We start from the raw sequence: 144,179 nt of genomic DNA on the forward strand, positions 1-144,179 counted from the left end.
CATGGGGTAACTCACCTGTATTATGTTGCCCTCGTGGATAGCACAGTTGATATAATCACCATCCTTCCCACACTGGGTGGAAATGACCCGAGTTCAAATCCTGTCACTAACGCGAGTTATTTTTATGAGTCTTCTTCATAACATGGTCGGTCTCAGGCGAGGGTAGCGTAACATGACTTTTGTTCCTGGAAACTCTGGTTTTTTGTCCAGCACACAGCACATCGACCACAGAACACACGCAATTTACAGACATATATATGGCCTAAGTTGCTGATGTACTTAAAACCCTACACCAGTAAAGTGCAAAGTGTGTTATTGTCATACGGCACCAGGGGTTTCCCCCATCTCGGCGTTGCTTTCATTGTGGGTGAACCAGTTCTCTGGGAAAAGCCAGAGATTTAAATGTATGAGGGACTTGTTCATGTGTAGTGTCGTGTACCGTTGTTCATCTGGTCATTTAGCCGCTAGACCCCCTGCTGAGGCCCAACGTTGCCCACTGCACGTAATACACAGGGGTTAACCCATCTCTATTATGTCTGTAAAATGCGCGTGTTCTCTGGTTTGCCTCTTTCGCTGGACGAAAAAAACTTGTTATGCTGTCCCCACCTGAGCCCGAGTAACTCAGCGACGGTATGAAAAAAATCAATATTATCGCGTCGTTGACGGGATTCCAACCCAGGCCTTTTCTGCGCTGGAAGGACGGCGATTATATTCACCGTACTAGCGGCGAGGACACTCAACGACTCATAGATGGAAGAGAATGGGAGAGAAAAAGGACGACTTAAATCCCTTCGCAACAGGAGAAATGATAACGTTACATGTTCGCCAAAATTTACGTTATTAAAACTGATAGAAATCATACTCGATATTAAAAAATTTTTTTCCCCTAATCATATATTTTTTGCATTTAATGCCTTAACGTTCATTGGAGGATGATGTATTTTAGAGTGGGTAATTGAATTAGATGTTATTTTGAACGATTTGGTGAGCTATTTATTATGAGACAATACCAGGCGTGGCTGACATGTATTTATTGAAGGAGACAAATTGTCACTACTGCTAAAATGGACCAACTACATTTTACACTGCTCAACAAAATTAATAGAACACGTAGAAAACGTGGTATAACTCGTGCCGCTTGCGATTGTGGGAAAAAAATGGCGTGGTCGTGGTGTTCCATAGAATAACGCTGAAATGAGAGAAAAAGCGAGAAACTTCGACCAGGTATAATGGACATTTATAGGTATGAGAATTACCAAAAAACAGATCACATTACAGAAATCGATACAAGATGCTTGAAAATATGGTCACATGACATCAGTACAGCGTATGATCCCGCCTGACAGCGGTGAACCATGCTCGATATAAGGGTGACTATAAGATTCTGTGGCAACAAATCCCATTCTTCCACGAGCGTAGACCTTAGCTCACCAAGTGATCGAGGAGTTGACTGTCGGCGTGAAATGCAAAGCCCAAGATGGTCCCACGCATGCTCGATCGGATTTAAGTCACTGATCGTGCTGGCCACGGCAGTCGTTGGATATCTTCAGTTTCAAGATATTCCTCCACCACTTGAGCTCTATGTGCAATGGCGTTGTCGTGTATGAAAAGAAAATCGTGCATGAAAAGAAAGGGTTAATGGGATATAAACCAGTGGCTACTTGAACTGAGCCCTCTTAATACAGCCCGGTTAGATATATTTTCATCTATGGCTGCAGCAACCTCAATTGACAGTTGATGATAGGATATTGTAGGCTTTCGTCCTGCTATTAGAGTCAAATAGTGGTCTGTTCTGATTGATGTAGCCTTCTGGCGAACTTGGCCAGATCTTGTAATGGTTCCTGTCTCCTGAAACTGCTTCCATAGTGTGTTTAGGGTCAATGCATCACGGGTTTCTCCCATCTCCGACTGCTTCCATAGTGTCGAAACGCCACTGCGTGACTCATTAAGCCAACGTGCGACCTCCACCTGCGACTGCCTGGCTTCAAGTAATCCAAAGGCTCGCCCTCTCAAAGAGTTATTTAACGACGATGACTTGCCATCCTGAGTACTGGAGATATGGCTATCCCACTGAGAAATCCAAAAGAAAGCCGTGTTTTTATAGATCGATTTCTATTGGACACTCTGAATTTTCATGCCAGGATGGACATTATATCAAATATTCGCCTTCGGCCATACAGTTCACAATAAAATATTCATGAAAAACATTTCGTTCTATTAATTTTGTCGAGCAGTGTAGATAAAGTTCAGTTTCTGAAAATGTAAATAAAATAAAAGGGTAGTGATATACTTTTGGAGTTTTAGTCTTTGTATTTTTCACAGCAGTTGTAGCCGCCCCTCTTATGCAATGAGGACTCAATGAGTCTCAATGAGGACTACAACTTTTCGTTGTTCATTTTATTTATTTCCTAAAAAATTAATTTTATCCAAGCACATTACATAGACGTATTTAAAAATGAAATATCGTGAGATATTAATGTACAGATACATCGGAAATGTTTTTCTCTGTCTTATCATCAGCATGCACCCTCTACAAATCTGCCTACCTCAGAATTAAAAATCATGCTAAGTAGCATTCATCGTCGACACTCTTTTCATTTCTGGATGCCACATTCTTTCTCTCTTGATAAGCTTCTTGAAAGTATGGTTAAGTTTCTAGTCAGGTTTCTTAAAAGCAAGTTCCAAGTTCATTGGAATATTTAATGTTTTAGATTTCCTCGTTGCATGCGCCTCTCTATTAAGTGTTAATTTATTCAGAAGATGTTCCAAGTAATTTAGGTACTACGAAAATTCCTTAATTTATTCTATTAAACATTAGCTTCATGGTACTTTGAATAGACGCTGAAATCACAGATAATCCAATTAGCTGATTTCCATATCGTGTTTTAACGTCTTTGTTTGCGTTAATTCTCATTAAGAACTTGCAGTTATGAAACAACTTTTGAATACCTCGAGATTTTTAAAGGAAGAATCTGAAATTAGCAATCCTTTGAGCTCAACGTTTTTCAATGTTGTTCGAATTAAGGAGTTATTCACGTATCTTTTCATAATATTGGTTTCTTCATCAAAACTGGAGACGTGTTCCTGCTAAATCTTTGATTTTTCTTTTCAGTCTTCACACCAAACTTATTAAACTTTCTAATGTTAAATATTTTTTGGGTTCCAGTATTGATCTAAACATTCTTCTTGTTCGAATATTTCTAAACTGTTTCCTATAAAACATTCTGAACTTTTCAGAACAGTCGATTGTCATTGGATTTATTTATTCTCCATGCTTTAGTTATAAGATTTGGTTTGCAAATTAGTTCTACACCCTAGAATTTTATACTAGGAGAAAAAGAAGTATTCAGTTTTATTTTTGGTGGCATCTGCGGATTTTCTGAAAAAGATTCATTCTCTACTTTCTAAAAGTATTTTCGAGATCAGTTTACATTCTGTGAGTTGTTTCTGAAAAAAAAAACTCAATATTTTGTGGAGTTTCTGTTTAGTGACATTTATTTGTTAACTTCATGTATCAATTATTTAATTCGCATTGTAACAAGCTTTAATCGAAAGATTGAAAGCCAAATTTATTTTGAAACACGCTTAGTGGTTTGTATTATTTTATAGTATTTGGTCTACCTAGAGTTTTCCAAATTCTTAGAGAATAAACCGACTTATTTTAAGGTTACTTTTTTAGGAATAAATCTCAAGACGTATCTAACTTTGGCAGAATCAAAGAACTGTTAAATTTTGTAGTAAGGACAAAGTTTGTATGGTGTTCCGAGGTAACTGACCATGAAGCATCCTCAGTATTATGGGTCTATAAATTGTGCATATGCTGTGCTTAGCTTGCCAGTTTTCTGGATGAAAAACTTGAGTTTCAAGGAGTGAGGGAGGAAACCACGGTACCATGCGAAACAGGAAACTATAAAAATTCCTCGTCCACACGGGATTCGAACTTGGACATTTCCCACTCATTGTGGAAGGATTGGAAGGATTATAACGCAAGCACTTTGTTTATCAATAAGTGCTTTCGTTATTTTTCTGGGTTAGATTCGATTACAAACTGTGATTTAAAACTAATAAATAATGTTACTTTCTATAGATTTTATATCTATAGAAAGTGGTGTGTAAACCAGCTGATAGCTTGTGCACTGCTTAGTAAATAGCCTGGTTTCTTTGATTCTCGTTTCCGGCCGAAATTGAGAAATACCTCCGGTCACTGTAGTAGAAACTTTAAAGAAGTTCTTTCATTTTCCATACGAATTTGAACGAATTCTATATTTTCTGAATGAATTTATGTTGGATGAGAGTTGCATAATCGGTTTTCTGGAAGAAAAACCTAAGTTTTCTGGAGGAAAACTTGCGTGTTTCATCTATTAACACAAACAAAGCCACTACAGAATAGAAGCAATTTACAGACACCACATACTGCTGTCCCATGACCTTAGTTGCCTCAACACAAACTCTGAAAAACTCAACTCCGAAGAATAAGCACCATTCTTTCTGAAAAAGAAAAACAATAAATTTATTTTTTCGTAATTTATTATGTTTATCTTACTGCAGAAATTCCTGGTTTCTCACAGTCTTCTCATACTATGCTCTTTCCTTTATTATTGAATACTGCGGGTTATTATGATTGAGCTTTCATGGTTTTTGGACTTTATTTTCACATCGTGGCTAATTTAGTCGGGTTTATGATCCCGAAAAACAGAAAAGCCAACTGTGGAATATACACACAATGTGCACAAGTGAAATACTAGCGTTTCTTTGCCTTATTATCTGGACTAAATTTAAAGAAAGCCTTAAAATTTGCTAAGACAGCTATAAATTGAACTCTTTTATGAGGAAAGAACAAAATTAATCTCTATGAAAGAGAGAAGCTGATATTTCCATTCGTTCGACGAAAACTCGCTGACAACGTATTACTGAGTGGTGTACGAGGTAAACTGTGAACTACAACTCTTGTTTCAGTAGTGTAGAATTTGCTGTTGTTCTTATTTGGTTTTTAGGAGCATTAGCAACTAAGGCCATATTGCTCCGGGGATATGCAGTGGTCATTCCCTGACCTTTCCGCATCCTCCGTATTTGGTGGCTCACGGGCTCAAACCCCGGTCTAATCAAGAAGCATGTGCTACGCACTGCTGCTCCTGCCCACCTGGCTACGGAGGCGCCGTAGAATTTGCCTTTAACCGTAGCAGAAGCCTTGAGATGATTTTATTCACCCAGGTTTTCCCATCACGCACGAATCGTCTTTATATTCTAAACTGGAGGAGTTTATGAAATACTTTATAATCCAACGTGTAGAGACTAGGACTAACATCAGAAATCGGAACTCTCGTAGGTGTTAGAAAACATTGAGGGATCACTGAATTATGACCACCCCTATGAAAACTGAATGCTACCCGTTGACCACGTGAGGTACGAAAGTGCGCAGTTAGTCGACCTCCGTAGCATAGATAAGGTGTCAGTGGTTCAGCAGGTGGTAAAATTCCGAGCGTGATGGGTAAAAGGAAGGATTTATCGGACTTTGATAAAGGACAGATTGTAGGTGCTCGACGATCTGGTGCCTCGATTTCCTAAACGGCGGAACTGGTGGGGTGTTAGAGAGCCACCGTAGTTAGTGTACTAGGACTGGGGCAAAAACGGTCAAACAACGACCCGACGGCAAAACTGCAAAGGTCAGCGAAAGGTTGATGTTAGAGGTGACCGTCGTGTCCGAAGACTCGTACAGGCGAAACACTGTTGAAGAGTTGACTACCCGATACCATATGGCCCAATCCGGAACAATATCTGGCATGACCATGCGTCGCACGTATGGGCTATACCAGTAGACGACCCCAACGGCATCCACTCCTAACCAAGGTTCATCGGCATAAAAGACTCGCCTGGTACAAAGAGCATGCAAGTTGGACGTTAGAAGACGGGAAGAAGGTGTGCTGGTCGGATGATTCATGTTATTTACTCCACACCATGGATTGTCGTGTACGGATTTGGCGTCAACAACATGAGGCTCTTGATCCATAATGCATGGTATCAAAAGTGCAGGCCGGTGGAGGCGGTTGTATGGTGTGGGGCATGGTTCACTGACAGTAACTTGGACCCCTGGTGCATGTGGAACAATGTATCAGTGATCTCCGCTATCGTCAACTGCTTGATGACTGCGTACACCCCTCTATGCTACACTTTTTCCATGGATGGCGATGGTGTCTTCCAAGATGACAATGCTCCTAGCCATCGGGCATTTGTTGTGCAGGAATATTTAGAATAACACAGTTCTGACTTCCAGCATATCGATTGGCCTCCGAAGTCCCGCCGATATGAATCCCATGGAACACTTGTGGGACACTATGGAAAGGCATATCGGGCGTCTGGATTCACCAATTACCTCCATACCTGTATTGCTGGGCGGATACACGCAGCTTGGTTGGCCATACCTCCCGAACGCTTCCGACATTTGTTGAATCAATGCCACGTCGGATAGCTGCTGTACTGAGGACAAAAGGAGGATCTACGAAGTATTAGGTAGGTGGTCTTAATTCAGTGATCACTCAGTGTATATCTTATTTTAAAGTATAATAGGTTATAATTAAATGATACTTGTCAGAAGACCAAGATAACGAATAAAGAGTTTCCTTTACCCGCCAGGTGTCTCCTCTGTTGGTTATTTTCAAAGAAACGTTCATGTGGAAGCTGTCAGTTCAATTTTATGAAGCAAATGTGGATATTGGTTTATGTGAATATTCTCTCTTTTTAAGTTTGTGTGTGTGATTTTTTTGTGTTGATGTAACTATGTTGTTTTTGTGTTGCGTGACTTAATACATTTTGATTAGTTCGATATGGGTTGCACACACATTTACCGAAACAATTTAAATTTCGAAGGAAACACAGGTAAGCAAAAATTCCAATAATAACTTACCATGTTCTGATAATAGGAGTTGAATTATATTTATCTTAACTGAATGGACCCTCTCAGTGGTTTTGCCTACACACGACAGTTCCTTATTGTTAATATTCGTAACTACAGCCAAAGTATATTTAAATCTTCCATTGTTCTTTAAGTAACATAATTTATTCACTTTGCCTACTTGACTCTACAGATAATCGTGAATTAGATCCTTCCCTCCCTTCCTCGCTAAATGTAGCGTGTTTTCTTTTCAGATGATTACGTTCTTTAAAAGACGAGTACGTATACTGAAGACAAAAAAAAAAGTTATAATAAAATAAAACGATGTTCACACTGTTTCCATTATCATATGATAACCATACAATTCCGCTTTGGACGTAGCCAGATTCACTACTTCTGCCATATTGAGGGATACCCTATTCCACAGGTGAAATTCACGAGATCCAGTTTTCTAAACAGACTTTCCTCATTCATTCTACCCAGTCCCTTCAGTGCCTTTTACACCTCCATTAGATCTCCCCTTAGATGTCTGGTTGTCAAACTTTGCAGCTCACACCTTCTAAGTCGCTCTTCATATGTGTATCGCTTTGCACTCGTCACTAATCTGGTCGCCTTCTTTGAACCATCTCAAGATTTTCTGTGCGGTCGCTAGACCTGAATACAATACTTCAAATGCAGTCTAACGAACGTCTTATAAAGAGGGATTCCTTCTTCCTAATGATAAAGATTTTAAACATATGGATAGGACACAGTGTGTCTTCGTGTCCACCTGTTTATACATGCATTTAAAATTTCATGGCAGATTAAATCATAACACGAAAATATATTTCATCTTGAACCGCTCCTCTTCTTCTATTTTATACCTGACCCCGGGATTTTTTCCCCCAGTAAAGAATAACCTTACATTTCTTTTAATTATCGTTTTTCGGACCATTATGCAATAAGTCCAAATCTTTTTAAAACAAAATGGCCTACCTCGGATTATTAAACATCGTTCCCACTTTCAAATATCAGCAAATTTTGACAGCTTCCCTTAGATACCTATTCTCGACATAATTCATACCAAATGGAAATAGGAAAGATCCCAAACAGAGCCCTGAGGGATCCACTTGTTACACTGATCGACCCTTAAGACTGACCATTTACAAAAACTTTGTTCCCACACTAGTTGTAGGGTTGATATATTCACCGGGTGGGGAAAAAACCCAGAGTTAGATTTCCGTCAGTTGATGCGAAGAACTTTTATGGGCCTTTGTCAACGTGGCCGAGTTAGTCAGTCTCAGTGGAAGGGTAGCATGATTCCCCCTCTCCACCGGGATCTCGAGTTTTCGTCCAGAAAACAGGTCGACCACAGAATACGTACAATTTATAGACATAATATATACGTCGGGATTTGGTCTAAGTCGCTGATGTGCCTAAAATTGTACAACAATAGTATCAAAAGCTCTAATAAAGGTAATGTACAATGTCAAAGATTTCCTTTATTCAACGGTTTAATAACAACCATAGCATTTTACCCTTTTGATAATGCATGACCTCCTCTTTTTAAATTCTTAGCTAAATACAAAAATAAGCTAAACTACGCAAGATTGTAACATTATACAGGGTGTCTCAAAAATATTTCTGTGGGTCCATAATAATAATAAATATATAATAAATAAAGATAATAAGCTTGAACGAACCTTTCCACAGTATCCCAAAGACGCTCTACAGGGTTCATGTCCGATGAACGGGGAGGCCATTCCATAGTGACAAAATCTGCGGAGTGCTCTTCGAATCATGTTCTCGTCACCACGGCTCTGTGGGAAGGTGCATTGTCCTGTTGGAAGAGTCCATTTTCCTGTGGGTGCACGATGACCATGAAGGGATGCATATGGTCTGTAAGGATGAATACGTAATCTGGACCGTTCAGAGATGCGTCTAGACGTACCAGAGGTCCCAACGTGTGCCAGTTGAACACGCCCCATTACCGATCGTCCACCTGCCTGAACAGTTCCTTGACATGACGGGAGCATAGCTTCGTGCAGTTTCCGCCAGATATGCACCCTCCCTTCCGATACACTCTTGATACTCTCAAACAGGGATAGTGCAATTTCTGTACCACCTTCGCGACAGACTCACCCATGCGTCGGTCACCCACTATCATCTCTCTTTCAAAGTCGGTTAACTCACGACGTTTATCCATACTGACATCGAATTACCGTCTACGTGAATGCAATGATGCAGTGTACCGATATACCTGCCAAGCGATGGGTTCGTTCACTAGCGAGAGGGGTGACAACGTCGTATTGCCCAGGAACCAGGTATCCCTTGAATTCTGTCCTTTCAGTGTAGTTAAACATAATATTTATAATTACACAAAGAAATATTTACCTATGACGCCGCCTAGTTTTGGGGTAAAAAATCACTGCTTGCAATTTAAGTAATAAACTCAGCTCCGTGATCAGCAAGATAAAGAGTATAAGGAGAAATAAAAGCTAGTTCACGAATAAATGATCAAACCATAAAAATTCAACAAAAAACTCACTATTTATTTATTTTTTTCAGTGAAGATAGTTTTTGTTATAAAACTTCGCATTCCATATCGTTACATCACTTCTGTTTAAGTGTTTTAGCAGGCAAACTGATATTTAAAGATTTATGGTTTTCTTTCCTTATTTCAAGTTTTCGTTGCATAACGTATTCTTTATATCTTTACGGACTAGCGTTCCTTCTTTTCCCAACTCGCTATCAAACTCTTGCATTCCTGGTACAATGCGTGACCAAAGCTGACAGACACTGAAAAATGCTCTCGTTGTACTGCAGAACACGTGCTTTTTTGTATCCTCAGTACAGTAGCAATGACTGATGATCTTCCTCCTCCTCCGTTTAATTCAAATTCCTAAGAAGTTTTTCTCAGGTCCTGCTATGACTTCAAGACACTGCGTTTCCGATAAATCAGTTCGAATGCTATTGAACGTTTAATTTAAATCGATTTTAAAATAAGTCTGTTACTAAGAGTGTAATGAAATGAGTCATTATATATGGATGTATTTCGATGTAAAATATGTCAAACGTATTGGTATTTATCGTGATAAATTTCATGTAAAAATTTACACAGGTTTTAAAATAATTTCTGATAATCTGATCGGATGTTTTAAGTTAGTTACAATAATTATTAAGTGGCGTTCGACAATCTAGTTTTAGCAGGGGTTGGTTACATTACGATAATTCATCACTAAGAAAGCACAGTCTCTATTCTTCGGCAAATCTAATTCTTAATATATTCTTGTAGGTATCTTATAGGTTCGTACCTTTACGATATTCACTTTATATTGTAGGGATGTGCATCTCACAATAATTTGACAGACACGAGCTATCAGTTATAATTAGAAATAACGAATGTGAGACGAACATCATACAGTGTAATTTAAAGCTAACGAGATGGAACACAAGAGGAAATTTAAAGATTCTTTAAAATTTAAACAATTAAAAGATTCTTTTAGTCGACTCTTGCCTATAATAAGCAATCGAAGAGATTATCATGAAATATTTATGCACTAAAAATAGCCACACATTGCATAAATGTTTTTATATATAATCGCTCGGCTGCTATCATTTTATTTCTTCTTTCGGAACACGAGAAGATTCTTTATATTCGATTTCTCAACAGGAATTGCCTTGCGAATAGAATTATTACAAGAATTTAGAGTTTCACCAATATTTACTAGATTTATATACAGGGTCATTCAGACGGAAGAGTAAATATTTTGGGAGATTATAGTATTCATTATTCTGAATTAAAAAGTTCATATAAACATGTATCTAATTCTCAATGGTTACGGAGATACAGCTGTTTGTTGGAGGTGTTGTTAAGAATGCCGCACATGTTCACACATGCTGAATATGCCGATATGGTGTTTGGCTACGGTTTTTATGGTGGAAGTGCTACCGCTGCTTGTAGAGAATACCGTCGACAGTTTCCGCAGAATACCGGATTCAAGAGAGTTTACACCAAACTGCGTGAGACTGGTACAGTTCCCAGCGGTCACATTTCTTCTGAACGTGCAAATGAACAAACTGTGGATGAAATAGAACACATTCTTCAGTCGGTAGAACTTAGTCCTGCTATTTGTACACGAAGAATTTCTACGCGTATCAGTGTTCCACAGAGAAGAGTATGGCGAACATTACGTGAGCACGGCTTGTATTCATTTCACATACAGCGGGTGCAACACCTTCAACCAGGAGACGATTGGAATTTCGTCGGTGGGCAAATGCTAATCGCCCATTAATATTGTTCAGCGATGAAGCTACTTTCACTTGTGACGGTATCAACAACACCCTTAACTCTCATAGGTGGTCAGACGAAAATCCACATGCCACTGTAGAAACAAATTTTCAACATCGCTTCTCTGTGGTGCGGTATCATCGACAATCATCTTACAGGGCCCATTTATCTAAAATTTCTGCAAAACGAACTTCCACCACTATTGGAGGGTATTCCCTTTCGCTACAAGGATTGGCATGTACTTTCAGCATGATGAAGCTCCTGTTCATTGGCCACCAAGGACTCCAGATTTCACTCCGTTAGATTTTTGTTTGTGGGGGTGAATGAAAAGCGCAGTATACAAAGAAAAGGTGAATACAAGAGACGAATTGCTCGCTCGCATTTTGGACACTGCTGCCCTCATAAAGGAACATCAAGACGATCGATCTCAGAAGTACAATGCGTCATATTACCACAACGGTTGCAAAGTGCATTGAGGTTGGCGGTGGGATTTTCGAGCATTTATTGTGAACTATAAAAAAATTGAAATTATTTGTGTTTTGTGTCATTCAAAGAGTCAATAAATACAAACAAGAAGTCATTTATCGTTCTTTAATACCTCGCATAATGGCTTTGTGCGCGCTAGTTTCAAACAGCTGTATCTCCGTATCCATTGAGAATTGGTTAATATCTGATTTTTTTTTTAAATTCTGACAGGCCTCCCATAGTCTTGCTTATTTTAAAGCACATGCAGTAAGGCAGCTATTCTTTGTGGGTTTGCAAAATTCACTGGTTTTATTTAAAGTGAAATCTCTCCGACAATGGTCATCATTTTCACGGTCCTGAATTATTGTTTGCAAATCCGCACCATGAGAAGATAAATATTTTGAAGACGAGTGCATTGTTGTGGCAGGATAAACCACATTGGGGAAAGAAATTTTTATGGTTTGTGTAGCTTTTATATTTTAGTAATGGCTTTCCAATGTCTTGGAAGAAGAGCACAGAGGTGCAGAAATCTGCGTGCATAAGTTCAAGCGTGCACGATTTCACAAATACTGTGTTAAGTGCTCAGTGTGGAAGTAGTAAATGTCTATAGCTATAAAATCCTCAAATGGGCGCTCCAGTGTATCAATTGAATATTGCCAACTTGATCGTATGTGGATTTATAGCTCATCCCTTTTTTGTAAGGGTTTGCATTCAAATCTGAGCAACAACCAAAGGAATTTCTTTAATGAGTGTTCACGTTGTACTGTAACTAGCCGGTTTCGAGCTGAGGTTTTCTTGATGAGGTGTTTTTGTTTTTTGGGATTAAAATTTTACTCTCATAACACTACATTAAAACGTGCTATATTTATCCCAGTAATGAAGCATACGAGTATGTAATAGTCTACAGCATTTCTTTTAATTTAATAAGAAATAAAGCATTATTTTGGACATGTTTGGTACATTCTCAAAGCTGATATTATAGTCGCTATCCTTCACACAGTGTGATAAAAATCTGGATTCGAGTCCCGTTTCTAAAGAAGAGAACTTGGACTTTTTTTTAGGCCATAGTGAGTTATTCGGTGGGCAGGAGTACCTTTCTCCCTAAACTGAGGTTTTTATGTCCAGTAAATAGTCGCTAGTTGCATTGGCGAATTCAACTCAATATGAAACATTAGTACTTCTTCCTCCCCCTTTAAAAAAAATTCTTAAACTTAAAAAAAAAAAAAAAAACTATAGTATTATTCAAATATTTGTTGAAAAAAAAACGAATTTGCAGTACTGTTTGGGATTTTGTTGTTGAACATGAAATGTTTCCGTGTTTAAAGGTATGAAAAGGGGATATCAACAAATTCTAAGATCAATATCCACCCACGTTTTATTTTCTCTACAGCTGCGTGCTTCTCTGCATAGCACATATTAATGCAGTGTAGCATCCTATCCAGGGGAATTTTTTAGAATAAATATATAATAATAAAATATTTTTGTATAAGTAGACATAAGCCATTCCGTACATAGCAATGAGAAAATTAGGCTTTGACTCTGCATCTATCTTATATCGTGGAGGCACTTTTCCCCGAGGTGCTTCGGTACTGCGCTGCTCTAAATAGGGAATATATACTGCTCCAATATTTAAAATTCATTTCATTACCTGTACAGAGGATTCAACCGTTATTGATTTTGGCCCTTATTAAATTCACTTGAGTTTTTTTTAAATCTTGTATACCATCTCGCATCTCATGTAATGTGGATATATCTCATCACTGGGTTGATCACAGTGCTTACTTACCCACCGACAGACTCCAAGTATCGAAACATCGGTAATGATAGTTTAAATAAATAGCAATATAATCTCCATCGCAGCAGTGCTGTCTCTTAAGAGTTCTGGAATAGTGAGGAAACTCGTGTTAAGTGCCTACGCAATATGAGATCGATACACTATACTTGGTAGAGTATAAACATAAATAATTAAACTGAGATTGGCATTAGAAAAGAGAGTTAGTTTCACATACCAGAGCATTCTCTAGACAGCGTTTCACGATGTTACGTTACTCCAAATAAACAGGTACTTACCTTTTTAAGAAATACCATTACTATTTATTTGAAGTAAGATATCACCGTAATAAGATAATAATACCAAGGAAACATCAGAGGCATCGCATGTTGCTTCATATAAAAGTGATGTGTACATGAATGGTCATAATACACCAGTTCAAAGTGCGTATTTATGGGGCGATTTGCAAAGTTCTGGCCGTAGAGAAGAGCTGTTTTTCAAATATCGAAATACCAGGAAACTCGTTTGTAATTTTTATTTTATTGGAAAAAAAAATTACAAACGAGTAATTTCGTAACTAGGCTTACGAAACCTTGTTTAGTTTGTTTTTTTTAATTGATTTGCAACTATTTTTCGTTTTTTGTCTCTCACGCGCAGAATTTAATTACATTTATTTGGTATAGCAAAATATCGAGTTACCAGCTATAAATCTCTGTATTTTGCTTTGCAGCTGCACATTTCCTTGACTCAACCTTTGTGGTTATCTAAAACGGAATATCGAGCGCGGCATATCTCTTGAGAAACACACGCACCCGAAGTATCTCTTACTTCAGAATGGCTGAAAATGTTTTGCCTTTTTCTAAATAAACATCCTTATTTATTTCTCAAGAGCTCTGTGACCAGCTGATTGATGCCTAATTCACTCCCTCACCCATCTGGAAAAACTAGTCGAAAAATGGTCGGTTATATTTGTTGGCTCAAAACCAGCAAACATACAAACAGAACTTAGAACACTCTAATTTTCAGATACTACATTTACTTTTTATAACTTGCGAATTATCTTGGGGCGATTTCAGATTGAATTTACTTAAAAGTAGATTCAGTTGAGTTACACTGGGTAAAGTGTAACTTTTATAAATGCGAGAAAATTGGAAAGATTATTGAGTGGATTAAAATAAATCTTCCTTTGTATTCTACGACAGCTTTTGTACTCTACTATGCATTTGAACTTATGATACATAAGTCACTAACTAACTACGGTACCCTAGCGCTACAAATAGTCCCCAGTTTAAATCTTACTCAACAAAATCCGATCCTTTCTCTTTTAATTATCATTATCAATCAAAGTTCTAACTTGCTAAGATTAATAAATAAATAGTAAAAGTAAATAACTACACAAGAAACAACGAATTATATTTTCACCAGAATTTTTACCTTATAAAGCAGAAAAATTATCGTTTTGAACCCGCACTAAATACTCTTCATACAGCGTTGCCTTAATGCTAATCTAAAATTCCCAACTAGGATAATAAGAAAAATATCTTACTTCATATTATTTTTCCAAGATGTGGTTGGTCTGTTTAAGAATAATTGCGTGTTTCATTCTTTTTTGGTTTTTTTATTGAAGAAAGATACGCTGAGTAACGCTTTCAAAGATATTTAAACTTGTGTAATTTGCATTTCTACAAGTCAAAATAGGAAGTGTACGAACACTGTCGGAGACTGAATTTCTTTGTCTGAAATTTAATACCATTCATTTACAAATCATGTCACATTCACAAACACTGATATTACTGATCTCACTGTACGCATAAACTTTATATTAACTGATGTAACTGACATGTAGTAGTCTAAACTCTAGAATAAAGTGAGATGGTGATGTAGCGTAATCTTGAAAGTTCTGTTTTTTAATTTTAAAACAATGACAAGAAGAGGTGACAATTGATCCAAAGACCCACATATAAAAATGAATTTTTAGCTCCTTTTAAACATACTGGGCAAGAAAATGTAAACATATGCAATAAAAAATCAAGCATAATTAACTAAATCAATTTTTCTGTCAAGTGCTCTCTCTAGGTACAAAAAGTTCACTACTTGTCACCAGTTTGCAAAGACCAGAGTTCGAATCTCGTTGAAGGCTGAAGGAATTCTTAAAGGCCTCGCCATCAGGGCTGTAGTCAGCCGATCTCAGGCACAGTAATTCACGGGTTCCCCCAAGAGTTGCTCGGATACTTGAAAATGGTCTAATGAAACACGCATTTCTTCCGACATCATATGACAAAACCCATGGTCGTGGCCACTTTGGTCACTGCTTTGTGTAACGCCACCACAATTTAGCAAGGTGCTACATGTTCCTTTCATTTTTTCCAGGAACTAGTACACTCAAATCTTTCGTGTAAAGAAATCGGAGCTGAGTATTTCTTAAAAAGCCGCTGAAGATGGTCATCGCTATCCGGCGCTAAATGAGTATCTAGTGACTACATTGACTTAATCAGATTTGAAAAAGAGGATGCAGTTATTAGCAGGAGGAGCGGGGCTCATAATTAGAAGCAGATATTCACGAACGATGAGCACTAAACAAAGTCGAATCTAAAATTAATGAGAAGACATGTTGGAATCCGATTATCTGATCACAAGACTTAATAAAAACTGCGAAGTGAAGAGAAATTGCCTCGCTTATCACAGTTATTACAACAGAAAGCAATTAATGTTTTTCAAGCAAAAAAACTAAAACGGTCTTTTGTTTATTACTTGTATTAAATAAAAAGGGAATAATTAAAAAAAAGCGCCGATCTCATTAATCCACTTAACGAAAATGAAAAAGTAATTAGGAAAATAAATAAAATACAAATAAACTACATTTATTATCATGAAAAACACAGCACGAAAATTTTAATGGTATAGAAAGCGGAAATATTTTATCTTAGAAAAATTATGGCCCAAACACAATGTTAGTTACTAATAGAAAATTTTTAGCACTAGTTTTGTGAATGTTGGTGGGTAGACCTTATTCTTTAAGGACTAATAAGTGCCACACAATCGTGCAGGTTGAGCAATGTTGGTGTACCTCGTATATTTGGTAAGCTGATGATTTAACAACCAAACCCACTAGAATTTTCATGCGCTAACACTCTTTTTAAAATTTCAAAAAAAAAAACAAAAAACCATAAATAAATAAATGCGGATCAAAATGTTCGCTTTTCTTGGATTAGTAATTATGATATCTTAATCTTTAAGATATCATTATTACGAATTAAAAATTATATCTTATCTTTTGATCGCGTTTAATCAGTTGAATTCTAAAGAACGTTCGGGAAGTTATCAAAGTTTTATGATGATTTAAAGATAGGAATAGAGGTTAACTACCAGAAGTGGGCCATTTTGTTTCAAAATGATTAGACTGATTGTAGATATGGTTTGAAAAATGGTGGCAACCGAAGTTTAATACTGCTAAATGTAAGGTTCTGCACCTAGTGCAGAAATCCAAGAATTACTTATAAAGTAGGGAGAGTGGAGCTAAAAGTGGTTGAAAACGAAAAGATTTCGAAGTTACGATTAAGTCAGACATGATTATCATGCGTGGTAGTCAGGTGGTTAGGAAGGTACTGGTATCCTGTCTCTCATCTACACGATCTTCGCAAGCAGGGAAAAGGATATTATCAATCCATTGCATAAGACGATGGTGACTGATAGAATTTTTCTCTCTTTTTTGGCAGATGCAGAAAAAGTCCGCTTCCTTACATCATTAGCCATTATGATACTAATACCGTGCCACCGTATCCATAATGACGAGAGCGTCCAGCAGCCCTCGTGGGTAGCACAGTTGGTATAATCACCGTCCTCTCAACACCGAGTCGAAAAGGCCCGAGTTTGAATCCCATCAATGACGCTAGGAATTTTTATGGGTTTTTTCGTAACGTGCCTGAGTTAGTTGGTCGCGGGAGAGGGTAATCTGGTTTTTGATCCCGGGAACTCGAGTTTTTTGGTCTACAAAACAGCAAATCGACCACAGAACACATGAAATTTAGAGACATTATAGGCGGCTCAATATGGCCTAAGCTGCCGATGCACCTAACACTCAACAACAACCAACCAGCTTCCAGCGGTATTAAGAATGAAATTCCACAATGAACTTTTGTGCTGAGAATGTAGTTTCCGCTTAATAGTGGTAGATGCAAAGATTACTGAGCACAATAATGAATAGGGAACTATGGGAATATAGTTTGCCCAGTATTTTTGGACTCCGTCCCTATTTATGGAGCAAGTAGGACTACTGGAGTGACCGATTCAACTTCACTACACTCTTACTAACCGACTTGGAAGAAAACCAGCACGTACTGACTGCCATTTTATAGTTAGCAACAATGAGAGTTCAACAAATATTCAGTATTCTTAAGACTATTTTCTAATTTGCTTGGGCGTGATGCGAGACGAAAGCTCTCTCTCCTTGTTGTCATAAAACGATGCCAGCAGAATCATCCGAGACAGTCGTTTCTCGTTTGTTGCCACGAGCAGCTTTTAAGATGACAATGTTGTCACTTTCATTTTCTGCGACACGCATTCGAAGGCGGAAGTCGATGTCAGTCGCGATGAGGACGCAATTGTTTAACATCATATACCACGGCAGTACTCAGTACAGACTTTGAAGTTGCGTTAACTTGCTCAAGTTGAAGGCTTATTCGTGTGTTTGAGTACCTGGGTTTTAAGGATCCAGCGGAACAAATTACCTGGTGAGCATCAGCACTCTATGGCAGATAATCTGACATGAAATTGAAGAGAAGAAAGCAGGGGATGCGTGATTACTGGGCGAAGTCTTCATAACACAACAGTTGCGAACAGCAATGATAAAGTAGACTATAAGTACTACACTATAATTTTTTGTGCAATGTATTATTAGGTGGAGCTCACTTGTGAAAATACACAATTGGACATTGACATTGGATCCAGTGTTCCACAGTTTAGGAGACTTAAACTTCGATTGTTCCACTGGATTAATCACCGAAAGTGCGTCTGTTATGCCTACAACTGCATTCAGAAAATAACTGTAATGGAATTACATTTGAGTTCAAAGATACATTAGACGAAAATAAAATTGTAGATGCTAATGGCATGGGAATAACAGTTTAGAGGCAATATCCTTGTAAAGTGGCTGCATGAATGGGAATCTAATAAACTTATTGAAAGGCAGGTTAATGAAACTCTGGAAGAACCGAAAAAACCATAATGAACCTAAAATAACAGTCGAATATGACTGCAATGGAAAATTATTGAATAGAAATATAGAAAAAGAAAAAGAACTGGATATAGTGTAAGTTCGTGGTAGTGTAGAGCACTGCCATGAACGTACACTGGATATGTTTATCTTTCAGAGAATATCGAAAGGTGGGTAACTTTTTATACACTAAGCTTAAGCGTACATTGAATAACCTTACTAAGTTGAAGTACTTTGTCACAGTGTCACATAGGTCTTGCGCATGAGTTGTGGAAGGGTCGAATCTGGGGCAGGGTTTTACAAGTTTTTACGTAGCAGGATCCTTTATCCTTTTAAAAATTAAAATGTTATCTGATAGAAAATAATGGTAGTAAATGTGCAGTGCTCTGAATTACAAGTGGGATCCCTCAGGGTTTTATATTATGGAATTTATTTCAGTTTTCTTTAATGATATTAATGTTGGTATTACAAGTTTCGTGTCAAATTTTGGTGATAATATTAAGATGTACAGGATTGTGAAGAATGAGCGTGATAGTGTGTTACCGCAGAAAGACTGAAACAAATTATACAACTTATCTTAAAAATGGAAATAATTCAGAGGTAAATTATTGCATGGAGCAGAGAAAGTAGCATATTTAACGCTGGTGTGGTTGAAAAAGGCTTAGGTTGCATACAGTCCAATATGAGGTTTCCACAACGGTGTAATAAGAATGCTAATTAGCCCGAGGTGCACTGTTAATTATATACAGGAAATTTTCCAGTAGAGATGGATTTAATTATCTCGCTGTACAAATCATTGGCGAGACTACATCTTGAACTACGCATCATTTCGGCAGAGATAACGAACTGCTTGAAAGAATACGAAGGAGGACATGAGAGGTAACGCTAAGAAAGATTATATAAGACAATATCACAGGTGGAAATGGACACAGGTGGTTGGGTGGGTCTAGGAGCCACCCAATCACAGATATACAAAAGAAAGATTAATGTTGGAAGAGACTTCCGTTTTGTAAGCTGAGAAGTTTGTCAACTGGGCATTTGTGTGAGGACTTGACTGAGGTTGTTAAGACCTTTTAAAAGGATTAAGCTAATAACCTTGAAGATATTTTCTCTTTCTAGGATTTCAAGAACCAGAGACAGATTCAAATTAAGGTACGATAACCGGTAGACTCCTGTGAGAATTTTTTATTCAAAGAATAATCACCTATTGGAACGGGTTATCCCCTAGCCTTGTGGAGTTAAAGGGATATATAAATTTAAAGACGGATCAGATAAATATTGTTAAAAGTAGATAAAATATAAAAGAAGCATTCCATCTATATATAATTTATCACTAGAAATAAATATCTCTTTATTTCTAGTGGTAAATTATATATAGATGAAAATTTGTGTACATAATTTCCAACTGGAAGTAAACAGATGTTGAAATGTAACGTTGATTAAAAGTGCTTCATTCCGCTCTTTAAGATTACATTACATTTACATTATCTAGACACTGAGGCGCAAGCCACAAGCTTTGCTTTCTTGCGGCATTCTATGTATTAATACTAAGACTACTTAAATCAACAAATTCTGACGTAAGAGGAACATATGATAGAAGGAATACGCCAGAAGGAATGGACTGAATTATACCACTCCGCTACAGAATGACTTTGGTAAACACCATTGGTATATTATAATGGGATCATCCATTATAATATACTCAGGGAAGTCGCTAGTTGGAAATGCACAAATGTCTCTCCACCTTGCAAAGTCAGTCTGAAATGGGTAATTGCGGACAAAGGAAATGTCGATCCATTTTTAGGGTGATGGAGGGAGAGAGAGGGATATTCTATATAAACGATCTTCTTCGTTGATAATGGGAGACAGCAGACCGACGAGGAACCATCCGGATTTTCTTAATTATTCCATGAATGCCATGGGGCATTGTCGTGTGTTTCTAAAATTACCTCTGACTAACCTATGGCAAATACTCCCCAACATGACTTATGGAAGTGAAACTTGGGTACTCACCAAAAGAATGGAAGAGAAGCTGAAAACTACACAGCAAAGAATGGAACGAATATTAGGAATCAGACTCTTGGATAAGAAGAGAAACATGGATTAGGCAGCAAATAAAAGTAAAGGACATTCTTATCAAAACTAGAGAACTGAAAGTGTCTTGGGCAGGACACATAGCTCGAAGACATGGTGACAGATGGACTAAGAAAATAACAGAATGTTGCCAAGAAGAGCTAAAAGGAAAACTTGGAAGACAACAACGGAGATCGACAGATGAAATTCAAGAGTTCGTGGATAGTAAATGGATGGCCATTGCACAAAACAGAAGGAACTGGAAAGTTGCCGAAGATGCTTTCATCCTGCAGTGGATTGAAAATGGCTGATGATGAACCTATGGCAAAAGCCTCTGCTGAATTCTATGAATTCCACTGTGTTCAGAAACTTTGTGCTTAATGTTACAACAATAGACGTTTTCAAAAATAAAGTTGGGCCATCTACAACAACAGGATTACTCTCTCTGTTCATAGGTAACGATAAATTTATGTAACAGCTTGACATAATTTAGTCATTTTTGTTAACTTTTCAAATGCGATATTTTCTGAAGTTTTAACGCTTTGATTAGTATTAATATTAGCTGTTTTATTACCATCTCAATTAACTTTACACACATTTTAACGATGTTTTATGAGAAGCTGTAATATTTCATCAATTTTTACGTAAAAATAAGGATGAAATTTGTAAACACGTTTCCTACTTCAGCGAGAATATAGTTAATATTTAATTTTTATGGATGTTTTCTCTCTCAGAGCACCGCACGTTCTCTTATTAATGCAAAGCAACAACTTGTCGATAGAGTATGGCAACGATGAATTCAATTACGGAATAAAGGCGTGAAAAAGAGTAGGATGGTTGGCATATCAAAATAAATTGGAAGTCTGCCTCACGTGTTTTCGAAAAATGACGCTTTCATAAAATATGAAGTATCCCAACGGAGCAAATGAAATTACCCATCTGGAAGCTTCACATAGTCTGCATGGTTGATGTTGCCTGTAGGTAAAGGTTATTTGTGACATTATCCAAGTTTATTCTACAAGATACATTGTGTTGAAGTCAGCAGGATTTTCAAGATGTATTTGTATTGGCTATTTTATGTTTTTTTGTTGCATAACCTATGGTCATAGCGGACCAGTTTTTATTATCTTTATCGCGTAATGTCTTTGCAAGTGTGTGTGCGCGTGCTCACGAGCCTTTTTTGCAAGATGAGTGGTTGGAAAAACCTTCCAACCACTCAAACCTTCGCTAACTCTCTACAGGTGAAAGTCCTTTCTCCTGAGATTTGGCGAATTACGGTGTAATCCTGATTGAACAAGCAGTTGAAGAATTTCTTTAATCTCCAACTGTATCTGAACCGTCGAAGATTGAAGAACTGCATGATTCTACGTGGAAGTATAAAATACAAAAATGTATTAGGCTAAGTTTATGTAAGTTAATGGCATGTAAAATTTGTTAAACCTTGGCATTTACACAGATTTGATGATAGACAGATGAAATCGGCCCGATTGTCTTCCAAGGTTTATACGCATTGCAGAGAAAAGCAGTTGAGACTGCTGCTTTTTGCGATATATATAAGTTAACAAACTCAAAACAGATATAAATCATTGTTAATTCGGGTCCAATTTAAGGATATTATACTATTGTATAACCGTGGACCAGAACTGTGTAATGTAATCGTTTAATGCTCTATATTTTTTCTGTCATGATAACTTCATGTATATGATATAACTGGGTCTGTAGTAGTCGGTCATTTTCGGATCACTTAAAATAATGTTCCACAAAAGAGGATTAGTAGAAAGTTTGACCTTACTCAAGGACTTGATAACTGAAAGAATTTCAGTAAATTGGCAATTTCCCAAAGAAATCAGGCCTCTCATTGGACCTCAATTGCCGACTGTCGCAATTCATTTTCGAAGGCAGGCAAGTTGTATTTTCAAATTCGAGGCAGAGTAAAAAAATTCGTGGCATTCTGATACCTTTTTCACTATTGAAAAGAAAGAAAGATCAACAAGTTAGTTAATGTATGCAATGCGTTAGAATTTAGTAAGCAGTAACATTTCATGATTTATAATAAAAAAGCAAAGATAACGCGCCTAATAGGCGTACTCTGAAAATGAAGGAAACTATTAAAAATAGATGCTAAAACATGGACAAGAGGTTGAACTTTGAATCTTGGAAAGCCGATGATGACGGATGAATTTCTTCTGGACTTTTCTACCTTAAAAGAAACTCAATGAGTCTTCCACCTGTTAAAACCTCGAGGGACGGATTTCTGCACTTCGCTAATTCCAGCTTTTGTACATCGGAATATTTCGTCTTCTCTTTCAGCAGTTGGGTGTTATAAGGACAAACATCAATTCTTCAATTAATTTAAATCAATGTTACTTACAAGCTGCCTCCTTCCATTCTGCTCAGTGGTTCCATATTAAACTCGACAACAAAACTTGAATCTATCCAGTTTGACCCAAGTGTTTAGTCATTCGTGTCATTTAGGTATAAACAACAAATCAACTGCGATCCTGTACTTAATTTAAAGCTAATTCAAAATAGATTTGAAACCCGTCCTCCCCCAACTTCTGGTATATGTTTTCCGCTTCGATAATTCTCAGCACTAATATTAGCAATCCCATTTAGCCTAATTCAATAGAAGTCAACATTTCTATACAGCTTTAAAATATGCACCAATTACGCAGCATTTGTCCTCTTTAAATAGCAACCATCCCACTGTGTAAGGTAATTTCCATTTTGGCACGGTCCAGTGCACTCAGTTTAATTTAAGGCTTATCTTATCTTTCAGAAAGCGCATTTAATATTGAAAACTTTCAAACGCAAAGTTACCACCAAGAAGGCAGTTTTCGTGTACGCAAAGAAGTCAATTACTTTCACCAATCATACAACGCAAGGGCTTTAATGAGAAAAGCGAAAACGTGCGTCTGAGTTCATAAAACCCAAAAGATTTCCTGCGGTGTAATGAATGAAGGAAAATGAAACTTATCGTTATTAAGGAGGATCCGAGCAGACACTCTGAAAAGAAGGAATTCTTCTTGGCGTTAATTCTCTAAATCCCTTATTTTCTTTCTCAGGCAGCTCAATTAAGAAATAATCCATCACATTGTCTAACGTAGCACTTCATGGTTGTGTTGGTGTTTTGATCACCGCGCTGGTTTATTGTTGATGTGTAGATTTTGTTGGAAATAGTGGAGCTGGTATTCAATTTTAAAAATGAAATTGGCATTTCTTATTGAACAGTAAAGTGTCATCGAAGTGAAAGGGAAGAATATGTAGTGTTGTGCTGATTCATGCTCCTGCTTGTTGCTTCTTAAGGTGCTACTAGAGATGTACTGCGCGGATTTGGTGCTTCAAGAGAGATCTGCTCAGATTGGTATTCAAGAAGGAACTGCTCACTCTGTTCCTGTGCTTTGGAAGATCCGTTATTTACCACTTGATTTGCGCTTGAGACCTGATTGTGATTTTTATTTAATGTTTTTTGGATTAAATCAATAAAGAGTAACTTTATGAAAATTTGGCCGGGACCGCCTAATACAATTAAAAAAAAATGTTTTGCGTTTGTTGCAGATGCTTTCAACTGTAGAGAAATTTTCGCTCATGTGGTAGCAATGAACATTGGCCAGGCAAAATTTTGAAAAAGAAAAAAATGTAAATTGGCCGAAATGCGAAGCTTAAAATTGCGAAGCTCTCTCTCTGCTGTATCCGAAAATAGTCGAACTTCTGGTTTTCATATGTTTAAGTTACTTAAAGATATACATATTTTGGTTGTGCAAGATTTGGTTTTAAGGATAACGCAAACGCTCAAAATGTTGTGCCACGACTGCCTGTACTCTTCACTAAACATTTCTTTTCCGACGAAATCAAGAAAACTTGTCACTTCCTAGAATAAATATGTAAAAATAAGATGTGATTTCACTTAAAAGTATAGCATTATCATGTTTCTAGAATAAAACGTTTTGAAGCTGCGCTGAAATTCACTTTATTTATTGGACTGCCTTCTTATGAAAACGAATGCGTCATGGCAGTGAAAGGTCGTGCGTACGTATTTGTGTCATTAGCTGTGAATCCCGCAAACTGAAGATAAGACGGGACTACACTGCTCGCCAAATTAATGGAACACGTAGAAAACGTGGTGCAGCACGTGCTGCTTGCGATGAAGTAGGACAAAATTTCGTATGATGTTGTACCAGAGAATAATTATGAAATTAGGAGACGGCGAGAAACTTCGGACATTTATAGGGGTTATATAAGAATTACTAAAAACTTCACATTAGAGGTCGATACAAGATGCTCGAAAATATAGTCAAATGATATCAGTATGGCGTTAATCCCCCCAACTGCTAAACAGAACGGACAGCGGTGAACCATGCTCGGTACAAGGGTATCTATAAGATTCTGTGGCCACAAATCCCAATTTTCCACCAGCGCAGGTCTCAGCTCAATGAGAAGCTGGCTGTTTGGCGTGCAATGCGACGCCAAAGGGTGTCCCACGCATGTTCGATCGGATTTAAATCTGGTGATCGTGCTGGCCACGCCAGTCGTTGGAAAGAAAATCTGGGTCGACCACACCCCTAAAAAGTTACTTAATATGGTTCAAGGAGCTGTTTTCGGTACCTCCGCCCAGTTACAGCACCCCTATCAAAAACATGAAGGGCGCACCCATTGATCATGATTCCACCCCACACGAGACCACCGCTCCACCTTAAGTGTCCCTTTCTCTGATGTTAGAGGGACAGTACTGCATTCCTCGTTGTCTCCAGATGAAATAACATCTAGAATCTGCTTGTATGCTAAATCGGGACTCATAAGAACTGTACACCATTTGTCAGGGCTCCAGATCACATTGTTATGGTACCAGTCTCGACAAGCTCTGTGGTGGTTTGGGGTTAATGGCCAGCTCTTCTTGTAATGATTCCTGTGTCCTGAAACTACATTCACATTGGCGTCATGGATGCAGTTTCAGGAAACGGGAACGGCTTCAAGTCGTCCAACAAACCGCCATCCCAAAGAATCATCTAAACGACGACTGGCCATCCTGAGTACTGGAGCTCTATATCCACTAAGCAAGCTAAAAACAAGAAAGAAGTGATATGGTCGCAACCAGTGTTTTTATAGGCATGAATATTTTACATAATGTGCGGCTCTCTAAGATGGTAGATCGATTTCTATTGGATACTCAGAATTTGCATTGCAGGATGCCAATTATATCAAATATTCTCCTTCGGCGACAGTGTTCACAATAAAATATTGATGATAAACATTTTGTTCTGTTAATTTTGTCCAGAAGTGCATATTCCGCAATAGTTCAAATAAACAAACCGAATATGCCATAATAAGTAGCCAAATAAAGATCATTCACTTAAAGTTTAGTTTTATTTCTACTTTTTGAGTTAGGAATATTTCAGTGAGTAGTAAACGCTACTCATTGAAATATTCCTTACTTTTATGCGTGTCTGCAGTACATTAAGATATTGATACAATATTTTAAAGTAAACAGTTAGTATCACAGAGTGCGCTGTTCGTAGTTGATTCCCATTATAGCAAGTAATGTTTCATATCACTCACGAAACTACTGGATGATGTTGTTTCTATTGTACAAAAACAAAAAAACAGCCAACAAATTTGATTTGTTTTATTCATCACGGTGAAAATTTGTTGAAATGTCGTTTGAAAGATAAACTTGGTATCAAATATATAAATTTTGTTTCAAACAGCTAAGAGTTATTTAAACAGGATTTATGGTTTACATTTGCTATATTTTCAAATCTCATCAAGCAGATTAACACGAAATTAGGTAATCTTATTGTAATAAATGGAAGTTTAACTGTATTCTACACAGCTCATAAGAGTGGATCGTATACGTTGATTATTTGTGGTCCCCAAACCAGAGGTTGATGCATTGGCTTTCATCGGTATCTTCTAAAACGCCTGAATTTTTCCAAAAACGGAGTTATCCGTTCGGATGGACTATTTTTGTTATAAATCATTTTAAGCGCGAGACGAAATAGATATAAAATTTACAAAAAGACGTACTGGGCGTAACTTAGAAACAAAACTCCCTTAGTTCCTTTCATTTTCCAATTTAAAAGACCCCTCTAATTGCGTGAAATTTGACAAACTACACATGTCCATGTATTTCTCAAAAATGTAAATTACTTAATTACTTCCATTTAGAGGCTTATTTTAAATTTGGCGCCCTTCACATGCGCGAAATTTGAAACTACTAATGGCGCTTCCCGCAGCATAGCGGCCATTTTGAGAGAATACCGGGTTTCATGTTATCATCTTTATGATGTGAAAACAATAATAAATGTTTTAAAAACAGCTAGAGAAAAATAATAGATGTTTGTTGAACTAGTAGGAGAGGAAAAACGAATAATCTGAAATTTTAAATAAACGCTGCGACGGCACTTGTCTGGTATCCTACTATTCTTCAAGCAAAGTTCAAATAGTTGCAAAAACGGTGGCTTGGCACCTGATAGGTTCTCGCATTTAAATATTTTTAAAACTAAACATCTTTATCTGTTTCTGTTCTTTCCAAATTCGAAGAAATTCTTCAGGGAAGTTTCTTTTTCGCTATAGAGTTCTGTACTTTCACAGTGACACGAAGCTGGGATGAACCGACGTTCTAGGCGCCGTCCTTCCACAGATACAGACATGTATTCAGAAAGGGTCCGCGCAGTATCACAATGATTGTATTGATCAGCCTCCCCGCACCAGGTGGAAAAAGCCCGGGTTCGAATCCCGTCAATGACGTGAGGAACTCTTATGTGCTTTTTTCACTCCGTGGCTGAGTTAGTCGGTCTTAGGTGAGGCAGCACAGTTCGCACCTCCCCTGTGGTTTTTCGTCCAGCAAAACAGGCAAATCGACAAGTGAATACACGCAATTTATGGACATATTGCACATGGGCAGATCAATTAGTTTTCGGGTGGCCCTAATATGACACTTTTTTTATATTTAGGAACGTTGAAAATTTTCTGAATTTTAATAATATAGTTTAATTAACGCGGGAACGTTATTTTCGAGGGGCACCTGTGAGTGCCAGACTACTATGTTATTGAAATATTAGAGAAGATGCCATTAAGCAAAACTAAATTTGTAGATATCGGTGTGCATGGAAACCCACGCTTTAACAATGAACAGAATTTGTACAAATTATTTTTATTATAGACTTAAACATACGCTTTTTAAATCAGACTTTTGGTGCCACTACATTTCAATTAAAGTAAAAGAGTAATCATTTAGTGAGAAAACGCTGGCTGGGGACCATAATTATTATATATTTTCACTTATAAGAGACAGCTTATTTGGCGATTAAGTGAAACATTTGTATCTCGAGTAGGTGTTGATGCTTGAATAAAGTCTGAAGTTATATGTTATACCAGAAATAATGTTTAGCTGTCTTTCTTCCTTCTGTAGGAAGGAAAAATATGTTCTCTTCTAGTTGGTATGCTGGGGCAAACCGGAAAGTAACGTCTTCAATGTTTGACTGAAGTTAGGAAGTTACAGAAAAGAAATTGTTCATAGTCTATTTCTCAACATAATCTGTCACGAATATTGAAACATTTATCCAAACATTTCACGATGAAACCCTATTGCAGGGGTTTCATCATGGCAACACAGTTTTCGCACTGCTGCATGTAAACTCATTATTGTTATGGAAATATTTTCTTGAACGATGTTAAGGTGAGGGTACATATCAGTCTGAAGGTGCTAAATCTTAGCTGTATGAAGGAATACTGCTGAAGGACCAATTTGCTGTCACTTGCGCAGTTTGTAGTCGTCCATCGTCGTGAAAAGTGATGACTATCATTTAGAAATTTAGATACATTATGAGCATTCGGCCAAAGTCTTTTGCAGTTACAGGATGATTGCCTTTAATGATGCGTCCAAATTCAGTAACATTAAAAACAGTGATAGATGCGTATGAGTGACAGGCCATTGTTCATTCCAAAAGTTGCTTCTTCCTTCCTGAAACTAACGACATCATTATGAACATTTTAGAGACAACTAGAAAGTCTCTTACACTGTAATTTTATATAATCATTAAATTTATTGATGGTATTTTCATATCATGGTAGGGCGAACACGCATTTCGAGCTGCTTTGTCATATAAGCCATAATTTCTATTTTAATATATTACTGCAAGAAATGTAGTAGAAATGATTGACTTCCTTTCTGTTTTCACAGAAGGGAAGTCAATCAGCTCATTTTCATCTAATTTGTTTCATAAAACGGTAAACTGCAGCCATTATCAACCCTCTGCAGGATGGAAACCTCCTCAACAATTTGCTGAGGGAAATGGACCATAATCTGCCACGCTGGTCCATTGCGGGTTGGCAGATTGACCGTATTTAGTAGTCAGGGGCTTGAACCCCGGTCTCTGCCGCATCTAGTTTTATTAAAATTATAACTTTGGAGACCTTAAATTCCAATTTGCCCTCGTAGAAAATCATTCGCAGCATCAAACAGGCGCTTGCTCAAGAAAAGGTCTCAACAAGCGGTTCATTCAAATAAGCTGTCAATCTTTTAATTATAAAACTTCTTAAGCGCATACGACATTATGGAGAATGAACTGTATTCCGCTGTTTAATCGAACAGAAAAAAAATCAGTGCTCAGAGTGACTCCCTGTGTTTAAGTGATAATTTTCCTCTACAAGTTCCGCATAGTTCGTGATTTCATTTAGAAATCGAAAATAGAGAAACGACTGTAATACATGCATTTTAAGTGAACAAAACCAATACATAACCACCATCAAATAGAGACCATTTAAAAATCGTCCACTGAAATAATTTCCTTACTTTTTTTTTGTGTGCACATCTACAGTACGTGAAATTAACGGTGCGCCATCTTGAAGCAAACGTAAGTAAATGTCTGGAAGAAAAATGCATCGTGCGATCTTTGTGTACAAGTGCTCAAGGTAGGATAGGATTACGGGCTGTTCTTTACGCTCAGTTTCCTCAAGAGATTCACTGGGATCAGCTTCGTAGTACAGGCTGGTGATTGCTCATCACTCTTGACGCCACGAATCTTAGGGGAATTGTCCTCTGAACTGACGGTTAACTGAGGTAGTGTGTAGCTAACAGTTCTTTGACATGCCTCCTTAGATGACCTGTCTGTTTTGTCAGTGTCAGTCATCGTGTGATTGTTCCACACTGCCGATTTCTTGGAAGTAAAAAATTCCTGGAAACCACAGGAACAAAGCTTATCACAATTAAATCTCTTGGTCCTGCTTTTATCCGAGTTACTGCTGCCCCACCGAATCTGTTTGGAGGGTTCCGAATACAATAATGCTGTGGTGGGGGAAAGGCGAGAGGAAAGATCGGAGGGAACAAGCTTGTTAGAGGTCATCTTGCGTCTCCCTAGCAACACCGCTCGCCACTTCCTCATTCTAGGCAGGAAGTGGCCTGAGTTTATTGGTGTCGGGGACTGCTCTTCTTCGTAAAGATTGAGCACTTCGGCAACTTCGGGCTTTCGCGACATTATGGAGCAGTGTGATACATCGACGCTAAATTCAGGATCGTCGTAAGGGGTGACGTCAGATCTTTTCTCTGCACTTCTGAGGGTTGTGTTGGCTGTTGATGTCTCTAGGTTCATTTGTATGCTGCAGACGGCGTCTTCTGCTGCTACTTCGCTGTAGCGGCGGCGTTCAAAGGCACGTGTGAATTTATGCGCTATACAAGCGACCTTCGAATCCCGTGTCGGTGTACCCATGATGGATTTGACCGATAGCCTGTCTTCACTTTCGAGAGGCGTTTGTAATGTCACCTTACGAATGCTCTTTTCTCCAGGGGGAAATACAAACACCTTCCCTCTGGCCTTTTTTCTGCTGTCGCCCGAGCTGCATTTAGAGAAAGGACTGGTTGGAGTTGCCTGCAAGAAGAAAAGAAATTAAACATCTTAATAATGTATTCATTTATTTTTATAAGGTAACAGCAATCAGTTCTTCTTCCCACACTTATCCTTAAATTGTCTCTTTTTATATTTCTGTTTTATAGCTTTCAAACAACTTGCGAATGCTATTTTCTCCTTCTATTTCCCGATCCCCCATTCCATTGAAAAGGTTTACCGTAAATACGGCCAGCTGTGTGATTGGACACAGGGATGGCCGTATTTGGGGCAAGTTAGAAACTTTTCTCTTCTAATCGAACAAAGAAATCAAAATATTTTTATTTAAATTGATATTTATGTGCAAAAAGTTTCATTTCATTTGTGAAAAATTAATATTAAAAGTTATTGTAATACTTAAAATGGTTCTTTGTTGAAGAGTGCGTGCGTTGACCATCAAAATTTACAAATTATGGGAAAATATTATATAACTATCTCAAATACATAAAAAAAAAAAAAAAAAAAAAATGAAATACTTGCCTGAGAAATAATTAAGTTACTGTCTGCTGTCTTTGGTGATATTTGAGGAGATGGACTCTGGACTGAGGGACTCCCTGAGTCATTCGGAGTAACTTGATCTGAATGCACCGGGGAATTCGTAGGCGATTTAAAGAGGCCTCCACCCGTAGAAACCGTCAATCCAGAGATGACGCTCGCATCTGCATCGCTAGAAGGCTTTGACACAAAATAGCATTTCACGGGCAAGTTTGAGGCATCTGCATTTTCCTCACAGTCGTAAAGCTGCGTCAACTGGCTAGAAAAAATAGATTGGTAATTTTCGTTCCATCAACTCGTACACTCAAATATTACTCTACTGAAATAAAAATTAGGAAAAATAGCGAGGCTTTGGAGTATATTTAGAAAGAAGCATCTCCTGCTTCCAGATTTTTTCTGCTTCGGTAGATTACAGAAAACTTTAGATGGAATTTGTTAATTACTTGTTATTCTTCTACACTGCGCAAAGGTATGAAAATAAATACCCCCCTAGAAATTTCTCACAGCTAAAGTAGTTTGCATAATCGATCTTCCCTGGCCAGCTGCGTAATCTTCCTGTATATAAATACTGTCTTGCTGATGTATAGTGCAAAGAAGTCAACCCTTAAACGCATCTAGTTTTCCGTCCTCTGCAATGTATATGGAGATTAGATAGCGAATATTTTTGCGGCTTATTTGTGTTGGCTTCAAGGGGGGGGGGGGGATATATCCAACAATAAAAGCCAGTTTCAGTGACCATCTATAGTTCTCAAAGAAATGTGGGAATAAATTAGTCTAGAAGGTTGGCGATAAACTTCTCCAGACTTCCAGTAATTGAAACGGAGGTCCCATCAAAATGGGAACATGCCAGCTAATGTGCAATGGTAAAATCTGTAAACAAGCAGAACTGCCTCTTAAAGTCATGCGAATGCTACTTTTTGAAGAGCCTTCTTCAGGAGGGAAGATTTTATAAAAGTGAGATGTGGAGGCCATTACAACCAGGAGTGCCAACTATTAGTGTGGACTTTGAAAGAAACACTGCATCTCAGAGCGGAAAGCGTGGAGGTGTTGGTTCGCTTAATTGTGTGCCCAGATGGTTATGTCCTTAGAGTGGATGCAAGCGCTTATTTGGCTTGTAGAAATCGTCGCACGGTAATGGCCTGTTTTCACTGGCTTTTAGCTTATTTGGCTATCGGGGAAACAGAGCTGCATTCTCTCGCGAGAAGCAGAAAACATTACTTTTTTCAGAGGAAATCTATTAGTTGCCATGATGGCCATCATTTTATAAACAAACGTTTTTGTCCTAAATTGCTAATTTCTGGACCGTGCTCGCACGTATAAATTTAAGAAGCTAACGTGGAATTCTAACTCGGATAAATTTTCATTAATGAAAATTCACGAATAAAAAAAACAGGCAAATGAACGTAGCAGTGATCCAATACTGGTCATTCTTGCTCAAAATTACATTCAGCTCTCTTAGTCTTAGCACAACTTGGATGAAAAGCATTATTTATAGTAATTGCCATTTGTTTTGTCTTAATTTCTGTTTGGACAATGCACTTTGCATAATTTGATGTTCGTTCAGTATGCACTATCACTTTATTTTGTCAAAGGAAATTCAAAATGGGTGTAATTTTTCTGGCATCCCTTTCTCCAATTAGTTATTAGTTTAATGGAAAGAATAGCGATACTGGATTAACAAAACATGCAGGTAAAATAATAAATGGACGCCAGATGTTCCCATTGCTTTCTTTGTTGAACTCATTCTCTTAATAACAAATAGTTATTAAGAGAATGAGTTCGAGAAGCCTGATACATTCTTAAACTGTCCATTTTTAAAATGCCCTTTATATCAGAGCTTGATGTGAACCTCGTAGCGCACGAAATTACTCTAGTTCCAAACAAGCTTTTTCCCCAGGGAAAATATAGAAGCGTCTCTTATTCCTTCCAGTTTTACGGATCGTCGATCGTTGCCTAGTTGTCATCCTGGAATTTTTTTTTTGTAGTTTCTGTACAGAACAACAACACTGCTGCTCATTATTGGAGCCGCTGTATATCATTTTGAACAGGTAAAGTACACTTAAAACAACGGAATCATTAAATGTCACAAGACAAGTGCAGCTGTAAAGTTTCAAGCGTCGTTGGTATTTGAACTGGAAAAAGATAATTGCGTGAAGGGAAAGGATCCGAGTGGTCTTTTGTAGTTATTGTTGGGGCTGCCTAAGACTACGCTCTACCATTATTGAATGATCAGATAAAGAAAAAATCGATATACGATTCTAGGCGTTCTCGGCTTTACCAGAATAACGTTCAACGGAAATATTTCCTTTCTTATGTGATTCTTAAGTGGGAAAACTGCGCGACTTCGTCTTTCAGTTATGAGCATAGTCTTTATGTAGGCTTCTGCTTGTTTACTTATCTAAAGTAACTGAAGTAAACTTCTCTTGGGTTGTTAAAATCGAAAGTAGTTAGACTAAATTCGACTAAGCGCGCGCGCACACGTACAAACATACAGCGAAGCAGAGAGACAGAGAGAGAGAGAGAGAGACTGAAAATACTCGAAAATTGGACACAAAGAAACCACTGGAAAGAGTTATGATGTCAGGTTAGTTTATTTTATCTGGAGTTAAAACGGCATCTTCCCTAGGAAAGGTGAACTTTGAACTCTAATGGTTGATATGTTCAATGGATGCAAATTCATGAGGCCTATAACATTGCGAAAAACAAATACTTTTTTTTCTGTCATATATATCGAAGTAAATTAATTTGAACGTATTTTTTGTGCTGATTTCAAATATTAAATCAGTTTTATACAAACATTACAATAGGCGACACCAGAGCACTTTATTTTTCAAAGATTCGTTATCTCGATTACTGAACTAGAACGTAACTCCTGATGATTTCCTGTTGTATTTCGCCTGTGAAACATCCATTCTTAGCGTCCAGCAGTAATCAGCGGGCATGCTTGGGTTCCACTTATCTTGGTACTTCTTTTCCGTTGTAGAAATCGTTTGATGGATATGATCCCTGTGCTCATCATAACTACTAGCTTTTCTCGGAAAAGTCCAAATGTGAATCCACGAAATGAATCTTTAGGGACGTATTACATCCCGTAACTTCATAAGCTCTGAGAAGCTCATTAATTATTTCTTGCTAATTTTAAATCCATGCAGTTTGTTCAACTTCATTTAACTGTTCTTCAAAATATTCATCTTTAATCAGTTTTCTTATTTGGAGTCCCAAAATCTGGACATCTGGACTGGATGGCCAATATTTATAGTCAGATTTTTTCTCTTCATGAAAGGAAACCTTGCTTCTATAGAGCGAGGGCCAGTTCAGAGTCTAATCGTACTCTAAGGAGTTTTGTATCGGCTTTCCATCTTTTATCAGAAATAATTTTTCATTCTGTGAAATTTTCTCATCAACACAACAAAAGTAATCTTAAATGATATAATAATTCAGAGTGGAATTATTTGAATTGAAATGCAGGGTACAGTATATAGTTGTTTAGTACTTATGATTTGCGATGACTACAGTAATTCTATAAGGTTTTTAGAATTATTGAGTGCTTCCAAGGTTCTGATTGGAGTAAACTATAGGTTCTAATGAGACATGTAGAAATTGATTCAAATATTACCTGCGTATAAATCAAAACCGCTTCCCGATAAAAGCAGTATTAAGAACATCTCTGGAATCACCGTGATCGCAAAAGTCACGAACTGTTTTAGTGAAAAAGTTACTGTAGTTTAAAGCTTAATGGAATTAATTAGGTCGACACAAGTGGATGGTGGAAGTAACCTTTCAGAGAGCGAGCGAGTTCCTTAAAAGGCTCGGCTATCTTCTTCATCAAAAATAGATTAGCTGCCTAGGATTCCAACCCAGGAGAAGAAAATTGCAACCGCCAGAACCGCAGAGTTATTAATTGCAATTTGCTCCGAGGTAGCTTTGGACATGAAGTTTCGGTCTATTTTGTCTGTTAATTCTGTGTAGGTTTGCGGGATACAAACCACGTGCGTCTGAGACCATGAACTCTGTTACCGACATATCGGGAACTAAGGGGAAAATTTGGTAGAACATGAAGAAATATCAGGCAGTGGGCTCTGTCGAATGACAGTTTCTAGATGTATGGTTAGAGTTCGCTTAAAGAATTGGCTGCATAGGTGGTCATCTAGATGAAAACGTCTGCTAATTTTACACAGTGGCAAGCCAGTTATGGTTCAATAGCCGTAGCAGAACTGATTACAGCATACTGTTATTTCTCGGTGAAAGCTGTTCAGTTCCACTAAAGCTGAGGCGTTTGCATTTTTTCATAGTCCACCGTTAGGCATCTTACTGTAACCAATCCAAGCCAGGACCTAGTCATTGTAAGAAATGAATATTTTTACAATGACATATAAATGCATGTTATCTGTGCACAATCTATGACTTGAGTAGTTTCCCAAATCCAACCAGTTATTATATAGTAAATAAGAAAACTGTCAGCATTTCAATCCACCTCCCCATCTTTTCAATTGGAAAAGCAATCTACAATTGCTATTTGACAGTGTTTTCATGTGTGATATATACATAAAGCAAGCTCGTCGTTGGGCCCATGAAGAAATTAACTATCTACTGTTCATCTAAGATTGCTATCTGCTCTTTGCTTCTAACATAAAATGACTTGCAGGAATTCCAGTCTAGGAAGGCCCTTCCTTCCCATTTGGAGATAGTTGCAATCTCAAATGGCTTGCCCAGTTAATGGCCTTCAAAAGTGACGGTTGCCATTTCCTTCTGCTAATAGCAATCTTACTGGTCATTGATGAAATAGGTTATCCTCTACTCCTCCCTTTGACCGTAGCAGTAGTACAGTGGTAGCGATTGCGCTCCTTTCACATCGTTTGGGAAAAGGCGTGGTTTCGAATCTGACCACACAGAAAACATTTTTTATGGACTTTATACACATCTTGGAAAGGGTTAAAAGATCTTTACTTCGGAAACTGAGGTTTTCATCCGACAAGTAAAACGATCACAGAATGCAGTCAATCCAGAGTGCAGTAGAATAGCGCTTCATTGCCGTAGTTGCCTTGGCTAAAAAACAAAATTCTTTGCAGGACTGTTCAGTGGAGAGATAGCAATTATCTCGTCATGTAATATGACTTGCCTGACTTGAAAAACCGTCTTCACGTACTCAGCAATCGATATAAAAATCCAAAGAACTCTACTCCGTGACGTATGCAAGTTACAAATTAAGTAAAGTTTATTTTTAATGTTATTTGGACCTGAACACTTTTGCAAATAATGTGAAATTATTCATTTTTAGTATAGCGCCTACGTGCTATACTAAATTCAGCAGTGTCTTTTAAAGCTGTTTAATACTCGACACTGCGTAAGGAAACTTGAACTAAAAAGTAAAGCTTTATGTCTGAAAAAGGCTCTGTTTTACGAAAGAAAATAATGAGCCCATGCGAAAAACATGACAGTCCCAATATCCTTGACATCAGCGGAAAAGAAAAATACAGCGTTTTCAAGTAAATTGCATTTTCAAACGTGGAAACCAGTTAACAAACACACATCGATCATAAAGCCACCACTAGAAGGACTGGAATGATAAATTCCTTTAATCCTCTAATGACCTTAACAATAAAACGAAAGATCAAAATGGTATAATTTTGATTCCAGCTTTATTTTCAATGTGAATTAAATGAACTCAATACTTTTTGATGCTCAGAGCTCATCTATTCGATACTTGCATCTGCGTGCAGTTATTCAAAAATATTGTATGAACAAAGCATTTGAAATAAGAGAGAGAATGATTTCAAACAAGAGAACTTACAATTATTAGAGGAAGAGTTTATTAAAGTTTTTCGCCATTAGTTTTTCGTTTGGTAGGTGATTCATACTGTAAGTTAAAATGTAAATCTCTCGCGTTAAGTTCTTTTCCCAAAAGGTTATTGCATTTATTACGCATTTCCAAATTCACTACTCAAACAGCCAAAATTAGTCAAATATGAGACTACTACTGAAATATTAAAACGTATGAAAACACTGCAGAGTTATGGAAGTTTGAGTATATTTAAAACAATGAAATTTTACAGTTTAATTATTTAAAACTCATTAATACTAGTCTAGTTTCTAATATCCTGCGCCAAAGAAAAATGTTACACGGTTTTATGCCATCAAAACTAAATAGTCAACTTTTAAGTATCGAATGCTTACCTCAAATAATTCACTTTCAAAAATAAAGCGGTTGGTCACTGACCAAACAAAAAACGAGGTGTATGTTGCTGTTTATTTATGATTCACACCATTCTAACAGCTGCTTCAGTGGGTTGTAATCCCGTTAGACAGTGGACCAACACTTTAGTTTAACATTGAACAAGCTTAAAGGAAACTGTCATAAAAACATGCAAAAGCTTTTTGACTTTTTCGCAACGTGGCTGAATTAATCGGTCTCAGGCGAGGGTGTCATGGTTTTTTATCCAGAAAACTCGAGTTTTTCGTCCAGCAAACAGAAAATGGATCACACAACACGCGCAATTTGCAGACAATATATACGGAGCAATATTGCCTTAGTTGCTGATGCTCCTAAAACCCTATTACAACAACAAGATGAGCCCTTCGCCTTCCTTGCAAAATATTAGATATACACTCAGTGATCACGGAATTATAACCACACCATTCGTAGTGGACTATGCTGCATAGCTTGCAGAATAAAAAGACGAACAACTTCGTTCCCTAGAGCAGTGGTGATTTTGCATGTGGTCTTGCGAGACAAAGTGATAAAGTAGCAGACCTAGTAAAGATATCAAGGAATTTGAAAACGGCATGATTGTGGAGCTCGTGAGGGTGCTTCCATATCAAACTATTATATTATGGCCACCGGGTAAAATCTTATTTATACCCATGTGTATTGTGTCTGTAAATTGCGTGAGTTCTCTGGTCGATTTGCCTGTTTTGATGCACGAAAAAAAAAAAAAAAAACACTTTCTGGGGCGGGTTGTTGTTGTTTGGTTTTTAGGAGCATTAGCAACTATGGCCATATTGCTCCAGGGATATGCGCTGGTCATTCCCTGACTTTTCCGCATCCTCCGTATTTGGTGGTGACGGGCTCGAACCCCGGTCTAATCAAACAGCGTGTGCTACGCACTGCTACTCCTTCCCACCTGGCTACGAAGGCGCCTCTCTGGGGCGGGTGATAAAAACTTTATCTATGCTTGAAACCGACTAACTCAGCCACTGAGTGAAAAAGGCCCATAAAAGTTCCTTGGATCATTGACGGGATTTGAACCGGGGCCTTTTCCACCCGGTGTGAGGAGGACTGTGATGATACCACTGTGGTACCTGCACAGACGTGCTTCCATATATATATATATAAAACCCTATTATTTTTAGGCCACCCGAATAATTAAATTCATCTTTCGTGCTGTGTGTCTTATGTCTGTTAATTGCGTGTGTTCTATGGTCGATTTGCCTGTTTTGCTCGACGAAAAACCCCAGTTTCTGGGGGGGGGGGGACCTTGCTATCTATGCCTGAGACCGACTAACTCAGCCACGGAGTGAAAAAGTCCACTTAAGTTCCTCGCGCCATCGACGGGATTCGAACCCCAGCCTTTTACACCCGGTGTGGGGAGTAGAGTGACGTTACCGCTGTGCTACACGCACAGACGTGCTTCCATATCAGAAACGGCAGTCATGTGGTTAGGGTGTACAAAGAACAGTGACGAAAGATTAAAACCACCTTCCGCCAACCGAACTGTAAAGGATTACGCATGGTTCGTGGTGAGCGATGGGTGCAGCGCGTTTCACGGGCTGAACGGTAGGTTATTGTGCGACAGTTAACTTCACAGTACAATATGGAGAATGCAAGAACGATGTCCCAAATAACGAAGCGCTGCACACTCAGACTTATGGGGTTTCCATACCAAACTACTCAAGATATACCCCTCTCCTCGTTGCTGATCATCGTCGACGGCGATGCTGTGGTGTCAACAGCACGCTGGTTGGGCACTGGAGGACTGGACATGAGTGTGCTGTTCGAATGAATCCAAATACTTGGCGCAACGCTTTCGTGTGTGGCGCAAGAAACACGAGTCCATTTACCCATCGTGCATGGTCAGTGCCCACTATCCAGGCAGGTGGTGGTTGCTTAATATGGGCATGTTTTTCTGTCAAGAACTAGGATCCCTGGTGCATATTGACCAACGTTTCACTTTTGAAGTCTACCGGCAGCTCTGAAGAAACCATGTTCACCCTGCCATGTTGCATTTTTTCCGGATAGAAACGGAATCATCTAAGGCGTTAATGCGCCATATCATCGTGCTTGCACTAGTGGTTCTAGGAACACACTGAAGACATCGCTATCATGATTGGCCTCCAAATTCGCCTGACTTCTCAATTCAGTTGAACATCTGGTTGAGCTCCGCTTTGCAGAAATTTTATGTGCGAAAGATCTTTTCAATTCGGCGATCTGTTCTATTTAATATGTGTACGGCATGTCGAACTGTGTCTGCTTATGCACTACAAGTTTTGACAGATCGCCTACCACCGGATTTACACTTGGCCTTTATATCAGTGGGTTATCATCTAAGAAATGGGCTGTCCTATAACCTTTTGTCACTTGAAATAAATTGTGATGCGTGTTAGAAAGAGGAAAGGAAGCTTCTATGGACAGAATTGGTAAAACGCTCCATATAATTTATCTTTTTCCTGGACATGGTTCCTTTTTTTTGCAAAATTAAGGGAACTCGGAATCACAATTAATTGAAGAAGCTCCTAATCTCCACTCCCGTACTCCTGGATGTGAACAACTGCTAGTACAAAAGAATATTTTTACGCACTTCAAAATTTTGCAGTCCAACTATTCAAGAGGAGGAGGATCTTGTTGCAGTTGGAGGAGCATGAGCCGGATACTGAATGACAGTTAAAAAAAGGCTTGAAAAGGTCATACCGTGCTACATTAGAACGGGATATTATTATGGTGTACAGGGTGGACGCAGGATGAGTGGTACCGTTCTGATTATAGATGGATGTCTACCCTGTGTCTAAGGAACGTCAAATGCATACTCCAGATGCCTCTTCCACTAATAGGTGATTCAGAGCAGTTCTTGAGGAGACGCTGACGCTTTTCGGGCAGGTTTGCATCGGAGAAATTGGGACTCCGGTGGAGGGTTAGACTACCACGATCAGCCTGTTGGATTCCATTATGGTTACTTCTTCGACGGATGACTTGTGTTGTTGTGGTTCCAGGGACTGTACGTGGAGACTGATTGAGGTGACTACAATAAATAAAAAGAAATCCAATTGAATGCCTGAGGGATGTTTTGGAAAGGGAAGTGAGGTGTATGGACACGCAACCGTCACCAATCCCAAACTGTGGAACGCCTTGCAGGCAGCATGGCTGTGGATCCCGACTGTCTTCTTCAGACATCTGGTGGAGTCGATGTCTAGAGGCAGTTATCCGTGGGAACGGGCCCAATAACCTATTAAGTAAGTGGTCATAATTCAGCGATCGCTCAGTGTATTAAGAAACTGTGCAGTTCAACTGTTCCAAATAACTTATTTTTTATTTACATTAAGTAAGACTTTTCGATGATGAGTTCTTTGTTTGACAGTTTGCAGCTGTTCTCATTCTGATGTAGTTCCTACGATCAGAGTAAGCGTAAGTAATTTCAAACTAATGATTCAGCGGGGGTGGGTAGTCGAAACAAAAGTCCATTGAAATTGCGAAATGAATATTCGCTTTCCTCGGCCATTAGCCATTTAGTGTACTGGAAACATTCATTTTCCAAGTTGCAGCAAGCACGTATACTTAACGTTCTGGGCGTGAAATGCAAAAGAATTCTCAGAAATCTGCTCTGGACTTAGCACTGCCAATCTTTCCGACTATTCACTGACAGCCCCATATACATTTGTAAATGCACGTCTTCTAAATTCAGTTTCTATTTGAAGAACATGAAAGCTACACCTCCAAAGTAAGGTACGTTATGTGAATGGCACCCGTTTGGAAATGCCTATGTTCGAATTCTATTGATGACGAGAAGAATGCTTTCAAAAATCTAAGATACATCGACCTCAAAGTAAAAGATATAAATTCGTGAACGTATTAGATGTATTCTTTCTTTATTTTTTTTTACTATTTTTGGACTGGGAAAAATTTGAATATGATTGATTATTGTTTATTTCTCTTATAAGTAGCCAACTCTCGTTTATCAACGGATTTCCATTTATTGAAATACCTGCGAACAGTACTCGACAAAACCAGGAACGTATTCTGTTTATTTTATCTTCGCTTTGACAGCTGTTTCGAGAGTTAATAAGCAAGATAAAAGCTAGTTATACATTCAAAGGCTATATGGTACAGTATAGCTCGTTTATTGGGAGGTGAGCAGAAGGAATTCATTTCACATCAGATAATATAATATATTTTAATAACGGACGTTTCACTTGTGAACAGAGGTCCCATAAATTTCCATTAACCACCATCAAGGTGGCAGTGTGGCAACAATCTCTTTTGGCCACGGGAAATCACCTGCTGGTTAAATACGCAGTTGATGAAAATCCCTCGATACCACGTTTGGCACTTCGTAATTACCACCGATTAATTGAAATTTATGCTGGAATCGGCTCACAATGATTAATTTCTCCAAAGATACAGAATCCCCGGTACTAGATTTAGTGCCCTGTAGTTATAACAGTTAAAGATCGTTAGAACAAATGTCACAAGTAAACAGTGCAGAGAAGAATAAATAACTGTAACTCTCGCGATACCTTTGAATTCATATAGTTTTACATCTGGAGTCAGTCATTGTTTTCCAAAAATTGAGTGACGTCATCAACGGATTCTTCGCTGGAAGCGCTCCCTGACTCTTCGTTTTGTCTTCATGGTCTTTGCTAAAGTTCTTGGGTATCCAACCGATTGATAATTTTCTTAGCATCAACGTTCGACAGCATCAACTGCACGCAGTTGTATTTTTAAACATTTCCTTTTGACTTCTTTTCTTCTGCACAGTTTGGGAAAAACCACCTTATGTTGCTGATCTTATGTGATTTTCTTTGTGTGAATAAAGAAGCTCGAAAAAGAAAGAACTAATAGATTAAGTTAGTGAGGAGTCTTATTCAGTTTGCTCGCTCGTGTGAGATTTTAACCTCATGGTGGCAGGTCATCGGGGACTCTTTCAACAATGTTTTTCATCTCATTGTAACAAACACTCTCTGCGCCGAACAAACACCTTTCGAAGTTTGGAGAACAACATCCCTTACACTTTGACGGTATTCTCGTGCGGTCTTCGCTGATCGCTTTATACAACGGAGTGAACACGTAAAGCCGTGTATCACGTGTTCAGATCCCACAGTAACAACGCCAGTAATGGGAGTAGTTGCCGCATAGAGCTAGAGGGGAGAAGTTGATCTACGACCGCAGAAAATCCATTTTGTATAACAGTTTTTAAAAGAGGCAACTCGCGGTCGCGAGTTAAGCCGAAATCTAAAGTTTCAGTGGCAGTGAGATGACCTAAGGATTATAGATAAATCTTTAATTCTCAATACAAAGAGCTGCACCAATATTCGATAAACGTTATGGTTTTAGTCCATTTTTATTCCATCGTATAATTAACAAATATGGAAAGAAAAAAAAAGTTACGTTATGTAAAAATATCACCATGGACTCAAATTAGTACCTTTTTAATTTACTAAGAATTCAACTTATATTCAACACTGCTTTGATTCATTCACTTCTTAACTTAATGTTTAACGTGTGTTAAACGTTAAGTTAAGCAGTGAATGAATCAAGTGGAACGAATCAAAGCAAGTATTGAATCTAAATTGAATTCTTAGTAAATTTTCAATACAGAGTGAAGCGTAATTAGGCTTCGTGATATTGTCTGTAATGACAAAAAAACGGTAATATTAGGGCCACCCAATAACTGACTTATATGTCCATAAATTTCATGTGTTCTGTGGTCGATTTGGCTGGTTTGCTGGACGAAACGCCAGAGTTTTCTGGAGGTAAAAACTTTGCTGTTCACGCCTGAGACCGACTTACTGAGCCACAAACGAAAAAATCCCATAAATATTCCTCGTGCCATTGACGGAATTCAGATCCAGGCCTTTTTAGACCTAGTATAGTAGGACGGTGTTTATAACCACTTTGCTACCCGTTGCAGCCCTCTATAATGGCATAGGTACATATTGGTATCCAATTCCCTCAAGCGTGCGCTCATAAGTGTAATGTGTGTGTGTTTAATGGCCGATTTACATGTTGTAGGGGCTGAAAAATCCAGAACAACTTCCTGGAGAACCTCTGCACCCACTGCCTGAGGTCGGCTAACTACAGACTCGATTGAACATAAGAAATTCTTCCAGTCTTCGACAGGAATCGAACACAAACCTGTACGAAGGAGTGGCAGGTAGAGGTTGAAATTGCAACCAATTACAATTAACACATTCCTGTTAATTGTGGTTTTAACAGTTTGCCACACGGATTGCCTGTAATTATCGACTCCTTCTAGAGAGAAACATTACTATCAGCATACTTATGCTCCACCCAGTATAATAGGAAGAGGTTTCTGTGTTTGGTATTATCAGATTTTGGCAGGTCCATGACAGACAGAACTTCGTCACATTTCCATTTCTCCCTGTCCGTAACCTTCTTCAGCCCATTATATCATCAGCATCTATAAACTCAGCCCCATTCCAGCTCTTCTCCTTCCTCTCTCTCTCCCATCAGTACATGCCCAGTCCAATTTTTTTTTATTTTCCTTAATACTTCTATTTATTCCTCATTACTAATCCTGTCTCTCCATTTCACCCTTTTAAACCTGCTCCACACCCATATCGCAAAAGCTAATATCGTCGTCCTCCAGCTACATAAAGCTGTTGTTGTCGTTGTAGGATTTTAGGTACATCAACAACTTCGGCCATATTGCACTGTGTATAATATGCCTGTAAACTGCGTGTGTTCTGTGGTCAATTTTCTGTTTGCTGGAAGATAAACCCGAGTTCCCGTGAGAAAAACACAATGAGACCGATTAACTCAGCCACGTTGTGAAAATGACGGTAAAAATTCCTCGCGTCATTTATGGGACTCGGGTCTTTTCATCTGGTGTTGGGAGGCCCATGATTATACCAACTGTGCTACTCACGGGACACTCCATACAAAACATTTTAGCAACGAGGGCTATGAAGCCCTTATTGCTTTGGCGTTTAACACACGTCTTCCTAATAAAAATGTGTGTTATCTCCTCTTCTGTGCCTGATATCAGCAACTCTACCTTTATACTGTGTAAAGTGTATTCGTGTCTGACGGCACCAGGGGTTCCCCCATCTTCGCGTTGCTTTCATTGTGGGTGTAACAGTTCACTGCAAAGGCCAGAGATTTAAAAGTGTATGGATTTTGTAAGTGTAGTGTTATGTATCGTGTTCTTCTGGCCATTTAGCCGCTAGATCCCTGCTAGGGCTCAACGTTGCCCACACTTGGCTCGTGGAGGCAGGTACATAGCAGTTTGAAATTTTTACTCTGGCAGGCCCTGCCACCTAGTTTCCTGGGATTTCAGTGTACGGCCTTAAAAAGCATCGCAGGAGTAGACACTAGATTCTTTAATGCCTAAAAGTTTGCGTACTTAGATTAATTTAGACATTGTTGTCACTTGAGGGTGGGTGGAAGTCATAGTTCTGATATAGCTCAGTGAAAGACAAAGTTCAGTGAGGGGTCAGTCTTGCGGTCGCTCGTGGGACCTTTGTCCTTTCAGTTTATTGGTGTTTTGTCAACGAGGTGGATGCAATTTGATAGTTTTTTATTTTCTATTCGAAACGTAATAGTACTGGTGTGCAGAACTTAAGGACCAACACTATTTTTTAAAGGTTACCACCACAAAATCTGTACTTAAGGTACTCTTTACTGATGAGAGTACATTCAGTCTCAGCAGCGATTCTGGACGTCAGCTAATCTGGCGAGAGGTTGGCACACGGTATCACCCCGCAAACATCACTGAAAGGCATTGATATGGCGGCCGAGGTGTTCTCGTCTGGGGAGGCGTTATCTTGGATAGTCTCAGGCGTAGATAGCAAGGTTTTTCCACCAGAAACTGAGGTTTTTCTGCAAACAGACAAATCGACCATAGAACACACGCAATTAACAGACATAAGACACAGCACGGCAGATGAATTTAATTATTCGGGTGGCCTAAATATAATAGTTTAGTTTTATTTTAGTAGTTATCTTGGATGGACGTACACAACTCCAGATACTGGAAGGCGGTACTGTAACCGGTGCACGCTACTGTACTGAGGTAATCCTTCACCACGTGCATTTCTTCTGAGGTACTATTAGCCTCGAGTTCGTGTTTCTGGATGATAACGCCACACCCATCGGACTGCAGCTGTTAATATGCTTTTGGAAAGTGAGGATATCGTTCGTATGGATTGGCCTGCCCGTTTCACCGTTCTAAATCTCATCGAACACATATGGGACGCTCTGGGGAGACGCCTAGCGGCACGTCCACACCCACCAGAAAATGTTCACCGCTGAAGATGGCGCTGACAGAGCAATGGACGATGTTACCGCAAGAACTTATGTTGTTGTTTGGTTTTTAGGAGCATTAGCAACTAAGGCCATATTGCTCCGGAATATGCGGTGGTCATTCCCTGACCTTTCCGCATCCTCCATATTTGGTGGTGACGGGCTCGAACCCCGGTCTAATCAAGAAGCGTGTGCTACGCACTGCTGCTCCTTCCCACCTGGCTACGGAGACGCCTGCAAGAAATTATCAACAACATTGTTCTAAGTATGGGCAGGCGGTGCAAAGCCTGCATCGACATTAGGGGTGGCCATATCTCCTACTGAGGACCACCTCTTCCCTTTGTTCCATCTTTGGCAGTGATGCATCTGTATCATGGCAGCCAGTGCTCTGTTGCCATTTTTTAATAAAGTCCCTCTGCACCTTTTTGTTTCCGTTGTTTCCTTCATCATTTCTGTACCTCACGAGGTTCCTTTGGTATGCTTTTCCCATATCCAGACCACTCCTATGAGAAGCTACAGGTGAAAACCTGATTGGTCCTTAAATTTTGCACACCAGTGTAGTTATAAAGTCTGGCCATTTCCCTTTCCCATATATCTGTCTACATATTTTTGTTAGTTCCTTTGTCCCAGCATTTGCCATCGCTTCAAGTATTTCCATCGGTATCTCACTGATTCCAACTGCTTTCGTTTTTTTATTTTTCTTCAATGCGACTCTAAGCTTTCTGTCAATCATCGTTGAACTCAGTTTATCCTCATTCATCCCATATTCCTTCTCCTCCTCCCCTTATCCTCTCTTTTGGACCTACCTCTGTCATACAAATCCTCTATATATTCAGTCTACGTACTCAGTACGCTGTCCTTATCTTTTAATAATTCGTCATCTCCAACCGCAGTTCCGTTCTGTCTTGGATAGTTCTCAAGTTTAGTATTTTAAATACTTTTGGCGTTCAAACATTAAATCATACTTTCTGTTTCACTACACTATTTGCTTAACCACTACTATTGTTTTTCATGTATTTCCTTCGTTTCTTACGGTTTCCAGCACCAGTTCCTTTCCTATATGCTCAAGTACCTCAATAATAGCATTTCTTGTTTCAATCCCATTTTGATCCACGTCTTCGCTTTTCATCTTGCTCCTGAATTTTTCTTCAATCTTTCTTTAAAACCTTCCTTATCCATACCCTTAGGTTTTCCCATATGTCCCTGTTTTGTTATCTTTCTTTGCCTTCTCAATCCTCTTGCACTCTGACTTCCATAATCATTGTATTATAATCGTTATTAGGTCTTGGGCATGCATGCTACTCTTTTACATTATTCCTATAGTAGTGGGTACCTTCTCACAGTCCCTGGAATTTTCCAGGTATGTCTCCTTTGTGATTCTTAAATCTTCTTCGTCACAATCCGAAGGTAAACCACCATCATAACTCTTTTTGCTATCCGCTACTGCTATCCTATCGATAGCATATTCATCCTCTTTCACCAATTTAAACCCGAAAATGAAACTTTAAATCCTGACTTCTAAATCTCTCTCTCTCCTCTCAAGTACCTAGTAGTTGCACATAATCTTTATTGATCTCCCCTAAGTTTCCTATATTCCATCTCCACCTTCTTCCCATTTTCCATGTTTCTTTTTTTCAAATTCTACTTCTTATTTTTTACGACTTTGTACCCCAGGAGGATTTCACTTAAGAATAACAACCTGGAAGGCTTCATATCTTTCGCTATCATCATGGGATTTCAGCCCTTGTGGGTAGCATAGTTGGTGGGATCGCAGTCCTCCCCCACACTGGGTAAAAAAGACCCTGAGTTCGAAGCTGTCGATGACAGGAGGAATTTTTATGAGTCTTTTTCGCAACATGGTTGAGTTAGTCGGTCTTAGGCGAGGTAGCACGGTTGTTTCTCCCGGAAATTCTGGTTTTTCATCCAGCAAACAGAAAATCGACCTCAGAACACATGCACTTTAAAGACAATATACACCAAGTATTAACGCCTTAGTCGCTGATAAAGCTCTACAACAACAACAGGGGATGTTTTAACCAAAATCACTAACTTTTGATTTCTCTGCCAACATATATATGGAAAATATAAAGAAATCACGTTGATTTTTTTTTTTTTTCATGCTTTGAGAGAGGAGGCGCACTGCGACTGCCCAGTTACAGAAGTTAACCCCGAAAAAAAGAATGACAAAGGAATAAAAAAATAAAATAACTAATTATAAAAAGAGAAGAAAGATTTATAATACTATTTTTAAAAGTACTGAAGATTGTTTTTTACCTTTTTGTATCTTCACTGACGTTGACTCGACTGGGCTGGCTGTGACTCTCCAGCTGATTGGCAAGAGTAACTGTGTTCCCAAAGAGACAGTACCTTGGCATCTTTAGGCCCACAACCCCGGCCATTACTGGTCCGGAGTGGACACCGATTCTTATCTGCCAATGAAAGTTCGCGTATACTAACTAATTTAACTTTCAGTTAAAGAAAACAAATTATTATTTGCAAATAATAAAAGATAAACATCTAAGTCAAGACTGTTTATAATTAACATATGCAGTATTATTTTTTAAAAAATTGTGATCTGATAAGGTTTATCGGATGTATGTTACGCATAAAAAGTTCATCGATTAAATAACACTGGTGGGCCGCGTGCACAAAAAGTCACGCGATCAATAAAGGGTTCATGCGTGTCAATGAAGTAATTCTCGAGCCGAATTTGTGATACTTTGATTTAGTTTTTGATGGGAAAACAGACATTCGAACTTTTCCAGTTTTAATGAGCACCTCCTTCATTAAGAAGTTCTGAACTCGATCGAAATAACAAAACAACCTTTAGGCTGCTTCTCAAACATTGCAAATATTAAAAAAACAAACTAAGGGAATTGCGTTAGACTGCAAACGCGATTTATTTTTGAAGTGGGAACGCACAGATATGGTGATCGCATGAGTCCATTTTTCATTCTTTTAAAAAACAGTGTAATAATAATTAAAATGGGTAAGAGGAGTACCGCATTTTTGTGGGTAGTTCTAAGGCCTTCTGCCAAATACAGGAAGAAATAGAAATTAAAATAAATAAAATGATTGATAAATCAATAAATATATAGTACGATAATCAAAATTTACATTTATGAAAATAAATCAAATAAAATAGAATGGTGTGATTCTTCGTTCGTTTATTTTTATTTAATGTGTTGATTATTTCTACCTTAACTTTAAAGGTCAACGACAAATAATCGTTTATTATGTGACGTTATATTATACAGTAGATATAGTTTGCTGCTGAACTCTCAAATGAGGGCCACAATAGGGAAAGACGAAGATTTACAAGCCGATTCCAAAATTGGCGAAGCAACTAACAGGAATGTCGCCTGTTGGATCTCGCTCTGTGCAAAATCTGAAATGAACGTAATTGTTTTCGACATCTGCGACGCTCTGTCGGTTTACTAGCGATGGAATGTTAGACAGCTTAAAGGTTAGAAAATCGAGGGCTCTTACAAAGATGTTATAAGATTGAGCTTCGAGATTTATTTGCCTCAGACTGTAAGGGATTTGTTGCGCGTAGAAAGCCTAAGGGCTACTCAGACATAACTTGCGAAGGCATTTTATTGTTTGTAGAAAACATACTGCGACTCATTTGGCCACATCACTTTAGAATTCATGGAACTGTGGTATTGACTTGCGTATTTTAAGGTGGAATTGTTTATAAATGTTTTTTTTTTTTTTGTTTTGCTATCGTTTAGCAAATGTGTAACCACCAAATAGTATCGAGTCGTGAGCATCTAACGTACTGCGAACGATGGGTGATATGTTCTGTGTTTGAAAGTTGAGGAGTGTAACGTCAAAGTTCAAAATATGAAAGATGTGTAGTTGTTACTGCACGAAGATTTACTCTGGAGAAAAGAACTTCTGGTGTTCGCTGCAGTTGCGGTACGTGGGTCTGTACAGGATATCCAAAAAATCTCCTTTACAAAACTAATACGTTATTGTGTGAATAGGGTACATGATACAAATCTGAAACTACATCCAGGTGATAGACGATATTTTCAAGTTTTTATTCATCAACTAGAAAATGTGCACACTGCAGTACATAGCAGCATAATCCACTTCCTAGGAAGTGGATTGAAAGAAGAATCTTCATATCCCCCACAATCTCCTTCTCCTGCTCTGACTCCTTTAGATTTTACTCTTCTGGGGTTCTTGGAAGACCAGGTGTATATTCGATCTATTCCAGAAACTATTATGGATCTTAAACGATGCACATGTGAAGCAATCGACCCTGTTGATGTTGTTGCGCCGAATATTGTAGGAATTAGATTACACGAGGGGGACATTCGCAGAGTAACTAAAGGTGCCCACATCGGACACCTCTAATTAAAATTTGAAGCAATTTTCCATCAGCTGGAAGTGGTTTCAGGTTTGTATCATGTCTATTAAAATACTATTATCATAGTAACAACAGCGGATCGCATCCCCGAAAGGATGAAACATGATCTGTAGATGAACAATATTGGAAATACCTTCCAGTAATACGTTGCTCATAGAAGATATATAATAAATCCACTTATTGGAAACAAGTAAAACTGTTCAAATCTTATTGAGCATCCTCCCATCCCACTGTAGTCTTGATAACAAAGCTTAAAGCCTTCCCCATTATTATGTAACGAAATACTTCTATTACTTTTTATGACAAAACTGTTAATTAAAATTCTTGGGGCCGCGTCTCCTCCTCTTCTTGTGCTGCGCAATTCCTGAATGACGCTTTAACTAATAATGTTCACATTCCCAGAGTCAAAAAGCATTTTGATAAAACTTTTCACCGTTTTTTTTAGGGTCTGTGTTTTGATAAATTGCATTGCCTTAGGCCGACCGCTCGATTAATTCAACTATCCCTGCTGGTGAAAGTTTTTAGGTGTCCCTGATTAGGAGGATTTATCGCCTTCTGAATTTATATTATCCTTTGTTGCCCTCCCCATAAGCCGTTAAGTCCACATTGTGAATACGCTATTTTTAATTCTGGTTAATTTTGTTGCTTTCAAATGACAGCCTTGAGAAACTACACCAATACGAGTTATGTTACACGAATAACTTATTATTCTGTTTATTTTTTATAATATTATTGGCAGTTTAATTTAATGTGAGTCATTTTATGCAGACAGTGTAAAACTTTAATTTACATTTACAATTTTCAGCCTGATATGAGCAAAAACTACTCCATCAACTGCCTAATGCTCAACGTTTCTCAATTTATCTCAGCAGAAGCAACTCTGGCTGCGCTATCTGTTGTGTTATTTCTTCCTTGACATCCAGACGTGGACATTGTTATCGACATAAATCTGGCATTTTCAGACAGCGCTGCAACCAGGCAAGAAAAGTTTGCCAGTTCTCCTCTGGGAGTTTTTAGTCGATCATTGACTTTCAAATCGGATGATACAGACCTTGTTATTATTAAGTGGTTTCTTCACTCTTGCTTCATATTCCTTTCTAGCTTCTGATCGATCTGTGCAAATGATGCTAATCTACTTGAATCGGTCTGGAGCATCTTACAAGGTTGATTGCTGGCTCGCATAATATCCGTAATCAAGACAGACTAATATTTCTTGAAACGGGAACGTTATCAACAAGGCACTCGTAGATGGACGAGACCCGAATTTACAAACTTATTTCTAAATTACGATAAGTTATTCGATGTTTATTTTGCTGATTTCCAATTTCATCTTTTTTTTCACAGTTCCTTTTTGTTTCCCAATAATGATCTCAAACATTCTACAAAAAACATGAACTTGCTTTTGTACTAACTTTTATTACGTGCATTTTTCATTGAGTGAGCAGAAACAAAAAAAGAACATTCTTGACTTTCCCAATGTTTGTGATTTATTCCTTCGTTGCCAGAGGCCATTAAAAATGAAATTATTATTATTATTTCTCCTCTATGAGTTATACTAATACACACTTGGTTACAGCCAGCCTTGATCTGGTAGAATATTTTATACATATTCTATAACGTATATAATATACCACCTGGTATTTGGGGTTTTCATTTAATCACACGATTAGCAGCATTTAAAGATGTATTTGGATTTATGCATTTTGAAAACTTCCATCGCATAACCTTTCTAATTCTACCTGGAGGTTTGAATATGGCAAGGTTTTTTCCAGATTTGCGAACAGCAGTTTTCTCTTAAGATTTTGTGAAAATGGGTTCTGGAAATAGTTAGCCATGCGAATGCGTTGTGTGTTATTAAGCAAAGATGTAAATTTTTAAAAAGTATTTTCTCAAAATTACCAAATTGGGTAAAAAAGCAAGAATATTCGATTGGGTAAAGTAATACAAGCCATGTTTGACTTTAGGCAGTCACAGAAGATTACACGAGACCACGAATTTTTTAAATGATCTTTTCTAATCTCTAAGAATTAGGAAAGAAAAAAAAAGGAATATTCTCCGCCTGCCACTTGGTAGAATTTTCGAAAAAAGAAAACCAACGTTTTTCTTACCTGAATTGGAAATCCGTTTATGTGAGTTACAACAAGGCGAGTCACTGCTACCATTGCCAGTGCCATTGCAACGGTCCTGTCAGCATGGTCGGCCACAAAGTTCGGGACACCACCGACTACTACGTAGGCATCTCCTATTGTCTCGACCTGAAAAGGAGAGTTCACATTAATAGGATTGTTAGTGGAGAAAATCACTGTAATAGTTTAAAGTTCACCTTGTATAAGCTGGAATTCGTGGTCACTTTGCGTGGACCCTTAATTCTAAATTGTTAAAGTTTCCGTCAATAACTATTGGTTAAAGACTTTACAGTGGGTGCACAATTACTCGAACTTCTAATCGGCAACGACAATTTTGGAAAAACTTTGGCCTTAATTCGCAACCGGAACGCTTTTCGGTATAATTCAAGCATTGTTTTTCACTTTCAAAAAGCAATTAAATGATTTTTAAAGCTCAACGAATTCTTTCATTAAGTCAGAAAAAGGGTCTCTCAAATAATGAACAAGAAAAACGGAACCAAAAACTGAAGTTTTCCCTTAATTTTAATGAACTTAATATTTAATGAACTACTTAGTCAAAGGCTTTGCCTAAATGAAGGAAGATAGTGTCAATTTGTCCTCCCTTATCTAACGCCTGGGATATATCTATATAGGTGATCGTCCCTATAAATCCGTGAGCGCAAACCGACAGATTAAGTTTAATAAATTTGAACAGCTGCTTCAGTACAATGGATATTCTGTTATCTTTAAATGTATATTTAATTGACTGTAAATGTTGGATAAAGAGGAGCCTCTTTTTTTTTATAAATAGGAGAGACGAATACCTTTTTCAATCGAGCGGGGTAGATTTCACGCTGAGAAGAGTATACACACAAAAATTAAACTAGTCATGCTAAAGATGTGCTAATTCCAGAAGTGCGTAGTATGCAATTGGTCGTTCAAGCTTAGTACGGTAAGTTTCGTTAAAAAAAATCGAGCAGGGACCGATTTCTCGTATCCTTAAGTCTTCAGACCTGCACTACACTAACTTGGCTCCAGACAGCAAGAGTTACCTTCTCTTGAAGGTAGGTTCCTCATTAGTGGGGCCTCTTTTCAGGAACATTGTTTTAGACACAAGGTTCGTCAACAGCTTAAGTGCACCATTAACATCGCCTATGCTGACGATCTGGTTCTTATCTTTTCTGGCAAGTATGGCCCAAATCTTGAGTAGAGTGCCAACAACACACTTAATAATCTGGTAAATTAGGCAAGTCGTAACAAACTACGTATATTCCTAAAAAACGAAACTGATGATATTTCGAGGTAAACTCGATTACAAAAGATCACCAAATATCAGAATTGAAGGTGAAAAAATCGGTCAGTTCCGCAGATAAAATATTTAGGCATTCTTCTGGATGATCGACTAAATTTTACTCTACATATTAACAATATTATTATAAAGATCAAGAAGTTTACAGCTGGTATTATAAAAATTACCCGTACCAAATAGGGTCTGAACAGGAAAACATTTCTTCATTATTATAATGCGGTATCATTCCTGTTGGTTGCTTTGCGTCTGCAGCTGGTTCCACATGGCTACTTTAAAAACCCACAAGATAAATTGATCTCCTTGCAGCGATTCATACTTGTTGCCATGCTTTGGGCTTGCGAACAGAATCCTCTGCTGTTCTGCAGGTTCTATTGGAGTGTTACCTCTCCACGTCCATGTGATATATACAAAGACCTTTCCTACAGAATTAAGTGAAATTCCGATAGAAATTCTAGGCATTACCTGTGATGCCATGAATTGATTTTTGGATGTTGACAACCTGCTGTCAACATCCAAAAAGCAATTTATCTCCATTTTCTGTGCATGTGTTGTTTAGTTGTTTCTGGCCACTCTGACGCCTGGAATTATGATTTTGTATTTTTGAATTTCCTGTATCAGAGTTCCTGTATCATCACAGTGTACCAAGACGAAGTTGAACTAACCTTTTTGGAGCCTCTGTAAGATACTCTACATGTAGACATTAGCTTATGATGAATATGCGTGTTTGAACACTTTGAACACTGCAATTTTGTACGAGATTCTCATATTCGATGATTGAGTTGGTATTTAATGAAGTAATTATTATTAATAGTGTGACGTCATTTACTTATGATATGCTATTCTCTGTTGAATTTAAATTAACTGGTTTATTTGACAGTACATTTATCACACCTCGTGAGACTAAAAGGTATACGCTAAAAGAGCGTGCAGCCTTCTCTATTTCACAATTGCTTGATCATAATCCTGATTAATGGCTTATTGTGTTAGTCGATGAGCCCCTGTTTGCACATGCTGCAATCTCTTTCATTTTGAGAGAGAGAGAACGCTGATAGAAGTTTCTGCTTCTCCTAATACAGTAGTTCACATTTCACAGAGCCTCGGGCATCACATCAGTGTTTTTTTCTGTCTTTGGAAGATGACTGAGTTCATTTCGATGGGAAATTTCATCAGTCCTCAGATGGTGAGTAATTTTCAAGAACGTGTTCGTCACTACTCTTAGATTCCACCGAGAAATCTTTTAATTACTTTAATCAGCTCCAAGGAATATTTTTCATTGCAATTTCGCGTTCATGTTAAAGCGTAAACAAGAAACAGTTGCTGTGTAAACAAAATGAATATGATAAACAACTGCCATTGAATATTACATTAAGTAGCATAACCCAGTCGCATATAGTCAATATTATAAATTTATCGTTTACTATCCCCTCATTTGGATTACTGTGTACACAGAGAAGCCCGGAAATTTGACTTCAGAATTAACTGAAGTATTTTGTAATTTATTCCAAACGGTGCGTGACAGCTAAAGGTTTTTATGAGTCCCTGGTTTTTGTTTTGTGATTTTTTGTAAGAATTCTGTCTTAGATGCCACCGGGTAATAAAATAGCTGTTATTAAAGCGTGAAAAAGAAAAGAAGAGAGCTGGAGAGCCTCTAGGCTTTTTCTAAATTTATTTTTTTATATTAGAGCAATCTCATAAAGCAAACTTTCATGTATGAAGTTCAGAAAGTTTCTTTTCTGGCTTGTAACTCAACTGATACCTCATTTTTTTGTTCTCTCTCTCTCAGTCATCTAGAATTTAACACCAGAACTGTATAAATGTTAGGAACATTGATTGATTTACTGGATACTTAAAATGTTTATTTTAATTCGCAATTAAATAATTTCATTCCACCGCGTATGATTTATTATTCCTTCCTCGCCATAAACTTCTTCTCAGTAAGAAGTCTGTGGTACGTTATTTGGGAAGACCAGGTCGTATTTACACAGATATTTCATGCGACTGGCATTTTTCATATAAATTCCTACGAAAACTGTGGGAGATGATATTTGGCTTTATCAAGACACCGAGAAGCGTGCGCTTATCGCATGCGCAGAAACAAACGGCGATGATCAGTTCCGAATTGATTGAAATGGTATAAAGTGTATGAAATGAAGTAGCAATTTATATAGCGACCTTCACGATATTAAATTTCTGTCAACGATGAAATCATGTTCTTCAGAGTTTTTTCATTGTGCGCTTGTTTTAAACTGTACCCGCTTTTTCGTTTCCACCGCGATGCTCAACCAAACGCATGAACGATCATTTTTCGCTTCATTACTTTGCCGTTGTGATTGGAGGTCCTGGAATGGAACAGTGGATCCCTTGAAATCGATAGACTACAGAAGTATCTCTGCCCTTGTAACCATGCCAATGAAAAACATAACCCGTAGATAAACCTGAAAAGATGGTTGGAACTAGTTTTTGTCGTCTTATGTGCTTATTTTCCCATTATAATTTTGTCTTCACATAACGCTTTTGTATCCACTGGGACCAGGAATAACCCGCATGATCCGAGAGACATTTGGTGCTACAGTAGGGAGAGAAACATAGAGGGATTCGTTTTTGTGTATCTTTGTCCTCACCACGTTTACTAAATTAACTCTAAGAGACACGAGTCATTCATAAAAACCAGCCGCTGTCGTTAGGATGCTTGAGAAACACCACGTGCTAAATATTCGTTACGTGTATTGCTGATACTAAATTGGCATCATTTGTATACCAGGGACAGCGAAGTGTAAGTGAGAAAAGCAACATAATGGGTAACATTTATTTAAAAGTACAGGCATTCCGCATCTTAAGCTGAAGACGTTGTTAAAAATCGAGTTTAAGGCAGAACCTATTTTCTCACATATGCGGATTTCGGAAGCTGCTAATCGATTCAACATCAGTATTTTTAGAGATCATCATCATCATCAGTATTTTTAGAGATACGTGTCAGTATCTCTAAAAACTATTCTGTCGAGTGAATTTATTGAAAGGATTACAGCACAGCCCTGTTTTGTTTCATTTTTGCAATTGAAAGCATCGTTTTCGTTATTTTTCTATTATTCTGACTTTTTAGACTTTTTCTCATATTTTTCGACTTCTCAGATTTTTTCGACTTTTTTTTCGACTTCTCAGATTTCTTTCGACTTTTTTAGATTTTGAAAAGACAATTTTTGGATGATTTTCATAAATAAATGATAAACAGCACGAAATCATTTGAACAGTTGAACAAAAAGAAACTGACAACCGAATTTATCATAAAGTTTGATATTTATTTAAGTATTAAAAACGTTAATTATATATTTTTTCAGAAATTTGGGCAGAAATATCACTGCAACGGAAAGAGTGCAACTTCATATGCTTCGTAAAAGATCAACATGTCACTGCCTTTTTAATCTGTGAAAGATCTCGGTGGCTGTGGAAGTATTTCGGCAATTGTTCGTTGACCGCATCGTTCAATTAAACCTGCTTTCAGTTTGCGATCAAAGTTCTCCAAACACTTCGAAGTCACAAGGCTGCAAATCTCGGATATATGTTGCCTGTTCCAGACTTCCCATTCTATATTGTCTCGGTCCTTATACGCCCCATCCGCTTACAGTCGTAATACGATTCGCAGAATCCATGCATGAATCACGATTCATGCTTCACAGTCGGTATTTGCCATGCACACTGACACTAAACATATTGCAGCAGCAGCAGCCTCCATTCAAATTGATTCAATACCTTTCTCGTCGTCTTTGGTTTGTATGCTCACAGCTATTCTCCCCTTTCCATGAATCGTAGATGGCAGCTCGCTGACTGACTCTTCACCATACAAGTACAACTTTTTCACCTCGCGACTTTCAAATGTTTGTAGAATTTAAAGAAAAGTTAAATGACTGAACTTTTAACTCTGGCGTTGAACTGAAGGATGCGATTATAGAAATATGGACACAGAACGAACGTGTTCGTTCTGTGTCCAATTATAAAGCGACTCAGAAGCCTATGGCAGATATAAGCTAGTCTGTAATCAGGTCACAAAGGAGGTTAGGCAGGCGAAGGCAGATTACGAGAAATCTTTGGCAAAAGATGCTAAGAAAACAGCAAGGATTTCTTTACTTATATAAACTCTAAAAGGAAGGGGATAAATCTGATTGGTCCACTTGACATCGATGGTTCGACTGTTGATGATCCTGCTCAGATAGCAAACCAACTGAATGAGTATTTTGCATCTACATTCACACATGAGGAATTATTAAGGTTTGAAAATGGCAGAAGGTTATCAAATTGTAGCAGGATACTTAATGATTTTGGAATAACTGAAAGCAAAGTGGAGGATAAATTGTTGAAGTTAAACATAAGAAAAGCACCTGGGGTGGATGGGATCTATCCAGTTATATTAAAGGAAGCGGCAAAGCAACTAAGCAAACCCTTAGCCATAATTATGAGAGCATCGTTGGACTCAGGTGAGGTTCCCACGGACTAGAGATGTGCAAATGTATCCCCAATTCACAAAGGGGATCGAAGGGTGACACGAGAAACTACAGACCAGTTAGTTTAACTTCTGTTCCCGGTAAAATAATGGAGTCACTGGTTAAAGATGCATTGCAGGATCATCTAGACAAGACTGCAGCAATAATTCAGACACAGCTTGGGTTTGTTAAGGGGAAGTCTTGTCTGACAAATTTGATAGGATATTATGATGTGGTTACAAAGGAACTGGATGCAAAAAATAATTGTGATATCATATATTTGGATTTCAGGAAACTTTTGACACTGTTGCGCATGAAAGACTATTGTACAAATTGGAGCAGAATGGTATTAAAGGTAAGTTGCTATAATGGATAAAAGGATGGTTAAGTGGGAGAAGACAGAGGGTGGTAATCAATGGGTGCTGCTCTTCGTGGACTAATGTTATTAGTGGAGTCCCACAGGGTTCGGTGTGGGTCCACTGTTGTTTTGTATATTTATCAATGATATTGATGAAGGTATATCAGGCTTAATGTCGAAGTTTGCAGATGATACAAAGATTGGCAGTGTGCTACTGCAGCAGGATCTAGATAAATTGGGCAGATTGGCTAAGAAGTGGCAACTGAACCTTGACAAATGCAAAGTACTGCATATGGGTAGAAGTAACCCCAGAAAAACGTACCAACTGTGTGGTACTACACTTAAGGTGGTAGGAAATGAAAAAGACCTGGGAGTAATTGTGCAGTCAGATATGAAGTTTTCTGAGCAATGCAGACAGGCTGCCAGGGCAGGTCATGGGGTTTTGTCAATGATATATAGGAATTTTGCTAGCAGGGAAAAGGAGGTGATTATCCCTCTGTATAAGGCAATGGTCAGGCCACGCCTTGAGTACTGCATACAGGTCTGGAGGCCTCATTTTAGGAAGGATGTAGATTTACTTGAACGTGTACAGAGAAGGGCAACAAGATTGGTGAGGGGAATGAAGGGATCCTCTTATCAAGAGAGGCTTAAGTTCTGCAAATTGCAGTGGCTGGAGACTAGGCACCTGCGCGGTGATTTGATTGAGTTGTATAAGGCCTTGAATGGGTTGAGCACGCTGAATTCTGATGGGATCCTTCCACTTGTTCAGATTACGAACCTAAGGGGACAAATTCAAATTAAAAAAAGACAGATGTAGAATAGATGTGCGAAAATTTGCCTTTAGCCAGTGGGTGATTAATTGCTGGAACAAACTTCCATCTGTCGTTGTGGAAGTTGATAGGTTAAATAAATTTAAGGAGGAACTGGACAGGCATTTGGAGGGAATGGTGTGATTTTTTTTTTTTTGGCTGATGCTGCATAAGTTCATACACTTGCTTTCTTTCATCACATGCCACTACTACTACTACGTTGCTGACTGCAGTAAGATAAATGTGTTAAGGCCAGTTGTTGGGTCTGGCAGTATGAATACGGATATATGATCGAAATGGTTTACTTCCTGCAAGTTTTTTTTATATAAAAAAAAATGTATGGTGACTTCAAACGCAAAATTGCACTGTAACCTAGAGTTCTAATAATAGAAGTCAGCAATATCATTGTAGAAGAATGTAGGCTGCATTACAAGTAACTTCTCGATTCTCTATAAAGAAGAATCTTTTCTTTGCTTGCTTTAAAATTGCAGATTTGTACCCATAGCGTTTCGATTTATGCAGCAACTGCTATCCGTGGTTACTTTCAAATAAGTTTTGCGAAATTGCAAACTGTAATAACTGAATGGAATGAACACAAATGTAATGTCAGCGAAAGGAATTATAATACTCATATAATGGGCTACACTGTACCAGAATGGCGACCATCACTTACCACTCTTCTGGAAATGCTTGGATTTGAATCTCATTGGTAACCAAACAAACTTCAGCCCTTTTCAAGTGAAGAGAGTGAGCCGATCTTAGGTGATCCGGAATCTTTCCCGATTTTCTCCATTTTTCATCCCACAGCAGGCAAACCATCCATAGAACAGAAACCTTTTTACTGGTACATATACCGATATCGTATGATCTGAGTTGTCATGGTGCTAATTCAACACCCTCCCCTCAAGTCCCGTTTTATTATGCGTACGAAGATGACGCTTTATGTTTAAAACAACGAAGCTACGAGGAAGAAGGTGAACTAGCACACGAGCTGGAGAAAACAAGACACAGAAGTCACTGTTTAATTTTGTGCGCAATACTGTAATCGTTGATCGATTTGTCAGATCATGTCAATGTTGAAAAATAAAATCGGTGGTTAGAAGAATAGTTTCTTGTAAAAAAAATGTTATTACCTTCCCATTTTTTTTGAATTATCGAAATATGTTAATCTTTTTCTTGAACTGAACAACCTTCATGGGTCATTATTGACATAATCCCTTGATCGCCAACATTTAAAGCAAGTAACACAATAGTATAAAACAGACAACTGCAACTTATAAAAACTGGAGTTACTTTGACACGCACTTTAATACTCACTTATGTGTGACGTCATATGTGCATGAAGTTTCAGTCGAATTAAAGCTGCCGGTGATCGTCTGTCAGCTGGTTTCTTCATCAAGTGACAGATCCTGCTCTCATGCAGTCTTCCGCTCCATAAATTTTCTGCTGCAGTGAAATGTGATAATCTTAAGCAACGTTTCGGTTCGAAAAAAACAAAGAAGGTTACCCACGCCAAGGACACGGCTGTATCCGTAGGCGGGCTAAGCAGCGTAACTTTTCATTTCAGTTTAATTTCATTTGAATTTAAGAGCGTTGTTTATCCGATTCTGGTTACACTGCTCATTAACCCTGTTTAGTAAAACCTGGAGTCCTTGACATCTTGAATTTTTCAGGTTCAGCGAGGAATAGGTGGCGGTCAATTGGTTCAAAACATTGATTTGGCTCCAAAATAAAATTTTAAATGATTTATAATTTTGGGCATAGGTTTCATTTTATTATGATTTCACCATTTGTATTTTCCATAACATTTTAAATCATTTCTTTGTTTTGTAAGCTTCAATAAAATGGCCTAACATCAAAATATCCTTGTTTGGTAATGACGCCAGTTTGTATTCTTCACCCCTATAAGTAACGTATTGTATTTTTTGTTGAACAGTCTCTGTATGTATTCCTTCTTGAAATTCACATTTCAGTTGGAAAGGTCTCACAGGCACTAACTTCGAAATTAACTCTTTAATCATCCCAAAGTGTGTCAGTGGGAGTAAAGTTGGCATTTTTTCCTGGCTAGAAGCTGTGGAGTCTCCAAGAATGGTTCTTGCGGTAAGCGTTTCCAGTTGGCTCGTTATTGTGATCAGCAGTGATGACTCATCTCGATCCTTCAGAGAACTTTTTCCTGCAATTCTTCTGGGTCTGATAGTTTAGGATGTTGTTCTTCTCTTTTTAGAGGACGAACCGGTAAGAAATTCTTGAGGGAAAGACAACTGATAATTTCCTTTTATATGTATCGACGATGAAGCATTGGCGAAATTTTCAAACTTGGTTAAGACTAACAGCTTGCGCTAGATAGACGCACATTGCACACTACTCAATCATGGATAATTTTCAGTAGCATAATTATTCAATAATTACTATATATAATTTCCATTTTCTTTTTTTTTATGATGATTTTAATTCGCTAGGAGGATGGTAGAACAGCCTATCCGAAACTTTTAAGATTCATTGTTTCACTATATCACAAATCATTATATCGTGAAACATTGAATTAATTCTCTGAGCATTCATACTACGTCATTACTAATTTCAAACACGAAATGGGGTTATAAATTTTTTAGACTGCATTTGCAATATTGTATTCTAGTCTGGAGATTGCAGCTAAAAAGTTACCGAAATTCTGGAGTGGGCTTACAGAAGAGTGACCACATTGGTAACGATTATAAAGCGATACATATCTATGAAGAACGTCTTAGAAGGTGTGGACTGCAGAGTTCGGCAACCAGACAGCCAAGTGGAGATCTAATTGAGGTGTATAAGGCATTGAAATTATTGAGTAAAATCAAGGAGGAAGGTTTGTTCTCCCTCGTAAGCGAAACACAGAGCAGTGGACACAAATATGATATTTCAGGAATTAATAGAATACTGGATTTAATGGAGTTCATCTATGAGCAGCTGATTGTCGAACATTGGAATAAGTTACCACACAACTTTGTGGAGGCAGCGTGAATCTGACTAAGTTTAAAACTCTATCAATGATATTGATGGATGTATCAATGGTATTTATTAATGATATTGATGAAGGTATATCAGGTTTAATGTCCAAGTTTGCAGATGATACAAAGTTTGGCAGGATTGTTAACGACAGTATGCTACTCCAACTGGATCTAGATAAGTTGGGCAAATGGGCTGAAAAGTGGCAACTGAAGTTTAACATTGACAAATGCAAAGTACTGCATATGGCTAGCAATAACCGAAGAGAAACGTACCAACTGTGTGGTACTACACTCAGGGAAGTGGAAAGTGAAAAAGACCCGGGGATAATTGTGCAGTCAAATATGAAGTTCGCCTTTAGACGCAATCGACCATAGCACAAGCAGTGTAGACGGGCTACCAGGGCAGATCATGTAGTCTTCTCAATGATATATAGGAATTTTGCTAGCAGGGACAGGGAAGTGATGATTATCCCTTTGTATAAGACAATGGTCAGGCCATACCTAGAGTAGTGTGTACAGGTCTGGAGGCCTCATTTTAGGAAGGATGTAGAGTTGCTAGAATGAGTACAAAGAAGAGCAACAAGATTAGTGAGGGGAACAAAGGGGTGCTCTTACCAAGAAAGGTTTAAGTTCTGCAAATTGCAGCGCCTGGAGAGTAAGTACCTGCGAGGTGATCTGATTGAGGTGTAGAAGGCCTTGAATGAGTTGAACAAGTTCAATGCGGATGGGATTCTTTCTCTTGCTCAGATTGAGAACCTGAGGGGGCACAGTTTCAAATTGAGGAAAGACAGTTGTAGAATAGATGTGTGGAAATTTGCCTTTAGCCAGCGGGTAGTTGGTTGGTGGAACAGACTTCCATCCCTTGTTGTGGAAGTTGATAGCCTAAATAAATTTAAGACTGAGCTGGACAGGCATTTTGAACGAATGGAGGGGTGAAATGGGAGGGTTTTTTTTTTTTTTTTTTGCTGATGTTGCATAAGCTTGCTTTCTTGCATCGTATGCCTCTAGTGATGCTAATGCTAAAGCAGAAATGGATGATTACCTTATGGGAATAGTATGAATATTCTGATTTATTTGAAATATTATTATGACTTTTTCTCCTTGTGTAACTTTTTTCATTCCGTGACGAGTACTGGTACCAGGAGGATAGGGTGGATGGTTATGCCCGGTTACTATTATTGTTATTATTACTGTTGATCGAGGAACTCTGACTATCCTACAGGTGTTCACGATCGCGGCTTTCTGGAGTTTCATGTACGTGTTCTCTGCGAGGCGTATTTCTGCTAGGTTCTTACGGAGAGGAGACTCTTTGTCACCATGCCGGTGGTTACACGGTGATCAGGAGGATCATTGTACTTCCTGATCTTTTCCAATTAGGTTTGCCGGAGGTTTCGGGTCTTGGCGCATTATAGCCTTAGTTGCTAATGCGCCAATAAAATCCAAACCAAGCCAGAGGTTTCGGATGTTCGGTACCGCTATGTCGATTAGATAGGTCGTCTTTTCCTTCTTGTCAACGAGGGTTATATCTCGTCTGTGTTGCGGGATCGTCTTGTTCGCTATTATGGCGCAGTCCCAGTATAGTTTGTGAGTAGGAGTCGCGAGTACAGCCTGGGGCTCGTACTTGTAATACGGTACATTTTATTTGATTAATTGGTATTTTTGCGCTTGTTTCTGATGTATTATCCTGACAACCTGGTGGTATCTATCAGTATATCCCGTGGGGACTTGCTGGATTGTTTCTGGGTGGTTGAGGTAACATCGTTCGCATGTGTCATCTGTCATTTCGGAGTCCTTGTCAAGGTATTTCCTGTAGTCCCTGATGGTGATTACCTAGTTTTGGATGTCGAGCATATCTTCGGTCTCGGGGAAAGCCTCCGCTAGTGGCCATGCGTTTAGTCGGTCTCAGGCGTAGATAGCAAGGTTCCCCCCCACCCCCCAGAAACATGTTTTTCGTCCAGCAAACAGACAAATCGATCATAGCACACGCAAGTAACAGACATAAGACACAGCACGGCAGATGAATTTAATTATTCGGATGGTCTAAATATAATAGTTTGGTTTTTTAGTGGCCATGCGTTTACTGGCACCTGCCATACCGGCATCCGTGGGTATTGCACTACATCCGGCGTGTGCTGGATTTTAGTGCGATGAGCACTGACAGTGAATTGTAGACACTGACCTGGGTCCTCTAGCCTAGGGACTGGCATTAGGCAGCAGCTGCTCAGGTGTTGGCTGCTCCCTGCTGCAAAGAGGCCTGACACTAACAACAGAACACACACACATAGTACTAATACATACATCAACACTTTTCAGGCCAATTTCGCAGAGGTTCTGCGCCGTTACAGGTGAACAAGGTGGAGATGGGCATATGCCTAGGAGCCACCCTGAATCAAGAACGTACAAAAATAAATAATAATAAATAAAATAAAAGTGGCCATGCGTTTGGAAGACATCTTATCTGCGTAGTCTTAATGGAAGTCATTGTAATGTCTACCATGGAGTGCCTTCTTCGCCCATCTTTCTATCATTGTTTGTTCTATCTGTGTGAGTGTGGTCTCCTTGTTGATGATGAGAGGAGTATGTGCCCTTTTTCCATCTTCTTCGTGGCTTGGAAGATTGGAGCTGTGTTTTCCTGAAATAATCCCACAGGTTCTTAATCGCCTTCTTCCGTTTTCACTAAGGTCTGTCACACCCTTCCCTCCTTCCGGGATATTTTCAGTCTTTTGATTGCCAACTTCGGGTGGCGATGCAGATTGTTTGTTATCATTATCCTGGTCGATCTCATAATCTCCTTCAGTTCCTTCAGTGTTGGTCTAATTTATGATCCCGAAGGAGTATGTCAGTACTGAGACTGCGTAGGTATTTATGGCTCTGACTATATTTCCACCATTCAGCTTTGTTTTTAGCAGGTTCTTCGGTCTCTGATGGCATTTCTCAGTCAGACTGGTCTTAATCTTCGTGCGATCTAACTCTTCAACCTGTATCATTGCCAGATATTTGTAGGTCTTTCCCTCTGTTATGTCTTCAATCTGTTCACTGGTCTTCAGTCGAGTGCATTTCCCTGACGCAGTCCATGGTTCTTGCATTTATCTAGGCCAGATTGCATCCTAATGTCAGTTTCTAGTGTTGATTACCTGGTCTTGGATGGCGAGCATGAATCCTTTAGTCTCGCGGAAGAGCATCTCGCTCGTGAGCCATGCATTGGAAGCCATTTTATCTATCTGATCTTGATAGAGGTCATTGGAGTGTCTTCTTTGCCCATCTTTTCTAGCTTCGTTTGTGCCGTCTCGGCGAGAGGGGATTCCTCGCTTATGTTGAATGGGGTATGCCGCTTGTCTATCTCTCTTACGGCCTGGTAGATAAAAATTGTAATTGCCATGTAAGAAAATGTCCGAAGTTTCATATATTCGTATTAGTGAATACGCTTCTGGCGACATAATATACTGGTAAAACACAGTTTCCAGTTTATCCAATGTAAAACAAAATGATACGCACAATAGAAATAATCCAGGGAATAACAATATTAAAAGCAACTAGACGGTTGTCAAAAGAGAACAAACAACGTCAATGATCACTGACAAGCTCGTTGGCAATCAATGTCGATTGGCGACTGTTAAATAAGATCGCCACTTCAGTTTTAATTCTTCGCACTTTCGAAAGTCTAAACATTCCTTAATTTATTTGCCGTCGATAATGGGATTAAAATAAATCATTGCTGGTCTGCAGATAGGAACAAGCAGTAAACCAAACACATTAGCGCGAACCCTTTAAGTAGGTCACAAGGAGTAGCGAAGTTGTCAATTTTCCTTAGCGGAGGAGAATTAACGCGTAATTTAAATTCTGACAGAATTATGATACCGTTATCGAATCTTCAATTTCAGTATTGTGCGTGCGGACGTGCCGTGATTGAAAATGGGATTTCAAAACTGCGAACGCTTTCGTCAGCTAATGAAACCGTACTGAGACATCTGATGAGACATCCGTGGTCTTCGTAAAGATGAAAATCCCCACGATTTCTCTCTAAATCCGCTAAAATAGAATGCGACTCTGCCGGAATTGGTTCAAGGTGAATATTATGATAAAATGTAATTAAATCCAAATCATTTAACTAATTAAAACAGAACGAATGATTAATTCTTAAGCTACAGCGTTCATTTAATCAGTTTCTTTCCGTTTTCAATTATTGACTTCTAGCAATATCCTACTCAAACCTATAGAGTATTTGAGAAAGGCTGACAAAGTGAGATTAGTGTTTATGTACTGGTACAAGGTGCTACCCACCGTTCAACTACCGAAGAATTTAATATGCAGAATCCACACTTGCCTCCAGTTGATCAATCAACTGTGGACGACTAATAAACCGCTTTGAAGAAACCGGAAGTGTTGCTCCTCCTCCTCCTCGAAGTGGGAGACCAAAAGGTGTAACTGATGAAGAAATATCGGTGATAGTACTGTCGCGAGCAGCTTACAAACAGGCCAAAAACATCGACGAGGAAGTAAAATCAAGAAACAAGGGTTAATCAAAGTTCACTGGTGTGCATTCTTCGAAAAAATCATTTTCACCCGCATAAAGTGCAATTCGTTCAGGATTTACGTGGTGACGACACAGATCGACGACAAGAGTTTCGTGAATGGATATTGCAAAACAGAGATTTATCGATCTTCTTCAGTGATGAGGAAGTGTTTTACCTAAGTAATAACAACAATAGACAATTTTCGATATTGGTCAGACAGTAATCCTAATTGGAAACGCCTAACGTACAAAATGACTCCCGGGTTATGGTGTGGGCTGGAATATGGGATGGTCATAATTGGTCCTTATTTCTTTGACAACAACGTTACTGGCAAAACGCACTTACTTGAATTTTCTGGATGATGTTCCTTTACAACGAAGGACCATCGTGTTCTTCCAACGAGACGGAGCACCACCGCATTCATTGGTTCTGCGAAACTACATCAATAAACAGTTCCCCAACTGGCGGTTAGGTCTACCAGGCCCGGTTGAATGGTCACTCAGGTCATCAGACCTCACAACCTTCGATATATTTTCTTGGGGTCATTTGAAGTCTATTGTTTACTAGAACCACCCAAGAAACATTAATGAACTTAAGGAAGCAATATCATCAGAACGTCGTGAAGGTACAAAAGAGAACAATGATACGTATCAAGGTATCACTTACACAAAGAATTCAAAAGTGTTTTCCAGTTGGAGGTGGTCATTTTGAATATCTATTACAATAAAAGTAATTTACTCCATGGTTTTCAATTTTTGACTCGCTCTGTATACTGATATCTATCCACTTTACATGTGGGGAGAAGGATCGACTAGTCATGCCCAGCAAGACTTTTGTCGCTGATTTATGAGGCTTCGACCTACAAATATTTGATAAACCTTCTCTCATCTTCGTGGATTGATCTTCAGCTTTCGTTGCCTTTAATATAAGTTTGCTATTATTATCAAATAGGTATATTTGAATATCTGGTGAAATTCTTGATATTTTGCTCAAATTGAACTCTTTGTTTTTCTATTCTAAACCAGCAAACAGTGCATTAAACCAATGTGTGTGTGTCCGCAACTCAACCCAGCAGGGTTGAAATCCATTTCCATGTGAAATTTATGTGCTTTTCGTTTCTTCTCCTGTTAATGAGAAATTTCAAATTAAATTTCTAATTAGGGATAGAGGTAATGCCGAACAGATTTTTTTGTTGTTTAAACATTTTGAGTTTTAATTAAAAAATATAAATTAGCATTAGAACGATATAAATCGTACACTTAATAAGTATAAACAAAGATGGCAGCTTGGATATCTTTCATGCTTGTTATTTACCTTGTATACCTCGTGGATGCCGGACAAGGTGTCAAAATGTAGATACAATCGATTCAGCAGCCTAACCACATCCATGGGTGCCACATTCTCGTTCCCGCACATCGAAGTGAAACCGACAATGTCCGAGAATAGACACGTGACCATGTCGTATCTCTCGGCTTCCACGGGAAGATCTTGACACAGTCTCAAGGCAACATTTGGTGGAAAGATGGACTGGAGGACTTCCTCCGTTCTCTTCTTATCGTCTCTTAGTTTTGTATCGAGTACCTTAAGATGGTTGGAGGCCTCGTCTAACTTTTCCACTAATTCCCTCTCCCCTTTTCGGTGGTAGGAAAAGAGCACCATGTCCCTGGATCGGTCGTGGATTGGAAGATCGCTGAAGTAGACGCCAAGGTCCGCCATCTCTTCTAGGTTTCTGACGCGGGGTGAACAAAGAAATAAAATACTTCCCGTTTCCGGAACTGAAACCATTTGGCCTTTCAATCTGAGAAACAAGTCATTGCTTTTCTCGGTGGAAGATAGTACTCCAGCTTTAGTCCTCACCACAAACACAGTATTACAGTAATGGAGAATGCTCTCAAAGGAACATTCGATAACTGGACGGCAGATTATAAATAAGTCTGTGAACTTAACATTCCTCTGGAGTTTCCAAATTGTCTTCGTTAACCTTAAGATGGTCTTTCCCGCTTGTGTAATGGTGAAGGTCCGATCGAACATCACATGGAAGGGAAATGCCTTACAAAACGTTTTAACCCCAAATGGCATATCGTTGGGTGAACTACTCCATCGTTCCATTAACTGAGGGGTCAAGGATACTCGCCTTCCTTGATGTTCTTCTTGAGCATTGGTCCGACATATTTCTAACACCACATGATGTTTGTGTCCATTATCACACACTTCTGCAGTGTTCACTGTGACCTCCGTGTTAAAGAACTCTTTGGCCACCACTTTTACGAGTCCGCGAACGATGGCGTGAAGACCCGGACGCTCGCTGTAGTAATGAAGCAGCAGAGTTCCTCGAGGTCCTGGAGTGACTCTGAACGAAGGAGCTCTCATCCCGGGATATATGGAACCTAGATGATCGTGTAGATTGTCCAGGTTAGTCAGGAAGTCCGCCAGATTGCTCCCCAGGACACGAAGTATCTGGTCGAACCCATTCTGCTGGCAGTAAGTAAGAAAATGCTGGCCGAAAGCTTCAAGACAGGAGTCAATGTCTAAGCCTAGAGAAACAGAAAATAGAGTAAACAACACATCAAGCTGCATCATAATTAAGGTATAAATGTAATATGTGTTTTTTGAATTAAAAAATAAAAGTCGGGTGTGAGAATCTCTTGAACCGTTTTACTTTAAAAAGTGAGTCAAATGGAAACCATTGATTTTCAAAAAATTCTGGTGTTATCGAGATATTTATCAGCAGCATAGAAAGCTCTTTTTCCATAATATTACCATCTAGAGGCTCATCTCGATTAGATTCCCATCTATTTTTGGATAGCGAATTGCTGTCCTAATTTCTCTCTAGACAAGATCATATCGTTTTCGTTTTCTAGCCTTCTTACCACATTAGCTATCGTTGAGTGTTGAGATAACCATTTTTGCTTGCTGCATTACACAACTGGACCAAATCCACCACAACCGCATAGGCTAAGAGTCTTATGGACGTTAGGGACTTGTAAACATTACACATTCAAACATACTCAAATCATAATAATAAAATTAAAAAAAAATAATATAAAATAAATAAAGCTGATCATGAGCGATACATAGAAATACCTATTATCTTGAATCCTGTATTTTTTTTTAAATCTTGAAGTGGGCATCTCTTTTCATCAGTAGCGAGTTGAGGACAACGGTTCCTTCAATGCTTGAAGAATGTTTCAAGCAACTGTAAGAAGACATTCACTTTGAAGTTATCAATGAAAGTTTCCAGATCGATCCACATACATCTGCTGTTTCTGCAAATATATTGGTTTAAATCAGGTTGAGAATGCGATTTCAGACGACACCAAGATTTTCAGCGCGCATGAAATAGATTTTGGAATGTCTGTAAACAATCATGGACACCTCACCTCTGTTTTTGAAGTTCCCGATCAACATTAAAATAATGGTTATGTGGTAGTCAAAAATCTACATTCCTTTTACGATTTCTGGAATTTGGAGAGAATTTAGTAATTACCAGAATGGCAGGAAATTTTGCGTGATGGTCATATCAATGAGTAAGAAGGATAAACATCGTCTATATGTTATGTACTTAGTGGCATAGTATTTAGAGTTAGGCGCCACATGTGGTTTCCCACATCTGCGCCGTATGTACTCTGTGATGGAATGCAGAACTACTGCATAAGCCAGAAAAAAGTGTAGTGTCTGGTTTATGCAGAATTGTGTTATGGTCTGTTGTTGTCTCTGGCTACTTGGCCGCAGGGCCCCTAGTGGAACTCCACGTTTCCCGCCACCGCCACTGGGAGGTGAGCCAGGTTGCCTTCATACTCTGGCTGATCTCCGCCAGGGTCGTCTGAGCTTTCTGGACGGAGACCAAACAAAAAAAAAGGGAAGAGAGTGGGGAAGATATTAGAAATGGTGGATTCAAAGAAGGCAAAAGGAGGAGGATGAGGAAAGAAGGCATCCTCCAGTGGAAAGAAGAAGTGGAAAGGGAGAAGTAGGAATCACCTCTGGTCTGGGAGCCCAGGAAGGCCAGGGAAAGGAAGACAGCTTGCAGAACAAGGAAGGTCTGCAAAGTTGGGAAGGTGCAACGGGAAGTGTCTGAGTTTGATTTCTAACAGTTCAGTGCCGTCATTCCAATGTGGAAGATGTCCAGTTGGGTGTTCATTCAGTTCTGATAGTGGCCGGTAATGAGGGAAGAGCAGACACGAGGAGAGATCATAGCGGTTTCAGGAACGTCTGGCGTGGATATCTATGTTGTGGGATCAGACGTGGAGAGATGATACCAACGCCTTCTGAAGACTGCTGAGGCATACCTGCTAAAAGCTAAAAGCGCTTCCTTTGATTTTAACAGGTTGCTTTCCGGGCCGAGTGTGAATAAATTTATATCCAGTAACAGTTGATTACGTAGGTCCAGGTAGATGTTACACGAGTGCATTACGTGGTGCCAGTCCTCCACAAACACAATGGGCATCGTTTACAAGCCCAAAGTCCTGAAGTCGCTTTTTGAATGACCCATGTCCTGTCAGAAGAAAGGTAGCGTGTAAATTAGGGAAGAACAAGCCATGTCTTTGTTTGTTGAGGTAGGAGACACTATACAGAAATAGCTTGGTAGTACTGCCTTTGGTGGACTCATCACAACGGATATGCCAGAGGGAAACAAGTTCCTGCCAAGTACGGCGGAGTTCTTGTTTCGCATCTGCATCGACAATAGTTTTTAGTCCCAGGAATTCAGTTTCTTTGTTCTTTCTGATGGCATGTGAAAGCGCTGTAAAGGCCACTTGGAGGTCAAGGGGGATACAACCTGTTAATACTTGTAGTGCTGCTGTTGAGGTCGTTATACAAGCTCGAGGCATTTTTAATGACATCAAGAGTTGTATCGGCAGAATAACGTTCCTAGTGCTGATGATGGGCAAACGATGGAACCATACGGCAGCGCCGTATGTTACGAACGGTACAAAACCAGCTGAATAAAGAAGGTGGAATGCAGGTCTCTTAAGACCCCAGTCTTTGCGGGTGAAGCGAGCAAGCATATTAATATAATTTTTGGCCTTCTCTTTCATGGACTTTAGATGTGGCATGAAAGTTCTGCGATCGTCTAGGGTGACACCTAAATATTTGAATGAACGTTGATTCTTGAGTGCATGTCCTTTATAACGAATGGTTGGTGGTCTGTTGATGTCAAGACGGCCTTTCAGAAGCAGGCTTCTGCTTTTATCTGTAGAGATTTCCAGCTTATTCTCTTCAGCCCAAACCGACAGGGCATTCAAGACTGTGTTGGCTCTGGTCTCAGTAGCTGCACGAGTAGGGCCCTCAACAACGATAACCAGGTAATCTGCATATGAGAGGTGTGGGGGAAGTCCTGCAGGAGCCATTCATCCAGAATCATATTCCAAACAGCTGGCCCTAGAACAGAGCCCTGAGGGCAGCCTCTGGTGAGTTCGCGGGGATACTATGAAATTTTGTTTTCATGGTTAACGTTTCTGTTATAGAAGTAATCTGTAAGACATTTGAAGATGTTGAGGGAGCAACCAGAGTATAACATCCTCTACTGGAGGAGGAAAGGGATCTGAGAGTTACAATACGGACAGATATATGAAATTTTCTGAAGAGTGTAAACAGGCAGCCAGGAAAGCCCACGGCGTCCTGTCAGTGATCTATCGAACGCTATCCTGTACAGATAGGGAGGTCATAATCCCACTGTATAAGGCACTTATAAGAGAGCATTTGGAATACTGTATTCAAGTATGGAGACCTCATCTGCAAAAAGACATCGAGCTTCTTGAAAGGGTCCAAAGTTGGAAAACTCGAATTGTGAGATCCGGAAGAACGACTATGAGGAAAGACTCCGATTATGTGGGGCTACAGAGTTCCAGGCACCTCAAGGATGACCTAAATGAGGTTTATAAGACTCTGTGTGTGTGTGTGTGTGTGTGTGTGTGTGTGTGTGTGTGTGTGTGTGTGTGTGTGTGTGTGTGTGAGAGAGAGAGAGAGAGAGAGAGAGAGAGAGAGAGAGAGAGAGAGAGAGAGAGAGAGAGAGAGATATTAGTAAAATGAATGAATTCAAATTACAGGGCTTGAGATTTAGATTAGATTGTAGGAAGTTTTCTTTTAGCCAGTGAGTCTTTGATATCCGGAACAAGTTGCCCTCGCAAGTAGTTGAGGCTGACAGTTTGAATAAATTGAAAGGTCTATCGGATACTTACTTGTGAGGAAGGAATCATATAATTTGTGTTTTCTTATCTGCTGGTTTTTTTTTTTTTGCCGCTGCAGCAAAAGCTTGTGATTTCCTTGCACTATATGGTGACTACTATTACTATTTCCTAGTGCTACACTTTAAAATATGCCAATTCCTAGTCCACTCGCCATAAAGAACTTTAGAGTTGAAATATCCATCTGATGAACAGCGCAACGATTGTGAAATCACCTAAGGTTGCTCAAATCATCCTAAATCCAGTGGAAGGTCCTCGACATCTTGTAAAAAAATAATGGAATTTAGTAGAAGCTGGCTGTAAGATACTGCCTGCGGGTAAGCGAACCACTATTTTCGCATTTTTCTACGTAGTTTTGTGCTACTTCTCAAAGTTTGCGCTACTTCTCAAATATAATGGTCTTTTTTTGAAGAAGTTGATATTGATCACAGCGTGACAGAGCAACATATGTTCATCGGCAAAGAAGTCAGAGGGCTGTTTGGCATTCCCAGTGGCGAAGAATTTCCATCGATTCCTACAGCTCACTCAGTTCAAAGGAAGACCGTGAAAATGAGGCATTTGTTGTAGAAGATTCACCAGTTGTCTACGAAAGTTACAAATGGCATGTCTGGAAGAGACTTAAATATGCTAGCATTTTCTTTTGTTTGAGTTGCAAGGTGTTTCTACTGATTTCCTTACTTTGCTTCTATGAGATAGCAGAGCAATTGGCCAGCCCTATTTCAGCAGGATTGGTCTTTCCAGGGAATGAATACATTACATACAATGCTTTGTGGCATTATTTACAATGTGTATTTACAGTATTCACATTATACGATTTTCAATGACAATTTTTCTTCAGAATTTAAGTTTCTGGGAAAACAATGAAAAAGCTAATGCTTTATTCATAATCAGCTTATCCAAAATCATAAAAACACAGAAATAAAAGACCAGGTTAGAGTGGCTATCACTGCACCTTATATGGAATTTTAATGCATGCTTGTAATATTTCGCCCTAGTGGGCAACACCAGGCATATTAATACCGTCATACCCACACCGGATAAAAGGCCAGGGTTAAAATCCTGTCAATGACGCGAGTATTTTTTATGGGCCTTTTTTTCACTACGTGGTTGAGTTAGTCGGTTTCGGGCGAGGCCTACGTGGTTTTTTCTCCCTTAAACTCGAGTTTTTAAACAGGCAAATCAACAACAGAACACACTCAATTTACAGACTTATTATGTACCGCGTAATATGGTCTAAGTCGCAGGTGCGCCAAAAACCCTACAACAACAACAACAACAGCAGGAATATTTCAGATGATAAAACTTGTCAAGTGACACCTCATTTAATTCGGATCTAGGCTGAGAATGAAAGTTGGGTTTAGTCCGTGTCAAGTAATAATGTTTATGATGCTGTTCATATTGCAAATATCAAAAAATTCGTATTTCTTATCAGTATTTGTGCTTCACACATTCCTTTGTTCATCTCTTAGTTTATGTTGTGGAAACTACACCACCAAAACGTATATCACATGTGTCCATTTCTTCCATTCTGATTTATCATGGTAGTAAGGATAAATTGTCAACTAATATCAATGTCTTTGGTTCACGCTGTTTTTCTCATAGAATGGCTTTTAAAGCCGCTCTCTTATTCAAAATGGCATGTCCCGTCCTATCATTTTTCTTCACTGACATCGCCCTTTTATTTTAATGGATTTCTAGTCCGATTCTGTTTCCCTCTGAATGGTCTATTTTGATCGCGCAGTTCCCATTTTTTCCAATGGTAATAAATCCTAGAAATACGTTGTTTTCCGAACATCAGTCAGTAAGTGAAAGCTTTATGAGAATATTTTATAATACTAAATTCATACTAGTTTTCTTTGCATTAAGAAGGACCGATGTATATAAAATCTCCAATATATCATGATGTACTGATACCAGTGCATCATGTAGCATATGGATATGCTGACAAGGTACTGTTCGTAGAAACACAATGGTCCTATATCTAACACAAGCTGTTCACCATTTTCTTTATTTTACTATGCGGTCCCGGCCAAACTTTGGAAACCCCGCCGTATATTTACTCATAAAAACACACATATACACACGTCACAATAAAGTTTCAAGTCAACTGTCAAGTAACAGATTCTTCAAAGATCAGGAATAGGTTGAGCAGTTCCTTCTTGATGACAAATCAAAGCAGATCTTTCTTAAACACCAAATCCTTGTATAGAAACCAGTAGTGGCACACGCAGGAACCACATGGAGCATGATACGAGAAGACACACAGATTTAAATCCAAAGAGCATAAAGATTCGAAATCCCTAGCCCACAGATTGCGAATTCGCAATGTCTCGCAGTTGTTGGATCTCATTTGCAACCTGATGTAGAAATATGCAACTGAAGCAAACAAATTCACCGAGCCCTATGAGCCAAGCCAGCATTCACTAGTGGCTGATTTACGGTTAGGTATCACAGACAAAGAGGGACACCAGCAAAAGTCAGCTGACATCTTAACTGACTCGAAAACATGAGCGAGTTATCTTGACATCATTTTCAGAAGACAGAAGGAGTGCCCCAAGAGATATACATGGTCGACCAGCATAGGAGATGACGGCACAGCAGCTCTTTTACACGTTTGCGGCCACTTCATGACTTAATATGCTCTGCTGAACTATGCACCGTAGGCTGAAGGACTGTGTTTTGTATGCAAGACTATCTAGGATTTCTGGTCTTCATCACCTACAAGAGCACATCCATATCAACTAGCGTCGTAAGCATATCAGTTGGATATAATCTCCAACATCTCATGCATTGGGCCGAATCTCCAACATCCCATGAGATATTGGAGATTAGAAGAACAGTGGTCCACATCGATAAACAGTGGTCCAACATGCTGTTCGCGGAACATTTTGGATTCAGTCTACAATCTGATTTTCGATGTATCTTCATCTGGAGAAAGGTAATCCTGATACTAATCCATAAATATCTGGGGGACGGACCACTATGCGGCGGCGATGGTGGCTGTTTAGAATTTGCCCCCCAGGAAACTAAGCCCATGTGGCGTCAATGTATCTTATCTGTAACTTTTTTTGTATTCTATGATCGGTTTCTGTCTGCTGTGTGAAACAACCGAGTTTCCTGGGAAAAAAAAAAAACAAAAAAACATGCAACCCTCACTTGAACACTGTTGTGGAAAAAGCCTCTATTTTGTAAGTTCCTCTCTTTGAAAAAATTCAACTCGGGACTTTTCCACACAGTGTGAAAGAACACAGATTCTAACCCTTGCGCTGACCGCAAGGGGAAGGAAATAGTCTGGAAAGGCATGCAATAAATGCACAGACTCCACATCTTCGGAAGAACTGTGACTGGTATTGGGAAGAAATTGTTGATTCCTATGCCAGACTGTTTAGGAGTACAGAAGATGCAGTTCTTTGTAATGGACGCTGCTCTCCCCATACAGTGTAAGTAGTGGAGGATTTGTCAGAATGAGAGTATTTTATGAAATGAATTAGCCAGACTGGGATCCCATTGAATATGTAATGGGTTCCGTGGGATGGTAAATTTAGTCATCATCAATCCCTACTCTCTAGAACCATAACGTACCAAATTTCTTTGGTCAGTATCAGTTATTTTGCAAACTTTAGAACTTTTATCATTTAAACCTTAATCCCCCCTATCCCTATGGAATATTATTTTTTTTTTAAATGCGTTCTCCATTCCCATTTCATGCAATTTTTATATTTATACTCGATGTCTCATTATTTTATTAATCTTTATATTTAAGCCAATTCAGTGCCAACAGTATTAGCAGCATAAAACGATCTTCCGAATATATTTACATATATTTAGCGATCAGTAGTAAATGCAGGTAGGTTACCTTGTCTTTTAAAGATTTTTTTCAACTTATACTGCATAATATCAGATGAGTTTAAAAGAAAGAGGGAGACTTCGTGAGTAATTCTTCACGCTCACTTCAACCAGTGCCTTTCTATGAGATTACTTGGAATGGTATTGGTAACTTAAATACACACGTGCAATAGTCCTAAGGTTTATAGTAAGTAGGGAGCCATTTATACGTGAAAAAGAGCGTTATCTATTTTTCACAGCTCAAAAAAATATCGATGCTTTTTTCAATGTGAAACTTAAGTTCTCAGAGGATTGTGGAAATTTACGAATTATTTCGAGGTATCTGTAAAAGAGTAATTCGTTATTTTTATGAAAAATAACGTGAATATATTCTTTAGGTTTCCTTCTTGTGTTTATTTCTCCATTCCTCTTCTTCATAATATAAAATAATCAATAAGAGTTCAAGGAAAGTGCCAATAAACGAGTTGGAAAACAGTCCTCGTGAAGAAATGTTCAATATGGGTTTTGTGCAATGATATGGTGATGTAACCTAACTGCAGAACTGAAAGTCACAGGCTGCAAGATTATTTGGGATTCAATACTCTTTCTTCTCTACTGCCGATTTAACATTCTGAAACATGTACATACTTATGATGGACATTTTTTGAGGGACGTACACACCAAACATGAACACAGCTGAAGACATATTTCATCGAATTTTAGTTTCCAAACATTTCTATATAAAAGTTTAACGTGATACCTGCTGTACGAAACTTACACCATCTTGTAGGGGAGAAAAAGGGTGATCAATATTAGTTCCTTATCCTCGTGAGAAAGAGAATAAATTTTATTTTTTCGAAATAGTCGCTAATGCTAATTTGGTATAATTAGGAAAGGGCGTTACTTGTGACTTTCCATGGAATTTTTCTCTCAGAATAACCACTCTTGTAATACTTGGATATTTTTAGAAAGTTGGTTTATTAAGCCTTATTGACTAAATGTCGTTTCGGGATCTTTGCCGGAGCTCCATCATCAGACCACGACTGTACTGCTAACAGCCGCCTGTCTTGATGAATGCCTACATCTCCTTCATTCCAGAATGGAGCGAGGCAGGAGGCTATTAATGGTACAGCTGTGGTCTAATGATGGATTCTGGCAAGGCTCCCGAACCGTTAGCAATTGTATAGCACATTTAATCAATAAAGCTAAATAAACTAACTTAAAAAAAAAAATTGTGTGCGCCGAGCATGCACACATAGCAGAAGTTAAGTGAAACTTCTTTAAGCGAATATTTATCCCTTGACCGAGGATCCCGTATCAATTGTATGAACGCTGTAGGCGACGAATCTGCATGAATGGGAGCCTCGGAGATACGAGACCTTCCGCTACCAAATCTAGTTTCGGCAAGTGCTGTGGCATCGGATCATATTTAAAACCATTTGACTTCGATAGAGCCGGAATCACTTCATTCTTGAGAGAGCCACGACAGCTGTTACAGGCCGACATTTGACTTACATCTTCATTTGGACATGCTGTTTGAAGGTGATCTCCAGCTGTTGCAATCTTGACATCGTTCTTGAACCAAACCAGATCGCACACGGAACAGACTGAACCGAAATCATTATTCAGGAATGTACGTTTAAACTGTGCGTGGATGCTTCGGTGTTTCTTAAATTACTGTTGCTTACGCCCGTTAAGCGTTGAACGATTTGATGGAGTACTTCTGATAGTCGATTTTGGCTTCTTCGCTTTTCGTTTACGACTGTGCTTCGAGGACTTTTCATCGTTTTCATTTGCACTTTCAACTTCCATGACTCTTTCTTCCAAATTCGCTTTCGAAATAGCTTAGAGCTCTCCTTTGTGCTCAATGGAGATGGTTTCGGTGGTCGCATTGCATGTGCTCTACACGCCTTACAATGCTCACTATCAGTCTTCGATATGTTGATTTGTACATTTTTTCCGTCGAAATTTTTGTTAAATACCGTGCAGAATGGCTAAAAAGAAATAGCATGACGCAATCAGTAGGTGTACTGATTGAGTCATGTGTCGCTCGTGCCTGGTACGGAGTGGTACAATGGTGGTGGTAGGAGAATGAATCATTTCGTGTCGCATTTTCTTGGCGATTTTTTCAATCAGGACGCATTGCACTTATACATGCTCTATACGCTTGACAACGCTCACTACAGTGGACCCCACTTTACGAAAGGTTCGCTGCACGATCAAATCACTTTACGGTAGACACTCCATAACAAAATACCGTTCACTATACTCTGAGTGGACAGAAATCATGGAATACCAACCTGGTAACGGGTAGGCCCAATTTCCGCCCTGATAAGGGCAGCACACGGCGAGGCATTGAGTCCGCTAGTTCAAGAAAGCGTTCCACAGGTATTACCACCCATGCTTGCTACACGGCTGTCCATAATTCCGTCGCATTCCTCGGTGGAGGATCCAAGGCTCGAACGGACCTTTCCACCGCATCCCAAAGATACTCCACAAGGTTTATGTTCAATGGGGAGGCCACTCCATAGTGATAAAATTTGCGAAATGCTCTTCGAACCATGTTCTAGTCACCACGGCTCTGTGGGGAGGGCATTGTCCTGCTGGAAGAGTCCATTGCCCTCTGGATGCACGATGACTATGAAGGGATGCAAATGGTCTGCAAGGGTGGACACATAACCTCGACCGTTCAGAGATGCGTATAGACGTACCAAAGGTCCCAATGTGTGCCAATTGAACAGACCATTACCGATCGTCCGTCCACCTGCCTGAACAGTTCCTTGTTGACATGACGGGTGCATAGCTTCGTGCGCTGTCCGCCAGCTGCACACCCTCCCGTCCGCTCGAAATAACTGGAAACTAGACTCATCGGACCAGGAGACTCGTCTCCAATTGTACAAGGTCCAGTGCTGATATTCTTTCCCCCAGTTCAGCCGTAGAGTCCTGTATCGTGGTGTAAGCAACGGGACTCCCGTGGGTCGGCGGCTCTCATAACCTATTGCGGCTAATGATCGCCTAATGGTCTTGATGGAGGCGTTTCTGGCACCTCCCTCGTTGAAGTTGGCAGTGAATTGTGTCAGTGTCGCTCTCCAGTTGGCTGAAACAACGTGAAACAGACGGCCACGTTCATCCACCACGTTTTATTCACTATAATTCCTCTTTCAAAGTCGGTTACCTCACGACATTTATCCATATGGACATTGAATTACCGTGTAGTGGATGCAGTGTACCTATATACCTGCCAAGATGTGGGTTCCGCAGAATTTTACCACCAGAAACGAGGTATCCCATGTACTCTGCCCTTTCAGTATAAGATATGTAATCAGCGCCAGTCACTGTGATCACGTTTACGAATTGAATTTTAATTCTATTAACGGCGATTCTAATAATCGAAAATAGGAGGAATATTATGCACAGAATATAAGAGTAAAGATATAAAGCACAGATTTACACTTTATTACCTACCATTTAACAAAATTAAATGATACTTGAAAATGGGAAGAATATTTTCCACAGGTTAACAAAAGAAAAAAGAAAGGAAGGCAACTACAACGGATATTTCTAGTTGGTTATCGTTCCAATTACTAACCCATCTTAACTTCGATGATTGCACGAAAACCGGGGGACGCCTCCGTAGCCAGGTGGGAAGGAGCAGCAGTGCGTAGCACACGCTTCTTGATTAGACCGGGGTTCGAGCCCGTCACCACCAAATACGGAGGATGTGGAAAGGTCAGGGAATGACCACCGCATATCCCGGAGCAATATGGCCTTAGTTGCTAATGCTCCTAAAAAGCAAATAACAAACAATAACAAACGAAAACCGGGGAATGTAGTCTGGTACGACAGAGTGCATACAATGTGCTTAATTATTGCAACGGTCGCATTTTCGTTGCTTTTTTGTCAATCCACGAACGCAAGTTACTCCCATCTGAAAACTGCCTGGAGCGCGCCAGAAGAAGTTTCACTTCAAAAACCCACGTTGTTAAAAAATGTGGTTATTCAGGGAGAAAAATTCCAAAGTGTAGGCAGATTAAATCTCATTGGTCACAAAAATACAACACAAGAAAGGAAAGTCCGTCTAATTTTAAAAGGCCGAAACAGAATTTGCTGTTCTATAATTTCCTTTCTCGCGTAGAGCCTAACTTCATTATCACTGGTTTTTTTTTATCAGAATTATCACTAGAAACTAACTGAGGAGGAGTCAGTTAACACTGAAACAGATAGCTTAATATTTTTCCGATACATTTGTTTAAAAATAGAGCAACAGAAGGCAATGCGTAGTGAAGACGAAGGTCGTTGTTGTGGTGCAGGCATTACGACCATTGCATTTAATAGGTATTCTCAATCCCAGGCAGAAACGGAAGAAAGAATTTGAAAGGCCTAGTTTTCATGCTAAAATTTATTCCTTTAAACTCCAAGACAAACAGCGGGACTGCTTTGTCTTTAATAACCGCAGTTGGACATCCTCTCTGGTTTACTGAGGATGTTGAACTACCTATTGCAGGGACTTCGTAAATCTAAAACATGAACAGTGTTTCTTCACATAACCGGATAGAACTTAATCACGAAATCACTTGCAGTTTTAATTTGGCTATTCCGAAGAAAACACAAAAATTCTTTTTAAATGCCATTTAAAGTCTAAGTTAACTGCATTATTTTCCATTGTGGACTTCTGTCTGCGTCGTTCCATCAACCCAGCATGATCCTTCTGTCGATCAAAAAGGCTGCCGTTTCTTCAGACTGTCAAATTGTGTATTCTTTTTGTTTGGGGCTGAGGGGGAGCGGGGGATGTTGCCTGTACTTGCATAAAGCTCAGTTCAAAAATTTGTCCGTTATGAAATATAAGAATTGTAATTCTTGTACCAATCTTTAGTTATGAAAACTGTCTCCTGTACATTGCAGACCAGCGCGATCACTTGAAATTAGAATGGAAACTTCGGGAGACCAACCCCACCTTCTTCGCACTTAGCTAGCTTCTTAAATTTACAAAGAAAACTATTATAAGAAATTGAGATGGTCTTAAAAAATAAAACACCTACTATATTTTAAGTAGACCTACGCATTTTTGGCGTGAGGATTTTTCCATTATACACGGGTCTATTGTTCAATTAAAATACGCATATGGCTTTTAAAAATAAAATAAAATAACATCAGCGATTTAGCAATACCTCCTGCAGCCTCGCTAATCTATATACTTTTTGTTAAAAAATTGATTTTCCAGTTGACAGATTCATTCTTCGTCTACTCGTTTGATTTCAGCATTCAAATTGAAACGACTCTCTTTGAAAGCTTTTTGTTTTCAAGGACTTAAAACATGGAAGTCATGATGAGAAGTCTGGCTTGTACGCGGAATGTCCCAGTTCGCTCCCAGCACCTTCTTTTAAAGCAAGGGCCGATTCGGTTTGACAACATGTGAACGGCATTATCATGAAGAGAGATGATCGCTAATAACTGCACGCTGAACCCTTTTGGATGCAAACAAAGAGCTGAACCAGTACGTTAGGATGTTTCTTTAAGCATAGCATACACCGTCCGTTCCCCCCCCCCATCCTGCTGAAAAATGGCACCAGTGGAACGTGTTTAAATTGAACAGCTCCACGTGTTAACTGTAATATAATCCCATAACGTCACTTCCTGTTTATTTTATAATATTTCGTTTATGCGTACATCTAAAACAAATCTAAAATTCCTTGGGCCATTACAGCATTCTAGTACGTCTTTCAAGTTAAGTTTAAAATATTATCCTTCATTCCGTTACCCATCACATTCAGGTTGTTATACAAGAACACGATTTTCGATATTTACTTTTCTTTTTTGTCCACTTGGATTTGTAACTTCATCGGTGTTTTGCATTCAGCAGTCTAACCAATCTTCTTAATAGTCGTACCTTCGCATTCATGAAAGAGTAACACAATAATTGAGGCTGTTTTTAATAAAAGGCCATTTATTCTGAGCTTGATCGAAAACTTTCCAGCCAACTGATGGCATTCTGGCTGTATTCTCATAAAAAAAGTTGTCATAACCCAGCAGCTGCTACTCGGTGAGTAGAGCGATGCTTGTTAACAAGATGAGCCGGACTCCTAGCTTTGTTCTCTAGTTTCATGCAAATCTAATGCAAGGCTTGTTTTAATAAATAGCTCTTTGACACAGAGCAGTCGACAGTTCCTGATGCTTGGTTATTGATCTGCCGTTTAGAATTCTGCACGGTGGCTTCAAAAGATGATTTAAGCTTTTGGAGAGCAGAAGTCAAAGAAATTTACAGTAAATATTCTATCATATCCGTTCAATCTTAATGCGTAAATTTTCGTCATGCTGGAAGTCATTTATATTAGGACAGAAGCAGGGTGAGTTATTTATTCCCATAGTTCCTTCAAATAAATGGCTTCGCTCATGACTTATGGAGTCTCTGCCATTCCGATATACCTCAAACCACCTAGTAATGATCTCACGTCTCCTTTGGAGCAGACAAATACCTGATTACTTTTTTTTTCTGGCTGGGCGCAGACCTCATTCGTTATTCACGATGCACGAACATCTGTGGAATTCGCTGAGAAATGGAATGGCTTCTTTCGCCGAATGGCGTTGGGGATGTTCCCCAGAAATCCACCTTTGATTTTATTTATTAGACATTACGAAACTCTTTGGAAGAGTTACGTGTTTTAAATTAGTAAAATAAAGTTTCGAATACAATATGAAAATGTAACGTATTGGAAAAAGAGTGAGTCACTAATTCTGAACAATATATAGCATTGTGGTCCGAATTTCCTTTTATCATCTCAAAACAAGCGAGATTTATGTATCGCTCCAGCTTACAGACCTACTTGGGGATTAAACCCACATGATGTTCACTCCCTGAAGATTCTGTATGATTGTGACACGCTTTCCACTCTTTGAAGAGGTGAGCACGTACATTCATCCTCAACTCACGTACGGTACTGGGTCAAAAATAATTCCTATAAGATATAAAATTCTTCAAGACGAAATGTAAGATTAAGCATCTTAAATTTTAAACACGTCCCGAATTTTAAGCGTGGAAAACTTTACACTTTCTTTGACCAGTTTTTACTTGTTGTATGAATGTTTTTGATCCGACCTTCTTTCCAGAGTTTATGCATTAAGATGTCTGCAAAGAAAATTTAAACTTTTCTTAAGTCCATTTCGGAAACAAATGCTTGCAAAAAGCAAATACATGCAGCTTAGCTTTTTTATGCCATTGTATATTCCCAAAGTTAACATTCGCTGTATAAATACCTTCTCTGGGGTACACGAAATCATAAATTTCAACTTCTTATGTAGTTCTGGAGAACTAAGAGCACGTAAATGGCAAAAGCGTTTTCTTTGTAAGGGGAATGTTCATGAAAAGAGCCTGAAGGGGGGGGGGGGGAAGCATCTGTTCGAACACCCACCGGAGCTGAGAGTTAGCGGGTATACAGTGGGAGGAGCGAGTGATGTGTAGAAGTATGACAAGCTGCACGAGACGGGAGAAGAGGTAGCTGATTGAAATATGGAGTCATAAAAACAATGCTTCCTTCTTAAATTTGGAGCACGAGAAGTGAAGCTTTATAGACCACTTTGCGGTTCCAAAGGAAACGGAAGAAATACTATTTTTTCTTTTTTGTGACCGAGAGGAAAGTGAAAAGAGAATTGAAAAGAAACGTAAATGCAGTGCAGCCCGAGAAAAGTGCAGGGATTGTGTAAACAGAACCCATTAACGTGTGAAATGAAGGAAAAAAACGAGACGCATTAAACTCTATGGGGGACAATTCAGGAAAGAGTATTTATTGGTTCGGAATACTAAGAGGAAGGTGGTTCACAAAACAAGTCCGCGCCTTTACAAGGTGGAATTGCATTCGGATGTTCTTCAGAAGAAATAGAAAAGCTTCTTGTCTTTCGAACGAAGAAAAACTTTAATTTCAAATGCTGCTGTAAATTTAAGGACGTATTCGAGATCTCAGTTGAGAGAGGAAAGAAAACAAATAAAAAAAGGGGGTTTCGCATTCAAGCAGAACAAACGATTGCTCTTTAAGTGGATATATCTGCACGGATAGCATCAATAACATGGCGCCAGTACCATTCGGAGCTCGATTCCAACCATTCTTACGAGATTTGAATTCCTTGTAAAACGATAGATTGCTCTTATTATCATTTTCTATGTGGCCGTGCTCGGGAACATCCCAATCATATCGGTAAAGAAATGCTTGAAAGAATTAAATCCTTCCTTGACAGTAATGCTTTAACAAAACTGGGTTCGCTGTTCAAATTGCATTGAAAACAGACCTTACGTAAACTGTGATCCTGAAATATGCTGTTTAGGAATCATCAAATATTCGAACAAGGTTATTCGGAACACGGTGGCAGATATTTGTGCTAAACATCATAGTACCCTAGTAAAGGCTTTCTTTTTGGAATGATTATTATATATTTCAATATCAAGAGATTCATTATAAAGTAGACGATGCTTTTCTAAGAGAGGAACTCTATTACCTACTACTTCCGTTGTGGCTTTCACTAGTTTCATCGTGAGATCATCGCTGTACACTCGGTGCATAAGAAAAGAACCACCTCGCAAACGGATTCCAGACTTCTTCCTGCAACAGAGAAAAGAAAGCGGTCGTGAACTGAGAAGTAATAATTGATGGGGTTGGTGACTGCATTGCAGACTTTCCTCTCCTTAACCACTAAAGTAATTAGTTAAATAGAAAAAAATGGACGGGAGTTTTGTGATCTGTGTGTGGGAAATGTCTCTTCCAACCAGACATTCAAATAGTCCCTTAATTGGCACTTATTTGTTAGGAACAGGGGGAAGGATATCAAGCTGACTCTACTGTGGTTTATTTGGATGGGTGTATCGTGGTAGGTGTTTTTTTGGACTTAGGATATTTTTTTTCTACCGGTTTTCAAGATGAGATGATTCTAAAAAGAGAGAGGTGATTCTAAATTCAGAATATGTCTTTGCTAATGACCAAAGACGTGTGACTGAACTTTTATGTTCGAGAGCACACGTCTTTAAATTCTGGGGATGTGAAGTGTCTTGAGTTTTTTCCTTCTTTTATTTTTTGAATGCGTTTTTAAATGTCATGAATTTTTTCAGCTTTGCACAGTTTAATATGTCTTCTTATTAAATATTTTAGTCAATATATTTTTAATGAAAATTAAATCGAAAATTTAGTGAAAATATTGGCTTTGAAGCCAATAGGCCTAAGGATAAAATAAGATTGATGAAACTTAAAATATAGTAGACTGTGCTTAAAGGTAAGATTATTATTTTTTCCTCAAATTGATTATGATTTCTCACTGCTTCATCTGGTTTTAATTTAAAAGAAGAAATCTCAATCATTTTATGTGAAGTCCTCATGTCAAATTAGCCATGAGTTGAAACCATTCCCCATCTGGAGCTTCTTTTATCAAGAATTATCTGAGCTATACCTAGATGTATATGTAACATCGCCCATTATGTCTGGATGGTGGCATCATGACTGGATCTGTCCTTGCCATAAACAACCTAATTGCATTTATGCCAACAAATCCGCTTCTGTACAAAGTTTACCAATCATTCTATTTCCTTTTCAAATAACTACGGGAGTTACATATATAACAGAATGAAAAGGAATTCTTTAATGAACCACTGTAACAATCTTACTGGTTTTAGTTTACCTACCAGAGTGCACTGGCTAAAATCATTTTTCGTTTTACCTGGAATGGACCTTTGGCATTATTAACGTAATTGCGCTTCTGCAGGTTTAGATGAAATGCCAGTATAAGGCAGTTCGGCTAGTTATCCTGCATTGTAGACTTTCATCTCTTTTTATATTGTAAATATTATATCAATTTGCAATGGCAATTCATCAAAGATCAATCAAAATCGAACATGGCTGTATATACAGAACTATCTATTTAGCGTACATTATTTTGGTCAATGATATGTACCGAAGTAACTAAGGAGAAGGAGCTTTATTTTGCATCCATTTCAGTTTTGCATTACAATTTGGCAGTTCAGCAAGACATATACAAATAGGCTGTGCGAAATGAGGGAACCATTTATGGCGTTGTGCAGAAAGTCGAAGCGTTTTTGACATCTCCTGGAAAATCTCTGCCGAAGTTTCCAGAACAGCGTTGTCTTATGAGAGTGTACATTGAGCTGTGAAAAGTTGAAGCTGCATGCACAGCAAATTCAGGTTGTATATGAGCTCAACAGATAAAGAAACTGAGACAGCAGTTCTGTGACAGAATAGTGGTTTCGGGACTTGCCAATCGTTTTCAGGGGTTTGGGCTTGAATCCCGTCAAAGACTACAATTTCTAAAAGTCTCTTCAATCTGGGCTGTAGTTAGCCGATCTCAAGAGAGACAGTAGGTTTTCCCAAGTAGGTTATTCCAGAATTTTTAGCCAGCACAACATGAAAATCGGCTCGTGAACAAAAACGTATACAGACAACATAACACACACAGTAGTGCATTAGCATCTAAGGCCACATTCGCCTTAGATGCCAATGTGCTAATATTAAAACGAACTCTCGTCAATCAAAATGGTGAATAAATGAAACGAACATCGGCTAAATGCTAATTTCATTAGTTGGAGTTCTCTACCACTTTTACTCCAAACTGTTGTTTCATTTGCTTTACCAGATGTTGCGTTATCTTCTTAAAGAATTCAAATAATAGCGATATTCCTGTAGTGATAAAGTCTCACAGTTAATGCATGATATGATATGACAAGACTACCTCGAAATCCTAGCTATAGGTAGGGAAGCAATTCCATTTCCTTTCGTAATCATCTCCTTCTTCATCCTCCCTCCATCCTTCTATATTGAGTGACTAATCCTAATTCGTCCACGTGTATTTCGTCTGTTCAACGGGCGTGTTCACAAATCGATTAGTATGTTATGCAGGCAGAAAAGCCAGAAACAACTCTCGCTGTTAAAACCTTGCTCCTCTGCCTGAGTTTGCTAACTATAATCCCGATTGTAGAAACGGTTGACGGGAACTGAATTCAGACCATTCCGAATGGTAGGAGTCACGGAATACATGCAGATATACATTTAGAAAAGGGATAATCTGCCTTTTCATAAGCCGAAATCAAATAGGCGACATTCTGTACCTACATATAAAATAATAAAATAAATAAATTAAAAAAAATTCACACAAACATTCCCCCTAAATGTTTGTCCAGATACTCCTTGAATTTATTTAAGGAGTATATAAGTTATTCCACAACGACAGATAAGTTTCCTCAATTTGAATTTATGCTCCCTTAGGATCGTAATCTCAGCAAGTGGAAGAATTCCATCAGAATTCAACGTGCCCATTCAAGGACTTATGCGCTTCAATCAGATCATCTCGCAGGTGCCTAGTCTCCAGCCGCTGCAATCTGCAGTACTTAAGCCTCTCTTGGTAAGAGGATCCTTCCATTACCCTCAACAATTTTGTTGCCCTTCTCTATACACGCTCAAGCAAATCTACATCCTTCCTAAAATGAGGCCTCCAGACCTGTACGCAGTACTCAAGGCGTGGCCTGACCATTGCCTTATACAGAGGGAAAAATCACCTCCTTTTCCCTGCTAGCAAAATCCCTATATATCATTCACAAAACCCCATGATCTGCCCTGGCAGCCTGTCTGCATAGCTCAGAAAACGTCATATCTGACTGCACAATTACTCCCAGGTCTTTTTCATTTTCTACCACCCTAAGTGTAATACCACACAGTTTGTACGTTTCTCTAGGATTACTTCTACCCATATGCAGTACTTTGCATTTGTGAATGTTAAACTTCAGTTGCCACTTCTCAGCCCATTTGCCGAACTTTTCCAGATCCTGTTGCAGTATACCATTACTGTCATTAACAACCCTGCCAACCTTTGTATCATCTGCAAACTTCGAAATTAAGCCCAATATACCTTCATCAATATCATCGATAAATACACAAAACAACAATGGGCCCAACACCGAACCCTGGAGGACTCCACTAATTACATTAGTCCACGAAGAGCAGCACCCATTGAATACCACCCTCTATCTTCTCCCACTCAACCATCCTTTTATCCATTGTAGCAACTTACCCTTAAAACCATTCTGCTCCAATTTGTACAACAGCGGAACAGTGTCAAAAGCTTTCCTGAAATCCAAATATATGATATCTAAATTATTTTTTGCATTCAGTTACTTTGTAACGACATCATAGTATCCAATGAAATTTGTCAGACAAGACTTTCCCTTAACAAACCCATGCTGTGTCTGAACTATAACTGCATTCTTATCTAGATGATCTTGCATCGCTTCCTTAACCTGCTACTCCATTATTTTCCCTGGAACAGAAGTTAGACTAAAATGTCTGTAATTAATAATAATAATAATAATAATAAATTCTTTATTGCTAATAAGTACAGGACATGTACTAGAGACAATAATACTCAACACGGCGACATGGCCAGGAGTTTTACATTATAAATGAAATTAATTGGCAAAAAGGAAAAAAAAATACCGTTACATGTAAATTATGAGTTACAAACATATAAATTATAATAATGAAAAATGAGGACTATTACTCGTGTCACCCTCGGTGAATTGGGGACACATTTGCACATCTCCAATCCGGTCCATGGGGACCTCCTTTGTGTCCAAGGGAGCTTTCCTAATTATGGACAAGGGTTTGCTTACTTCCTTTGCCGCCTCCTTTAATATAACTGGATAGATCCCATCCACCCCAGGTGCTTTTCTTGTATTTATCTTCAACAATTTCTCCTCCACTTTGCTCTCAGTTATTACAAAATCATTAAGCACCCTGCTGCAATTAATTTGATAAACTTGTGGCATTTTCCTTTGTTAATAACTCCTCATGTGATAATGTAGATGCAAAATACTCATTCAGTTTGTTTGCTATCTGAGCAGGTTGTTAAAGACAGTAATGACAGTCTTTGGTTGGTTATCCCGAATTAAATAATTATAGCATGCCAAAAACGATGCTTCATGTCCTGATTAATCTTTGTTAACCTTAATGCAGATCCTGACCAGAGAATTGTTGGTATGAAAATACGGAGGGTTCTCTAATCAATTTTTTTCCCATGGCTACTGCAAGGCTTTTCACTTTGTAAGAACGCACTGAACGGTAAGCAATTTTGAAGGCAGAGTACATTTTTGTTGTTCTCCTTTGTACATTAGCATGCATTTGTTTGACCTAACGCCGGTTGAATTAATTTTGAATTGTTATATTTATTTGAGTATTTGCACATAGGGATGTTTTTCTTTCTATGTTCATACCGGTTTTCCCACTTGATTCACCCTCCGGAATATCAATTAAGTTTCAGATTTTCCGGTTTAGATTGAATTCTAAGAGAATACCTGAAACAAATAGATATTTATTTAAAGTATACCCAGTATAAAATAAAATAAAATAAAATATTTCAGTAGCTTTCGGAACTCGTGTCCCTTTCTCAACTGACAGAATTTTTAAATACATTACAAGCAAACTGTGGCACGTTACTCATTCGTCATTGTTGTAGCACGGACGTGTGCTGCCTTGCGCCAGTGATCATCCATCAATAAAACGGTTGTCTCCAGGATTGGATGTATACGCATGCCTTTCTGGCGATTTAATGCCTTAGGGTTGTTCATTATGTTTAGTGACTCTAGCCATAGGCGGTGGCGAAAGTGTTGCGCGTGGTCCACTATCTCAAAGTCGCGCTTGGGGTCAAGATCGTGGTTGGTAGCCCAAAAAAAATGTTCTGCAAGCGCGGACTGGTCAGTTTCGGCAAGCCGGATTGCTCTGTCGTGTTCCTTGACGAAGGGACACGAGTTCCGAAAGCTACTGAAATATTTTATTTTATTTTATACTGGGTATACTTTAAATAAATATCTATTTGTTAAACTATGGACCCCAGTACTCCAGGCCCATTTGTCACTAGAATACCTGAACTTCTACAAGCGAGGAATTCCAACTCAATTTAACGTCTCTCTCGTTATTGATCTGCTTTCTACCTGAGTTCGCCTCCAACCAGTTATCTCTGCAGTTATTTGAATTCCATTTTCGCTGATGTGTTCAGAACTCAACGTTGCATACCCGAATTTCAGTTTTATCCACTGTTTATCCATTTTAAATGCGGAGAATGTTTAAAATGGTTTCGCCCACAGAAGGAATTTTCCCGTTATTTGAAACTTTCATAACTGCGTTTCAATAAAAGAAAGAACGATCATTTTGGTGTATAAATCCAAATGCTAAATAACTGCCAAAACTCGATTAAGCATTAAAAAAGGTATTACCACGTGACAAATGCACGTTTCCCTATGGCGCATACTTTAGTACGTGTCTAGAGTAATTAGGCAGTAATTTACTGCAACCTTTTGCGAGAGGTAAAGCAATTAGTATCATTTCTCTTTATTTTTCTGTGACCTGAATAACTTTACCGTGATCTTCATTTCAAGCAAAAGAAAACCCTGTTAGCTCATATTTAGAATAAGAAGGGTAAATCAGTTTATTACAAGAAAAAAAATCAATGAAAGTTGTCGAAAACAACCTACTTACAATATCCGCTGCCAGATATCTGCTCCGAACCTCTGCACAACCAGATCCTCTAGAGCGCAGTGTACGAAGCCATACTGCGGGAGAAAAGTGACAGAGAACGTTAGCATCAATTAAGACTTTTGTACGTATTCTTTGTTTATTTCTAACGCTGTTCTAATTAACAGAAAAAAAATTAACTGAAAATGTTTTCCAAGAAGCTAAGTTACAATACATTGAAATAGAATGAAACGATGCCCAAGAGAGCATGAAGCATGTATGCAGATACAACATGGCCGCCTATTTTGATTATTGTTATCTATTGTGTCTGCACAAATGACGGGAATTGTTGTAATATTTCTATGCATGATTTTTTAAAGCTAAAGTTTAATTTAGTTTTTATTTAAGACAGACAGAAGGAACAAACAGAATTTATAAACAACTAGCTAGCTCATGGGACATCTTAGAAAGAAACAACTTCTTTTTAAACGTTCATTATTAGCCAGTGTTTCATCTAGTAATATCTGACTCAGTGATTTCATTTTAGGAAAAAATCTGCTTCATCATCAAAGGAATTAAGAACTTTCGGATTTGCTGTGTGTCTTTGGGATTTTGTTACAAACCAACCAAAGATAGACAATATAGTCGGTTCACCTCTACATCATCTTGTCCTTCAGGTTTTTGTAATATAAGAAACAGACTACCTCATTTTGGTCCTACTAGGAGACAGGCTATTTCTTATACGTTCATTAGTTGTAACGGTTTTTAAAAGCTTTTGTACTCCTTCCTTTGTCTTGCGAAACACAAAAGATTATTTTATCACTGCCATTACAAAAGCATTGAGTTCGGAAAACATAGTCCATTGTCCAAGTTGTATTGGCTAAGTATACGGGAAAGATGGTAGTGTCGAGACAAAGTGTGTGTGGGGGAGGGGGTAAATAAAGACATCTTCCTTTTGCATACTACAAACAGCTTTAATATTGTTGTGTTCTTACACAAGCCGTTTTTTGGTTAATAATTTTCGTATTTTCTACGTCTCGTCAAGGTGCTGTTCTGCAGGACTACATTATATTAAAGAAAGGTGGCACAAAAGCCGTTAATGCTCACACAAATTCTGGTAGATGACAGGACAAACTCAATCTTTTCAAGTATGGGTAAAAGTTCCGGTTTCTGAGGGAAGCGCACAGTTTTTCACGATTTTTCCCGGAGTTTTCCATCCCGCAAACATATGGCTTTGGTTGCTTTAGCGCTAATTCAAAACGGATTTAGTCCATATCCATTTTTAGTACAGATCTTTTGAATAATGTCTTGTATCCAATAAAGCTTTTACGATACAGGAAATGAAAATAGAGATAGTTAAGAACTCTGCAAAACGGTTTATTGTTTTGCAGAGTTGTTAAATTTTCATCGTCTAGTTTATTAATATTGCAGTGTCTGTGTTGTGTGCTGTCACGCTTTCTTTCAGCTTTAATTTCCTGAAGTGCAGCCATATATTACTTTCGTCAACTCGGCTTCTAGAAATTATAGCCTTTCGATGCTTTAGGAATAGCTGGAAAGATGATGGAAATCACCTTCCACCAAAACCACTTTCCCTGAATCTAATATCGTTATTAAGTCTTTAAGTAAACCAATCTGCCACCAAGAAGCAATATGTTGGTATAGTTGGTGTTTTATCCCAGTTAATAAGCTTTGGTTTCGCGAGATCTGCTTCTCTGGAGAATGCATGTTGGAAACTCGTTATTGGAATTCTTAAAGGTGAATATGCCGTTCGAGTTCTTCCACTGAGATGAGAAGAAGCCGGGATAGGTAAAGTACACTGCTAAATTAATCTTTTTCTCGTATAATATGCATGAGAGTGTTTGTAAACAAAGGTTCCCTTGTTCCCGCAGGACCATCTTGAAAAGAGTGCCTCGCTTTAGGCTTCACTGACGGGCTTTGATCTCGATTTTTCTTTAGGAAGAGTATTTCTTTAGTTTTTCTTTATGCCGAAATATTCCAAATAATTTGGATGCAGTAATGCATTAGCCAAAATACCTGGCAGCAATTCGAGACTTCGTAAGCTGGTGTTATTCTGCTTTAAAAATTCCCGAATGCGATGCGTTGAAGAAGGATTGGCTGTTTCTTAGGAGAAAAGGTTTAAAAACACTTCGTTGATCGTTCGTTTAAATTTATTCCAAGCAGGAGGATCTTTAATATCATAAATGTAGGAAAACGGTAGGAAGGACTTCTAAGCCGAGAAGGCACTGAATGTAATGTTCACTCTAACAAAACATTTTGAAATTTTATTTATTGGCAAACATATATGGAGGGAGGGAGGAAGCGAATCGTATTTCTTTCTCAATTATAGTTCCCTCGTACAGTGAGATGGATTCGCAGACATGCCATTATTACAATTGATACCAACACTAAACGGTGGCAGTTAACTGATTAAGTAACAACGCGCTGATGAACAAGAATTCCTCAGGTGGGCGTAATATATTGCTGTAGTTTCTTCATAACATACTTTTCATTTGAACTCGTTAAAAATTATGAAATTCAAACTTGTACAAGTTAATGTGAGCAAAACGAACTCTAGGTTTTCTAAATAACATTGAAATAACATTGAATTTGCAGCATTCAGAAGGATGATCGAATGCACATGCAAACCAGCAGAGACGAGTTGCGCCGAGATATACAAATTATTAAAATACGGGGCCAATCTGGGGAAGCTTCGGCTGATATAAAAATGAATGTAAGAAATCGTGGAGTTCAAAGCAACGCTTGTGTGACGCAGTTAGCAGGCTTCTGTATCACAGAAACCGATTTTAAGAGCACAAGGAGACTGGAAAGAATGACAAAATATGACATTCAACATCGAATATGACGTCTCAGCGACTTCGACAGAGGGTAGATCATCGGCCTTCCAGAGGCTGGATGGTCGCTTCGTCATGTAGCGAAATATGTATTGTCACGTGCAGCTGAACGTGACAGCACCACAGCGAATAGATGTTGGCGGCAACGAGAAGGTACGACTGGTCGTAGAATGGATACTGGAGCATGACGGAGGATTAGAGACGAGAGGATCGTCTTATCCGTTGACAGGTTTACACCGCACCTACAGCCACGCTGGCTACCTTCCAAAGAGATGCGATATTAGCTGGCTGTCACTCCATAACCGTCGAACCATTGCACGCCGACCGGCAGAAGGGAGTCACCGTGCTATTGCATCAACTACTTCTGATCTCTGCCGGTCGTCAACAGCGTCTGGAATGGTGCAGCGCACGGGCTACATTGAATACAGAATGGCGTCAAGCGGTCTTCGGCGATGCACCCTTCTTCTGCTTTGGATTATTATGATTGTCGCATGTAAGTGTGGAGACGATGTGGTGAATGCAATGATGCTAGATTGAAATCGTTAAGAAACTACCAGTGTTCCTTCTGTTTCTAATAAAAATCTGCATTATATACTAATGTATGTTTTGCAGATTTTTATGTATATGCAGATTTTTGTTGAAAATATCGACCCCTTGGTCGATATTTTCAACAAAATTCTAGAAAGTGGGAAGATCCCAGATTTTTGGGACATGTACTATGTCCGTTCGGTCCCTAAGTGCAGAGACCGTAAGCGGCCGCAATATTTTAGACCTATTGCCATCAGCTGTGGATTCCTTAAGACATTTAAAAAAGCAATTCAGCCGTCCATTGCATACCACTGTTTCAAACAAAGGGCCCAATATCTCCGTAGATTGAGGGGGAGATCTATATATAGCAGCCTCATGGACACCCTTATAAGGATCCAGAAAACCGAAATATTCCAAGAACGACAGGAGACAACACTATGTAAGTTTCTTTGATATACAGCTCTAGTCTCCATTCTGAAGAATTACTTCACTATTACAGGAAATACTCTCAGTATAATTAAATCAATCCTGGAGCATAGAAATTTCATCATCTCACATCACAGCTACATTGGAAAGTGCACAGCTAATATCGGTGTTCCAAAAGGTGGAGTCCTATCCTGAACCCTGTTCGCAATAGTTCTTGAGCCCTTTCCAGCATTCCAAACTGACTTCCAGTAATACGTTGATGATTTCAAAATTTACTTCAAAATTTCAAAATTAGGTACTTTGCGCTATTCTGCAGGCAAGTAAAAAAATTCATCAACTTGAGCAACATCTGGCTTCAATCGGCAAAGACAGCTCAAATGTCTTTTAGCTGGTCTGGGGTTAGTATAGGATGAGGAGCCTGACATTCCAGGCTCATCTCCTGAACATTAAAGTAAAAATGTTCTCTGCAATGTAGGCAATCCTCCAGGAACTAACGGGGCTACATGGTGCTGAATGAATCAAGAAATACGTCCTCTCCTATATCTATCCCATACCGCTATGCACAGCAACTATATGGCCCTCTGCGCCTACAACCCATTTCAAACAGTTCCTTAGCTCCTGAAATGGTTCAACCGGCGAACTGGCAACCAGTATATTATTTCTAGGGCCTAACTCTATATATTTTTTTCTTTAGAACAGACTTGATAACAGTAATAAGAGATCTAACAGTACGATAAACATTGATATAGATTCAAACATTAAAAGCATATGTACTAAAGGGGTATAAATTAAGTTAAATTACTAGTACAACAAATAATAAATCAATTAATTAGAGAACAGAAAATAGTAAAACAAATAATAATAATAAACTACAATAATTAGATGAGAGCTAGTCACTTTTCACTTTGAGAGAAAAGGCAAACTTGTGTATAGAGTTCATCAGTGATTGGGAGTTGTCAAAGTCAATGAGAGAGTCATTTGCTGATTCTGTTCAGTGGACTGATCTTCATAAAGCCAGTGGTCGCAGAGTCAAGACGAAACAGCGTAAGGTTCCTGACTTGTCTACAAGGAGCATTGAAGTTGATTTTGCTAAGGATATCAGATGTTTCATAGGTTCCAGTGATTACTTTGGCTAGAAGGGTGATATCAGCAATAACTCTTCTCGTGCACAGAGTCCTCAGAAGAAAGTAATCACACAGCGATTCATAGTACACTGAGTGATGAAATAGAGGATTACGGAACGTAAGGTAACGGACAAAATTTTTTTTGGACTGCTTCAGTTTTGTTAGTTAAAGTCTTTGTGTGAGGATTCCAGATGGGTGAACTGAATTCAAGGATTGGCAGAACAATAGTTTTATAAAGGATTACAGAATATCTGTAGTTAGTTTTTTAACTTGTAGGTGGGTGCCGTTTGATAAATCCCAGTGTTTTGAATGCTTTGCTTGTGATTTTAAGGACATGAGCATCGAATTTAGCACTGCTGGAGAAGAAACTTCCCAAGCCGATCACCTTTCGATGATCACAAAGTTAATACTGTATTCCGTATTTATTATTTGTGGAGATCTACAGGAGGAGAAAGAGATTACTTTGCAGTTCGAGGGGTTAGAAGACAAGCCATTCAGAGAGAGCCACAGAGAGAATTGGAGGGCGCATTAAAGCAGTTGAGAATCGGTAATCTCCTTCACTGCTGAGTAGATCTTAAGATCATCTACATAGAGAGCAACTTGAACATTGGAGGTGCAGATGAAAGTGGGAAAATCTTTTATGAAAACAATGAAAAGTAGAGGACCTAGGGGGTGGAGCCTTGAGGTACTCCACTTAGTGGTATAAAATGGTCCGAGTTCAGTTGATTGATGGATAACTTTCAAGGAACGATGCGTAATATAGAACGATACGTAATAAAATTTAATGAGTAAATGTCCTTTTCTCTTGACATCAAAATATCTGATGCAAACACGCTTTTCGTGATGATTTGTTCTTGTTTAAACATTCTAACTGTATATGATTGACCACTCTTACGTTGAGGGACTTTTTTTTTTACTAGCCTGCTGTAATGTAAGAAATCAGGGGGGAAAGTGGGCGCAGTTGTACTGTATATATTCATTATTATTATTATTTTGCATAATTCAGAAAAAGTCCGCATCCTTGCATCTTGTAAAGATAATCTTCACGTACCCGTACAGTGCTATGTGAAGATTATTTTTGGTTTAGATAAGATAAATTGGCGACTTATTCATCTAGTTAGTCGATCTCAGGCCAGAGCTACACGCCAATGGAATACTCGAAATCCAATTAGGGAATTTCTGTTTGGCAGAAGAAAGGGATTTGTAATCGGAACTATAAATCAGACCACATTGATTAGGATGTTATACGTAGACGTTCTGGAAGTCGGTTATAGAATATTCTACAAATCGCCAAGCTGATTTATAGGACTTACTCTCGAAGGGAGATGTCTGCAGAGAGAAAACGATGTTTTAAATCATAAATGTCACACTTGGAATAAATTACCTTAATATTTCACTGAAGATTCGCGTAGTGGGAACCAGTGGAGTTTCATCTTGTGTTGCACTTGTATCAGTGGCCCCAAGCGCAGGAGAAAGTAAAGAAAATAGAATAGAAAAATAAGCAGGAGGGCCAATAAAGATTACTTAACGCACATATGAAACGGAATAATGGTTACTTTAGTTGTGTAATTCTGTTTATGTGAGCTTAACCTAATATCTGAACATCTTTTAAGGGAAATACTCGTCATCCGATAAAATTATTGGGGTCACTTACCTGTGCTAATATGTAAGAGAACCGTCATGAAGATGGTGTAATCTTGTTATATGCAATATCCGGAGTGCATTTATAAAGCTACCGAAGTGCATTTTCCATGCTATTCACTGGGTAATGTCTTGCTGGCAGCTGCGCCATAGCAGTTTTACTGACGATTAGGTGAACCTTTATTGTTGGTAAGCAAAGGTTGTCGGGTCATGTGGAGGTGCGTTAATCAGGTCACAACCGATTGTAACGCGGAAAATGTTGGGAAGGAAACATCCAACAATATAATGGTTTGAATGCTTTGGGACATAAGTTTTCATTAAATAGTTAAACTAAACCATTTCTATTACCACAAAATATCTTTTGAGACTTCATAGATTTTAGCTTCGCATTGTTCTACTTGACCACTGGCACGATCTTGTCCTATTGATGATTTATAGAACAATATCCTGCAGAAATGAGGAGATCATAATCCCTGTATACAAGGCAATCGGAAGACTGCATTTGGAATACTGTGTCCAATTATGGAGACCTCATCTGAAGAAAGATACAGAGATTCTTTAAAGGTCCAAAGATGGGCAACTCGCATGTTGAGATCGAAAAATGGGCGACCGCACGAGGAAAGACTTCGATTAGGCGGCTACAGAGCTAGGCAACCAGGCACCTTAGAGGGGTTAGCAAAGTGAATGAAGGAGGAATGAAAGAATGAAGTCCCACCCCCTCCAAATAAAAAAAATAATAATAAATAACTGAAAAATTGTAAATCTAAAAATTTGATTTCTGGATTGTTATCGCTCTTGTTTTATTTTGCATTTTTGAAACGATTGAAATGGAGAGGCATCTCCTTGCGCGCGAGAGCATACACAAAAACCCAGAAAAAGAATACCGTTTGGGAAACTTTTATGAAGCAGTGACCCTCCCCAATACTTGGGTGTATACATTTTTGGACTTCGTTCTGGGCATAAAAAGCGTCCGTAAATTTCACTTATATTCAATGTATCCTACATTCATTTTGAATCAAAAGTTTTTTTTATTTTACTTTGAAAGAAAAATATTAACTGCCATTTAACAAATTTCTCTTTTAAAAGATGCTAAAAACAAAATTGGAATAAAAAATACGTTTATTAAAACATAAATGCGTGCTGTAATAAAATATCCGTAATCGATAATTAAATACAAGACTTGATTAATATTTTGTTTGAAAGTGTTTTTCTTTTAAAATAACTTTAAAGAATCTATTAGACATCGTAATCCTTCAGGGTTGATAACGCTGAATGATGATCTCGATCATCATTAACTCTTGACCAATATTTTCAATCGGATTTAGGAACGGACTGTTACTCGGTCACGAGAGAACATTCCCAAAATGGAAGCACGTGCCTCGTCACTGAGAATTACTTTTACCTTGAGGCGTCATTGTCAGTTTTCGACTCAATCTTGGAACAGTTTTAATACCGTTAGTAATTTTGTAGTTTTTAAATAATAGCTGCAAATATCTGGTACTACAAATAATTGGCATCTACCAAATATAAAACAGCAAACAACTGACGAAAAGTCAGCAGGATGTTTTAACTTTGAACTAAAAGCAAATTATCCAGTATTAAGTCCTACTGTAATACAAGAAAGAAATACAAATAGCTCCAGCAACCGTTCAGAGTTTTTTTATTCTCTTAGTTTTCAACTGCCGGGCAATGTCCCTTCCGACGACTACACGTTTCTTTGTCAAGAGTAATCTCTGGGCTGGCATAGCTCCTTAATTCGACTCTCCATCTTGTTTCCTGTCTCTCTTCTCATTGAATGGTGTCCATTCTGCAGCAGTCGTCCATCCGTTATCATTTCACTCTCAACAAATGGTCTTCCCAACTTCCACTAACGGCTTTTAGTTCTAAAAATTGCATCTACTGCTCGTATTCATTTCAGTTCCTCATTTCTTACCGTCTCTTCTTGACGCCTCAAATATTTCTTTCCATGATTGCTAAAAACAACCATCTCAGAGGATAATAATAATAAAAAATTATACATTCAAATACTGACTTATCGTGAAACCCAGGTCATTGGATTTTTCGGCACCTCCGTCGCTAAATACACTTCATTCCTCAGCGCTCCAGAAATCCTTTGAAATATGCCATCAACCAGACGAAATAAGGCGGGCCATAATTAACATATCAATTAAAATTAGCAAACACTGAGAAACAAAGACGGTAAAAATTGAAATAATCGTGTGGATTATTCTTAGAATGCTACTGAGGACTGCATTAAATCCCAGTGTCTTTTGCAGTATGTTTGTCCAGGGACGGAACGATGTTTTATTGATTTTTCTCAATTATCTCTGCTGAGAACTGGCCTGTCTTTCAGACAAATCAAGACATTCCGCAATACGCGTACAAAAACTCTTTGTACAGTTAATGAGTACAATAGCGTGCGCGAATGATACTAGAATTCTCTGCAGGCGTTGCTTAATGTATCGTAATTACGAAGAAACTGCATCGACGATAATGAAATATGATTTTTTCCTAGCAGTGTGAAAAATCCGCGCATTAAATGTTTCTTGACACCAGACGTAGGAGTTGTACGAAATGCCATACGTTGACATCTAATTAACGGTGGCAAATGGCTCTAATTAGTTTTCGAGGATTGATTTGTGAACATCTAATTAAAGAGGAAACGCGGAGGAATTGACGTGGCCGAAGGTTTAATGCCGTTGCTGCAAACTGTTCACTCTGTTAATCGCTTTTTTTGAAAATATTTGAATCTTGTTCATAGTTACATAAATTCAAAAACGAGTATTTTAATTCGTATAAATTGAGAAAGAATTAACTGTTTGGCCCCGCTGTCTGCTGATAAAAACAATGCTGCGCGTGCAGGTGTAAGCCATTGTTTACGTAACAGAAGGTGACACGTGGAAGGACATTGTTAGCTCACATTGTTGCAAAATTCGTTTATTAGAACAACGTGAGCTCTACTTTGGCGCACCGATGACTTGCGTTGCTGCTGAGACACAATGTCACCAAGACCTCCGGCAGATGTTGCCAAGTGCCTCGTGTTAGGGCGAGCTGCGGGCAGCAAATAGAACGCACACAGTGGCTTGATAATATCAATATTAACTTCGAAGAAAGAACAGGACTCTGATGGAACGAAACTGAAGTGGAAGATTCTGATGTCACGTGAACCTCATGACGGATTATCTTCTGGCTAATAAAACAAGACGGATAAATCTTAAGGGATTTGCGATCCTCCGTCAGCGAATGGCGATCTATAGTAGAGTCACTGTTCGGAGTAAATATACTGATAAATAATGCACGTCGTGAATCAGGATCGGATTTCCATGTTTCGTCGCCCTCGGCTGCTTGCCTGCTACGGTTTAACCTATTTATTTTATTATTATTTTTTTTTTTCTGGAAATGCGTCAAGATCCGTCTAATCAAGTCACGGGGCTTGAACTTATGACACAAAAGGCAAGTCATGTAGTCAAGTCAGTAGCCCCATCCACCCTACTCTCCTTTATATAATATTTTTCTGTTCATTACGTACGCCTACAGCAAAATTCATTTGCGTAATGTTCATCTTTCCCAATACATTGCCTCAATACAATCTTTCTCTCTCTCTTCATGCCGGCGTAAGTGATCCCCTCATCGCAATTTAAAATTTTAATATTTCAAAAGCACCCCATGATGAAATCAGGCAAATATGTAGCTATCCTATTTCGTGGATAATTTTATCGCTATTGTTAGTGCATATTTCGAAATCTTTTCGGTATTGATTTGAATTTCCAGTGTAATGCATGCGGTTGTAAGGTTTCATCTTGCACTTAGCAAATACTCGTGGAAGATGCTCGCTCTTCTCTTGTTATTTCTGTAGAGCTTGGGAAGCTCTCATGTTCACATAGTTTATTAAAAGTTTTTTAACCAAAATAATTGGATTTTGTTTCTACTCAATCGTATTTTAATGGATTTTTCATTCTAAGTGCAGTTTATAAAGTAAATCGTATTCATAATTACAAAATAAGGTTTTTGGAAACGCATTTGAGCAAGCATTGTTATAAACGAAGAAGTTAATTAATGTACAGTGCGTTGCATTTCAGGCGCTTTCGATTTTTTTCTTTAATTAAATGTTTTTTTATGTTTTCATTTTCTGTTTTATAGAATAAAACTTTATAATTTCACACTCTGGAAATAGTCATTCAGTTTAATTACAACTGTATGATATTTAATAGTCTCCTCTCTAGGGTATATATATTGTCCTTTTTCTCTCCTTGTATACTTATACTGCATATCTTCATAAGTGACAATGGTTCTCGAGTTTTACATAGCACTACACGTGAAGCATGCACGAGTGAGTCTTGCATAGCAGCACACGTGAAGCATGCACGAGTGAGTCTTGCATAGCAGCACACGTGAAGCATGCATGGACCATCCAAAGCTAACAATACCGCATTAAAACTACATTTAATCTCTGAATTGTTTTCCATAAAAGTTGTATGGAAAAATAAATAATAATTGCCGGATTTCTATTGATCTGATTTTAATGAAAATGGCTTTGCAAATATTAAAAGCCCAAATGTAAAATCCGTGCAATTTGAACTGTACACGTGTTTTTCACTATCCATAAACCGTGAAAAAAAAAAGACAAAAAACTGTTTCTGAGAAGTCCGACTTTCAAAGGGAAATAAATTGAGCATTTTGTGTCAAGCCTTAGCATGGCAACGAGATGCATCGCCGACCATATTTCTACAGTTTCTTCTCCACCTGCAGTATAACGAGTGTTGTTGCCATAGTTCAAAAGTACAGCTGAATCAACAGCCATCAAAGCATAATGAATACCGCATAGACCTTTTCTAGTCACGCCACTAAGCGAGAAAGTCATTTATATTTCCACTTTTCCATCACTGAAGGATTATTTCGTCCGAAGGGATCACCGGCGTCTTACGTTGCATTATGGTCCTTATAAGAAGTCGTCGGAAGTCGGTTACGACCACAGTAATGCGTGCCTGTTGCCACGGTTACTGGATCTGGAACGAATTACGTTTGTGTCTACATTAAAGGGGGAAGAAGGAGTTCGGGGGGATGATCTACACTGTCGTATATTCTTTACGTGCAGCAGTCGGAAGAAGACCAAATTCTGCTTTACGACACACTAGGGAGGTATAAGGGATGATCAGTTCTGCACGTAAGAATTGCGATTTCTTTCAGAGACTCAGTACGAGTACTGGTTTAGGATAGCCAACGGATCACAATATAAACACGTGGTAAACTTCAAAAGGATGGCAATGTTCTGAGATAATCGAAATTTTATTCTAATTTGCAAGAAAAAGCTTTTATGTCTTTACTGAATGCAATTTTCATGACGTACTTTGAATCAGTTAAAGATTTTTTTTTTTTTTTTTTTTTTTGTCTGGCGATAGTTGGTGTGACTCTGGAATTTAGTTGTGCATATCTAACGTACCAGTTGGGTGGTACGGAGCAGTGGAGAAAGCAAACAACCTTGGGGATAGTTGCGGTCTGATAGGGTTTTCTGGGCGTTGTAGATGTGCAGCTAGGCTGGCTCGTGGGGTTCTGTTAGTGATATATGTAGGAATTTTGAATCTGGGTTGGGGTGGTTGTTCCGTTGTGTTGGGCGTTGCTTGGCCGAATCTTGGGTGTTGCATGCAGATCTAGGTCATCATTTTTTGGGTCTGTTGGGGCGAGTAAGGGGGAGGAGCGGTCGGATTGGTTGGAATAGAGGGGCTCTTTTCGTAGGGGGACATCATTTCTATAATTTGCCGTAGCTGGAGGCTGGACGCCTGCTGGGTAACCTGATTTAGGTGTATGGGACCTTGAGTGGATTGAATTCTGATGGTATCCTGGAGCATAGATCGGGATTGGGGAAATAGCTGTGGAGGGATATCTGGGGGTTTGATTTCAGCCAGATAGTAATTGATTGTTGGAGCAGGCTGCTGTTTGGTGTTGTGGGGGTGAGTACTTTGGGTGGATTTAGAGGTGGAGTTGGACAAATTATTGGAGGGGACTCGATAACTGATTTTTAATGCGATCATTGTTAATAATATTTAAAACGAGTGAGTATTATAATCAAAAGGATTTCAGAAATACCAAGAAATATACTTTTAAATGGATTATTAAGGAATTTTATCGATTTATGAAGGAAAAAAAAGAGTAAAAAAATCCACCGTAGAATTTAAGGTAAAATTTATTCTTACGTATGAAAGGTCAGCGTCGCCAGGAATTTTCCTGCGTGCAGCGTTGGTATTTCTTTCATCGTTCTGTGTATCGTCAGCCGCGAAAGATAACAAAAAGCAGTGGCAGCAAACAAAAGTTCCTTCATTCCATGTTTTCTTCTCTTTCATCTACCCGAGGTTTCTAAGAAACGCGCACGAGAGAGAATAATGGAGGAAGAGTCACCTAATCTTGGAACTCTAGTCCTAGATGTTATTGTACTTTAATTCGTTGGCTAAAAGGATTCATTTGTTCTTAATTCTGTAATTATGGGGTGCTGGATCAATAAATATTGCTGTAAAATCTAGATTTGCATTGTCGCTTTAACTTTCATTTAAAAATCATTCATTTACAAGAATAAAAATAGCATTGTCCCCCCTAGTGGCAGAGTTTCCTTTCTTACCGCGTGCCACGCGTTATTAAAATTCATCGCGTGCGTGTATAATATTAAAATTTAAAACTGTTGTTTTGTAATGCGTTGTCAGAACTCTCCGTGGCAGAAGTACTTAACGAAAATTAACTAAACTTTTGCAGTTCCCTCTTCTTTTACGTTTTTGCTCCTTTTAATATTAACGTGTACACGAACCCGCGTGCATCCAGATCTCACTTCAGGGATTAGTTCAATTAAGCGGAGCTGTAATTTACTTCTCGCCGAGTCAGTCAGAAATTATTTCTGGCTGCGGACATCCAGATCCATCACAGATGTTTGGATCCCTTCAGGGAATGGGGCTTTAAGCCTTCTCGTCCCTCTCCTCTCCTCAAACTTGCTTCTGCCTTTTCTTTAAGGAGGAATAAATACGCGCGCAGTTGAAGCGGCTATTTTTAATGCATTGAACGAGCGGTTTCGATATCCTCCAGGACACGACGCGCTCATTAGCAGTAGTCAGAGGTTCTGCAACTTCCGTTGGAGTTTATCGCGTGGTACTGAAACGCCATCTATGAAAACTCTAATTACAGAACGACTCGATGGTGTTTAATCATAATTTCTTTTTAAATAAAGAGCAGGGTTGAATGCCATTAAAATCTCCCAACAGGAATTCACCACATCGATGTTAAACCAACACAAACACGCGCTTAAAACTGTTAAATGCGCATGGTAGAAGTATTCTGGCTTCTTATTATCAAAGGCTTTCTTCTCAAGGAGCTGTTTTGGCCGAATACCCAATGTTATATGACAGAATTATCAGTCTTCTACCACAATTCGTGTAAGTTGCATACCCGGTTGCGTCTGCGCATTAACCACCAACCGATTTCCCCGCTATATTAATATGTGGCACATTTAATCCTTTCCGAAAATAAATTGAACAATGTGGGAGAGTTTCCATCATACACGTAGGACAGACACCACCAGAAGACTTAGCCGGCAAGGTTTTATATCGTTATTGTTGTACCAACAGACATCAGCAAAGTTAAACTCCTGAGACTACCTTTTTATACACAAAAACAAATTTAAAGTAGGCCTATAATAAAAGGACACAAATCTTCCATGCTCGGCTAAACTTCTTTTTTCGCTGCTGCTCCATTATTCCTTTGTCAAAGGCACTTTAGCTGACAAAAACAAGAAATTGGACGATGTTATTGAGCAAGTAAAACGGGTCAAAGAGTGAACTAACGAGACACGAAATGTAAGCCTTTATTAAGGAACCGACAACAATGTGGAACGTTCTTCCGTAATCCTGTTCATTGTTGACGTGACTGGGAACAATAAAGACCCGAATTATCTGGCAGAAGTTAATTGTTATCTATCTGCTTTGCTATCGGCTGCAAGTTAATCTCATCTAAAATACTTAGGAACTAGCAAAGCTTTCTGAAAGGATTTTGCGTTGGCACGTGTGCTGACTTCACTCCGAAGATAATAAAAGAATTCCCCCTCATCCCCGGGAAGGTGTTATTTTATAAGATTATTTGAGGAAAACCAAAAGAGAAAAAATAAATAAAAATAATTTTAGTATCAATAGAATGGTCCCAAGATTGGTTTTAGGATCATTCCCCTCCTCCCCCAAAGCGGGTACTATCCAAGTGACTTCAGCGATGTCCAGCTCAAACAGCACCTTAATTAATGCCTCTAATTATAATTCTTATTTATCCGCATAGCGATAAGCTATACGAACTTTAACTTATAACCGAGGAAGAACAATCTTTTGTTGGTTTGGACAGACGATGTTTAATTAAGGGTCTTTCTCATTTCACGAGAGTGTGGCGTTCATTTTCTTGGCTGTACTTAAAGACACTGTTGAGATGAAAGAACCTCATTAACTGAGTGCTCTTAAAATTAGTGTTTAATGAAACGTTTGACCTTGATGTAGGGGGTAGCGCAGTATTGCACTCGATGTTCGAATTTCTTGCGGGTGGAGTAAAAAAAAAAACTCACGTGGAGCGATTGAACGTCCTTTTCTCTTGCCTTTTCCCCCGTAATCTTCTCTTATGTGGAAGTCTGATTACAGCCTTGCTCGACAGACAAGAAACAGTTGAGAATGCTTTCTCGTTTGGGTAGCGAACGGAGAAATATGCAAATTGTGTGTTTGGTAGAGCGGTGGGAGAATTGCATCCATCACTCGGTGCTTTACAGCAAATCCCGATAACGATGCTGGAAGCACAAAGGAGTGGACGTAATATCCCACTATTTGGAAATAAGCCCGAAGACATTTACTTTAGGCGCTGTCAGTGCGACAAAAATTGCGTGCAGTGAGGGCTCTGTAGGATTGAGGGTCAGGCTGCCTTCCATATGATGGAGAAGAGGCAGAAGTCATTTACTGGAGGATTCGCGCGAGAAAACAAAATGATCGCTTCGGGTTTATTTTACTGAAATCTCACAGGAGACGTTTACCCACCCGAAAAATGCTGTTTTTATTTTGTTTACCGATTCATTTAGATTTATACGCAAGTGTCGTATAAATCCAAATTAGTCCAATGCGCCACCAGAAGGATAGCACCTCTATCCCTCTGGCACCGCACGTGAAGACCTGCCAATTCCTAATTCACCATCCAGAAAAAGTGTTTTCAGAAGTGGTTGATGATCTGGTAAACATGATAGTTGAATTAAACCTCAATAGTCCTTTTAAGTAAAATATCTAATCCAAGAAGCGGATCGTTGGTGAGAAACTTGGGCCTAACCAAATTCGATGTAGAGTTCCTGACATCTGAGGAGAATTCATTAAACTGGATCCCAGCTGCAAGACTTCCACATACGGAAAAAGAGGTAATTCAAAACGTTTTTATTTTATTCAGAATCCCTGTTGATTTGATTGGTTTCTATGAAGGAATTGGTATTGGTCACAATCCAAAAGAGTGGCATCTTTTCATAGACAGTTCAAGTAAAAGTTTGAAAGCTATGCTGATTCGCATTAAGAACATACACCCAACCAATCCCGTTGCTTACTTTGTTCATCTTAAAGAAGATTACTGATATACGAACCATGTGTAAGAAAAGATCAATTATGACAATCATAAAGAGGATGTCTGTGGGAACTTCAAAGATGTTTGGATTCCTCCTGGTTTGCAGTATGGTTTTACTAAGTTCCCTCGCTTTCTCTGCCTTTGGGACAGTAAGGCAGAATACGCCAAGTGTACCATTTTGACAGTTCGCAGATCACTAGACAGAATGCGTCCTTCAAGAATTTTGAATGAATCATTGCAATGTGAAATTAGGTACAGAGTAAAGGAATTTGCAGAAACTCTATACGTGGAAAACACAATTGGCTCAGTTTGATCTGCTGGAATATAATGTTTTGGGAATTTCGGATAAAATAACATGAATGGGCAGCAGGAAGATGATTGGCTCGCTGAGAAATCCTTTACAATATTCATCTTTCGTTTGCTTTCTGCGTGTATACTGACTTGTCAGCAAGAGAAAACTCTGGGGTTTCATAGGAAAATTTTGCGGGATAAAAGCGCAGTAACACATGACAAGCGTCATAAAGAACTCACGCGCGCAGTACATAATGACACAGCCACATGGCCGCGATGTCATTATGTACTCTTTTGCAGTCGTTTTTGGTTCTCTTTCCTCCCACCCTAACTTCTGGCTTGTCGTTTCCAGAACGAGTTCTTACTCGGCACGGAAAGATTTTCTCCGGATGTCTGTTCGATGAAGCAGTGCGATATCGCAGCTGTTTCAGGCAGAAACTTCAAAGGTTTAAGTTCGCGCTGTGATGGTTATTTTTCCATTGCGGGCCATTGTGCGGATAGCGTGAACGAAGCCCGCGGGATTCCATTTTTATTCATCTTCCAGTGTCTAATATCGGCAACTAAATATTTTTCATTGCAAGATTAAAAACGCGCATGAATTCATCCTAAGATTATTTTAAGCCCAACTCGTGAAATATAAAATAAACTCTTTTTCTGTTCGTATCTATTTTAAGAACACGAGAATAGACATGCGCAGCAATTTGAATGGAAGCAATCAGCCATTTCCACCAAGAAAAGGGAGAAACAATGCCTGTGGTTCATACTTGGGTGGTGTGACACATTTTTGTCTAAAAATGCAATATAAAAATGCGATTTACTGATTTTTAGAAATAACTCAATTATTTTGGATATTTTAGAGCTAAAAATCCCATAACCGTAAGATTCCTTTGCTTGGAGGAATAATCCATAAAGGGTCTCTTCCTGAATGACTATGTACTTTATGTGCGTGTTGTCTTTATCAACCATTTTGGAATACATAAGCAAATAAAAGACTGTTGCGATGAAAAATATTTCCACATAATTTATCTCAAAAGGAGCGCCATTATGACGAACTACGTGAAGATCTTACCACAGTTCCGGAAAAATACCGAAGTACAGTGTTAAAAGGACTAGCCGATTTCCCTATTTTGGTTCTCCACTATTCCGTAGTTCCACTCTATACAGCGTCATCAGATTAGTCTGAATCGAGAAGTTGACATCTAAGACATGGCGGAGAAGTACAAGAAGCTTTGCCAAACGTAAAACATCTTTTATTCTGTCAAAGGAGAACAACACTAACGTTTTCTGTTGTATAAACCGGACACTGGGAACTACAGACCAGTAAGTCTATTCTCTCAGTGGACAAGGTTTTCACGAAACCTCTCACATTATGACTGGAGAATACTTTTGACAGTCTACTTCCTGTTTCACCCATTCATTCAGTCCTAAAGTTTGTCCAGTTCAGCCTTGAATTTATTTAAGCTATGAACTGCCACAGCGACGGATGGAAGTTTGTTCCAGTAATCAACCAAGAGATAAATTTCCGCACATCTATTCTACAACTGTCTTTCCTCAATTTGAATTTATGCCGCCTCAAATGAGTAATCTGAGCATGACGAAGAATCCAATCAGCATTGAGGTTGCTCAAACCATCCAGGGCCTTATACACCTCAATCAGATCACCTTACAGGTTCCTAGTCTTTTCCAGACGCGGCAATTTGAAGAAGTTAAGCATTTCTTGGTAAGATCGACCCTTTGTTACACTCGTTAATCTCGTTTACCTTCTCTGTACTCGTTCCAGCAGCTCTACATCCTTCCTAAAATGAGGCTTCCAGACCTGTACGCATTTCTCAACGTGTGGCCTGACTGTTGCCTTATACAAGGGGATACTCACCTCCTTATCCCTGCTAGCAAGATTCCTAAATATCTTGACAATACCCCATGAACAAATTTCTAATAGAAGGTGTCAGATGAGGAGATACTTGGTTAATGTGTTTTGATACTTTGTCGTATGTTTCGGAAAATGAATTTGAAGGAATAAACAGAAAATGTTGACGTCATTCAAATATTTCCTTTGATATCTAACAGGGCAAGGTCCAGACCTAGCAGAAAGTTGATTACAGGAATTGAATGTAATCAGCAAAGAAATATGCCAAAATGGGTAGGACTGAACACATGGTGACCTTCATACTTGGTGACTAACCGGGAGCAGATGAACTAAGTTAGCCATTAAGTGGAATTTACTGTTGGAAAGAGAAAACGAAGAAGAGACAGAAAATGAGGGATGAAGTAAAAGCTCGCGGTGGACAGCAGTGGGAAGGAACGGGTGCAGGAAATGATTGAGCACTAATAAGTACAAGCGTCTTGATTTCAAAATGTACGCTATCCTAAACGTATGGCTGATTTTAGGTTGTAACCGCATCCAATTCGTCAATCGTGTTTTCTCAATACGTGCTTTCGAAAACATGGGGTATTCTCAAAATTTTAAGAAGCTGAATTGCGTAGATCTTAAAATGGTAGATGTCCTAAAGTGTGTGAGAAGAAAGTCTGCCGTTAAAGTCTTTCTGGATATTCTGTGCGTGCCGTTGTTAATGCTTTTTTATAGATTATTATTTGGCTTAGCAATAAAGTGGTATTTCTTTTGACTGAATAAGACAGCGGAAGCAGTTTCTTTCTATTCTCGGCGATATTCTCAAATAAGTCTTTTGCTACTATCGGATGCTGCACGCATTCGCTGCTTATATACCTAAGTACCCACACAATACGTGATGTTTTCATGGTAACAGACTGACTGTGCCTCGACGTTTAATGTCCAAGTCATAGCAATGACAGTTGAGACATTGGGTCAGAGTAAGATAGTCTGTAATTCTATTATAGTTTTCAGACGATCGTTTTCTTTGATTCTTCTCACAACGTCTTTAAGAACGTTCCTTTTGACGAGCAATTAATATTGCGCTCTCCTTTTAGAAAACACGTAGTTTGTTTAGAAGTTTGATTTGCAGCCCGTAGAATAGGCCCATTTACATTACCAAGTTAGCGACATGAAACACAAAAGAGATGGGGAAGATGTACGAGAGAAACAGAAGCACGCAACCTCCTATCAGATCTTTTCATTAACCCAGGAGTCGACAACCTTCTTTTCTTTGCTAAGTACCAAAATGCTTTGAACCTCAGAAGAGATCATCCTGAGGAAAAGAAAGAAAGAAAGAAAGAGAGAAGTTTGGCTCATTTGAATATAAGCTTCTTAATAAGAATTAATCAACAAACTACGAATCAGACTGATACAGATAATTCACGCGACGAAAAGCTTTTTCGGAGATTTCGATGGTCCCAAGTGCTAAGAGACTAGTAATACAAAGGATCTAAAAGAGTTGAATTAGTTGTGCTCATTTTTACTTGTGTTCAATTGATGTTTTAACTGTATACTTGTGCCTACCCACACCTACCAACTTCTCTTTAGAGTAAAAAGAGTTACTTTGCTAGTTTCAAGAAGATGCTTAGTTACTAGGCGGCACCGCTCTTGTCTCTTCTTGGCAGGGAACTAAAAGAAGATTTTCCAGGACTCAAAGGAGCTGACACGGTCTACACAAACTTGTTAACCTCTGAATTCTAGGATCTAGCTTCTAGTATACAAGAAAATTAATGAATGTTCCTCTATAGGTCCTCCTTTTGCCCTCAGTGCAGCAGCTATCCGACCTGGCATTGATTCAACAAGATGTCGGAAGCTTTCGGGAGGTATGGCCAACCAAGCTGTGTGTAATGCGGTCAGCAATGCAGGTATGGAGGTGATTGGTGTATCCAGACGCCTAATATGCCTTTCCATAGTGCCCCACAAGTGCTCTGTGGGATTGATATCAGGGGAGTTCGGAAGCCAATCGATATGCTGGAGTCAGAACTGTGTTCCTCAAACCATTCCTGCACAACCAGTGTCCGATGGCTCGGCGCATTGTCATCTTTGAAGACACCATCGCCATTCCGGAAAACGTGTAACACAGCGGGCTGTACACAGTTGACGAAAGCGGAGACCACTGATACGTTGTTCCACATGCACCAGGGGTCCAAGTTCCTGCCAGTGAAACATGCCCCACACCATACAACCGCCTCCACCAGCCTGCACTTTTGATACCATGCATGATGGTATAGGCGCCTCCGTAGTCAGGTGGGAAAGAGCAGCAGTGCGTAGCACACGCTTCTTGATTAGACCGGGGTTCGAGCCCGTCACCACCAAATACGTCACCACCAAATGTCACATGATACATGAGGATGCGGAAAGGTCAGGGAATGACCACCGCATATTCCCGGAGCAATATGGCCTTAGTTGCTAATGCTCCTAAAAACCAAATAACAAACAAACAGCATGATGGTATCAAGAGAGCCTCATGTTGTTGAGGCGAAATCCGTACAAGACCATCCACAGTGTGCGACTCATTGACCAGCACACCTTCCAGTCTTCTAACGTCCAATTTGCATACTCTTTGCACCAGGCGAATCTTTTACGCCGATGAACTTTGGTTAGGAGAGGATGCCGTAGGGGTCGTCTGCTGGTATAGCCCATGCGTGCGATGCATGGTCGTGGCAGATATTTTTCCGGATTGGCCCATGTTATATTGGGCAGTCAACTCTTCAACAGTGCTGCGCCTGTTCGCCTGCATAAGTCATCGGACCCGGCGCTCACCTCTAACATCAACCTTTCGCTGACCTTTGCCATTTCGACGCCAGTCCTGGTACACTTTAACTACGGCGTCTCTCGAACAAACATCCCACCAGTTCAGCCGTTTGGGAAATCGAGGCACCAGCTCGTCGAGCACCCACAATCTGTCCTTTATCAAAGTCCGATAAATCCTTCCTTTTACCCATCACGCTCGGAATTTTCCTACCTACTGAACCACTGACACCTTATCTATGCTATGCAGGTCGACTAACTCCGCACTCTCGTACCTCACGTGGTCAACGGGTCGCAATCAGTTTTCATAGGGGTGGTCATAATTCAGTGATCACTCAGTGTGTGTGTGTGTGTGTGTGTGTGTGTGTATATATATATATATATTGCTTGGCCTTCAAAATCCCCAACGCATCCAAACTGCAAAGGCAATCGCACTGCCTTCTCAGAAGATTGTGATACATGAAACGTGGAAAGAGAAAATCCATAAATATAAAACTGAGCATAAAGCATAAAAAATTCCTTTATACCTCTCCTAGAAATTAGTAAGCCAAATTAGTATGGCTTTCGTAAAGCGAATAATTATTGAATTTTAAGATAAAAGAGAAAACAAATATCCGCGATACCTTCCTTCGAATTCAATACCTAGTGATGAACTGCCTTGACATTGGAAGGGGGGGATTTAGAATTGTTCCATGCCCTTTTCAATGTCAAGACAATCATAGCTAGGCGTTGAATTCGAAGGAAGGTAACGCGGATATTTGCTTCTCTTTTATCTTAAAATCCAAGAGTTATTGGCTTTACGAAATCCATACTGATTTACGCTTACCAATTGACGTCTTGACAATATGACAGTATACCCATGGATTTAATGATTCTGGTAAGAGAGGACATTTGCCGAAATTAATTCAACACGTTCTATGCCATAAATCTTTCAATCAGATATCAAACTGCCCATAAAAATATATGTGCAAGAAAAAGGATTTCCTCAAGGCTTGGTCCTCAGTGCTACTCTGCTTTTTAACATCTATAAAACTAAATATTCTAAGAATGATATCTGCAATAACATGGAGAACTCACATCACGCTTTATTGCGCCTATATCGCGGACAAGGTGTAGACTGTATCACGTGTCATTGTCTATACAGCAGGTAGAGTCAGCGTTTGGCAGTGCTGGATACCATACATTGCCTTGCCTACCACGTACCGTGGAAGATTATTTAGCATCATCTGTGCTGAAGCCTACAAACTTCCGCTTCATCTCAGGAGACAAATGCTCTTGTTATACTACACCTGGAAAATCCATTGATGGTAATTGCCCTCTCTGGCTACATCTTTTTAGTCTGTAGGATAACTTTTATAGAAATAAACGGAGGATAAATAACTGAAAACCGGAATAAGATTACAAAATATAATACCAAAATATGGATTGAATATTGATAACATATTCCGAGATATTCTATGCCAAATACTATGCCATTACAGTTGACTGTGGTTCGAACGCATGTGATCGCTAAATGCGATAAAGTTCTCATATCTCTTATTCTCGATTTTGTAAATTCACTTATTTGCAGCCCTTTTACAATTCAAGAAGAATGGTAAGCACGAGAATATATCAGGTACGCGTTTGAGTTGACAGTGGTTCCGAGCCCAGTGAATCGCAAAATACGGCCATAATCATTGTCCAAATTCTTATTTAAACTTCTCTGCCTTCTATCCCTAAAGTAGTATAAAAGGCACTTAATCCTAGTAGACAATTCAAACAAAGCTTCCTCAAATCAGCTGGTCTCTATAATCACATGTAGTCACAGACTACCTTGCTAATAGTTTTGAAGAAATTTACAAAACAGATACAGCGGATGACGGGATGGAAGGTAACGAAAATTTTCTTCTCAATTACATTGATACACTAAGAGTATTTGAAATCAACAAAGCAGAATTGTTGAGCACAATCCACAGTATGAAGAAGGGCCTCACACGAGGCCCGGACGTTATCCCTACTGTTTTAAGAAAAAAATGTGGAACCACACTGTAAAGGCATTACTTCACTTAATAAAATTGTTCTTTGAGAGTGGAATCTATTCAGCTCAACTGAAAAAGGCCTTTGTTACCCCTCTTTACACAAAAGGAGACCCATCTTCACCCAACAACTAGAAACCAGTTTGTCAATTAGATACACTCTCAAAGATAATTGAATCTATTGTAATGAAGCAGCTATTTAACTTTATGAAACTTAATTTGTCAGATTATTCTCACGGATTTATCAAGGGTCGTTCCACCTGCACAGATATGATTTCGTTTGTTTCGATTATATCCCAGGCGCTTGACGAAAGAAAACAAGTCGACTCCATCTTCCTTGATTTAGGCAAAGCCTTCGACAAGGTAGTCCATCAGAGAATAATCAATAAACTGCATCGCTATGGTCTCAGAGGACAGGCACTAAATTGAATTGCAAACTACTTAGAACGTAGAGAAATGTCGTTGACATTTAAAGGTAAAATCTCATATCCTTTCAAACCTGAAATTGGTGTCCCACAGGGTTCATCCTTAGACCCGCTATTATTTCTTATCTACATCACCGACCTTCCAAGCATCCTTGGAGACTACCAATTCAAAATCAACATATTTGCAGACAACATAAAACTTTATAAAGCAATTCGCAGTACCAATGACTGCATCATCCTAAACGAAGCTCTTCAATGAGTTATTCAGTGGTTGAAGGAGAACAAAATGGTAGTCAGTGAAAATAAGTGTGAGCTGATGAGCTTTGCTAATGCACACAAGAAAAACAAACTTAATTTTTCTTATTGTATCAACAACAAGGCAATCAAAAAAGTTAGTACAGCCAAAAATTTAGGTATCTTTATTAAAGAATCATTTTCCTTTGATGTCCATGTCTCAAACATGCGAAGGCAGCTAGCAAAAAACTAGGTTTCATGAAAAGAATTAATCGAGACTTCAATCAATTGGCACTTTTCGTCTTTCTCTACAAAATCTGTGTTAGACTAGCCTTAGCATTTGCCTCACAGGTCTGGTCCCCACATGCAGCTTACCAAAAATCAGAAATTGAAAATATTCAAAAAAGAGTAATCCAGTACGTTTGCTTTAAAAGTGGCCTTGAATACAATGAGAAATCCTACCAAGAGTGGTGTGTATTCTTTGGACTCGAAACGCTGGAAGAGAGAAGAAAAAGCCGACTTACTCCTTTTTAACCAACTGTTAAACGGTACCCTGAATTGCCCTCATCTCGACTCACAAATAAATTTCAGCGTTTCCATCCTGCAGTGGGTTGACAATGGCTAAAGATTTATTTATTTATTTATTAATGCGCAGCCAGTTGAAATGAGCTGTTGTCCCTGCGAAGTTGCTGCTGTAGAATCGAAATGCTGTCTCACAACTTTGCATTGCAGTTATAATATTTCATTTCACTATAAAAATGTTTAAATTTGCCCTTTTATGAAGTCTTATTACATTTTAATTTGCCTTTTTGGTCCGTTTGTCACATTAATTAAGAAGATTTTCTTAAGTTCTTTACTTCTCGTTTCTTGCCTTTGAAATCTCATTACTGTTCAATTTAATCCCATTTCTGGGATGTCTGCTTATACCTTTTTATTTTAATCTCGTTTGTATCAGCATTTTTCATTTAAAGAGCAATGTTTGCCATTTTTATTACTGCTCTCCATACATTTAAGGATTTAGAAATGTCTTCTGAATAACGCAAGCATTCTTTCAGATTCAGTAGCTTTTCATTTTATGACGACAAAGTAAATTATTAAAAGGTGACGTCTTGTTATTTTAAATGAAATTAGTAAAAATGATTTGTATTTTAAGTTTTCATGCTAAAAATTTGAATGGACCTCTAATTTTAAAGATTATCGGAGTCTCGAAAAGCTAATCTTCGAGTCGAAGCAATAAATATATGAAAGTGATCTATTGCCATTTACTTCAGAATAATTCTGCTACTTTATTCTAAATCAGTTAGAACACGTGTGGCAATCCCATTTATGGGTCATCCCTAAACACATTGAACACCTTTGTTAGACGTGTTATGATCGTCCAAATTTCTAGATCTCCATGAGTTCTTTAAATTATTCTATTCTTCCTTAAGTTGTTTTGATTTCACCTGTTCTTCCTTGAATTATTTTGATTTATTGAGGAATTTCTTCTATCCTTGAGATCTCCTTTTATGGTACCACTTCTGCGCTAATGCACAACAGTGGTACAGCTCAGTTGTGCTAATGCATGCTATTTTTGCGAAAGTTCATCTGTTTTTCACTCTGAGTTGTATCCTTTTCATCCACCTCTGTTTTATTCAGGTAGACTTGCATGCTTTTTTTTTTTCGGAGTGAACTTACTTATCTTACAAACGCAACTTCTCAAAGAGACTGTGCGTGCATGCCGAACTATTCATTGTTTCATATATCCTAACGCTTATCGTTATGTGCAGACACGAAGATTCAACTCACTGAATCTATTGGCGGCTATTTAAAAGTTCTAGTCTCTTTTTCTCTTGCTTGCCAAACGATTAGCCAAATATTTCTGAGTAATATTTTTTTTAAAAAAACTAGGTTTAGCTCTATTAATCATAGTATTAGAGTGATGAATGATGCAAGAAAGCAAGCTTATAAAGCATCAGAAAAAAAAAAACTTCCCACATCACCTGTTCATCCCATCCAATAATTTGTGTAGTTCTTTCTTGATTTTATTAAACCTACCCGCTTATACAGCAACAAGAACAGATGAAGGTTTATTCCAACAAACAGCCACTCGCTGGCTGAAGTAATCCGCATGTCTATCCTGCAACCATCCTTTATCAATTTGAATTTGTTTCCTCATGTTTGTAGTCTGAACAAGCGGAAGAATCCCATCAGAATTGAGCACACTCAACCCAATCAAGGCCTTAAATACTTCAATCAGATCTCCCCGCATGTGCTTAGTCTCCAGACGTTAGAATTTGCAGAAGTGACTCCTTTCTTGGTAAGACTACCCTTTTGTTCAACAATCTCGTTGCCCTTCTCTGTACTCGTTCTAGCAACTCTACATCCTTCCTAAAATGAGGCCTCCAGAGATGCGGCCTGGCCATTGCCTTATACAAAAGGATAATCATCTCCTTATCCCTACTAGCAAAGTTCCTGTACCATTGACAAAATCCCATTAGCTGTCCGGAGCCTCTCCCATCAGCCTAATTTTTCTAGATGTTGTTGCACCAGAATGCCTTCATTGCTGTCGTTAACTATCCTACCAACATTTATATCATTTAAAAACTTAAACATTAAGCCTGATATGCATTCGTCAATATTATTAATGAATACAGAAAACAACAATGGGCCCAGCATTGAACCTTGGGAAACTCCACTAAAACATTACTCCATGAAGAGTAGTGTCCATTAATAATCAGTAGCTTTTTCCCCACCAACCATCCCTTTATCCAGAGCAGTAACTTGTTCTTAATGCTACGCCTCTCCAATTTGTACAGCAGTCTTTTATGTGCAAGAGTATCAAAATATTTCATAAAATACAAAATATCTGATATCAAAATTATTTTTTGCATCCAGTTCCTTTGTTACTGCCTCACAGTATCCATCAGATTGTTCAAAAAACCAAACTATTACATTAGGATCACACGATAAATTATTGTACATACCCATGTGTGTAGAGTCTGTAAATTTGCATGTGTTCTCTGGTCGATTTTGCTGGACGAAGAACCCCACTTTCTGGGGGAAAACCCTTGCTATCTACGTCTCAGACCGTAACAGCCACGGAGTGAAAAAAAGCCCATTAAATCTCCTCGCGTCATCGACGGGATTCGAACCAGGACCTTTTCCACCCGGTGGTGGGGGAGGACGGTGACGATACCACTGTGCTACACGTGCAGATAATCAGATTGGTCAAACAAGATTCTTAATGCACGAAGAATCGCTGCTGATACTCAGCTAATGTGTGAGTGACCAACCGATATATTTCCAGTCAACATCTGGAAAGTTGAAACTCTATATTATAAGCATTTTTAACAGTTTCTGTAAAGACATTCACAGACTCACACATTCACTAGACCTCCTACTGTCATTTCCGTTTTCCCAATGCTTATGTTACACCAAACTGAATCAACATTACAGTGGACACAAAGATGAGTAACCGTTGCAACAGCATAGTCCTTTCGAGAGGTCCTGGTTCGATTCCCGTCGACGACAACACGAATTTCTGAAGTTCCCTTCAATTTTACAGGAGAAGGGTTCCTCACGTCAGTTCTTCCGGATTTTTAGTCTGCACAACGTGCAAATCGGCCTGCAAAAACGCGCATATTTAGATATGTGTCTAAATTGCAGATGTGCCCTAAATCAGAAAAACGGACAAGAAAATTAATCTTTTTTTATCAGAATGCCGAGACACCTGCCCGAACTGTTAAAGAGCGGTACACACATTGAGTGAACCAATGGCATTCGAATCCGATTGCCTCAGAAATTTCTCTAGAATTTCCCGATGGCAAAAGCTGTTTTGCATATAAATATGATTACATTTGAAATTTATTGACAACTGCTTGCTGTTATGGTGTTTCTGTTCCGAATCGAACTCCAAATTCATGCATGAAAACACAGTTAACGCATAACGGATGGTCATCATGGTAATACGTTACATTAAACTGCATTCGACGCACGAACCTTCGTCAGCTGACTCACGGGAGGGAGAAGAGAAAGCGCGGGTAATGGAGTATGATTCTTTAGAGGATGGAGATTTAAGTGTACTCCCTCTAGACGTATTGAACACATTTATGCCAGTGACTGCCGAGAAGAGAAACGTTTTGTTTATTCCGTAGTCGTGTTTAAGTACGAGAGTGAGTTTAAAATCGATAAACTTTCGATGGCCCTATTTATCAATAAGTATTGCCTAGAAGAGGACACTTCAGATTATTTATTGACGCCATAATCGAAGAAAACTAACAAACCGGTTGCGTATGCTTTCGTTTTAGTGCCAATGAAGGGTTTATGGTTAATCTCTTTAAGTAATTTGTCAACCACACTTTTATCGGGGATTTCCGAGCTGTCTTTTCATAATTGTTTCAATTATTTGTAGGAATCTATTTTTAAATTTGCTCTGCTATTTGAGTTGATTTATCTTCCACCAGTAAGTCCCTTTTTCTCAAATGAAATCTCTCAAGGGAATATTGGTAGGTAGGAAAGCAAACGAATACTTCTATAGAACTTTATCGTGTAGGAATAACTGGTAATCCGATATTTTAACAACAGTGGGCCCATTTCCATGCTGGACGGGTTTTTCGTTCAGTATGGAACTTTTCTTATAGTCAAACGGAAATATTTTGGTGACTCTGACTGTATTTTGTGTTGCGATCGATCAGCACCTACTGCAAAACGATTAGACTTTCATCTGTTTTATCCTTTTATCTCTCTTTCTCTTCATTATAACTGTTTCATATTTTTAGGGTTATGAATTGTCCCGTGAATAAAACTTTTATTTAATCCTAATGTTTGAAAGAATAAACAACACTTTATAGATTTCGTATTATTTGTTTGTTGTTGGGTTTTAGGAGCATCAGCAACTAAGGACATATTTCTCCGTGTATATTGCGTGTGTTATGAGGTCTCTTTCTGTTTGCTGGACGAAAAACCCCAGTTTCCGGGATAAAAATCATGGTACCCTCGCCTGACACCAATTAACTAATCCAAATTGTGAAAAAGGCCCGTAAAAATTCCTCACGTCATCGCCAACACTCTAACTCAGGTCTTTTCCACCCGGTGTGGACAATCATGGAAAAGACCTACGTTGGAATCCCGTCAGTGACTCCCTAGTTGATAGCATTGTCATCATGTCCTCACACCGAGTGGAAAAGGCCTGGGTTCGAGTCTCGTTGATGACATGAGGAATTTCATGGCCTTTTACACAACGTGGCTGAGTTAGTCGGTCTTAGGAGATGGTAACATGGTTTTTTCTCCCGGAAATTCGGGTTTTTCGTTCAAGCGGCAAACCTACTGAAGGATATACACAATTATAGACACAGTATACGCATGCCCCATAGCCTTCGTTGCTTTGATTGCATTTTATACTCAAACTGCAATGGATTGTTCCAGAACGACGGCATCCCTGTTAAGGGACAAAACGTTTTCAAGGATAGCTTAGAAAGTACTTTGAATATATGTTGCTGCAGTTTCCTTGGCATTCAGATTTTAAAATAATCGATAATCTCCTTGATTATTTAGAAAGAAATACGTGATAAATCCAAAGGGGTGTTCTAATATGCCAGGAAGCTAAGCATTCCTTGTTAAATCAAATTGGGGATTTCCGTTGTCGTTAAAGCTAAAAGAAAATCAACTTGTTCTTAATTACATTTTGAATATTTTCGTAGGATATTGCGTTTTAATTCGATGATCATCGTTGGCAATTAATAACAGAAGTCAAACCCTAAAATAGAGCTGCATTTTCATGCTCTTTTTATTAGCAGATCGATAAATGGAACAGGACATAGACATGAGGCTTTTGCCCTAAATTATCGGTGTTTGAAATTGCACACCTTTTGCATCTCGTATAATTTCGAAATGAATTATTACTGGGGTGTCAAGTTCTTCGTTGACGGTGTGCCTGTTCTTGTATCGATGAGAGACCAAATTGACGAAATGATCTTGGAGGTTAATTCTACATTTCAAATAAGTAACAATATGCTTCTCTTACGAAGTCTTTATGCACGTGTTTTGTTATACGCGTGCGTTTGCACTTGTTGTACACGCCTCTGCATGAAAGCTTCAATGCCTTTCCGTTGCCCTTGACACGCACTTCGTACGCTCGTACCCGTGGTTTTTTTGACACGCGCACGCCATTTTTCTGTGGCTACGAACTCGTGTTGGTGCATACATGGATCGATTCAATTCTATGGATTTAGAAACGTGCGTTGTTCCAACACGCGTAGGAAAATGCGAGCATAATTACCCCTTAGAAGTGAGATTTGTTAGTTGTACAATAGCGACACAACTTGTTTGACAGCTTCATATTATACGAACCAATACCATTGCATCAGGACTGTCTTAATGAAACTAGCTTGTGCTTGTACCGCTTATCGATATTTTTATACGAACCGCGTGAAAATGCGGCTCTATTTAGGCATGGCGATTTTCTGATATAGACAGGAGATGTTTCTAAGAGTGGTCTGTGAGAACATAAGTTTACTACAAAACATGTTTGTGTTGTATATTTAACAGAAGTGAAAGACTACCACGAAATTTATAAAAATTTCCTTATTTTAATAGTTGATAGAGACATAAAATACGACAACCTGGGAATAAATTACTGTCATGTTAGGGCCACCACCCGAGAACTTCTCTGCCCATGTGTAATATGTCCATATATTGCATGTATGTTCTCTGGTCGATTTGCTTGTTTTCTGGACAAAAAACCTTGCTGTCCGCGCCTGAAACGGACTAACTCAGCCACTACTATTTGTTTTTATGAAAAGAGCCTATAAAAGTTCCTCGCGGAACACGAAAAGTTCAGCTGTACAGAGTATATATGAAGAATTCAACTTTGTATCGTCCGCACTCTTATAATCACTGTCCTCCCCACACTGGATGGAAAAGGACTTGGTTCAAATCCCGTCAATTCCCGCCAGGCTTGTTTTGCGCCAGCCAAAATGACAATAATAAATAAAATAAATGAATAAATTATTAAATAAACTATCCATGGGATTCCTTCTTCACGTACCTTACCTATCCAATTGACCTTTGAATCATCTCAAGCGTCCAGCCTCACCACCATTCAGCTTATTCCAGCAATTAATAACTGCTGGCTACAAGAAATTCCCACAATCCATTCTAAACCTCTTGTCCCATAATTTGAATATATAGCCTCTATTTCCGAAATCCTTTATAAACAGTGAAAATTTCATTTTACTATTCCCTCTCACAACCATATAGATTTTTGTCAAGTTCCCTCTAACTTTTCTGGTTGCCAAACTCTGTATTCCACTAATTCAAAGTCTTTCCTCACACCAGTGTCCTTTTGTGGATCGCACTCACCAAGCGGGCTGCCCGTCTTTGGACCCTTTTAAGAAGCTCTTTTTTTTTTTTTAAGAACGGCCTCCATACTTTGATGCAGTACTACAATTGAGATTTCACAACTATCATGTGAAGTGGAATTATTATGACCTCCCTATCTCTACAAGCAAATGTTCAATAAACCGTTGATAGAACATCACGAGCCTCTTTGCCACCTATACACATTGTACGGAGAACTTCATGTTCATCCGCATTCAATCTCACCACGTTATACTATAAACTTGAGGTATAGTAACAGTGCTATATGACTTTCGATGCTAATTTGTTATGCTAATCTAAGTAAGATATTAGAGTGGGTAGTATGCCGAAGACTCACTTGTATACTATCGCCCAAGTACTTCAGGAGAAATCACTCTATTTTGGATGTACACGCTCAGATAGAAACAAAGATCAGGAATGCTTTCATTAGAAAGCCGCACCTAATTTTCACAAATATTGAAGTTGCGAAAGCTTATAATCTCAACGTGGAAGAGTGGGGTCATTCTAAATATTTAAAGAGCTGGATTTAGAGATAATATTCATAAATTTATAGAGAATTTCCTTGCTTTAAGAACCTCCAAGTTCGATATAAAGCAGCCATCTCAATTCTCAACAATGCATATACAGAAAGAAGGAATCATTCAGAGTTCAGTTTTCAGTGCGATTCACTTTGCAATTAAAGTGAATAATCTAGCTAAAATCATTCCTTCAAACATCGAGATATATATATCGCTCGAGTGACCCATTGTCGCTCTTCGTTTGGAGAGCGACAGTGGGTCACCTGTTGCAGATGGGGCAACACAGATGGGAGACATTCACCAAGGGGCAGGTTACACGACGATTCATACCGACAGAGAGGGTCAGCCACTATCTATGGCCCTACCATGGACCTAACCAGCAACTGTCGCTCTCCGGTTGGCAGATTCCTTAGACATCAGACGACCGCCACAAATAAAAATAGCAGGAACCACCATTAAATTAACAAAGCAAATAAAATATCTGGTTATTATCCTGGATGCAAACTTATCCTTTACACCCTACCTCAGAGAGAAACTGCGGAACTACCGCACTCATAGCAAGAGTATATCGCAGGGACTGGGGACTCAACAGAAAAAAACTCTGTCCCTTTACTACAAAACAATCTTCATCCGAGCGATAACCTATGAATCACCAATTTGATTCAAGAAAGCAGAAACCGCGTTCAACAAAAGACTGCTGGACAACATCCAAAGAAACATACTGTTAACTATCACTGCAGCATGCAAAACTGTGAGCACTCATGCCTTTCAGGTCCTGGCGGGAGTCATACTACTGGACCTTGAGGTAACTCGCTGTGGGCTGATGTATTTACCCTCAAAGGACATGCCAGCTACTATCTATGGCCTTACCCTGGACCTAACCAGAAATCGAAAAACAGAGAAGCAAAGAATCGTGGCTCACCTGTTGCAGATGTGGCAACACAGATGGGAGACATCCACCAAGGGGGAGGTTACACGACGATTCACACCGATAGTTGCAAAGATGTACCCAAAAGCACCATCATGGTTCTACCCAGGGTTAAATACAACCTACTTACTGACGGGCCATGGCCCATTTAAGGAAAAACTCAATGCACTTGGGTTAACAGAAGAGTCTACTTGCATCTGTGGGGAACTGGAAACTTGGCAGTATATCATGTATGACTGCGAAAACTATGAAGAACACAGATGCAGACGTGTAACCGAGATCAGATACTTGCCAAAAGTCCCAGTGTACGATCTTCTGGATTCAGAAGATTAGCATTAGCAGGGGCATTTGATGCAAGAAAGCAAGCTTATGCAGCATCAGCCAAAAAAAAAAAAAAATAAAATAAAATAAAATAAATAACGACTTCCACTTCACCCCTCTGTTCGTTCCAAATACCTGTCCAGCTGAGCCTTAAACTTATTTAGGCTATCAACTTCCACAACAAGGGATGGAAGTCTGTTCCACCAACCAACCACCCGCTGACTAAAGGCAAATTTCCTCACGTCTATCCTACATCTGTCTTTCCTCAATTTGAATTTATACCCTCTCAGGTGATTATTCTGAGCAAGAGGAAGAATCCCATCAGCATTGAGCATGCTCAAACCATTCAAGGCTTTATACACCTCTATCAGATCACCTCGCTGGTGCCTAGTCTCCAGACACTGTAATTTGCAAAACTTAAGCCTTTCTTCGTAAGAGCACCCCTTTGTTCCATTCACTAATCTTGTTGCCCTTCTCTGTACTCGTTCCAGCAGCTCTACATCCTTCTTGAAATGAGGCCTCCAGACCTGTATACAGTACTCTAGGTGTGGCCTGACCATTGCCTTATACAAGAGAATAATCACCTCCTTATCCCTGCTAGAAAAATTCCTATATATCATTGACAATACACCATGAGTTACTCTTGCAGTCCGTCTGCACTGCTCAGAGAACTTCATATCTGCCTGCACAACCACCCCCAGGTCCCTTTAATTCTCTACCACTGTCAGTGTAGTACCACAGAGTTGATACGTTGCTCTGGGGTTGCTGTTTCCCATGTGTAGTACTTTACATTTGTCAATGTTAAACTTCATTTGCCACCTCTCAGCCCATCTGCTCAACCTTTCCAGATCCTGTTGCAGCAGCATAGTGTCAGTAGTGTCCTTAACAACCCTGCCAACCTTCGTATCGTCTGCAAACTTGGACATTAAGCTTGATATACCATCATCAATATCATTTATAAATACAGAAAACAATAATGGACCCAATATTGAACCCTGAGGGACTCCACTAATAACATTAGTCCACGATGAGCAGTGTCTATTGATTACCACTCTCTGTCTTCTCCCCCCTCAGCCACCCCTTTATCCATAGCAGCAATTTGCCTCCAATGCCACACTGCTCCAATTTGTGCAGCAGTCTTCCATGTGCAACAGTATCAAAAGCCTTTCTAAGATAAAAGTATATAATATCAAAGTTATTCACTGCATCCAGTTCTTTTGTGACTGCATCATAGTATCCAATCAAATTGGTCAAGCAAGACTTCCCCTTAACAAAACCATGCTGTGTCCGAGCTATAACTGAAGCCTTGTCTAGATGATCCTGCAGTGCTTCTTTAACCAGTGCCTCCATTAATTTTCCTGGAACAGAAGTTAAACTCACAAAATGATGAATACAGATGAATACAAAGCCCTCAGCCGCTTCGCACTAGACGCCTTCAATAGAAGACGAACAGAAATTGCAATCCACAATCCCTAAATAGGTGCAGTGCAGCAAATAAATAATATAGAAATAACTGGACAGCACAGAGGGAATGGTGGAAAGCAATACCAAGGGGACAATGCATAAGGAATAGACACCAAACAGACATAACATACGTCAAGGACTTGGAGTAACACCAGAGCAGAAACACCGAAATGACTCCTACAGGAAAGGAGCGGGGAACCCATCAAATGGGAACTACCCCCCTCCTAGGAAGAATTCTCACTGGGCATGACTCTGATCACCATAGTCGGGACAAGACTCACATATGAGTGAACACTGGATTGGACTTAGCAGAAAACACTGCTTGTTGCCTTTAGGCGATCTGGGCAGGGCACCCTTGCCCGGCCCACTCTTTCTCCTTATCCTCGGCGGGGGGAGGGGGCGACTGTTCGCCTCCTCCTGCCACCCCTCTTCTGTTTTCCTGGTGGGGCATGGGCATGCCCCACTGATCTCCTGGAGCGTCTTCCCTATTGGTCCCATATGTCCCATTTTTCCCCTCAGCCTTCAGCTTCTCCCCCCACTCTGACTAAAACCTGACAACGAATGCCCCACACAACAAAATCTAAATGTTCAAAATTGCGAATCACCCCTCCTTGGTCTCTAATCTTTTAGCGTCTCACCCCATTAATCGCGCGCGCCCTCTAAATTTTTTTTTTTTCTTTTTAGATCCTAACCACTGAAATCCCAGGAAATTAGGTGGCAGGACCTGCCAGAGTGTAAATATCAAACTACTGGGTGCCTGGTCTGCCTCCACGGGGATAAGTGCGGGCAACATTGTGCATCAGCAAGGGTCCAGCGGTTAAATAGCTAGAAGGACAACGATACATAACAGTACACTTACAAAATCCATACACTTTTAAATCTCTGGCCTTCCCAGCGAACTGGTACACCTACAATGAAAGCAACGCGGAGATGGGGAAACCCCTGGTGCTGTTTCACACTAAATACACTTTGCACTTTCTCCGGTTGGCTGAAACAATGCGAGACAGACGACGACCACGTTCATCCAACACCTTTCTCTGCCCACAGCGCTGTCCACGATGAAATGTTATTCCGGAAATGGCGTATTCCCCATAAACTGTTGACACTGTCAAACGGGGGTAGTACAATTTCTGTACCACCTCCGCGATAGAGTGACCCATGCGTCGGACACCCACTATCATCCTCTTTCAAAGTTGGTTAACTCACTACGTTTATCCATACTGACATCGAATTACCGTCTGCGTGAATGCAGTGTACCTATATAAATGCCAAGCGGTAGGTTCATCCACTAGCGAAAGGGACGACACGTCGCGTTGCCCAGGAACCATGTATTCCCATGAATTCTGTCCTTTCAGTGTATGTGAACAATGTTCCACTTCCAATGGTCAAAAACAAACGTTCTCATTCTTGATCTGACACTGAACAGAAAATTATATTTTTAAGACCAGATATCAAAACGCTATATAGTTTGTTTATCAAAATTAAATATACTTGGAGATTGGTCATCCATGCATTAGGGTGCAAACAGACATACACTGTTGCAACTATGTAAATATCTTGTTAGATATCGAATAGATTATAGTGCACCAGAATCTGTTCAGCGAGACAGAATGCTTGTTCTCCACAAATTAGTTGTCACCCATGTTGTGTATGCGGGGTGCATCGTTGAGACCACATTATGTCAAGGATTTGGGTATATTCTTACCATGTGTACGCCATATCCAAAATTTTCATTACTTCATACAGCATCTCCCCTCCTACATTTTCTTACTTCTGAATACACCATGAATTGTCAAACTAATAGAGAAAACTTGTCTGCGAAAAGACCTAAACCTCCCAAACACCTCCTAGTCCATTTCACAAATATACGAGGTCTCAGTTCTAATATGAACGATGTCCATTTCCACTTGCAGTCTGCCAAACCCCATGTACTTTTTCTGACAGAATCTCGGTTAACGGTTGATTCAATCACTGCTCATCTCAGCTGTTCGAATTATTTGTATGATTCCTTTCCCCAGGTGGTACTTGTGCTTATGTCCGTTCTGATATTCCTGTCAGAGACTTAATAATTTGGAATCTGCTCTTTTCGATCTTCTCTGGCTTATAATCTCTCTACCACATTCTAACAAATTCATCTGTTGCCTCTATCGTGTTCCCAACTCCACTAATCACTTGGAACTCTTGACTTTCTGCAGTCAAAGTTTACTAACAGTGAGGTAATTTTCCTTGGTGATTTTAATGTTTACAACTTCAGCTGGCTTCCGTTTTCTAGTCACGCAGACCCAGCTGGTCGAGATGCTGAGGCTTGTGCAATTACTAATGCACAGATTGACCTCGCACAGACTGTTCATTCACCTACCAGAATACAAGGACAATCCTAACCATACAGCCAACACGCTTGACCTTTTTCTCACAAACAATCCTTCTAAGTACACGGGGCACTTCCATAGCCAGGTGGGAAGGAGCAGCAGCAGCAGTGCGTAGCACATGCTTCTTGATTAGACCGGGGGTCGAGCCCGTCACCACCAAATACGGAGGATGCGGAAAGGTCAGGGAATAACCACTGCACATCCCCGAGCAATATGGCCTTAGTTGCTAATGCTCCTAAAAAAAAAAAAATAAATAAAAATAAAATAATCTAAGTACACGGTCGAGGTGAGTGGTCCTCTAGGCTCCTCAGATCACAACTTGGTGATGGTCGCTTCTCCAATGGAGCCGTTCTCTCAACGCCACTCCCTCCAACGCCTCGTGTTGTTTGGCATTACCTTGGTTTTCCAATAAATGTGCTAAGGCTGTTCAAGAGAAGAATGTCGCCTATCGTAATTGACTCCTGGGCAAATCATCAGGTTCATTTTCTACCTACACCAAATCTCGCAACAATTGTAAAGCAGTTATTAATCAGTCCAAACTAGATTTCGAACAGGCTAAGAGTAAAAAGTTTGCCTCTTCTCCAAATGGTAGCCGAGCATTCTGATCTCTTGTCAAAGCTATTGGCCACAAAGTTTGCTCATCTCTGTTCCCACCTGTGTCTAAACCAGATGAGGCTATAGCCACTTCAGACAAGGATAAAGATAACCTACTAGTATCCTGTTTTTCTTCCAACTCGTATATTAATGATCTTGGTAAGCCACGCCCACCATCCCCAGTACGTTCCATTCAATGCCTCTTGTGGTATTTCGTCAAAACGATATGAGAAGTATTTTGAACAACTGATGCTAAGAAAGCTCTAGGTACTTATAGTATTTCTCCACTTCTCAAAACCTGTGCTTCTGAACTTACTCCTGCTCTGTGTCGCCTTTTTTCACTTTCTTATTCCAAAGGTAGAAAATCGGCTTGGAAATTTGCTCATATCCAGCCAGTTCCTAAAAAAGGGTGACAGCTCCCTCCCATCCAGTAATCGTCCCATTGAAATCACCCCTAATCTTTCTAAAGTAATGGAGAAATCAATTAACCGCCAACTCTTAAACTACCTAGAAACCTTCCATCTAATCAACGATCGTCAGTACGGATTCCGTCAGTGTCGATCCACTGGGGATATTCTGGCTTACGTTACTCATCTTTGGACAAATTCAATGGAAAAGTTTGGTTAAATTCAAGCAGTTGCTCTTGACATTTCAAATGCTTTTGATCGTGTTTGGCATAAAGGTCTTCTAAATAAGCTTCCATCTTATGGTTTGCGAACTGTTTTTTCTTTGGTATTCGGTTTTGTCTCTGACTTTGGTTGATGGTAGATGTCTCTCTGTCTTCTAACTTCACCACTAATGCTGCCGTTCCCTAAGGTTCAGTTCTTTCTCCCATTCGTTTCCTCTTGTATATTAATGACCTTCTTCCATTGACCTGAAATCTTATCCATAGTTTTGCTGATGACAGCACATTGCATTCCACTTTTCATTTTGAGAAACCTTGCCCTGCTCAAACTGTTTCAATTTCTCGAATATCCGCTACCAATTCCTTAACTGTTGATCTCCAGGTATTCTCCAGTAGGGCAAAGACAAATTAGTTGACTTCAATCCTTCTAAAACTCAGTCCTGTCTTATATCTCGCAAAAAGGAAGAATCCTTTCTTTCTTCTGCTTCTGCTCCTATGCTTATCTTTAATGACACTCCGATTTCTAGGCAAGACCATATATCTCTATTTGGATTACCCTGACTTGTAATCTCTCTTGGCACAAGCACATTGCAAATATTGCTTCTTCTGCATCTCAAAAACTGGGTTTTCTCTTTCGCTCTCGGCGTTAATTTTCTTCCAAATTCACTCTGTACAAACCTCAAATTCGCTCTCTCATGGAATATTGTTCCCACATCTGGAGCGGCGCCCCCCAAACCTCTGTCAGGCTTCTAGATTCCATTCAGAAGAGGGCAGTTAGGTTAATTAATGATACATCTCTAACAAAGTCTCCGCACTTTCTGTCTCATTGACGTTCTGTTTCTTCTCCATGCCTTTTCTATAGATACAAGTACTTCTGTGGGCACTGTTCTTCTGAATTGGCTGGCTTCTATAATTCCCACTCTCTTCCAAAGCAGTTCGAATACGTGCCGCAAAATGTCAACATCCTTTTACTGTCCAGCTTGAATCTCACAGAACCAACGTTTCTTCTTTCTCATTTATACCTCCAACTTCCGTTTTCTGGAACAACCTTCCTTCATACGTATTTCCTGGAAATTACAGTCTACAGAAGTTCATGTCTAATGGCATCTTCTCACCCTCCAATCCATGCACGATACTAAGTACTATAGGTTCTATTACCTCTCGTGTTTGGGGTTTTCATTAAAAAACAAAAAACACTACGCAACTGATATATAACTTACATCATACTGCTTATATGTGGAAGCAATGGAGTTGTAATGGAAGTTCTTGGTATCTATGGGGAGTATTTACGAAGCCTCCCACAAATTTGAACTGGGAATATATTTGATCAGTAATTCCAAGATCTTTCTGAATGGGAAATTGATATCCGCACCATATTTTCAATAAATATAACCTCTGAACCTTTTTAAAAATGTCATTTGACTTACTTTGATTTACTTCTTGAGGTAAAAAAAAAACAATTTTCAGTTTTCAGCATTATGAGATGCATGCGCAACATATAGAAGCTACATGCCTCTCATAATGCTAAAAATAATCATATACCAGCCGTATACAGATGGATCTATAATTGTCATCTTGTGGTTACCCGAGAACAAACTCATCAATCCATATGTGTATTCTCTGATCGGTTAGACTGCTTTTATGGATGAAAAACTCGAATTTCTGTGAGAAAAATCTTTGCCATCTTCGACTGAAAACGACTCACTCAACCACGAATGGACAAAACTCACAAAAGACCCATTGAATCCGAATTCATGGGTCTTTTGTGAGTTTTGCTGGTGTGTTTTTCTGGCAGTTTGCTTCTTTTGCGAGATGAATATGAGTTTCTGCAAGAGACTACTTGTCTTGTGGGGGGGATTTGACTTGACTAATACCATAAACATTCTACAGAGCAACTTACGATATTTATATATAGCCCTCGTGGGTAGCATAGTTTGTAAGATCGCCGTTCTCCCCACACCGGGTGGAAAAGACCTGTGTTCGAATCCCGTCGATGACGGAAGGAATTTTTATGGGTCTCTTTCACAACGTGGCTGAGTTAGTCGGTCTCAGGCGAGGTTAGGCATCGTTTTTTCTCCCGGAAACTCTGGTTTTCGTCCAGAAAAACAGAAAATCAACCTCAGAACACATGCAATTTACAGACAATGTATGCGGAGCAACATGGCCTTAGTCGACGATGCTCCTAAAACCGAACAACAACAATATTTATAGCTCATAAAAATGACAATGACGCAATTCGCAATTACTCATTTCTCCCTCATTTTTTTTCTCGAGACCTTGTCAACGTATGGGTATAAAATTTCAGGAAGGATAAAACACATCTAGTCGTTTGTTTTGAAAACAGGTTGCCTAGAACATTTTTTTTGGAAGAAAGGAAAAATAACTTAAAAAAAATGTCTCTGGAAGAAAGCTGTTTGTACTCGTGCTTAACGCGAACTCGATATGCGTTCGTAGTCCAGTTCTTTTGTAGCTTGATCTGCACTCCTGTACAACCAACCACATTGTTCTCGAAGCTTCTGTGGATATTTTTAAGATCAGAAGTTCTTCTTAAACTAATCTTTTTTAAGCGTGTGATTCACGGTTATATTTATCGCAATTGGCTCTTGACTTTTGCTATCGAGAGATTGTGTGAACGCAATATAGTTCCTTCAAGTAGTCGGATAAAGAAGTTGGGAAGATCGAAAAAATTGCGGACGTCTTGTAAATATATAAAATTCATTGATCTTGCATCGTGAGAGACTACACCAAATTGTTTGCATAGTTTAAGATAATCTATGTGAATATATTGAATGCGTGTTCGGAAGCACAATAACTTCAACAATTTGATGAGAATTCTTTCGATCGAAGTTTTTGTGTTTTAATGGGTAGGAGAGCCGTAAAATTCCACAGAGCTGTTTGTATATAACAGGAGACAAAGGCCTTTAGGTTTTTACATGCCGTAAAATAGGAAGACATGCACTTGCGTTTATAGACCATTACCAAGAGCAATTATGCACTTGGTAATGACCTATATAGACTCTTACTAAGGCTATACATAATATAAATAAATAAATCTTTATGTACTAACAAGGGGAGTGCAAACTTACAGTCTCCTAATCAGCATAAGCTGAATTCCCAAGATACCCCAACAGATGCTGATCTCCTTAGCAACGTTGACCATCCCTCGTTTTCCCCCGTCAAAATAGTACAATCTCCTAAGCCCTCAGACCATACAAGGAAGTCAACTAAAGATGCCTCCGCCCAAACGGATGACGCTTCCTCTTTGTCCCCCCTGCCTTCAACAGCCCCAAACAATGATCGCTCATCTGCCTCTCTGGAACAAATGCTGAGGAAACAATTTAGAGAAAATGAAGATATTAAACAACATCTTTTTCGTATTGAAGATCAGCAATGTAAATTCTACCACTTGCTTCTCGAACTAAAGGCTATGGTCGAAAGCCATCCGGTGCCTCACCCTTCTTTTCATCAGGCCTCTGCAGTTCCAGCCCTCAGCCCAGAAGCTGAAGAATTCGTTCCAGAAAAAACAGCTGCGCAATACCAAAAATCAAGCTGTAGCTCTCTTTCTGTCCGAGAACACAATCGTGCTTCCTCGCAACGTGTTGACACAGGCAGACAACCTATATCCACCTCTATTAGTAATCAACAAAAACCAAGCAATTTGTACGTGCACTGTCAAAATGATCGCACTGAGCATTATCCTGAAGTGCCTTCCCATAATGGCTTGCCTACAAACTCCCCAAGTTTTAAGTTTCCTCGCAAAAACAACAGAAATGCAAGCATAATAGGAACAAGAAATATGCAGTCTTGTGTTAAAATTAGAAACAGAAATAGTTTGACGCTTAGAAATAGTAACATTTTTGTTAGCAGGCTAGACCCGAATACTACTTCCCAGCAGATGGACCAACTACTATTAGAGTTAGAAATTCCAGGTAGAGCGTTCAAAATAAGAACGAAACATCCCACATATTCATCATTTAGAATTGAGCTAAAGGATTGTGACATACAACAATATCTAAATCCTGATATCTGGCCAAATGGTCTACTCGTCATGCCATTTTATGGAGCCATTGGAGGATCGCTCAACAACTCTAGTGAAAAGTTACCATCTAATTCCCAATCTGCGCAATTCTCTGCATAGCTAGAGAATAATATTCCTAATTCTCATCCTAATCCATCATTTAATTTGCCATCTAATACATCTGTTTGCAAACATCCTTCTAACACAAATGTCCATCTCAGCATTTTTCTTCAAAATGTAAGAAGCATAAAAAATAAACTGTCTACGCTTATTTCATTAATGGTTGAAGAATCGCATGACATCATATGTTTAGTTGAAACGTGGATGCAGGAATCTTTACAAGATGTTTTCCTACTGCCGAAGAATCTCAGCTACACGCCATTCATGACATCAAGAATTAATCGTAGAGGTGGTGGGACAGCAATAATTTTAAAATCCAAATTTAAAGTTTTGAACACATACAACTCTAATACTTTCAACTTTGAAGGAATTTCCCTACTAATTCAAGTTAAGGAATCTCTGCTTCAAATTTATAATATTTATATTCCGCCTGGACCTACTGATGACATCATTAATGAAGTAATAACCTGGATCACTACTGTTCTTAAGCCTCAAACTAACATCATTATAATGGGCGACTTTAACCTTCCCCTGCCCAAATATAATCTACAAATGAAGCTGCTGTCTGACTCATTTTTAGTTCTAGGAGCAAACAAAATCAATGTCCCTGTTACAAGAGGTAATCAAGCGCTTGATCTTGTATACTCTAACTTTCCACTGCATGAAAAATCTAGTACGAACATTACATTTAAATCTGACCACAAAAGTATAGAACTGCAAGCAACAATTTGCTGCGGGAATCCTCGCCCCCCTCTGGAAATCACTAAAAGAATATCATCAATTAAATTCCTTCAGAAAGAAAAGTTTTTGCAGCTCTTAAAATACTACCCATGGGATTCTCTCAAAAATATTCCTATACAGGACGCCACCTTTCTTCTTATAAAATGGCTGAATCAACTGAAAACAGAGTCGGCATCCAAACTTGTTAGAATATCCTCTCACTCCAAACCTTGGTTCAAATCCCACCTGAAACCATACTTTAAAAGTAAGCAAAAATACCACAGACAGTGGAAGAAATACGGCACTTCATCAGCACACATAAAATATAAAAAGAGCAGAGCTTTGTTTCAACTCAAAAAAATTCAGTCATACAAAAATTATGTTATGTCCACGCTAAAGCACAATAAAAGAGCACTATCTACAAAAACAACAGCTACCTTACAGCATGATCTAGTTGTTGAATGGATAAGATGCAATATGAAAACAAGCAGATCTGACATTTTCACTGAAGGTATACAAAACAGATTTATAGCATTTAATTCCTATGAACAAGCAGACAAAGTGCAACATGATGTGTCTCCGAATCAAGCCCTGCTAATTAACCAACTTGTGAACAAAAATACAGTTCAGCGTGCAGTTAACCAAATACGCCCAGATAGTAGTGAAGGCCCTGACGGCATCCCTGGTTTTATTATTAGATTGTCCAGCGTATACATCATTGATTCGTTAGTGCATATCATTTCCAGGTGCATCTGCCAGCCATTCCTTCCAAGACAGTGGAAAACTTTCAGGATTACGCTGATTCCTAAAAAAGCTTGCAGAAATAACCATCCCGGCCATCGACCAATTGCTATTTCGTCAATAATCACTAAAATTATTGAAAAAATTATGCTCCCATATCTTCAACATGCAATCTTCGCCAAGGCACCTGTCAATATGCATTTTGGTCCCAGAGGGCGCTCCACAACAACAAGCTTAGCTGACACCATTGTACGCATCCAAACTGCATTTCAAGACAAGGCACAATGCGACGTATTTTATTTTGACATCAAAGGTGCTTTCGACAACATAGATCTCAAAAAAGCTTTTCAAATACTAAAAAATCACTTTCTCGTTGACACAATGATTATTTCCTATCTTCAATACAGCCTAAATCGCAGACTTCTCCTCTTCCCCACTAATACTGACGATATTCTCGTCACAACCTCAACAGGCATTCCCCAAGGAGCCGTTCTCTCCAGTACGATATTTTCAGCATCTCTTCAACCACTTCTACAAGAAAATCCAAATCTACTGGCATATGCTGATGATTTAAAGTTATTTATAACCTCCAAAGCCAGTGATGATATTCGCAAAGTTATCAATGATGCGAACTCACAGATTTGTGAAATCATCAAGTACCTGAAAGATCTCAATCTGAATATAAATGCAAGCAAATCTGCTCAAATTACTTATTCCCTTCAGAAACAACCCAACCACATAGAAATCAAAATTGCAGATGTCCCAATCCCAAATGCTTACGCTCACAAAGACCTTGGAGTTGTTTTTGATAAAAATCTCTCCTTTAATGCCCACTATTTATATGTTGCTCAAAAAATTCAAAAAGCAAAATGGTTAATGAAACAAGAAACAGCAGCGATTCAAGACAGAAAAACAGTCATTAAGCATGTTCAAAGATGCATCTTTCCCATTCTGTCCTATGCTTCCGAAATCTGGTCTGGTGCTCCTCAAGTAACCGTCAAGAAATTCCTTGCCCTAGAATATTGGGTTCTTAGATGGCTCAATAGGAAGCTTCGCTTTCCACATACAATATCCAGGCAACAGCTTTATAAAAACCTAAAAACAAAGCCTCTGCAACAGATGATCAACGAGTCTGGAGTCATGCTTCTTGCAAAGATAATCACCTCTGCATGCGATTCACCAAATTTAGGCAATATAATAGCTGCCCCCAACAGGGAAAATACAAGAAACCAGCGATTCAAATCCAACCTCTCCAGGCTCAAACAAATGGACAGAATGTTCCCCAATGCATCTCTTCACTTCATAAATCATCACAACATTGATTGCAACAGGTTAATCAACTCTGAAGCCTACAGGAGTCAGATCTCCGATGAAATGAAGAAAAATAATCCAACCCAGTAATGGCAGCTGAAAACTAAATGCCCTGTTCTACAATTTTTTAAATTTCATAACTAAAATTCCTAGCCATTGTTAATATCTATATAAAATTTGCTATGTACATATACTTTATATCATTTCCTCTGTATTCTTATCTGCCCCTAGCCATGTGCTGTGATGGGCTTGCTGTATTTGCAATAAATGAATATTTATTTATTTATTTATTAATATAATATATTCTTCAAATCCAAGGTAAAAATGCAAAGATATTTGCTGCCTTCTGCTGTAATACGTTGGTGAGCATAAATCAATGGACGGTCATTTATTTATTGAGTTAAAAATCCCATCTGCAGTATGTTCTTACCTGCTCAAAGATGTAATTGTATGCCATTGGGTGTGTGATATTGGTGGTAACTTTGGGATTTGTGGTAGTAATTTCTGGTACTTAACATACGCCTAACTCACGTTATTCATTTCAATCTGAATATGTGTTGCGCGTGGAGAGCGTTTTCTATTAAAAAGTTTGGTTCATTTTACGAGAATATGTGATTGGCGTGTCTTTAGAGTCCATCAAACAACGTTGCTTAGAATCTGTGGATAAAAAAAAAGAAGTAAGTTGCAGCCATTATCAATCCACTGCAGGATGGAAGCCTCTTCAACGATTCCTGTTGAGGGAAATGGACCATAATCTGCCACGCTGGTTCCAGTACGGGTTGGCATCTGGATTTATTAGTCAAGGGCTGGTAACCCGGTCCACTCAAAGAGAGTGTGCTACTGCACTCCCACTCCTAACCATTCGGCTACGGAGGCCTCATTCGTTTATAATTCACACGAACATGAACGTGTTTAGAATTTAAATCGTATTCTGTGATTAGCTTGCTAATTCTGAAAAACCCAAGCTTCCGAATTTTCAGAATTAGCAAACTAATCTCATTCAGCAACAAATTGCTTGAAACACTCACCCGAGATCAACTAATGAAGAAGAGAGAGAAGAAGAAAACACAATTTCGCCTTCCCGATGAGAATTATTTCCTAACCTCCGCCAGTGACGTAAATTTCCAAACTGTGCTACAGAGCACAGACGCTATCCACTGCTAATCTCCAGTTGGTATCACAGCGGATAGCGATCTTTTGTAAGAAAGGCGCTATCCACTGCGCTGTTCTTTCCAAGCCCTACCACTAGTCGTCAGCACCTCTCTGAAAGAATTCCTAACTAGGTTTCAAAGCGAAGAGGAACTACATCAGTGATAGTTAAGCTACCCAAACCACTTCTATACGACCCTTGCCCTTTCAGAATAGTACTGATAAAGGAGATGTGCGGCCAGTAGAGAAGTGTCCCTGGCTTGAATCCTTTAGCCCATCAGAATGAATTCAAACAAAATAGATAAACTCTTTAAATAACATAGAAAAGAGTAGTCCTCCATGAAAGCGAAGATCAGGTCCAGTTGTCTTGTTGATGAGTACATAGTGTTCATAGTGTGCATAGTATTAGGGTCAGGCGCCACCTGTGGTTTCCCAAATCTGCGCCATATGTTCGCTGTGAAGGAATACATACTACTGTAAATGCCAGAAAAGTGTTGTGTGCTGTATATGACATATTGCGTTAGGTTCTGTTGTGTGTCCTGGCATTTGGCCGCAGGGCCCCTAGTGGGACTCCACGTTGCCCGCACACACCAGTAGGAGGTAGCCAGTCTGCCCATTATTCTCTGGCTTGTCTCCGCCAGGGTCGCCAGAGCTTCCTGGACGGAGAAAAAAAAAAAAAAGGTAGAGTCGGGGAAGTACAGAGTGTACGCAAGAAAGGAGGGTATAGCTAGAAATATGGAGGATGTAGGCGAAGGTATCCTCCAGGTTATCAATGGAGCAATAAGCGCCATCAGTTGTAATGGGAACCCGGGAAGGACGATAAATAAGACAGCAAGAGAGCCGTGTGCAATTTGCCACTGAGGAATGAGTTGGCCCATACGCCAGTTGATCCTATCCAGGTTAAGATCGGTTGGCCAGTTAGGTTAGGATCAGATGTTTGGGTTGTTCCTATTTTGTGTTGGCAATAGGTGCTCCGTCTTGTGAAGAGGGCTTGTGCAAACTTGGTAAACTCATAGTAGTAGTTTTCTTCTGTGATGAATAAGTGTTCATTTCCTTGAGGGTTATCTTGTATACGAGTAAACAGGATGCTGCGGAGGTCCTCATAGTGTTGACAGGTATATACTAGATGGTTCCAGTCTTCTATTTCACCACATGCACAGTAGGGGTTGTCAATGATTCCCATGGATGTTAATTTATGGTTTATTGATCCGTGTCCACTGATGAGGTAGGTGGTATAAAGACCAGGAGAAAACCAAGTTGGAGATTTAGGAAATACGGCATTCACATAAGGTATAAATTTCTTGGTGATTGGGCCCTTGTCGGTAGCAGTCCATCTGTCCTGCCAGGTCTGAAGTAGTAGGATGGCAATTTTTTTCTTTTCCTGCCTGATTTCATTCAGGTTATTGATGGAGTGTCCAAGGATAGTTGCTGGTATACCCCTGGATAGACAGTAGTGGAGGCCCCTTCGAATAACCTCCAGATCAAGCGGAAGGATGCCCGCAAGAACCTGAAGGGCTGGGTTGCTAACTGTGCAGCATGCTCTTGTAATAGTAAGAAGGATGGTGCGCTGGATGGTTCCCAGTTTACGTTTGTTGTTGTAGAGAGTTGCCCTGCGAAACCAGACCCCTGATCCATACGTTATGAAGGGAAGGAAGATTGATTTGTACAGAATCTTAAGGGTGTGTCGGTTCAATCCCCAATCGCGACGACTCACCCGTGCAATGAGAGCAGTGTAGTTTCTCACTTTCGCGTGGAGGTGTGCAAGATGCGGAGAGAAAGTGAGCTTAGGGTCAAGTACTATTCCCAGTAGTTTTAACGTAGAAACTAGCTTGACGGTTTGGCCTTGAAGTTTGATAGTGGGGTTTCTAGTAGGCTGCAGTGATCCCTTCAGGAGAATGGATTGTGTCCTTTTGGGGTTGAGAGCCTTAGTTTGTGTAGGGCTGCCCAGTTCTGAAGGATTTGAAGTGCCTGGTTTCCTCTGGCTTCCAGAGAAGCTCTGCTGTCAGCCTCAATCGAGATGGTCACATCATCAGCAAAGGCTTGTATAGCTACAGGACCTAGGTCCAGTCCAAGGAGCTCATCCAGGACAATGTTCCACAAAAAAGGACCAAGGACTGAACCCTGGGGGCACCCTCTGTAGATTGACCTGGTAATTCTTCGGTACGTTGAGGAGATTGTAATTTTCCTATTTGATAAGTAGTTTTCGATGCATTTGTATAAATTTAAAGGTATATTTGCTTGCCTAAGTCTGCGAAGGATACTTGCCCACCAGAGCCTGTCAAATGCTCCTGCGAAATCTATTGCTATTAGTAGGTAGTATTTGGAGGTAGAAGTTGAGACTGCAGAGATGATCATTTGCAGTGCGTCTTCTGTGCAACGCCCCGGTCGAAATCCAAACTGGAAGTTGGACTGGAGCCCAGCTTTGGTGTAATGGTCTTGGAGCCGTACTAGGAGTAGTCGTTCAAACAGTTTACTGACCATGGATAAAAGGGCAATGGGTCGATATGACTCTGGTTGTTGGAGCGGTTTAGACGGATTTTTTATGATCAGTTTTACATTGGCGTTTTTCCATTCTTCTGGGAAAGATCCATGGGACAAGCACTTATTGAAGAGGTCGAGTAGAAACTGGATGTTAATTTGGGTGGTCTTTTTAAGGACTTCGGGTTCAATGAGATCTGGTCCGGGACATTTCCTCTCTCTCATTTTGGTAAGAGCCTGCTGCAGTTCATCGGTGGTAAATTGGTCTTCTACAGCATTGTTGAAGTAGATGTTGTTTGCCTGGCATATTTCTTGCTGTTGTACTGTCAGAGGATCAGTATCTGTACCAAAAAGTGTGTCCAGAATATTGGCCATAGACTGCTCCCACGATGTAGTCATAGTGCCGTTTGGTGTGAGAGTGGATTGGATAACTTCGCCCCTCGGGAGCTTGTTGGTGGTGATGCGGTACACCACCCCCCAGGGTTCAGTATTGCCAGTCGTTTTGACGAGTCGTTCCCAAGATGATCTTTTACACTGCCTTATCGTTTCTGACTCTTCGATATTCTTCACGGAGGGTGTTGACCTCATTTGGGGGCCAAGAGGTACGAGCTCTCTGAAAGGCTTTTCTTTTGGAGTGTACAATTCGGCGAAGGTGCTCCAGCTCTGGGGACCACCATGGGACGGCATTAGGCATTGGTCTTTTCTTTCTAATTGATTGATTGCAGGCCTGGATGATGATATCTGTTGTGAGCTTTTGATGTTGGTTGGGGTCCAGTGCTGGAAGATCAGAAGAGTTGTGGTTCTGGATCATGGTCTGCAGCGTGGAGCAAAAGATTTCCGAATTGGCCTTGTTTATGGCATAGCGACTAATATTGTAGTGAGGTGGTGGAGTTGGATCAATGGATCTTGTGAGTTGAAATGTAATAGCTCTGTGATCTGAGGTGGTCCAGGCCTCTTTGACCTGCCACCCAGAAATTTTGCTGGAAATGGATCGTGTAGCTATGGAGATATCTATTGTGGATTCCCACAGAGTGCTGGAATAGGGGCAGGTTATTGGGCTTGTTCAGAACCAGGAAGGGAGAAGTGGCCAGGAAATGTTGATGAGTACATTCTTCACAGTTCTGTGGATGTCCCAATACGAGCTTCCTCATTATACAGCTTGTTTTCCTGACATTGAAGTAGTAGCTAATTATAGCTGTGAATAATGAAACACATTTTGATCTGTATATGAATTGTTGGAAGATAAATTCATTAAGGTCAATTTCTACCAAAGTGTAACCCTTTATAAATATACGCTTGGTATACCCAAAGTAGGATCTCCGTTGAAATGTTCATACATCATTCCAGATGGAACTGGCGACATTTTGTTTCTTTCAGATCAAGGCCGTCTATTTATAGACTGCCCTGTTGAGACCCAGTAATCCAACAAATCACTGTGGGTCTAGTGAAAACAGCGATTATAGTGCTAGGCGACTAATTTTCTACCAGCAAGGTTGGTTGGCCAAGAAATCGTTGGAGGTGTAGACAATTGTTTTGATATAGTAAAAATGTCTCGAGGGCTAGCAAAAAGACGAAAAATTATCTCCAAAGAAAAGTATTAAAACACTCTCAAGAAAGTCAAGGAAATATCACCCTGTGGGGTTTTTACTTTATAATCGTAATGGATTTCGGGGAAACCACTCGACGTCTCGTTTAGAAGAGTAATAACAGGAATCTGCATACAGATTATAAAATAATTAAAACTTTAATTAAAATGACAAATGGCAGTATTCGGGGTTTATTATTTCCAAGGCTGACCGCTAAATCTTTCCTTCATGAGCTAATGATGTCTGGACTGGCTTTCATTAAAGCTTACTTGAGTAATAATGCTGTCGCTTAGAGAAACTGCTGAGACGAAGAAATGATGATTTTATTTACAGATGAAAGCACCGCATGCCCACACAAACGTGGCAGCTACTCGACAAGCTTTATCAACAGAATCTTCGTGTTATGCCTAACTCTGTATAGAAATATCAGAAGAATGAGATAAAGCGATACAAAAGGCTGCTTTTCCACCATTGGAATGAGAGAAAATAATTTTCCTGATAACGTTTGTAGACTCGATGATTTGTTTGGGTTTCGGGCTGAGTTTCATTATTGCGGAGTTGCAACTAAAGTGTCAGCATACCGTATCTGTTGATGGTGTGTGTTAAGTAACTAAGGCTATAAGGCGACAGTATACTGTGTCTGTGAAATGCGTATATTCTGTGGTCGATTTTCCTCTCTGATAGACGATAAACACCAGCTTCCGGGAGGAAAACCATGGAGCCTTCGCCTGAGAACGACTAACTGTCAGAACCTGTGAGAACGTGAGAAAAAGCGCATACAAATTCCTTGCATCATTCAAGGAATTCGAACCAAGGCCTTTTCCACTCGGAGCGTTGAGTGATACTATCCACTGGCTACTCGCGAGGGCAACTGTATCTGCAACCGAGTGTATTTTGCTATCTGTTTGCTTGTTTTACGAGATGAATATCAGAATTTCTGAAAGAAAAATTGTAATCGTTGTCGATACCCACTAACTCGGTTATTGTGCTAAAATCCGTTGAGTGGAAGAAGAGCAACTGTATACCACTATCTAGCTGTTATGGCGTTCTCTTTGTCCAGGTACTTATTTGGATTAATTAAGAGGTTTTATGATGTAAAATTGATCCCGCTTTAGATAGCCATTCCATTACATATTTAATGAAAAGGACTCCTTGGCTGAATGGATGGATGTTTTCCTGTTTTCGATCCGAGAAGTTCTAGTTATAAATCCGTTGGCAACAGAACTTGTGCTTTATTTCAAATGAGATCATGTAAAGGGTGTCTCTGAGAAGAAAATAATGAACGAAGCCCTATATGCCCTCGTGGGTAGCACAGTTGGTAGGATCGCTGTTCTCCCCACACAGGGTGGAAAAGACATGATTTCGAGTCTCTTGAGGAATTTTATGGGCCTTTTTAACAACGTGGCTGAGTTAGTCGGTGTCTGGCGAGGGTAGCATGACACTTTGAAACAGCCTCATGTAGTGTGAAACTACCATTTTAAGTGATACTTTTATTTGCAGTTCCTGCAAATAAGTATATAACAAAACATATTTCTAATGAACATGAAAATCAATCAAATTAAACCCCCATTAAAGTTTATCTTCCATAATCTGCTATTTAACGCCAACTCTTAACTATGGAAAATATCCACAACGGGACTATTCAGTGCACAAGGCCAGACATTGCAATCGCATTTTGCCTCCTCCTCCTGCTGTATATTACTGAGTGCCACTGGACACAGCGGTATTAGTTGGAAACAAGGTAAATGCAAATCAGATGATGGAAATGTCAGTGTCCCGTGTGCACGTGTATATTTTCCCTACGTCAGCAATTCGTTTTCGAAATTTGAAATTCATAGGAGTGTCACTCTCCCTACAAAAACCGATAATTCCGAAATCAGACAATGGCCTCATTTCGGAATCACAGCCGAAGTTAGTCCATCTTGGCGAGGGTGGGTTTCGTGGGATTTCATCCCGCAAAACAGGTAGACCGACAATAGAACATTTTTCTTGGCTAATATTCTCAAACAAATTATCTGGTTTCGAATAAATCTGTATAGAAATTCACATTGGTTGTTTCATTGAGATATGAAGTATCGACGATAAGAACGCGCCATCCTTTAAAATCATGTCGAAAAGTTCGAATTCGTGATAACCAGGAGGAGAGAGAAATCTGAAATATTTTTGTACATCTGTAAGGGAATCATCAATGCATGCATAAATTTGTGCTAAGGAAACATTAAAGTGTGTTCTAAAAGATCCATCATGGATTGCTCGATATTTCTGGAATTGATATAGGAACAGGATTTCTGGATTCACTGTTTCTCATGGGGAAATAACCGGATTAACCGGAAAAGAAAAGAACGCTGTCCCCTCAAGTAGGGGACAGAGTTCATAACAGTAGAAACGTCATCAAAGCGTCAGTGACCCACTACCAGCTTGTACGACACTTTGTACACAGTTTGGACAAAATGCCTCATTTCTTCTCTTGTAAACTCGGTGCCTGGAATCATTAGAGCATAGCAAAATTTGGATTCGTCGGACCACATCACAACTTTCCAGTCGTAAAGAGTTTTATACCTTTTAGACCATATTAGCCGGACTTTTATTTTATATACGATTTCAAACTAGCACAGACTGTTGAATAGTGATGCAACACATGGCTGCTGCATTACTTTTCAACAGTCACCAGGATTGTTTAGACCCTTGTGTCACTGCAGTAGAAAAGGATGGGTAAGATTGCAGCTTTTCTGAATTTTCGAATTGCTATAATACAGTCTTGTTTCTATAATAAAAACTTAAGAATTATTGAAATGAATTAAAAAGAAGAGTTAAAGAAGGAAAAGCACCACCTCCATCCCAATATTCTAGGCTGGTTATCCTCTCAAGTACTAGAAGGTATCCCACAGTTGGTGGGATCGCTGTCCTCCCCAAACCTGGTGGAAAAGACTTGAGTTCGAATCTCATAGATGACGGGGGGAATCTTTATGGATCTTTTTCATAACTTGGCCGGGTTAAGCAATCTCAGGCGATGGTAGCATGGTTTTTTCTCCTAGAAACTCGGTTTTTCGTCCAGAAAACAGAAAATCGACCTCAGAACACACGCAGTTTACAAAGAATATACATGAAGCAACATGGCCTTAGTCGCCGATGCTCCT

The 144,179-nt window shown here is 39.2% G+C and overlaps 1 protein-coding gene across 1 annotated transcript; it reads right to left on the reverse strand.

The window, feature by feature from the left end:
* Window positions 1-29,483: 29,483 nt before the first annotated feature.
* On the reverse strand, window positions 29,484-93,889 carry LOC150085618 (guanylate cyclase soluble subunit beta-1-like). The gene is made up of 9 exons (XM_090374620.1): window positions 93,806-93,889; window positions 93,651-93,674; window positions 90,985-91,058; window positions 84,956-85,059; window positions 67,779-68,998; window positions 52,016-52,162; window positions 47,804-47,958; window positions 31,042-31,315; window positions 29,484-30,546 (listed from the first exon to the last, which is right to left on the reverse strand). Exons 1-9 carry the CDS (start codon window positions 93,887-93,889, stop codon window positions 29,605-29,607), a joined length of 3,024 nt encoding a protein of 1,007 aa, XP_090230746.1. The 3' UTR covers window positions 29,484-29,604.
* Window positions 93,890-144,179: the final 50,290 nt, after the last annotated feature.

The sequence above is a fragment of the Mastigoproctus giganteus genome, chromosome 5 (assembly GCF_048544385.1).
Source record: "Mastigoproctus giganteus isolate SK-2022 chromosome 5, ASM4854438v1, whole genome shotgun sequence".
Taxonomy (NCBI): domain Eukaryota; kingdom Metazoa; phylum Arthropoda; class Arachnida; order Uropygi; family Thelyphonidae; genus Mastigoproctus; species Mastigoproctus giganteus.

Excerpts from the sequence above, each read along its gene's own strand:
- LOC150085618 (XM_090374620.1), bottom strand. The coding sequence starts at position 93,889 with ATGACGAAGCGACCATCCAGCCTCTGGAAGGCCGATGATCTACCCTCT. Across the intron at positions 85,060-90,984 it reads GATATCTGGCAGCGGATATT|GAAGAAGTCTGGAATCCGTT; the intron begins GTAAGTAGGTTG and ends TCTCTGTTGCAG. Across the intron at positions 52,163-67,778 it reads GCATCCACGAGGTATACAAG|GTCGAGACAATAGGAGATGC; the intron begins GTAAATAACAAG and ends TCTCCTTTTCAG.